At 48.2% G+C, this 112,108-nt stretch overlaps 2 protein-coding genes across 7 annotated transcripts; one reads left to right on the top strand and one right to left on the bottom strand.

Annotated features, from left to right (window-relative positions):
- The first annotated feature begins 34,003 nt into the window (after positions 1–34,003).
- LOC133351807 (diphosphoinositol polyphosphate phosphohydrolase 1-like) lies at positions 34,004–90,591 on the top strand. Of its 2 annotated transcripts, XM_061567342.1 has the most exons (6): positions 34,004–34,686; positions 70,989–71,099; positions 77,995–78,039; positions 78,963–79,047; positions 86,344–86,565; positions 86,607–90,591. In XM_061567342.1, the coding sequence occupies exons 1-5, from the start codon at positions 34,591–34,593 to the stop codon at positions 86,559–86,561; spliced, it is 555 nt and encodes a 184-aa protein (XP_061423326.1). In that variant the 5' UTR covers positions 34,004–34,590; the 3' UTR covers positions 86,562–86,565; positions 86,607–90,591. The 2 variants fall into 2 exon arrangements, with proteins under 2 accessions (XP_061423326.1, XP_061423325.1); XM_061567341.1 differs by having other exon boundaries at positions 86,344–90,591.
- Positions 90,592–93,407: 2,816 nt separating this feature from the next.
- Positions 93,408–109,254, bottom strand: LOC133351643 (protein FAM107B-like). 5 transcript variants are annotated; one of them, XM_061566998.1, is made up of 4 exons: positions 109,188–109,254; positions 98,621–98,933; positions 98,335–98,500; positions 93,408–97,392 (listed from the first exon to the last, which is right to left on the bottom strand). In XM_061566998.1, the coding sequence occupies exons 2-4, from the start codon at positions 98,761–98,763 to the stop codon at positions 97,243–97,245; spliced, it is 459 nt and encodes a 152-aa protein (XP_061422982.1). In that variant the 5' UTR covers positions 98,764–98,933; positions 109,188–109,254; the 3' UTR covers positions 93,408–97,242. The 5 variants fall into 5 exon arrangements, with proteins under 5 accessions (XP_061422982.1, XP_061422983.1, XP_061422984.1 ...); XM_061566999.1 differs by lacking the exon at positions 109,188–109,254 and adding an exon at positions 105,482–105,525; XM_061567000.1 differs by lacking the exon at positions 109,188–109,254 and adding an exon at positions 101,354–101,456.
- Positions 109,255–112,108: the final 2,854 nt, after the last annotated feature.

Genomic DNA, 112,108 nt, shown 5'->3' with positions numbered 1-112,108 from the left:
TGAAGCCCAGTTGTGGTTGTTGTTGCTGGGGGGGGCAGGGGTCTGTGGTGAAGCCCAGTTGTTCACCTGGCCTGTTGCTCTGTGTGCGGGCTGTTCTAACCGGGGGGGGGGGGGGGGGGGTCCCCCATGCGGCTCGCGGAAATGCTCGATGCGGATGTGAACATCCCCGGGTCCTCCTCCTGTGGGCTGAGTGTTGGGCACAATTGTGACGGCAGAGGGCGGCAGCTCGCTACTGGGGCCCACAGTCGGGGCCCTCTGGGGGGCCCTCTGGGGGCCCTCTGGGGGGTCCTCTGGGGCAACGCGAGACGAAGCTCCGCTGCTGTGGCGATGGCGTCACGGGCCCACACCGGACCTGCAACACCCACTCGCTCACGGGCCCACACCGGTGGCGATTATCTGAACCGGTCCTGGGTCTCCCCTGTCCAGACTCGGCCTCAATCGAGTACCTGGTGCGGTGTGTCAACATCGCCACGAGGGAGACAAAGGCGGCCGGGCGTGGTGCTGGCTGCCCACCCCCCTCGTGTGCGCCGTACCGGCCTTCACAGGTGCTACTCGCTCGCAGCACTTTCCACACAATCATGTGAAGGCTCCACGGGGTGTATTTGTCGTGTGTTCTCTGGGCAAGGCGACGAAGCATGGGAGTTGGGATTGCACGCGGGTCGTGATCCAGGCATCGCAGCCAATGGAAGATGAGCGCGTGTCCGATGCTGGACACGAGGAGCCGCGGTGGCACCACGTGACACGAGACGTCCAAGTGGCACCACGTGACACGAGACGTCCAAGTGGCACCACGTGACACGAGACGTCCAAGTGGCACCACGTGACACGAGGAGCCGCGGTGGCACCACGTGACACGAGACGTCCAAGTGGCACCACGTGACACGAGACGTCCAAGTGGCACCACGTGACACGAGACGTCCAAGTGGCACCACGTGACACGAGGAGCCGCGGTGGCACCACGAGGCTCCGCGCTGTTTGCCGGCACGAACTCGAGCGAGTCACGTGGAGACATTGTTTCACGCCTCGTCACTGCTGATGGCACGATTTGGATATAATTGCTGATTTAAACTAAAATACGTTTATTTGAAGAAATGTCTAATTACAAAGTGTGTGCGCCCCCGTTGTAGACTGCGTGTTGTGTGCGCTTACTTTTCTGACAAAGGTGCCGCCTATTTTCATTATGCTGCTGCTATTCCTGACACCATCACCCATTGCCATTGAACGGTCTTCATGGCAGGATATGGCCCTGAGTTTATACACAGTAAGGATGTACTCGATGTCTCACTCAATGCACATGCGGATACATACAAATATACCATTGTTTCTGTTGGTCCACTGCTGGATGAAGGCTGTGTCAGTCATGAAGGTTCGTTGACCATACTTCACCACTCTGGTGAGTGTGGGTTAGTGGTGAAGGGGGGAGCCCAGGGCCGCCGGTGCATCACTCCCCACTCGTGTTGCCCGTGGCTAGGAATCGGCTTTGTAGAGCACTGCACCAACACTGCACCGCCACTCCACCTTGCTGTGCACACGGTCACACAAACACGCCACCAGCGCTCATCTTAAACAATATTTAATAACTAGCGGTGAAAGTTCCACAATTCTATGGCTGGGGCCAGTATATCCACACAGACTAATGTTCGCTTCCATCAAATAACCTTCTTTTCTGTACATTGTAGGGATGTTGGGTTTAGTCAGCCCCAAACCAGAATGCGTTCTCGCAACTTTGTGATTGCGAGTCGAGCATTCGAACCACTCTGTACATGTTCACGGTTACTCTCGCCGTGTGCTTGTGGGTGCATGCGTGCCAAGTACAGTTCAGAGCTACGCACAGCAATGTAATCCAGCTTGTTACCAGGCCTTTCATCCATTCGTCTATTACCGCAGTTTACAAGAGCGTGTACTTCATTGAGCTCTGGCTGACAGCATGTGTCCACTGCGCCTCCACTCGGTATTAATTGGAGCAAATCCAACGGTGCACGCACCATGAGGAGTGTGGCGCTGTTAAGCATGAACTCATGGGAAGGGCACAGAGGAAACGTTCTCCCTGTGTTCGCTGTGTAAGTCTGCTGGGAGTGGGAGGTAATGATACTGTTGCCTGACATTCCGAGGGAAAGGAAAGTCAAAGACGTCGTGTTGTCACGGCTCCGGGGTTCAGTGCTCGCTAAATGATCAAACGGGGAGAACATCTCGCCTGGGCGTTCACTTCAGCATCGTCCCAGCCGTGCATTCAGCTTCGAGTCGCGTGCCCAACACGGCCACTTTTAATATAAAGAGGAGCCACTGCCGATGCCGTTTGCTCTTCGTTACTAAAACCCACGCGTCGTCACGGCGAGACGGTAGGAACAATGTTCGAGTGACACAAGTCAACCCGTATCCATGCTCCAGTGAGCGTTGGGTGACACGAATCTCCACCACCTGCATTGAGCCAGTGGTGGAAATTCCACATTGCTTTGGTGGGGGCAGTCGTTTGCATAGGGCAAAGCGGTGTTCATTTTAATGGCTATTGAACTCGAACATTTTCAACAGGCGAGTTGATTGCTTTGTAGCCGCTGTGCCTCCTGGCTGTGTTGAGTTTTATCTCAGTCTGTCATACTCGATGCAGCAAAGTTTCACTGAGGCTTAAGGTAACATTTTCAGGAGGTCCTACTTCGTAATTTTTGGCCCAATTCCATGAACCGTGTTGAATATTTTTACACGTGAGAGGTGACTTGAATAGCAACATGATAAAGAACTTAAGCTCCGCGCGTGTTGGTGTGGCGCCTTCATGCTGTGCTGGAGCAAGCAGGTGTGGCCAACACACCACTCAGTCGCCTTTGCACCTTATACTTATTTTATGCTGAGTCGACCTATCGGAGGATCACGACAGGTTCGGATGCTGCTTGCCACTGATATTGTGCATCTTGGACAGGAATCGAACCTCATGTCGCTAGGAATTGTAGCGCGTCGGTGTGGTGTACCGAACCACCAGTCCATATACAGGGGAAACTAAATGTTCCGTAGAGCCTCTTAGACTGTTGAGGCAACTGCTGTTAGCGAGCACCTATTAGAGTCTGCACGACCCATAAGAAAGTGGTGTGGCTAGCGCCACACGTGGCCACCGTTGATTCCCCAATGCTGATGTTTACATCCTGCACCAAGCGAAGTAGTCATTTAAGGCCGAGTCGACCTAATCGAGGCCCAGGGCCGGTTAAAACATCGCTGTGCACTGATGTGAGACATGACCGTGAATCAAAGGCAGGTCACTGAATGTGAAGTGCTGTACAAAGCACATTGACAAAGATCCCCGTATAGCCTGGGACTGTTGGGCAAGTGCTGTTAGTGCACAAAGCACACACAAGACATTGACAAAGATCCCCGTATAGCCTGGGACTGTTGGGCAAGTGCTGTTAGTGCACAAAGCACACACAACACATTGACAAAGATCCCCGTCTCGCCTGGGACTGTTGGGGCAAGTGCTGTTAGCGAGCACCTATGAAGGCCGGTGCGGCACACCAGGGGTCGGGTGGCCAACTCCACGTCGGCCGCCTTTGTCTCCAATGTTTACACATCGCACCAGATACCCATTTGAGGCTGAGTTGACCTAGGGGAGATCTAGGACTGGTTCAGATAATGGACACCGGCGTTGGTCGCGAGTGGGAACTGAACTCGGGTGGCCGGGTGTCCAGCGCAGTGCGCTAACCGCTCCACCACCGCTCCCCACAGCACGCTTCGACACACGCACACTCCCCATATCGTATTTGTATAATCTCAAGAATGTTCCTTTCCACTGGGGACAGTTACCGCTCGCAGCGTGGCCTGCACGCGAGGGCCACACACAGCCGTTGTGTGTCGGCAACACGCGCGACAGAAATAGGAGCTGGTGGTGGGAGCCGCCGCTTGGACGGCCTCCGAGCGCGAGGTGTACGAGTCCGTGAAACGCGCCTAGATACACGATGCACGCCGCGCTCCACTTGTATTACCGTGCCATGGTGACAGCTCGGCGCTTAATTTGCCATTGAATATTTGCCGGGGTCGCTGTTAGGCTGGAGGAGGCGCGAGAGCTGCGGGACGTGGCGTGCCGGAGCGGAGACTCGCAGCGGCGACGTCGGACGGTCGCGTGGCGGGGCTGTCGGACGAGCTGGTCACCCACCGCCGGGAATCGTTACTGACGTGCCATTGTTCGAGTTCCCGTGGGGAGCGGCTGAAGATCATGGCGAGGGCCAGACTCCCCGAAGGGTTACCGCGAGTAAACATAAGTCATTAGAACAACTCCAGAGGGATTCTGAAGTGCAGCGTCTCGTTCAGTGATTCCCCCCCCGCCCCATCTCGCCACAAGCAATTCGATTGTCACAATTCAAGGTTTCGATTTCATTCAATTCTCAATTATACAGTTGCATCTCGTTTGTACCGCTTACATTTGTTTCAGCTCGCGTGCATTTTGCAGTATTTTGTTCGCTCACTAACGCTAGCACAATGTTTATCAATCATAATACATTATCACAACCACAAGCTGGTGTATGTCATCATCCACCATGGTCAATCCACTGCTGGATGACCGTCTCCCCAAGCCTCCACGACCTCGCACAATTGCTCCTATGAGAAGCAGACGAAATGTCGGACTTGTTTTAATGGAATCAATGCATCGATGATGCATCGTTGCATAACTCGATGCAATCCCCAAACCAAAATGTGAACTTCCAAATCCGAGCCGCATGCCCTGCCAAAGTGCCACCTGGCCTGATCGGAATGTGCGATTGTTTCTTTATTTGCGAGCAACCACAGTTAGCACAGGCAGAGCCAATCTGGAAATGTGAGACGGTGCTGCTGCCGCCGCTGCTGCCATGCAATGCTGGTGGGCTGGGGACTGTGGTGGATGGATGGTGGGTCACGTGTGGTCCTTGAGAACGCGCGCGTGTTCTCTTCGTGGCTTCTCGGACGTGGTTGCCGCCGTGGCTGCGTGTATTTTTGAATTTCGAGGAACTGGTGCTCGAGAAGCTGACATTGAGACCGGTGGCTTACGTCCATATACAAAGACAACTATCCTCCGTATAGCCCTTAACGGGCTGCTGGGGCAAGTGTTGTTAGCGAGCACCTCTGAAGGCCGGCACGGCACGCGAAGAGGTGAGTGGCCAGGACAACGCCCGGCCGCCTTTGCCTCCCCAGTGGCGGTGTTTACAAACTGCACCAGGTACTCATTTGAGGATGAGTCGACCTAGGGGAGGCCCAGGACCGATTCAGATAATCGTCACTGTGAGCGGGGAATGAACTCGTGTTGCCGGGTTTGTAGTACCGCGTGCTCACCGTTACACTCAATACTTCCCATTTACGTAAGTTATGTATTTAAATAAAAAAAAGTAAATTTCCATCCTCAGGGCATTTTCAATTATTCATGCCTTCGACACTGTCACGGTGAAGATTATTTTAAATGTATTTCCCTTTTTTCCATAATACAGTCCTTTATTGAACTACTGTATTTCAATAATATTCGCAAAGAATCCTACCTTTAATCAGGCAGAAACTCATTTAGATCCGCTGTCTCTTGCAAAGGAGTCGTGAGGTCATCAATTTGGGAACCATTGTTCATTTTTACTTGACTCAGTCCATTATCCCTCTAAGGGCACCGAAACGTGTACCTCGTGGCAAGTTCGGGGTGTTTGTCCTACAGAGTTTGGCAGCGCTACCAATGACACAAGTGCTACTACCCTAAGAGTGTTGGAGCAGGGCCGACACTTTGACCCTGTGCTCGAACAATTGAGCCGATAGTGATTTTAAAATGCGGGGCTTGTTTTAAGACTAGTGGTTTTGGGGTTTTTTTCTCCCTATGAATGATAAATAGTATTCTCTAACATCAATTTTACATCAAACCACATTTCTTGAATAATTCTGATAAATTACCAGGCAGCTGCACAACTCCAAGTGCGAACTGCATAAAACCTGTCCCCGAGGCAGCCACTGAATACTGTCCTCGGCTTTCGAGCATCCCACTATTTTCTCGATGACCACGAAATCGGTCTTCCCGTCTGTCAGTCCACCCGTTACGGGAAGTGGTGTTTCATGGAATTACATCGAGTCGATATGTCCTGAAGGCCCAGGGACGCTGCTGTACCGCGGTAACTGTGGCATGACACAACTCGGTACAATGCTGACACGTGTCGTTCTCTCTCTCTCGCCATTGTGAGATATTCTTCATTTCCCTCCTACCGTGATGTGCCCTGTTCATCTTTGTACCCCAGAGGTGCTAACCCTGCCAGTAGCAGACGCGAGTTACAGAGAGGCGCGATGGCATCGGCGACATTGGGTTGTGGTCACGCTGACTTTGGTATAACGGCTGTGGGCTGAGTCGTCGTGAGCAGCAGTCGCTGGCTGCGGCGCAGGCGTCAAGTCGTCGGTACGCAGACGCCTTTGCTGCTTGCCGTGAAAAGCAGACGAGCATTCATGGGCAGTGATGTTGTGATCCTAAATTGGTGAGCGAGTGCGGTTTGCTTGTGTTTAATTAAAAGTAAGTAGGCAAATAAATAATTAACGGAGCCTTGCTTATCTCGCAAGAGCCTCACAGAGTCTCAAGATTCTTCCAGAGGAAGATGGTGCCATTCCTCTGTCAGGAGTGTTTCCTTAGTGAGAAGAGATTGGGAAGACCTCAAGGAAACGCACGCTTGCGACAGGATAAGACCCATAGTGAGGGGTTCACAACACCACTTGCCATACAGCCACCACCACCCCAATCCCATTGCCTCTTTCCCAATCTTCCTATAGCCTTGCTCAATCAAGACAACACGTGTCGACTCTTCACCAACTTCACTTTGCTGTTTGTTGCTGGCCGCTTGACGATTGGGGCCTTGGGCCGTTGGTAGTTATTTCGTGTATTAGTTAGTTAGTTTATTAGTTGGTTAGTTCATTGCGTTTTTTCGCCAGCTGGTTAAGGATTAGGCAAAACGTAGCCCACTTTTTATCCAGGCAATTGGAAAGCATAGACTAAGTGTTACTAAGCTAACATTAAAACTATTACATTATTTAAGAATCGAATTTAAGCAACAGTGTTTATCCAAAAAATATCCCCTTGGCCAATTTTCAGCCCAGAGCGATCCTCCACCAGACAGTCATACGATATCCGTGATGCTCATCAGTATTTTGTACCATCCATGCAGCGTCCCAGCAGATCCGGTCGGTGGCAGCCCGCATTATTGGTACATTGTGTCTGCATTCCAGTTATACAGTAACCACCTACGGAACACTGAGCACAAAGGAGGCCCTAAATATTAACAAGATCATTAGTGTGAGCCGACTCAGAGTGGAACCTTCAATTAAGCTGAAGTCACAACGAGTTAAAGAGTATCCCTCTCAAATGAAGATTGGAGAACACTTACCCTCCATTGGCTGCCCAGAGTCAGTGGTGGAAATTCCACATTTCTGTGCCAGAGGCCAGTTAATCCATAGGACAAAGTGGTACTAATTTTATTGAGCCGCAGGCCATGATGGGTTGTGAGAATAGGTTTTCCCCTTTTTTCTGGCAACAAAACAGGTGTCGAGATGTTAAAACACCAAACTGAAACCTTTTACAAGGAATCATGGCTGCATTAACCACAATACTTGTGGTCAGAATGCAAAATAAAACATACTCTGATAATAAATGCATTGTCTTTGAAACTGATTAGTCCACACCAGAGACAGCTTTCTTTTGAGCTGAGTCCCTAACGGTGTGAGACCAGAGGACACCGTTTGAGACTAAGCTCAAAAGAAATCTGTCTCTGGTGTGGACCAATCAGTTTCAAAGACAATGCATATATTATCAGTGTTTTTTGTTTGCATTCTGACCACAATTATTGTGGCTACTGCAGACATGATTCCTTGTAAAAGGTTTCAGTTTGGTGTTTTAACATCTTAACACCTGTTTTGTTGCCAGAAAAAAGGGGAAAACCTATTCTCATATTTTTGTACTGGCAAAAGAGGTCCCATGATGGACATGATAGCTTGTTGAGTAGATCTCCGACCAGGATTTCTACTGGCAACCTTCTCTGATCGTGGGTCAAGAGCTCTGACGCCAGTGCCACCCAGCCAGTAGAGTACAGATTTAGGATGGAGCTTTCGATTAAGCTAAAATATATTGCAGTCCGCTATAAGGGTGATTCCATAGTAATGGGATTACAATAGGAATGCAGCCATATGAGACACTAAATGTATTGCACCAACCTGCTGTGCATAATCATTCCTCAAATATAAACAGCCCGATCGAAGGTTAGGTTTGATATCCAGTGCTGTCATTTTGTCTCCGTGGAATTGTCCAAACACATCGAGCAGATGGTGGTGGCTGGCCATGGCTTGAAAATAAGATGATGGGATCGACTTCACTGGGAGCTGGGTGTCGCACGCCACCACCACCCCCACCACGCCTAGCCCATGCCTCCCCCACGCTGCGTCCCAGCCTACTTGATCCTGATGTGGAAATTGGATGAACGCCACCCTTGCTATTCATAGCGCAGCATGATTGCGAAGACCGTTAAATGAGAGACACGTCTCAAAGAGTATGTGTATACATCATCATGAACACCATTCTCACCATCATCATTATCCGTGCAGAGGCAGTACAGTACAATGATCTCCAGCGTGCGAGAAAACAACTGTAAATGAATCCGATCGGCAAGCTGGCCTCTGCCACAGGAACATGGAATGTCCAATACTGGTTCAGGGTGAGCATTGGGAGGTTCCACTGTCCAGTGTTCCAAAGAGCATTTGAGCACTCTGTCTTTTATTTATAGAATAATAATAATGTGTTAACGCGTACGAAAGGTGAGGTGACATCTTAGATGAGAATGAGGCCGTAATTAACATCTGGGCTCACCTACATTGCCTGCAGTGTAGTTTAGCCTTCACGGTAATTACACACTGTTCCATGTGTGTTTCGTGCGCGTGCTCTCTGTATGTGTATGATTATATGTGTGTGTGTGCTTATATATGTGTATGATTATATGTGTGTATACTTATACATGTGTATGATTATATGTGTGTGTGTACTTATACATGTGTATGATTATATATATGTGTGTGTGCTTATACATGTGTATGATTATATACGTGTGTGCTTGTGTATGAGTAGTGTGTAGAATGTATGGAGTATGCAGCGCGAGCCAACTGGCGTGGCTGTGGCGGCAGGACCGCGTGGACGCATTCCGCCGCCTGTGCTGCCGCTGCTGCTGCTGCGATGCGGAATGTGGTGCGAGGCTGCTCCGCGCGACACCCCCCGCCCCCAGGCGCGACACCGCTCAGCCCTAGAGGCCACAGAGCACTCGCATGCAGACCGGGTCGCGTGTTCACTCGCCACGCTCACCGTACACCGGTTCTTGATTCCGCGCTGCGTTGTGCATCATGGGAATTTGATTTTCAGAAATCTGCCCTCTCGTTGATAACTCTCTCTCTCGTGGTGGCCCTTCCGCCAGCAGTGGCTTGAGCGAGCAATTGCATTTATCCAGTGAGACATTTTTCTGCAGCAAGGAGATCCTACTCATCGTGATCGTCAGCAGCAGCAACAGCAGCCATAATCAATCCACTGCTGGATGGAGACCTTCCTAGGTTGCCACCGTCGCATGGGTCTGCGATGTAACCATCCATCCAGCGCCTGCACGTGGAGCTGATGGCATCGCTCCGTCTGCTGGGTGGACGACCCTCCCCTGCGCGCGCGACTCTCCTCGGCTGCCGCTGTCGTTCGCCTCTCGCGGCAGCCACCGCCGTCCCTTCTCGCCACCGTGGGCCGCTCCAACCCCCCTAGACTTGTCTAACAGCCAATATGCCGTCTGTGTGTGTTGTTTTGTGTCTAACCTGCTCTGTTCTCCGATGCCCTCGTAGTCATCATCACCATCACTATGAAGTTTCCCACCATCGCGATCGCCTTCAATGTGCACGACCCAAAACGCAGAGGGGAGTGCTGAGTTTGAGTCTGCAACTCGAGATGCATCGTTCCTCTCGGACCAGCTCGTTCCAGATCGTGCTCTGGAGATATGCATCTGGAAGGCTCACGCGGAGGAGCCATGCAGGGTGAGACGGAACCTGAAAACTGATTCTCGAACAAAGATGAAGAATAAATGCTTTTGAAATAAACATCGCTCTCAAAAGGCCGCGGCGTGTCTGATGGGGGTGTGTAAAAACAACTCTTAATTTTTCAAGAATGTGATTCATTGACTTTCTCAAGTTGGTGGCGTTGACATTGACAAGACGGAGCAATGTTCAGCTGCACCAAGACTATAAGACTTAGCAGATGAAATGAATGTATCAGTAGGATTACGGATTTAAATTTAATCACGCAAACCTCAAGAATCATGTTTACACACTCGCTCTTCCACAATTGCGTAATAAACTAGGGAGGATCACTTGTTATGTTTTCATATTTTTTTCGGGGCGCGGTGGCGTTTTGCACGCACCTGGAATCCGGCCCAAAGCAGGAGGCGTTGAATCACGCGGTGAATCTCATAAACAAATGAGACACACACACACACACCGCCACAGGGCACAACCATCCACCACCACCACGGGGGGTACACACCAACAGAGCGGACGGGCTGCTCGCCTCCCCCGAGCAAGGAGGAGGAGGCGTGCGTGTTCGCTGCACCATGCGTGGGGTTTCTCCGGGCAATCCAGTTTCCTCCCATGGCCAAAATAAAAAAAAGACTTTACCAAACATCCCGACCCAAGCAAGAGCATCCTGATCCCACCTTAATATTAACGGAGGCTGTCGTGTGCAATGTATTATTATTTTACTGTGATTTTCACAAGTTTGCTGTAGTATTGCTATCACATGCACAACAACACATTCTTGCGGAGGGAGCTGGGAGGAACGTTGGGTTGCTCGGTCAATGGCCAGGGTCAACGGCGGCGTGGTGTATTCCGCAAATATGCCCGACTGTGAGGGCGGGCACAAGCCGGCGTGAGTAGGTTAAACGTAGAGTTTTATAAGGGCACCACGGGGTGACCAGCCCCTCCCCACCCAGCCCCACCCCACCCCCCCACCCAGCCCCACCCTCCCCACCCAGCCCCACCCTCCCCACCCAGCCCCTTTCCACCCTCCCCACTCTCCCCACCCAGCCCCCCCCAGCACGACGGACACAATAATTCCATGTGGGCTGGTGTAACCAGGAGGTTCCTACCAGTATAAGGAAAAATTTAATGATCGTTTGGAATACTGTAGTAGCTCCATCAGTGGGCAGAGACGCGTGATCGCTTGGCCAGCTGGTGCAAGAGGAGGTGACACGTGTGCTGAACCATACTTTACCATGCAGCTCAGTGCGGGTTAGTGGAGCGGGGGGCAGGACGAGTTTACACATCACTCGCCACTGGTGTTAGCCGTAGCTGGGAATACGCCGGGCTCGGTTCATAGCACAGATCGCTGACCACTGCTGTGTCACTGCTGCCCTCCTATGTGCCGTGTGTAGCGAGTTGGACAGCTTTCATGTATTGGGTAACTACAAAGAAAAATAAAGGAATGCATACGTGTGCATAATCGTGTTATGAACCTTTTACAAGCAGAATTATTTCGCGTAGTTTAATCTCGTGCATTGGCGGTGTTTTTTTCTGGAGCTATTACGGTGACACGCACAGACTTCGCGCTGATCGCCTCTGGTTGTGTGTGCCCCAGTGAGCGCTCTTGGCTTGCGCAAGTGGCCTCCGCTACGTGTCTATACCGGTATTTCCTGCTGCTATAACTTCGTTAATGTTTAACGTTGTAATCAGTACAGGAAGGTTTAACACGAAGGCTTTCGCGACCAATATCATCCATAATATGGGTTGTTTTGGATTAGATCGCGTAAATATATAAATGTGTTGTTAAACTCGGCACCACCCGACACAGCCAACTAGTAAGAGTTGTCACGTAAACAGAACGTGCCAATTTGTCAGTAGTACAGCACTAGTGTATAGTGTAGTGTATAGTGTAGTATATAGTGTAGTAAACTAGTACAGCACTAACCGGTGTGTTGGAGAGCAATTCCACAACATTTACAATCTGAGTACGACGTTTCGCCACTGATTACAACTAGCATCATCAGGCGGACACCCTGATCGTGAAAGCGGACAGCTACATCTGGCTGTCCGCCTGATGATGCTAATTGGCTGTGTCGGGTGGTGCGGGGTTTAACAACACATTTATATTTACGCGATCTAACCCAAAAAAAACCCTCTATTATGGCAGTACAGGAAGGTCAAGGATGTGGATATTGGTAACGCTGAAGGAAGAGGCTATGCGTGGGAATGAAGATGAGGGTAAAGAGAGGATGGAGAAGAAGGTGGCAGCCCTGATGCTGCTGCTGCTCAATCAGAGCACCAGCAGAGGAATCGGTATCAGTGAAACATCTCTGCACATTCCTACAAAGATTTCTTACGTGTTTGGTTACATGGTCTCCTAAAATCATTAACCAATATTGGGTGTGTTTTTTCTTTTCACAAAAGGTCGTACATTTTTATGGGTTTCCAGAAATTGCACAAGCTGTTAGGAGTGATAAGAGAAAAAAATATATGAATGATGTAGACATCTCAGCGTGTGGTGATGGGTGCCGGCTGAAGCACGACGCGATTAGCATCGTGCTTTGTGTTGCAATTGCCGTCTTTGAGACTCTTGATTGTCTGCGATGCATCGCCGCTGGAGGAGCTGAGACAATAGCCGGAGAGATTGCTCCGTGGTTGTCTATTTACCCAGACCAGTCTGATGGGGTACGCAGACAATACAGGAACAAACCGGTCTCATGGAGTCTTTGAACAATAGGCTAACTCACTCGTCTATGATGCAGTGTTTAGACTAAATAATGACTTAATCTCTGATAGGATCTTCAGACAATAGACTGACTGATTATCTATCTCTGAGGGGGTATTTGTGCAGTGGACTGGCAGACTGGTCTCTGATAGGGTGCTATATTTAAGCGATGACTTCATAATGTATGATCAACTTTGGCTTTTCCAATCATCTCACAGATATGCGCAATACGTGCCACCATCAGCTTTACAAAACTAGGCCACTACGTGAGCAATTTAAACACTAATTACCTACTGTAATTGCCTTTAATCGACTTCCATGACTTCCTCCTGCGGGATTGAGATGGATTATGGAATTGCAAGACCATGAGGAATGATGATGACATAGATATAACGTGGCCAACGATAGAGGCCCTCATTGCATTACAATGCGCACTTCGAATGGGAGTTCAACTACATTGCTCGTTGCACTTAAAGGCTGCCACTGATGTCAGCCACGGCTGGGAATTTAACTCAGGCGACCCGGTTTCCAGTGGAGTGCGCTAACCACTGCGCCACCACTCTCACTCCACCGTGCCCACCAAATGTTCATGGTAGATGGTAGATTGTGGATGCTAATGGCCGTGGGCAAATACGGAGCGGCCACATCTGAAGTGCTCAAGCTTTGAGAAGATCCCGAGATGAAGTGAATTTGATGGTTTCAACCACGCTCTCAGGTTCTAACGTGTTTAGACTGAAGGTGCTCATCGCTACTGGAACCTCAGAAATTCCACATCCTCACAGTAGGGCCCTGTCACAGACGAATACACTCTCTGCGGGTTTCCCCCGATTTTATTTCAACAGTGCCATCGGCATCCCCTCGTGGAAACGAAGAACTCCTCCAGAATTCTCACAAAGCAGTGTCTCATCGCCCCGTGATAGACATCACTTGGTGGAAGGTGACATCACGGAAATGTTTCTGAGATCCCTTCCATTCACCACGTATCTACATGAAGGGACGCTGCACTTTCCTATTCGCCCTGCTGCAGAGAAATATTTGTTCGTGACAAAGTGGCATTTAAATGCTCAGCAGCAGCTAATTTGGTTGACCAAATCAAGCAAAAAATCGAATTCCATACGACGCGTTTTTTTTTACAGTCAACGGTCTCCCCACCATATTGGCCTGAGGTCTCCTTCCCCTTGGTCGCCAGCTCAGTAGAAACAAAACTAAGGGAAGACAAGTCACATGATATCGCGACCAGGGCTCTGCGCAGAGCATGTGGCCCCGCGTATGCGCTGGTCCAACCCACGGCTCGATGTGGAAATTCTCCCCACGCGGGCGGCAGAGCGACAGGAGGGGGGGGGGCGAGGCTTCGCTTAAGACGAGCTCGAGGCGAGACGCGGATCGTAACGGCCGCCCCCTCTGCAGCCCCGTGCAGGCGATGGCGCAATGCAGAACAAGCCGACGAGACGACCGCCTCCGTTGTCACGCCGAGGAAGCGAAGACGACGAAGAGGCCTTGCCCCCCCCTCCCGCCAGGGCGGTGCTCGGGCACTCAGACTTGGACACGGTCTGGGAGGTCACAGGCGGGGTCACGCCGGGTCACGGAGCAGTGCAGCCTCACTGGCCTGTACGAGAACACACGAGCTGGGAAGTCAACAGGGTTCCACAAGTGCAGTTACATTCCGAGAGATGACTGATTTTGTGTAATGTACTGTACCTACATATATGCTCCACACATGTAGGTACAGTATTTGTATGAAGACACACTCCCGTGCATGTACACATACACTCCAGCACATATGAGGCTCGTTAGGGATTAAACCAAATGGATATCTTCGTATGTTAAGTAAGCATCACTTTACATTTGTCTATTTGTGTACAGTGGTAGGGGCTAAATGCATCTTAATTAAAGCGTGACGGTCCTGTAAAGTTCGTGCTGAGTCAACAGTGGACGTCCAAGAGGACAAACTGGCCCCGTTCATGAGAATGTGGAATTTCCACCAGTGGCTTGGAGTTTCCAACAGCAATACCAACCCCGGCATAACACGGCTGAGGCGAGTGGGGGTGGGGGGCACTTGAGATACTGAGGGGGGCACTATGGGATACTGAGGGGGGGCCACTGGGGGATACTGAGGGGGGCACTGGGATACTCAGGGGGGGGTAGCTCTGTGAGACGCACAGTGCTGGTGGTGGTTTCCAAGGGTAACAAGAAGGTGGCCCCGTTAGACGCTCAAGTCACGTCATGTGTCCCGTGTCCCAATGGCAATGGGGACGAGGTCCCCGGTCAGAGTTTTGCGGCGGGGTTCGCGGTGCAGCGCGCTCCGCCTGCCCCGCTCTGCCTGCCCCGCTCCGCCTGCCCCGCTCCGCCTGCCCCGCTCCGCCTGCCCCGCTCCGCCTGCCCCGCTCCGCTTGCCCCGCTCCGCCTGCCCCGCTCCGCCTGCCCCGCTCCGCCTGCCCGCGGGCCGCGAGGTCCGGTGGCTGCTCGTGTGTGTGTCGGCCTTCATCCAGCAGTGGGTAGACACTTGCTGCTGATAGTGATGATCTGTTATCGGACGGTATTGATGATTCTAAATCACTCTAACCAAACCCCTGGAGGTAGCGACAATTGTTTTCATCGCTCTATTATTTCACATGACTGAATATATTTCAGGGGGCTTAAATCATTATCACTGAAGGGTCTCCGGGTCGCTGCTCGACCGCAGTGGGCAGGTGCATTGTCCGTGGTGTGCCAGGCGCGTCACGAGACATCATCGCACGCCAAGCAGCAAACCGAGCTGTGGACGCCACCCCGAGACGAGGGACGCTCGTTGCGAGGTTGCCGGCAATTCGGCACTGACAATCTCACTAAACATTGCCCAGCATATTGAATCATCACTAAAACTGTCCTCGGGGAGTATAATAGCGGTGAGGGAGGCCTGTTTGTGTTGATATTATTGTATCATGGCTTGGCTTCGCGAACGAAGATCTAGGAAGGACATCCACGTCTTCTGCAGGCACGCTGGTGGCTGAAGAGGCCTATGCGGGACAAGCAGGTCCTGCCACAACAGCTGCAAGTATAGGTCTCATCTGGGATGGGTGCTGAGGGATCATGGTTCTTCCTCCTTCTCCTTTTGTCTTCCATACGGGCCCTGCGGGTATCTTCGAAGAAGGAGGTGGCCTGGTGGACTGTGTGCCGCCAGGAGTTGCGATCGGCTGCTTGTGTTGCCCACTGACGGTGATCGATGCGGCAAGCAGTAAGGGACTTCTTCAGGGAGTCTTTGTATCGCTTTCGTGGTGCCCCTATGTCGCGATGGCCAGAGGACAGTTCCCCATACAGCACAATCTTAGGCAAGTGGTGGTTCCACCGCTTGCCTATTATTATATACATTGTATGAAATAACATTGTCCGTGCACCGTGCCCGCAAGGTGATTGTACGAATTCATCGAGCGATTTTCATATTCCAGCCGTGGGATGGTTAAGTGGATGCAGCTGTGACATTTGTCCCGAACAATACACAAACTGTGGCCTGCCATTGACACATTAACCACCCACTCGTTCTCCATGAGTCATAGCCAAACAGGGCTCCACTGCATACTAACCTCTTGTGGGGAAAACATTACCCGGCTCTTGTGTGTGTGTGTGCATCGTTTTTATTGCGGTGCAAACGACAATTGGCATTCGGTCCACCTGGGAGGCAATGGTGGTTGATCACTTGACCCACAATAATAATGTTGCAAGTTAGATTCCTGGTCAAGGGTCATGTGATTGTGCAACTCTTTTGTCAATCCGCTGCTGGATGAGGGTCTCCCCACACCACGCGGATCACGTAAGTTAATGTCCATACTTCACCACACTGGTCATTGCGGATTGGTGATTTTGCTGCATTTCTGTCTGTTGACAACGTAACGCACCCCACAGCAGCCCCCAGCACCTGCTTTGTGCATAGTGCTCGCCCATCCAAGCACTCTGCAGGGTCAATCCGGCTTTGCTTCCGAGAAGTTGACGATGGCCATCTTATAGTCTCCCACCATGGGAATGTGGGATTTACACCATTGGGATCCGGGAGAGAACTTGACTGAATAGGGAGACACTCTCCCAGCACGACAGTTGAAACAATGAGCTTATGCTTGAATTCTCCCACCTCTGTCCACCCATCTGTGTAATGGTTGCACCAAACTTAGTCGATCGTTAGGTCGCTTGTGGAGGGATACAGTGTGGGTACCCACATCCCTTCCGAGGTGGCCGGCCAGATACCCTCTCGAGGGGCGTGCTCGAGAGCCTCCTCTCGTGTAGAGGCCCTTGTGGCAGCAGTGGCGTGAGCGAGCAATTGCAGGGCCGCGCCTTTACTTTGGTTGATGTTTGGTTTGTAGTCAGATTTGGAGGAGGAGTTTTCACAATGAAGTGGCTGAGCAGGGGTGAACACGCTTTACTGGAAACGGCCGGAATGCTTGAGTCACTGCAGGAAACCGCCACTGAGTGCCCTGGGAAAGGGTTGCACGTGACATGAAGCGATAACCTACTTGCGATTCCTGTCCAGGGCAGTGTCTAGGGCTCACTGATTTCATTGCAGCCTCTCTCAAATGCCAAATACCCGTGATGAGACAGGAACTCCCAATGTGACTTGGTCTCAGAACGGGAGGCTGCACTGGAATGTGAAGCAAGATGTCACAAACAATATGGCATTGTTGCGCTTGACTATGAATGCATGTGTGTGCAGAATATATATATATATATAGAAATATGTTGGGGGGGGGGGGTAAAATATAAACCGCACATTCACCGTGATTGGCATCAGTATTTACGTTATCCAGCCAGCCAGGAGGTGACGTAATTAGACCGCTTGACTTACACTCAGAGTTGCAAGTCAAATTCCAGTAGTGAATCGACTCGGCCAGTCATCTCTTATCAGTTGATAAAACGAGTACTACTCTTATTTGGAGGTGGCCGGGTGGCTCAGAGGTCAGAGCCCTGAGCTGGTACTGCTGAAAGCGTGGGTTAAAATGCAGGTTTCAGTGGCCTGTGCTTAAACTGGGGTTTGAGGTGTAGAGAGTTGATTGTTTCAATCTGGTCACCTAATGACTGTACATACATCCATATGGCAGAGCAAGTGAAGAAGTGCTGCCTTTCTGTTGTGTGGCCTCGAGGCCTCTTGAAGATGTATCTGTGGGGTCGCTCTGTAATGTGCATCGCTGTGGGCTGTCCGCTCGCGTGAAACGTGGCACCGCTCTGTGGGAGATCTGAATATTTTCGTCGTCTCATGACGCCGATTGCATCATCAATTTTAGTTACAGGAATAAAAAATAAAATCGCGTGCACCACTTTGTGGGAAGTCAACAGTTCTCCTGTGGAGGAACTGGTTGAGACCACGAGAATCTGGAAGTGCCATCGCTGGCTCAGAGTCGCCGGTGCCGATGAGAGCCGCCCAGGGCCCAGCTTGAGCAGAGACGTGCGTTTGGCTTCAGCGTGACCTGAGAAATGTGAAATATTCATCATGAATCTTGCGTGATTATTGTTGTTATTGAGAGCCTCCATCGCCCATTGAGATGGTAATTGTATCAAAACTGGACTGGTTGCAGCTTGAGTGAAAAAGCGAGTTCAGTCCCAGTGACCCAATTTCACGCTCGATGAACGGGTGTAATTGCGTAATTTGGCACGGATACCAAACAATAAACCTTCCCACAAGCCATCATCCCTTAAGTGTGTGCTACCACAAAGTGAACAATCTCACTGCGCCCTTATTATCTCATGTGAGATTCCTTCCCGGTGATGTTCTCTGGGAAATTGTACAGCATTACAGCTCAATCTAGATTTGAGTAACCATTACAGCTATGTGTTTCCCATCAATGCACCAAGCCTCGTATGATTGTTTTTATTGCTGAGAAAGGATAATTGATATGTGATGTTTTAAATGGTTAGCTATTAAATATTGATACACATATATTTTTACACCAGTTCGATCCCATCTCCCAGTACAGTAGTGGGGAAAAAATGGGAATTTGTTTTTACATCCCCCATGGCCTCTGTCCACCAGCGATATACACGTGTTCGCCACAGTTAGTCGATCGGCAGATCACGTGTATTGGGGTAAAGTGTGGGTACTGCCTGCTCAGCGTGCTAACCACAATGCCACCACTCCACCCCAATGGAATACCGTGTTGTAAATCTGCAAACAATTTAACATAGAGACAAAAGACTCATTAGCACACATTGTACTTGCTGATCCCAACTCGTGGTAAGTAACATCACAAAAACCAAGCGATTTGTCATGGATTTTACCTGTTATTTAGAAAGCATGTGGCGTCTTTTGTTTAAAGGATACATATTTAACCGGAGCGTATTAATTGAATCATCCCTTCCTGGTGTGCCCTCTGTTGGTATCTAAGCTTTGCAGGGTGGTTACCGGTAAAGTCTGTCTCACGCTGGAATCCCTGTGTATGAATGTGATTTGCAAGCTGCCCGGTAACACCACCCAACAGCTTCGAGCGCTTGGCTCACAATCAGAAGGTTGCAAACTGAAACCTCATTCAGTCAGATGTCAACACAACCTACGCTCCCTCGGTGGTCAATAAAACGATTCCTGTTTTTGCTGGAAGTCACTGGTAATCATCCTTTATACAGTAATCACACTGTACGCAGGAATCTGTATACAACAATCATATTTATACGAGTATTGTAGAGAATTATGGGGGGAAAGTATAAACAAGTAGAAATGTATTCTGTTGCTTTACGTCATTAAAGTGTGTTTAGTTCAATGGGCCATTGACATTCCAGACCCTGGACACCCACGTAAAAGCAATGTTCCATATTAAGGGATATTCCAGGTGAAATATCCCAACCAATAAGTACAAGTAGAATGTTATAAAGCAGCACTTGTTTTAATCAAGAAAACTGGTTTCAACCTTTTGGGTCTCCTCAGCAGAGTGAGGCTTGTCATGCGAATGCTGCTCGGTTATCAGAAGTGTTTGGCAAGAGCACTCGTTATGAATACGACGCCTAATGACCCAGGGAAGCCTCGCTGAGTCTCAAGACTCGTGATCAAGAGGACCCTGCCAAGCTCTTACAGTGGGCATCGATGTACAGTATATTCCAACTGAGTAGTTATAAACTAAAGTGTTGGGCCCCATTCAACCCCCAAAACAGTCGCACTGTTCCACATAATAGACCTCGTCGTGATTTCCAGGTTACTGTAGTTTGATCTCGGGGATACAGTGATATTATCTGTCGGCTTTCTGGCATGGTCTACGTGCATTGGATGCTGTTGTCCTCAGTTTTCCGAGCTGGCCTAACCGTGTCTGTGGGTTAATTTATCCACAATCACTTTACATTGTTTGTAATTAACGTAATCACAAAAGGTTATTCACCAGTATGGTACATGCAAAAGAATGGTAATCTGATTAAAAGTAAAAATGGAGTCGAGGGGTGTCCTCACTCAAAGCAGCAGTGGGGCGGTGCTGATTTCTCTGGACCCGAGACTGAGGTGGGATCTCCACATTCCCAGACGTGGGCCAGTCCATAAAGCGAGCAGCGTCCACCTCCTACAAAGTGGCACTCGAGCTATTGACGCCAGAGGGATGATGGGCCGAGTCAGCCCCCAAACAGGGCTTTGAACCCGCAGCATTCTTGCTGTGGGATGGAACTGTTCCGCCAATCTGATTAGAGTGCTACAGCAGCAGCAATGCTCCGCTTCTGGTGCGGCCTCTACTCTGAGCGGTGCTCACCAGCACTTACTGGCTGCTGCTGCTGCAGACCGCGTGCTGGGTCCCAGGCAGCACTCGCTGCGACTCGACTTCACACCCACGGCTCGCTCAAAGTTCGCGGAATCTGATTCGGCAGCGACGAAATGTTTACATTGTGCGGCTCCGTGCGATGAACACGTTTCGCCACTTTGTTTGGAGGTGAGGTCGAACGCGTTCCACAAGAACACAATCGGGGCTTGTGCCCGGGTAAAGGAGAAGCTTTGGAAATGTCCCAGGCTTTCCTGGCAAACTCAGCAGCGAAAAGTGCCATTGGGCAAGACGGTCAACAGCTCTGCAGATTAAATGACGGTTGCCACACTTTCAGATTCATGTCATACACCCCCTTAGCGTACACAAGTCCCCTTGAGATATTTATTTACAGTGTGTGCCTCTGATAACATTTTTGTGCTTAATTCTCGTTTTCTTCACAGGACAGAGCTTATTTGAATTCGCGTTGGGAGATTTGTAAACATTTAATGCGTTTACAGCATTTTCCAAGCAAATAAAGAGATGCTTGTCTTTCTTTTAGTTGGAATAAGATATAAACAGGATCAGTCAGTTAAACATAAATAAATCCCAATGATTTTGCATTTAATTGAATATGTACATGGTATTGCCATGCTTGCAGTGCAGTGTGAATAACGCTGACGTAGCACTGTTCGCTCTCAGCATCTACTGGTGCAGCACAACGACTTTCCAATGTAATTGCTTAACTGTCGCAACTGTGGCAATGAAAATGTACTCCCATTCTTTAACGGCACCAGGCTCAACGTTGCATTACTTCTAAAATGATGGTGCAATTGACCTTAAAGTATGACCAGACTCCAGCAATTGCTGTCATTTTGAGTGCACACATGGGGTCAATGTGCCATTTGTAGCAGTTGAGTTAAATAATGTCATTTCAAATGTCCTTTGTGTAACCACATTGAAACATATTGAAATTCATGAGCGCGCTCTTTCTCAAGCACTCTGCCCAAGCGCAGGTCCACGGCTCAAGTTTCCTCCATCCCGTCCGACCTCACCTCACACTTTGTATGTGTGTACAGTATCTTAAACTTATTTTGCACCGTACGTATTCAAGCGTGCTAAACGGAGGTGCGCGTTCACGTGCACTCCAAGCTAACGCGACTGGAGCAAACTAAAGTTGTTGTCCCTTGTCTTCCTCATTCGCGTTTGTAATCTCATACTCAAGAAATGGTGAATACCTTCTGTTTACATAGCGACAAGTTTACATAGGGACAGGTAATATGTTTTATTTTAATATCAACTTTGGTTGGTGACATTATCATGCAGGACTCGAGATTTGTAATGTTAGACCAGCGTGCAATGGCCTTGCCTTGCGAAATAAGTGGCATGGTCTTTAAAGCTGGCTTCATCACAGCCTACATGCATTGGTAATGCCTTGCATAAATTGCAGCTGCGGGAATGAAACTTGTCGAATTGACAAATAGGCAGAGTGGTGAGCGCTCTAGCGTAATGGGTTCTCAACTGGGCCTACGTGCATGGCCTTGAAGGAGTACGGGATCTTCAAAGAGACACCATGAAGCAAAATAAATGGACTGAATGTACACGTATGGCCCTTTTGTCAATTGCTCCTGCAGCCTATAGAAACCTGGAAATCATATGTGTCACCCATTCAAGCACCATAAAGGTGCATTGAAAAACGTTGATACTCCGACTGATGCTCCTGCTGTTGTGGAGTGACTCATGCAGCCAGCTATGGCTGCAGAGATTGGTAGTACATGTTGTTAACGTCGTTTATTGTGAAAATTCGGTCACAGTTCCTATGATCACTGTTTCATTGCTTTTATGGCTTTATTTTGGTGATTTTCCAAAAGTGTTTTTGTTTTGGCCATGTTTGTTTGTTGTAGTACAGAGTTAGACTGATGGACTTAATCTAAGTTGTCTTGTGGTTGTTGTTGTTTGACTTGCATCCCACTGGGATTTTTGCACACAGTATTGGTGTACGGTGCTTTTTCTGCAATATTTTGCTGTCTTTTCTTGGATTTTCTGTTTGCACATAGTCACTTTAAGATGTTTTCTTGTTCATGTTTTTGTTTTTTGTTTGTTGCGGTTGCACCCGATTCAAGAGCCGAATGGCTCACAGGGTTATACCTCATAAATGAACTTGAAACATCCAGGCTCAATGCTGCTTAGCTTTGGATGTCTGAAAATATTTGGCACGTTGCAAGTGATGTGGTGATTGGCGAAATGAATAACGGGCTATTAAAAATAACATTCGTTTTTTGTCACTAAAAATATTAATTGTGTTTGTTGCCATGGTTACAAAGTAGCGACTTCTTAAAGGTGGGCATGTATCTACATAAAATTAAAAATTCGACCTTTGCTCAGGAAATTTGTGCTTGTATAATGAACACCTGATTGGGATTCAGTCACAGGGGAAACAATCTGAGCTTACAACCTGGATTTTGCCTTTCTGCCACGTGAACAACCAACATTATATGAAAATTAGGATTCTGAATGTCGATTCAATTAACTTTAATTTTCCCTTTCAAGCATGATGTTTTCTTTGTTTCTCTCTCTCTCTCCCTCGTACCCTTGCCATCTGGTTACACTCCCACTCCCATGTCACTGTTTGCCTTTGCGTTTTACAAAGACCGAACGGTGAGAGGAGGGCGCCTTAAGCAACAACAGCACTCCCGAATAGAGTTGAAATGTGAATTTTAGTCAAGGCTGTGGAAACCGCAAATCTAAATAAATCTTTCTCCGTCCGCACAATATTTACGCAACTCCTACACTTTGAATGCCTCTTAACAGCCCTGTGCCATGGGACAGCTGCCCCATTACCACCCCTAAGTTCAGGTCTGATTTTGGTCTACAGTGGCATCCCATGATTCATTTATATATCCATCAAGACAATTTCCTTAGCTCGTGATACTGTTCATGCATCGCATTTTGCATGTTAGAATCAGTTATTTACGATTTATGGAAGTTGTATATAATTTAGATGAACAGTGCGAACAAACCTGCGTGTGCAAAGAGCAAGAATATGAGAAAAAACACGAAACAATACAAGAGGAGAAACAACTGATTATCTAATTGAGTCGCGACCCTGAATTGCGACAGTTGAGTTGCTGGGCGGTGAATTGTTGCATGCCTGGAAGAGAGACTCCAATAGACTCCAACTTTATTCCAGAAACACTTCACCTTACGGGATATATGTGCCCATGATAAATACTCGGTCTTGCAGAAGATAGATAAAAATGGTGACGATGAAGACGATGATACATTGGCCATGTGTTTTTCCAATCTGACGGGTGGCCTCAACGTAAAGAACAACACGCGGCTGGGAGTGTACACAAACTCACATTTGTGCCATAAAGCTTGCAGTGACAACTACGAGCCTATCTTGAGGCCAAAGTCCCCGGTGCACCTTCTGCGTCGTCGGTAAGCTCCTGACTTCAGCGTGACTCTGCAGTGAGCGACCGCCTCTGCTGCCTCGCAGCTCTCAGAACTTTCAAAGCAGTGGATGAAGTTGACTGGCCATGCTCCCATCCCAGCACTGATGGCTTAGCTCCACAAAGGGGAGGAATGGCACACATATGAATTCACAGTTAATCCAGCCCTCTTGCACTGCGGATGGAGTGGTTGCCAGTTGACTCAGCCCATTATTCCTTTGAACGTGAAAAATAAGTACAGCTTTTTGGGAAATCATCAGTATTGTCCCGGTTCGCCCCCCCCCCACCATCAATAATAGTTATTTGTTTTGTTATTACTATCTCATTTGTAATGTTTCTCATTTTCCTACCTTGCTTGTTCGATAAATTGGAGCATAATATAAAGAGTACTGTCTATCATTTCCACTTAATTTGCATAAATCGTATATAATTATAATCAACTCTCACACGCACGCAAGCGCAAATTTAATTGATGAATCAATGTTACATTACCCTATTGAGAGACTTATTACCACAATAGGAACGTGGAATGTCTATTGCCAGAGGTCACCAATGATGATGGGCACCACATTGAATCACATGTCAATACTGCCACGAGGGTCTCAATCATCAGCGTTAGCGTGTTTCGCAAAACGGTAGTAATTCCTCACAATGGTGACAGATTAACCGTCGAACCTTAATGAACTGGCCTAATTTAATGTTTTATATTGATTACAATATTTTAGCGGGATAATCCCTTGAGATGAGAGCCTCCGTTTTGTTCAGAAGGGTGCCCAGTGGCGTGCGCTGTGCCGCGTGGCACCGCTCTGAGTCTCCTGCTCTTCTGCAGAGGCTCCGAGTTCGCCGATTTACCCCATGCCTAAATAAATAGACAATTTAACTGGTAATTGGCCAAAACATCACAATGCTGACATTTTACCTAATTACTCAATTGGGATTACACACAGTAGAAACAGCCCCTCCACCATTCTCCTACTGGGAAAACTTGGCAGGACCCTCCTGACAGTGAGTCTTGAGACTCGGTGGGTCGACGAGAGTAATAACAAATAATAAAAACATAGCAAACGCACAAACACGCACGAGTTGTGGCCGACTGCGGTGGGGAGGCATTGCCATCTGTTCGGGGCTTTAATCGGCACGCCAGGTGCTCTTCGTAGAGGTAGAATCAGGGTGGCCATGGAAATATAAAAAAGAACGAGCCTTGTTCTTACATAACTACACACACCCAGGTCTCTCTTGCAAAAGTAAAACTAAATAACTCGTGTTTTATTTTTGTCACTCATTGCGTAGTGTTAGACATACGCTTGTAGTGTACACGGTGACCCGTTTATATAAATGCCACTAAAATGACGGGGAGAAATAGAGAATATTTTTTTTCCAAAGCTTCTACATGCTTCCCACCAACATCAACACGTGTTAATTGGTTCTTTACCCTTCTATCTGGCAACAAAACTGACACATCAACACGTGTATTAAATGTGTCTCTTCTGTCAGCATTCAATCAGCCGCTCAGAAGGAATCGGTGGTGTATCTATAAATGGATCAGCCTGTACAGTACTCTACTGATATATTCAAGACTTCTCATTTACATTGTAATTACGTGTGCCTTATGAGGACGCTGCATTGACAAAAACGGCATTGGATCACCATTGTTACCTAGGTTTGTTCTCTGATGTGTTCCTATTCCTGTCCCAATGTCATTGGCACTACGCATCTCTGCACGCATCTCTCTACACTTTTCTTCGTCAGTTTCCATAATTTTATCCACATGTTATGGCAGGAAATATGCACGGATTGACAAAATTACTATATTAGGCAAATATATATGTTGCCTTTCATTATGAAATTCCATCCTGAAAAAGCACTCAAAATGCAAATCTGAGACATTCATTTGACTAAAGAAAGGTAAACGGGACGTATGCAGCAGACTTTGATTGGATAGATGATGGCTGATGGAAGAAACTCGTGACGGACTACTGCTAACGGAATAGGATCGCAACCCAAGAGGCAATCACTGTGGACATGGGGTGATGATATTAGCTCATGTGCAGGAGAACGAGAGGTTGTGGCATCGTGGGACCATGCGGAGTGGCGATGACATGGGGAGACATTCATTCAGCAGCGGATAGAGCATGGCTGCTGATGATAATGCTGATCACCTAGATTTCAACCAGGTTGATATTAACACACGGACGCATTGATCTGTCTCGCCAAAGTATATTGCCAAGAATTATATGCTGTACTGTCATCCCACAATTCTATCCAACTCCACCCAGGTCATTATGGCATTGGCCGTAATGACCTCTTGGCATTTTGCTCTTCCACAGTCCACGTTTACATTGTTTTACTGATCGACAGATGCGCAATGATGTAACTCATGTGATATAGAAAATAATGCATTTGTTTAATGTGTTCAGATGTAGGGACTGGAGTTTTGGCAGCCCTGGCATCAAGATTGGTGCGTCGTCGTGCCAGGATAACATATCTTACGGTTACATGACTCCGGTCACCCAACACCCACATCTGATGAGGCCAAGTCATGCAGTCACGGCTTGTTTTGGGGTTATGGCGTACACCGTTCACAAGTGATCAAAGTTATAAAAAGCCCAAACTTTAAAGCACGCATGATGATGTACGGTGTTCAGCGCCCACCTTTGTATGTTCCTGTGAAAATGAGCACGCATGTGTGTTTGTGACAGAAGTTGATGGTGTGTACATTTATGGTACATGCAAAATGGGCGTCGTTACTTATCAAGAGTGTTACTCAACACCATGCAGATTCGCCTCTCTTAATCTCGTATTCATTGGCAAATTACATAACAAACCCATTAAATACACATTTCATGTGTATGTAGGTATGGCAACTTTCTTTTCTTCTTTAATTTGACTCCTGACAACAAAAACGTACGAGGTAAGTAACTTAAGCAAAGCTGTACCCTGACGTCGTGTATTCTACGACCTTAAATACTAATGCGAGCAGATAGTGTATTTATTTGTAATGTTGTATGGTACATTGACATTTTATGGCATTTAAATAAAAAATGAATGCAATTATTTATCATTACAAAGTGTGCAGGTCCAAGGTGCAATGGAATGGTTTATCTGAATGGCCTCTCCCCTCGTTAAATAAGTACAGAGTGATTACATGTGACTTATACATTAAATTGTGTGGAACGTTAACAGAAAGTATACCATTCTATGGTGCAAAAAAACCATTCTGATTTTACCAAACAGTTGCAAAATAAGATAATGAATGACATTTCCAGTGTGTATAGTCTTACGTATAAAAGTGCACTTTCTGCAATTAGCTGCTGGGGCCCCAGCTGCCGTGTGCTCATTTGTAAATTCAAAGTAGATATCGGGTTCGATCACTCTATCCCACATCTGCCACACCTGCTTAATAATTCCCACCGACGTGTGCCATTACAACTGCTGTTGTAAAAAAAAACATGTAACTGGAGTCTCAGTTTGGCGAAGCACATACACATTGCTGGGCATGGTGTCGAAGTTTAAGTGTTCAAGGAGAGCTGGTTTCAGACCATAGTGTGGACATAAAAGAGGAGGCTTGTAGTCCATGGTCCAGAGCAGAAATTGCTACCACCTAAGGTATTAAAACTCGAGTAGTACCGATTTACTTGGCTCAAGAGTCAGGTTTATTTATAGCTCACCCATTTCAAACGGTTCACACATGATTCACTGTTATTGGTCACATGAAGAAATTGGAATCGCGAAATGTATGCCACCTCTGGTACCACCAAGTTTAATATCGAGTCAGCATTCTAGGTCAATTGTGACTCCCAATCAATTACAACAAATTGTGAATCAACCCACCACTGAGGTCTCATCTCCCATTCTCACAACCAAATGACTGTCATAATAAAAACACATTACCGTATTTTCAAATTCCAAAGTACGAACTTAGATAACGAATCTCAACGCTCTCGCAAGAGTGAAGTTAACGCCGTCGATGCCACCACACCTCACCACTGCTGGCTCGTTCCTGCTAGCTCTTGCAGCTATTAAACAGCTATAAACTATGAACTATTTTACATGTTACCAGCTAAGGCCCACTGAGCTATATAGGTCGTTTTCAGAAGCCACCTGGTCACAAATAATAGCTCAACGAAGTGACTTATCATGTGGACATTTATAGAAGCCAAATACTCTAAACGCATGTTCATTCTAAATTTGGAGGGAAAAACTGGAGGACTTGTAGAAAAATCCACATAACCACGGGGAGAACATGCTAACTGCAAAATACAGATGTCAGGGTCGGGATCGAATCCACGACCTCCTGTATACCAGGCGAGGTAGTTAACATTTCCCCCTGACATCCATGGCTTGCTCTTTCAGTATCTCAGCATCTGGCTGAAGGTAATTCCTTTGGTCACTGATTTCTGCGCGCCCATTACAATGTATTAGTAAGCTGTCCTCCATTGTAACCTTCTTTAGCCGGTTACATCTTGTGCAATGTTTTTTTCCACGTTCCATCCAACACTTCCAAGTCACTGACTCTATTCTGACTTGAAATCCCCAGTATCCTCAGCATACAAAATATTATGGGTATAATTTCTTTGTTAAATTCAGCCAACAACTTCTGCAACACACTCCCCATCTTTTAAAACTGAAGTCGATTTTTCCGTTTCCAAAATATTTACAGAGGTTTAAGAGCTCAATGGCTGCACAGTTTATGTAGTTAATGGGATATTACCTTCTTTAAAGATAGAATAAAAAACACATCGAATCAATCGTGCAGCTCCGTTTATTGCCGTGACTCAGTGCAGGCCATGCTCCGTGTTGAGCAATTGCCATTCCAGTTGCTTTGCGGCTAACAAGTGACAGGTATTAGATCTGAGCCACAGCCAAGTGTGTGAATGTTTCCATTGAATTATGGCACAATTAAAGACCTCCAGGGGTGAGGAGTGTACATGTAATCAAACAAGGGCAACCTCAAAGAGTTGGCGTGAATTAAAACTATCACTGCGCTTGAGTCATCCACAAATCTGCACAGCAACCGGTTTTGCTGTATTACAAAACACGAAGTAACAATTGACGTCATTGTGAACAATATAGGTAACATACATAAGCTTATAAGCATAAATCGGTCACTCCACTTTTATTTTCACACACGCATAAGTTACAAGGCTTTCTGCTTTCTGGGATTGCTTCATTTCAGCAGCATTTGTTCAACACAAGCAACCTCTGGACCAGTTTTGACATACAGTGTCTCATGATCCCATCAGCGTTTATTTTCCGGTATGGCTGTGACCTTGCTAAGACGAATGCCCATGCTGTGCTGGGGAATACCCTCAGAGGTACAGCAGCTGTAAGGGAGTACAATACAACCAGAGCCGGATTATCTTAGTTGCAAAAGTAGCTACATATGCTACGGGCCCCGCACTTTCAAGGGCCCCACGCTAAATACTTTCAAGCTATCAATTCCGGTGCAGTGATTCTGCACTTGCTCTATTACTATAGTGATATACTGCCTTCAACTTTTATGAACGACTGGGTGTCTAAGGTTAGCGATTTGTCGTATTATCTGGCTGTATAGCAAACGACAAAATACAGTTACTTTACTAAGAAAGTAAAACATTTGTGTTTTAATGTTTACGTGTTTTTATTTTATTTACGGCCCCTTTATAACATCACTTGCTACAGGCCCCGCACTAGCTTCATCCCGCACTAAATACAACGCAGCGTGATCGGCATATTCGCCTTGAACAGGGAACCGCCCACACCCCATGCAGTATTTGTGCATCTGTGTAACGTGTCATATTCTATATATATTCACATATCCGCTATTTTTTCAATATATGCCTATACCTGAGTCCCCAGCGAGTTTGATATTTGACATTGTACTGGCCCCATGGTGGATAGTGTACGTGTTTGCTAGAATAAAGATCTCCCTAATGGCCTTATGGGAAAGTGATGTTCGTCAGCATTTACTCCAACGTATGTAACCTGCGATTTCCCCAAAACAAATGCAGTGCCGTTTTTACGATTGTTCCTATAATATTTTAATGTTTCAACATTCTGGTAAATCCATCCCAATTAATCAAACTCTATATATAGGTGACATATCAGTCAATTCTAAAATGCTATGCATTGCTCCATATGAATGTTTAATCTGTACATTTTTATTGCGTTCTCCACCCGATTAATGTTTGCTCTTCTCAAATACAGCAATGTGAGTTTATGCTCTCAACAGCTGACTAAGTGCAGATGTCCATTGTTGTTACTTTATGTGCTTAACCTTGGGGAGAATAATGTAACTGTTTGGTCTAAGTTCTTCATTTACTGCTCGTCAATGTTATCATTTAATCTGTAATCCTTTTAATACTTACACACATCACACAATAAGCAATGTCGTATCTACAGTTCCTTGTTAAGAGTGTGGTTTTTGTCATCATGAACCAGCCCAAACTATCATCACTAGGTTTTCAAGCAGAATAGGATAATTATGATCTATTCTTGCATATGGCAATATGTTAAAGAGCTAAATGCGAATGTCGAGGTCTGCTAGCCACGGTGAGAGGGCTTCAGCAGAGTTCGTGGCGTTTTGCTGTTCATCCTCCGTTGAGGGTGCGCATACTTATAGTGGCGTACTATATGTCCCATAGTCTGGGTTGAAAGACGACAATCGCACTGTCTCTATGGGTCTCTACGAATCTCTGTGCCTCTATGGGTTTACGATATGGTTAATAGTTTGGGTCACATGGTTGTAATCGCACCAGAGGCTTTCCTCTGATTTCCCATGAATGAAGGCGATGTGCGTATCGGTCTGTGGGCATTCTGATGCAGCTGGTGGCGGGTGCGCCATGTTCACGCTTCCAATGCGTCTGTGGACACGTCCACGTTGCGTAAGTTCACGGCCTCTTGTTGGCTGGCACTCAGAATCAGAGTATATTTATACTGGAGGAATCCGGTATAAGGGTGCAGTATTTCTGCATCCTATCGATGTTTTTGTACAAACCTCGGAATATATAACAGGACTTATGTAAGCCAAACACTCTGGCGATTGCATGGAAACCCGATGAGCGTTATCGGCACATGATTAGACAGCCCAGCGCCCCAGCTGCGAGCGGTCTCGGCCGTGCAAAGGCGACCCCTCTGAACTCTGGGCCACCTGGGGGAGGAGTCGGCTTGCTCACGTAGTTGTTGTTTATGTACATGGTGTAAGTTGACGTCTACCTGGGACCCCAGAGCTTAACGGGGCATCTGGAAGCAGTCCGCCAGCATCGGTTCAAGAAAGCCCGACTTTCGCTGATGAGAGGCTGACTGTAAAAATCAGGTAGCAGGAGGCCGTCTAACTTAAATGATGTGTAAAAACAATCGTCGTATGTATGTGGAGGGGCAGACGTGTGGTGAAGGAGTCGTCGTGTAGCGTGCCCGTGTGTGTGCGGGCTCGTTGGCGATGCCACCTCCCTACGCAAGATGGCTGCGCGCGCGACTTACTCGCAACTCTGTGACCCGCGATTGGCCCAGAGCTCGTCACGTGGGCAGAGTGGGCGGATCCCCGTGAGCGTGCCGCCGCTCAGGGACACCACCTCCGGCTGGAGTGGGAAGTGCAGCGGTGCAGTGGCAGTGGTGTCAGTGGTGCAGTGGCCGTGGTGCCAGTGGTGCAGTGGCAATGCCAGCCGTGCAGTGGCCGTGGTGCCAGTAATGTCAGCCGTGCAGTGGTTGCGGTGCCAGTGATGCATTGGCAATGCCAGCCGTGCAGTGGCCGTGGTGCCAGTGATGCAGTGGCAATGCCAGCTGTGCAGTGGCCGTGGTGCCAGTAATGTCAGCCGTGCAGTGGTCGCGGTGCCAGTGATGCATTGGCAATGCCAGCCGTGCAGTGGCCGTGGTGCCAGTGATGCAGTGGCAATGCCAGCTGTGCAGTGGCCGTGGTGCCAGTAATGTCAGCCGTGCAGTGGTCGCGGTGCCAGTGATGCATTGGCAATGCCAGCCGTGCAGTGGCCGTGGTGCCAGTGATGCAGTGGCAATGCCAGCTGTGCAGTGGCCGTGGTGCCAGTAATGTCAGCCGTGCAGTGGTCGCGGTGCCAGTGATGCATTGGCAATGCCAGCCGTGCAGTGGCCGTGGTGCCAGTGGTGTGACTGGCAGTGCCAGTTGTGCACAGTCACACACAGCTCGACTCTTAGCGCGTCCCGCGACAATAACAACACCGCTGTGTGTGGCCTTAAAAGGGACATTATATAATAGGCGACGGTTTGGGCAATTTTCTTATTCATACGAGTTGGAGATTGCTCGTGTTTACCCCATACGGCATGAGGATAAATACATTTAAAACATGTTCCTTATGGAATTTATTCTATTTTATGTGCTATGACGAAGGGTTATTTCACAGAACGTCGCCTGTTAAATGCATTTTTTTCTGAAAAACCACATTATTATGAACAAATGTGTTGACTTTTTTTCTTGGCATATGAATAGTTTATCCATTATTGGCCATTGAATAACGCTCTCTTCAGTCATCATTGAACCAATCGACTTGGAGAAAGTGCTGTCTGACGAACGGTCATTGCCCAAAACGTCGCCTATCATTTTTCACGTTAAGGCTATTGTTATTAACGAATGTGTTGCATTTTCATTTAATAATAGAGTCTGGTTACATATTCACTCCGGCCATTCGTCTTAGCAAATTGAATTCGACAAAAATGGGAGTGAATCTATCTCGGTCATGCACATTCCTTGTAACGCCATCGTGATCGTAAGAATACATTTCAAAAGATCCGTTTAATGCGATTAATCTATGCACGGATACACTGGTTCCTCGCGGGCCCAGTTGAGTCAGCCTTGAGTGCTGCTTAAAGTGGGGGATTTGGGGTTTTACAGAACTGAAGGGTGGAGATTTAAGTAACAAAATAAATGACTGTACAATATGCATCCCCTCACACGCCTGTTCCTCCACATCTAAAATGAAAGTATTTAGTACACCTCCCAAAAGTCACACAGCCTGATCTCTAGGAGTACACAATTTAAACAATTGAGAATAGGTTTTCCCCTTTATTCTGGCAACAAAACAGGTGTTAAAACACCAAACTGAAACCTTTTGGCGTCCTCTGGTCTAACACCTTTTGAGACTCGGCTCGAAAGAAAGCCGTCTCTGGTGTGGACCAATCCGTTTCAAAGACAATGCATATATTATCAGAGTTTTTTGTTTGCATTCTGACCACAAGTATTCTGGTTAATGCAGACAGGATTCCTTGTAAAAGTTTGCAGTTTGGTGTTTTAACATCTTAACAGCTGTTTTGTCGCCAGAATAAAGGGAAAAAGCTATTCTCATATTTTGGTGACTGGCAAAGGAAGTGCCATGATTAAACAGAATTGGTTCAACACAAGTAAACTTGACTGGCGAACTGCCATGCACATTGTCTACCATATTCTTTGGGTCTTTCGGTAAAGTCACGTAGATCGTCATCAGGAGTGATGACTATCGTGTTGTGATCGAAACGTCGTAGTTTATGGTTTATTTTATGATTATTTTTATTAATTTGACTCTACGTGACTTTACCGAAAGACCCAAAGAATATGAATTCCTGCAGTCACGAAAGCTTAAAGTCAAGATTTATATTGTTTACCAATTAATATTATTCTATATTCTCCACAACGACACTCATGACTATTTTGTGATGTGCATTATAGACCTTTCGTTGAATTAGCACCCAATGTCTGAAACAGAGAGATCCTTGTCTATAAATAACGCGGCATCTGGAAGTTGGTCACCAGCACAATTGGTTCGAGCAACCCGTACCGCTGGTCAGACAGAATCTTTATTTGGACTGGAGGAATCCGATGAGCTATGAAACTCTTTTTAACAGATGTCCAAGAGACACTGACCATTGAATCCGGTAGAGCATCATCTTGTCTTGTTAAACCAATGCTACATACACATGTTTGCACTCCTAGAACACCGGTGTGGCTGTTGGGATGTGTACAACGTGCTTGTACTGTATTACTAATGCGTGTAGGATTATTCTGTAAAAAATAGCTTTATAGTGCAGCGGATTCCTCCACTATAAATTCTGATTCATTTGTATATTCACGCGATCGAACCCCCCAAAAAAGCATGCATTATGGATGACATTGGTCGCGACAGCCACAAACTGATGTTCTGTCTGTGGATGTGATTGTAAGGGGCGTGGCCTTGCGGCGTGGGCGGGGCCTAGCGCGGCCACGTGACGCGCCCCTGGTTAAGATGGCGGAAGTGCAGGCGGGACGTGGAGGCAGCGCGGAGCCGCGGCGGCAGCAGCAGCAGGAAGAGGAGCGGCAGCAGCAGCCGCAGCAGCAGCAGTCGCTCTGAGCGGCGGCGGAGACGCGGGGATCCCTCGGCGAGACTGCGAGGAGACGCCAGTGCGGGAGGAGACGCGAGCAGGGGAGACTCGGCCTCCTTCTTCCCCGACCGAACACGATGAGCGCCCACGCCGCCGCCGCCTCCCGCCGCCGCCGCTCCCGCTGCCCGGGCCCGCGACCTTCCCCCCCGTACGAGTGACGCGCGGCCCGCGGTCACTTGGCTCGGCTTCATTTTATATTTCACTTGAGACGTGGCGGCTGCGTTGTCCAGTCCGTGTCGCTGGCGTTGAGCTCCGGGGGCTGCTCGCCTCTGACACCCACAGCCACCAGCAGCAGCACCGCCCTCCGGGGTTGGCTGTCCGCCGGGTTGGACTCCGGCTGCGGGCGGGAGGGAAGGGCCGAGAGAAGAGGAGTGGGAAGGAGAGGAGCTGTGAGAAGAGCGAGCCGGGAGGAGTGGGGGTCGACATGGACCTGAAGGCGAGCCAGACCCGGACGTACGACTCTGACGGCTTCGTGAAGCGCGCCGCTTGCCTGTGCTTCAGGAGCGAGGCGGAGGAGGAGGTACGTGTGTGTCCGTGTGTTGCTACTCTCACCACCAACAACCACCACGATACCGCCAGCGAATAGTGCTACCGCATTACTACGAACAATAGGCGTGAGCACACTCCTGGGGTAACATATCTTTTCAAGAAATGAACGAGTCGATACAGACGGTACAAGACGGCGCTATACGCCGTACACACGAGATGCTGCAATGCAGACGAAAGACTCCAGTCGAGGGGAGTACAAGCGAGGTAGTCCGAACAAATTGACGAGGCAGTCGAGACGAGTGGTGACGAGGCTTGCAGTGCAGGTACGACGGTGCGGCTGCAGTCCACGCACAGCCGTCCACGCGAGGCGTCTTGGTAGAGACGAGGGAGACACTGGAGACACGGGCGGTGGGGGGGGCCGTGCAGACGACGAGGCAGCAGATTCTTGACAATGGCAGGCGACTCGCCGCCTTTCCCGTGCTGCTGCTCTCTCTCTCTGCTCGTCAATACATCGCCTCGCGTGCTGCCTGCAGCCTCCAGACGTCTCGCGGCCTCGCTCCGATCCTCCCCGAGCGAGACGGAGCTTTCTTCCTCCCGGGTAGCCGGGTTCTAATCCCGCAGCAGGCTTGACGCCCGCCGCCGTGAGCTCCGTCTCCGTGCGAAATTGACGGTGGTCAACACTGGATGCCACTGGTCCATGCACGCCATGGGAATGTGGAATTGACACCGCTTGGTCAGCACCGTCAGCAAAGTTGAGCGCCGCCCCATACCGCATTTTGGGAACGGTATCTACTGAACTATCAATAAGCGGACGTTACAAATATTTTTACAGTAGGAAATTGTGTCTGTAAATATATTAATTTATATAACCAATTTACCAGCAATGCATTCGTACTGTGCTACATTGGCAATATACACATTCCCATAACGTATTCACCAATAGTGAATTGGTTTTCTGTCGGCCACATTAAAAATCTAAATACTGTATTTCAATTGGCGTAACGTATTCAACAAGATTAATCGTAGATTCGTTACGTTTCGTTTCTAGTAAAATAAATGATCCAGAAGGCCTCCATGGGTTCCCAATTTAGTACGAGGGGCAGCACCGCCTTCACAGGACAACGGGACCTGCTGGTTACCATGGTAACTAATTGGTTAGCATAATTATTTTGACCGAGTATAACTTAAATTTGCATTTGCAGAGACAAGCTATCGCTGGCATATATTGCCACATTCTTTAGGCTTATCGAGATGTTACTTTACTCTTTAGAGATAATTTTGGACCAAAATGCTACAGAGCGATACTTGGCATATACAACGATGCTATTTTCAGTCTCCATATGGTGGCGTAAATAATAATGCAGCAGATACAGTAAAGATACGTGCGAGTTGATAGGTTCGAATCCCAAACAAGGTCAAGTCTCATTGTATTGCACGTTCCTTGCAATCCATGGTGATGGTGACGTGAATACCACAAGGTGAGGCTGCACTTGTAACTGACGGGACATATGGCTGTGGTTCCGCGTGTGGGTATGGGGGCACTAGCTACAATAATAATTAGTTGCTCTTTTATATAGCGTCATTTAGGCTAATTGTATATCACAAGGCTGTACAGTAATTGTGTATTACTGTATTATAGTTTAGCATATCTTGTGATTTAGTTTATAATACATCGTATTTTAAGAGCTTAAGATGCACCTTTGTTTCGGCCCTTGACAATATCATGTATGTGCAGCATGTATATGTTTTACATCCTGCTGTTCTCAATGTTCTAATTTTCCACACTTTTGTGACCCTGAGAAACCCATCACCGCCCAACAAAGATGTGCACATTCAAGAAGAAACAATTTCCGTTTGGCATAATCCACATTTAGCCGTGACATGGGCACACAGTGCCGCTGCTCACGGTGTCAAGCGAACTTGCGCATTCACACAACTCTCACGGCTTTAATGACCTCGTCGTGCACGTGGGTGGCTGACCCTGAACTCAGCCGTTAAGTCCTTCACCGAGAGGTCGCCAAGCATGCCACATCACCAGCTGAAGCTGTGGGCTGCCGACTCTTAAGATATTTGCTGTGTACTTCTTCGGCTTGGCGAGCCCATCAAAAGCCACAGACTGCCTATCAGGCGAGGCAAAGAAACTGCGTTAGAAGGCGGAAGACTTGCAACGTTCGTAACACTCCCTTTTACTCCCCCCCCTTCTCCATAAACACAACAGTGCCGACAGTGAGACCCGCCAATGTGCATCGCCTGTCACCATTTGGAGCGCTGCGTCAGTGGCTGCTGTATGCTGTCTACCCACAGCTATCGCCCCACAGACATAAGCTGCGACTTCTAGTCCACATTGCATTGCTTTTGTGGTTATGAATCAAATGCTGCTCGCACTGGAGTGTATAGTAGTTGCATAATTCATGATGAAGTCACTCGTTCACACACTGTTTTCCAGCCTGTTTGATGGCACTTTAGGCTTTGGTGTCGGAAGGGTTGGGTGGAGGGTGGTTGGTCTAAAAAAAAGTCCCTTTCGGCTTCCAAGACGTTAACGCGCTCTCTGCCTTCTGCTGGTTTGTTTCGAGCCTTTTATTCCGTGATGAAGCGAGTTCCACATTGTTGCTGGCAGTTTCGTCACCGTCTGTAACTTACTGTTTCACCCGAGTCCTTGGCATGGCACTTGCAACACGGCAGCTTTGTAAATATAATGGTGTGCATATTTGTTCCGAGAAGCTCGTTATGTGGAACACCTGACAGACAATCCTTTATTTAAGAGCCTTGTCAAAAATACCTACAGCTTTCAAGGCCTGGGCAACAAAAATGCGGAGAATGTGATGCGATGCTGCCTGGTACAACACACAGGCTAAGTGTTTATAGAGAGGGTAAACAGCAAATATATACATGTGAATAATAGAACATTCATATTGGCTAATGGAGTAAATGTAGGTCATTGTCTCTATGATTTAATGTTATTTGGCAGCGCTCTCTCCATTGGCGGCTCTGAGGCAGTGCTGGAAGTTGTACATTCCGGTGGGCAGTTACCAGTTTCCCCATAGGGGGGTGACCTCTGTTGACTTCCCACGAAGTTGTGCTCGTTTTATTGAGCCCCCCCCCCTCAGCCACGACGGGCTGAGTTAACCCCAAATTTGCATTCGAGACCACCTGATTGTGAGTTGAACTTTCCAAGACAGTCATCCAGCCGGATTGCTGCAATAGCACGTTTAAGAGTTTTACTGCCACCTTTGTGAAACATGACGATTAAAATAGTTGTGAACCGTAACATTATTGATAATGTATAATACATGGAAACAAAAATAAATCGCAAGCTTGGTGATCTCATATCCTCCTTCCCGTTTATATATTGAAGCAAACAGGAAAGTGCAACCGTGAGTTTAACTGCACTGATTGTGTCAATGGGTTCAATGCTTCCTGAGGCATTGCACGTAAAACATGATGTCACCTCTTTTTCACACGAGCACTTTTAATTTGTCATGCCGCTCTAGAGAAAGTGCTGCATGTGCTGTTACTTCCTACTGATTTTGGGAAAAAAATATATATAGACCAAGAACTCCCATATAGCCTTAACAGACTTTGGACAATTACTGTTAGCGACCACCTATTAAGGACGACACGGTACACGAAGGGGTGGGTGGCCAACACCACGCTCGGCCGTCTTTGTCTTCCCGGTGGAGATGTTTACACACCACACTGGGTACTCATTTGAGGGTGAGTCGACCTAGGAGAGGCCCTGGAGCGGTTCAGTAAATCGTCACTGGTGTTGGTTGTGAGTGGGAATCGAACTCGGGTCGCCAGGTTCGTAGCACAGCATGCGAACCGCTGCGCGACCGCTCCCCCCATATATGTATATGCACACGCACGCATCAATCCGCTGCTGGATGAAGTCTTCCCCAAGCCAGAGCAGGTTGTGAGGGTGAATTGGCCGTATGTCAACATGCTGGTCAGTGTGGGTTGGTGAAGGTTGGGAACATTAATGTGGAAGCATAGAAGTCCAGTACAATAATGGATGTTCCTGCACTGTCCTCTACTGCACCTCACGTAGCCCCCCCACAAGCCCAGTGACATGACCTGTTTGTGCACGTCAGTCACCCAATCAAGCACCATCCATGCTCACACTTGCTTCGCTTTCTAGCTCTGACTTGGGACTCATTCCGGGTGGTGTGGTCAAAGGCCACAACGCTGTAGTGCAACGCGTTGCCGTAATTGGTATCGGCCTTCGAGCACTGTGGAAGCTGGAGTGCTCTGCTCAAAAGTTGAAAGGTCTTCGTTTCATATCCTCGGTCGTGGGTTGTCTCGGGCCCGCATTCCTCTGGGGTCAGTAAAATGTGTTCCACTGTAGGAAGTCGTCAGTGGTGGCTGTTCTGTGGAGTGACAGTTCGCTGGGTCAGAGTTGTGTGCGGAGATGAGCGCTGTACCACCGCATACATTTGAGTGTGGAAATCATTTAACGTGATGACCTTGTTGCGAATAGAGAGGTCAAAATGTTTGAAAAATCAGATGTCAAAAAACCTGTACTGACGTAATGGGTCACGAGAAAATGAGATTATTTTGGATAATGTAAAACAACGGTATTATCAACAGCAAACTCCTAGCATTTACATACACTGTAGAGGCTGTCACTTGCCTGGTATGTAGAAGCACTTCATGGCAAAATAATGATGTTCAAGTAAAATTAATTGCTGGGTCAAGTGAGCAATTGACCATGTTAATCTCAACTGGCAGTCCTGTATCATTGGTGGAACGTTTGTGGTGTCCCATATCTTAATAGGATAAAACTAAATGTGGGACTCATTTGGGCTGAGTCAACCCCCAACCGGAATTTGAACGTTTGACCTTCCAGTTTAGTGCTTTAACACTATCATTCGCCATATGCGTTTCAAGTTAGGTGGTAATTGCGGTGTTTTTAACACAATGTTATGACTCTTTATTGTACCTTGTTCAACAACACCTTCCTCTTACCTTCTCTGTGTGTCTGTTATGAAGTGCCATAGCCTGAAGCACTGTTTTATTATTTCTCATTTGCAAGGCATTGTTTTCGTTTATAAGGCAGCATTTGTTAATGGCAACGATACCAATATATTTAGAGCCTTTTGGAAATGTACTACTACAACATAAGGCGTTCGCCACTGAAAACGATTTGACCGCCTCCCGTAACGAACACTGTTGGGTCAGCAGCCGCCAGTGCGTGCGATGTGCGCTTATACAAGAGTTGGCGCGTACCTCGCAATCCAGTCACAAACGACCTATCAGCAGTTGTCTCTAAATTTCCGCTTTGCTAAAACGCGAGCACGCCGCTGGATATGCGCGGGCTTAATTATTGGCAGCAGTTCCTGATATTGGTGCCAGTCGCGTGGGGCTGTAGAGGTGACCAGGGATAAGTTTGCAGACCCCACGTTTTCACGACATGGTGCGTACATGCCGGACCCTGGTTCTCTGCCGGGCTGAGTTATTCCTGTCACTTGATATATCCAGGAAAGCCTGGCTGAGTATGCTTATTCTTTTTCAGGAGGAACTTTCATTAGGGTGTTTGTTCTTTTTCGTTTTAAGGAGGGTTTTGTGTGAGGAAGAACTTGAGTTTACCCAGCATAAAAGCATATATGGTGTGTTTCATTAATGGACCCATGTGTTGCCTTATTTCCAACTTGAATCCCAATGTATTGTGAGAGTTAAAAAAATCTCTGAGAGCCATCAATCCTTGCCCCCAAAGCGCTACTTTCAACACGTTGGCCACCACGGACGACGCAGCTTCGTTCATTTCTGTCCCGTTTCACCCCACACTTCTCCCTGTCCACATGCCCACCCCTTAGATCAACCCAATGGGGCTCGTGTCCAAACCCAGGGGGGACACCTTCACAAGAATCTAGGTGAAAGTGGTGGTATGAAATGTGTTTTTTGGGGGAGTGAGCTCAGGTACCAGAGCAGGTGCACTCTACCTAAAGAGGTTATCTTGGGCTACAGCTCTGGGCCACTCGTGGAGAAGTGGACTCGGTTATAAAGCCGGGCAGGTAAAACCCTGGCTTGGAACCAGTTCGGTGTGAGTCCAGCACACTTAGAATGATCCGGTGAAATGAGGTGAGGGGGGAGAATGTTCTGCGGGAATGCAGCTGGTCGGGGTTGGGCAGCGGCTGGGGCTTGTCGGCCTGCGTCGCTGCGATGCAGAAACAAGTTTGTTCTTGTGTCGCTGCCGTGTGATGCACGGCAGGGTTGGGGCGTTGTGGAGAAACTCCTTCTGCCCTAAAGGGAAGTCCTCTGCATTGCTACTGTGGGACACAGTAAAAAGATAATCATGCCACCAATGCAGTATGTGACGTGCTGACATTTTTGTTATTAAAGTTTTATTGGTCAGCTATGAAGGCGTTCCAAGTCAAAGGCCAACATCTTCTGGGTAAAAAAACACAGGCATTTGGTGGCACTCGCCTCTTCGACCAATTGTGATTCTGAGCTGTCATGAGTCAGCATTACGATTCAACACCAGGATGATGAATATTTTTCTCTCTTATGGTCTCGTTTGTATTCTTTGGCTTTTTTCATCCGAGTCATTTTTACTTAACTTAAATAAAAAAAGAATATTTTTCACCATTTCATATGTATATCGTGGGTGTAAGAATCGATTTTGACGTTTAGCTTTTTCCCAAATTGTATTAAGTTTGTGCATTCGCTGCCCATGTCATGATACAAAGTATACATTTAGATCTCTCACAGAGTAGTGCAATCCTTCCTGAGAGCTACCTCGAGATATATAAGTGACGTCTAGTTCACACAATAGGGGGCATCTTCCCTATACCCCCTCCCCCCCCACTGCATGGCACATGAGTCCTTTGTTAGTAATCAACTCCAGTCAATTCATGCCCATTCATTGGCACAGGAAAGTGTGAGTACACTGCAACTAAATTTTTGACTAATTTCCGCACCATGTATTATTATATAATTTTTTAAATATTTTATACAGTGACCTCTCTCCCATATGGCAGCCCCTGTTGACTTCCCCACAGTGTTGCTGTTTATTTAGAGTCTGGGTGGATGAAGGGCCACGTTGACCCTGGCTGGGATCACAATCTAGCAAATGGTTGTTGTGAAGTGGCCCTGAGCATGGGTAAATCAAAGAAGCGCCTATTGGAGGTTTTTCGAGCAGATATTACTTGTATTAGAAGAAGATCATTGATTGGTATTGTCTGTTGTGTATTGTGCACGTGTGTGTTTATGCTAGAATGACAAGATTAATGTGTGAGCTAATGCTGTAACGTCTGTGGGTGTCTGCAAGTCAAATAAAAAAAAATACAGGGGTTGTTGGCAATGATACAAATGCACAAAGAAAATTGACATCTGACTTTAAGTCATTATTCTTTCTCTATCTTGAAAGTGGGCCCAATGACCACAATATATCCTGTTACATTGTTTGTTATAAGGTTTTGGTAATGATTAACACTAAATGTATTTAAAGACTTCTCTATAGCAGCATGTATTGGAAAGTGCAAGAGGTCGCTTGAAGGGATTTTTACAAGTAGTTAATTACAGGTAGTCCTCTACTTACGATGGAGATGCGTTACGACAACCCCATCGTAAGTCAAAATATCGTAAGTCGAAGATGGCCTAGACTACCCAGGAGTCTTAAAGAATGGTGATAATTTAGCGAAACAGAACAATTTACAGTACCATACTGTATAAACTATATACTTTATGTATTTATTAATTAGAATACTGTTTTAGCCTACCTATATGAACTGAAATTTAATAGAAAGTTTTTTCAGGAAACAATCCTATCTGCTCTAAAAACTTTTAACATGCATTGAACGTATCGTATCGTGATAACCCTAAAATGAAATCGCTAAAGCTATGTATCATACATGCATTGAACATATCGTAACATATATTGTACTGACTCACCAAGATTCGTACGCTGATGCTTTTGCCTGCCGCGCGAAATTTAAAATATTTAACAATTTTGTTGTATCGCCATCGTAAGATCGAAATATCGTAAGTCGGACCATCGTAACTCGGGGATTATCTGTATCCTACCACTGGCTGTTCATGCAAGAGTTCTAAATGGACATTTCATTGTTGTGAAAGCACAATTGGCCTACAATTAAGCGTGCAGACTCGTATGTATGGTGTATGCTTTTGTTCTTAATATATGCACCTGTTTGTGCATTTGCACATTTCTCTCCCCACATTGGTTTCTGCAGTTGAATCCCATGAGCAATGGAGGCTCCCTTAATTGACTGACCTGCCAGTGTGATTTTATTTGTGCTTATAGATGTCTCGACTGGGTAGCTTGAGCAGTCATCACCGTCACCACTGGGACACTTCTGTGTTGACAGTTAAATTGCTTCCACCTTCCCTGGTAATTTCCGCAGGGGATTAAAGCAACACTGCCGCAAAGTGGATTCTCAAGACCCTGTGACATCATTTCAAAGTGTAGGCCGTTGCGCACAGACAAAGCATCTCAAATTAACAATTCGCGTTCAGCTACATGAGAATTAATTAATGAAACTGCCTGTTATTACTGGCAGCCTTGTAATTCCTTGTAAAATTAGGTAGTTTTCTGTGAGCTCTTACCTACGAGGCTGATTCCGTTGTGCTTCAGAGAAGCTAACAGTCTCCGTGGTGTACAGTTGCAAGTGTCATTGCTGTTAGATCATTCGCCAGCCCTGTTAATCTTGGCTAAATTCCCACCACAGTCAATATAATTTCTGCCCAACCTCACACTTAATGGCTTGATTTTGAAAGCCAGATCTTGGAATGTGGTAGTGGTGGTGATGGCACCCATGCCTGAAGTGTTAGTACTACTGGCCTACTTGGCTATTTCTCAATCTGCCATAAATAATCCCAAATATGGGTTGTAAAATGTGCACATCTATACGAAAGTGGACTGTGCCAGTATAAACAAATGATGTATTTTCATGTAAGCTTGCCTTGTGGTGCTCTGCTTAGTCTACTCTACTTATAATGAGAAGTTAAAATGCAGGTCAGGGGTCAATTTACCATAGTTCATTCAGGATGGATGATGACGTTAGCTGGGTAAATGTGCAGTGCCTGTCATGGATATGCTGGCCTCTACCATAGGCATGTGGAATTTCAGCTGCTGAAATTAATGAGCACTGACCAAATATTTGAGGAGGGACACAACTTTGATTTTATCACTCTGAAGGAAGAAATCGAGTGCTTATCTTGTGGACAAACTGTCCTCTGCCATGGAAATGTGGAATTGACACCACTGACTCGATCATCATTACAGACGAAGGTTGCCACGTGCTCGCCTGAGCTGGGGACACCTTAATATCTCTACATTTGCACGTACAATGTTTTCTGCAGTGAGACATTTTTCAGTGGTGGATTTTCAGAATGTTCCGTTGTGGCGGGTGTTCGTGAAGCATCCGTCACTTAATTGGAGTTGATTTATGGGACAGCTCGGTCTTGTACATTTTAAATTTTCTTGCTGTACTTGCAGACTGAAATTGTAAATGTATGCGTTGCGTCATCACTCTCTTTTTAGTCTGGAAGCCTTAGAGGCCATGTGAAGTGGCGTTTGGAACGTCACTAACTGGAGCAGTAAGTTAGTGTGTTTGTGGTAAGGTAGCGTGTCACTATCTGAAGATTTGTCTCGATTTGGGATGATGATTTGATAAAAAACAATATTTGTTAAACTAAACATTGTCATGAAATTATCACGTATTGTGGTTGCTGGGGTTGTGGTGATCGATTGCATACAGATAATGATCACAAATAAATCTGACCCACATGATTTAGTGCACGTATTGGTGGCACAGTGCTTAGCGCAGTGCACTGAACTGGGCAACCTCAGTCTCATCCACGGCCGACGTCAGTGGTGCGTGATATCGGAACCAGTTTCAGGTTCCCCTTCTGCAAACTGCACTGACCAACGTGGTGAAGTATGGTCATACAACCCCATTACCAACACGGCTTGGGAGGTTTATATCCTGCAGTGGATTGACAAAAGCCTGGCAATTATCATGGGTGTAATAATATATTTGTAAATAAATTGATGCATCATTACATGCCTGATGCTGAACTCCTTGTAACCGACCCCCTTGGAAGGCTCCCATTTGAAGGGCTCCCTTTTGAAGGGCTCCCTTGAGCAAAGATTCAGCAAAAGGCAGAGATACCATGCTCACCAGGTGGTTGACATTGGCACTTGTTGACAGTGGTGGGGTTGATTGGCTCAAGAGGTTAAATATATGTGCAACGCTTGCACAAAATTTGAGTCTCCCTTGTATGTCTTGGTATCCTCTTGAAACCATAGCTTCCCTCCACCATCAAACGTCCAGTCAGACCCCTTCATAGAACCTCAACCTCTCTCCCCCACTCCATTTGATGACAAAGCTCACTATTAGACCTCCAGACTCCACATTGAACCTGCAGACCCAACATTGAACCTATAGCCCCTTCTCCATTGAACATGCAGACTCTACAATTCACCTATAAAACCCCCATTTAATCTATTTTCCCCCATTTTATCTTGCGTATGGCAATATGTTCTTGAGCTCGATGCTATTGTTGAGGTCTGCTAGCCACGACGAGAGGGCCTCGAGGAGAGAGTTAATTTATTTCTGATATTCATCCTCCCTTGAAGGAGCACAGCCTATGGTGGTTTTTACTCTATGGGCCATATTTTGAGTTGCACTATGCCTTGTTTTTTATTTTCCATTTGTGTTTCCACATTGAACCTATGGCTCATCTGCCTCATCTGCCTCATTGGGATCCATTTCCATCTCCCCATTAAAGTGGTGCCAGTTATTCTTTATTCGCACAATATTGAGGTTGGTTCATTTGAAATGTCTTCCACCAGCACGGTTAATAACATTGATGCGGCACTTACGTAGACCACTGAGGATATAAAATATACATACTGTGTGTTTGTGTGATATCTGCATCAATGGTCTATAGTGAGCAAAGTTCTATCTGGCAAACCTGTCATGGGTTTAACAAAGTAAATCGGATTACTAGGACCACTCTGTCCACACTCGTGCTCTCAACTTAAGAAAATGGAAGAAAAATCGATCTTGCCAAATGCTGCCAAACTCGCTTACTTATACGAGGCATGCGTCTGAGTCAGCATGTATCATTTATGGCTCTGGGCTGAACATTTTAACCCTTTACCCATACATGTGTATTTAATGTGTTTCCTTCTGTATCTGGTGCTGTGTAAAAGCAGTCGCCTAATAAAACTGGCATATTGCTATTAATCCAAACTTCTGCTGTTAATAAATGGTAAATGGCATTTGTATTGAAATGCAAGATGGCTTGGAAGATCTCCCGCTTGTTGAACTGTCAGCAGATGCTTTATCATATGTTGTAATGTAAACTATAATGTACAGTGCTGCCATTTTTCAATTCACTGCTGGATAAAGGCCTCTCCACGAAGTGTCCACGATGGAAGTTGTTTAACCAAACGTCACCGCGCTGGTGAAGGGGAGGCCCAGGGAAAAAAAAACCCCGTTACTGACGTTGTGGGGAAACATTTATCTAGCAATGGATCATGGCTATAGATGATATATTATCCATTAAATGCCGCTTAAATTCCTCCGCAACTCGAAGATCTCTTCTCAAGCATTCAGATGGTACCGTCAGCGGCAGCTCTCTCTGTGTGGCACAAGGAGACTCAGCTTCTGCCTGCAAGTGGCCATTAGCTTGCCCGTAGGGGGCGGTGATTGTGTAAATCGAACGGAGTAATGTAGCCTTACGAATTTGGAAAGTGTGGACCACAGTGCCGGCACCTAATGGTGTACTAATTTCAAATGACATTTAACGTCCGCTGTGAAGCAGATGGCACGTACTTTAGGGTTGCTACACCCACAGCATTGACCATGGCGGCCTACTTGGTACAAACTGCAAATCCCCACAACAAGCAGCGGACGTGCTACTGCACCTAGGGCCATAACCAATAATAAGGTCGCACGCACGACGTAACTGCACTGTCGAAGCACACGGCTGCACCGCACTATGTAAGCCCCGTTCTGCCACTCTCCCTCCACTCGGGACGTTCACTCTGCACAAATAACACTCTTGCTCAAGTGGTGCACTCCGACAATTTTCTCGGTCCCAGCAGGAGGACGTTTTTTCTTTTTCCCCTCCGCGCCGAGCTGCGCGGTTGTGATTTTTCTGGGGCTGCGGGGGGGGCACTGTGTTCGGACGCTGTTAGGTTGATTAACTTGCACGAGTGCTCGCATCAAGGAGGTACATGCTTAAACGCTGTGTCTGTGCCCGCCTAGTTTGCATCTCGTTAGCATTATATGGCCCTCGTCTCAATACCTTTTGCAGTGTTCGTTTTGCATTTAGCAGCCCTGCAGTGGGCAGTGAAGAGTCGGTGTGTTATAAGGGCTTATAACTATATCACCCAGAATGCATTCCATCCTGGAAGCAGGGCCGAACCTGTATCGTTTTGGAGTGCGTGTGGCTTCCCATTTGAATACGGTAATTTGCAGGTAATTTTTCACCATGGAGATATTTGGCCAGTAGCAGTTACTACATTGTGTTATATTAGTCATGGGAGGCCACTGGAGAACCCGGAGGGAATCTGCCACTACAGTGCACCTTATCGCAGTGGAGCTGTGCAAGTGATTCACTCTTTGTATCTGCCGACTAAGCCCTGAGAGGTGAGCCGACCGAATTGCGATACTGTAGTCTCTGTTTGAATGCAGTTGTGATCATACTGAGACCCATCATGCACTGCTCTCGAACATGGTTTCATCTCGGCTAGAAAATTGTATTTGGGCTGCAATGTCAGCAGGTGGTGGCACTGGACTGCACGAGACATTACAGGGTCTTTAATGTAAATTAAAATAATTTCTTGAACCTAATCGTGAGAGTCAATCGCGACAAATCATTGCATCGCAGTGGTGAATTACATTGTTTCACTGGGAGTCCTGGTGTCAGACGACAACTATTTATATTACGGAAAGTGGAATTTTCAATTTTAACGATCATAAAGACATGAGCTGAGTCAATCCCCCACTGGAATTTCAACTGGCAACCTTTCGATTGTGAGTCCAGTGCTCTTTCTACAGTGCGACTTGCCGGATACGTTTCTACGCTGGTTGGTGTGAAAGCACCGTTGGGCAGTAATATTTATCAACTTGTAATTATTTTTACGTTCGCACACGCGGTACAATATCCCATTACAAGGAACCGCTTTAATGCGGAATATCGTATTGTTTATTGCCTTGAGCGCTTTTAAAATCCAGTCAGTTTCCCCAGCTTCATTTCCAAATGTTTCCTTTTCTTTTTCCCCCACTCGATAAGTCTCAATTATGCTGTCAGCATCTCTGCACAGAGCTAAGCATGTTATCATTTTAGATCAACATCAAATTACACTTCGTGTCTGGGAATGGCCCAAAATTTATATAATTTGCATGAACATGATACCGTTATAAAAACTGTCTGCTGCTGCAGTGCACCCTATCGCTGTGGAGCTGTGCAAGTGATTCACTATTTTTGTATCTGCCGACTAAGCCCTTCGAGGTGAGCCCGACTGAATTGCTGTACTGTAGTCTCTTTTTAATGCCATCATTTGTGATCGCACGGAGACCCATCGTGCACTACACTCGAACCCGGTGTAATCTCGGCTGGAAAATTGGATTTGGGCTGTGATGTCGGCAGCCGGTGGTGCAGGCCTGCACGAGGCATTAACGGGGTCTTTAAAGAAACTTCACGGCACACGGTGTACTTTTTTTGTCATTTCCTGCAGAAAATATCATCCAGGAATCGAATTGCAACCCTGCAAACTGTCTGAGCGATGGTAGTGCCGTACACGAAGCTATCGAGGGAGCCAAATGTAGCATTTAAAAGTGAAAGTGCCTCCCTGCTCAAACAAGGTGGGGGTGAGCGTTGCTAATTTCCTTTTAGGCACCGAGCCAGTGGCATTCAAAACGTCTGCGGCAAGAACAGTTAGACACCAACACTTGTTCATAGGCACAAAGATGATATATGGTCCATATCTCGGCCACTCGCACAACCACATGGGTTCAATGTATACACAGCGCATTCATGTGTTATTATTCTAGTTAAGAAATCACCCGAACACATGCGGCCAGATACACACTTAGAGGAAACGGCTGAAACGCATCGCCTAGGAAACTTACCGCACTGTTCTCAATGGATACGTCTACACAGTTTTACTGAAGTTTGGGAAAAATTTTTACATTGATCAGGATGTAATTGTGGCCGTAGGTACACGGCCTTCAATCGCAGTCTCTTTGTCCCACACGTAGGTTCGGTTAGACTGCAGAACAGTTTTCACCGTAATAGTGAAACATTTTTACTGTTAAATGATTCCGTACGCAGTTGAGTGGTGCTCATCTCCATTTTACAGCCCTTACCCAGTGGTGGAAATTCCACATTCCTATGGTTGGGATGAGTTTTTTTAAATAGACAACCTCTGTGGACTGGCGCACAAAGTGCTACTCACATTAACCCCGGTGGGATGAAGGGCTTAGGTGACCCCCCGCCTGATGGGTATGCTCGGCTGTGCCACCCATCCAGGTTTGGCATGGTATTGGCAGAGAGATGTAAATGATTGTTCACCGCACATGGAAGCGATGAGGACAGAGTCTTCGTGGTGAGTGCATGCACGCGCAACTGTTGAAAACGCTGCATGTGTAAACAGAGCCCGAGGCCATGCATAAATATATGTATGTATGCCGTGCACCACGGCGAACCAGAATACTTGTATTCTTTGTTCCGTGTGGCCGCTTGTGTGTCTCCGAGCTCATGACCAACCCAAGCGGCATATTGAAACTGTTTGTGAGAAAGCGGGCTGCTGCCGTTACACAGTGGATGAACGGTGATATCACTCTTTCTCAGCTGCTCTCGCGTAAAAATGATGCTCCATTTGTTTAAGAAAAATCGAGCAGTGTCTTCACACTCAAACGCTCATTGGGGCTGTGTTAATTTTCATTGATGACACCGAGTCTTGGAAATGCCACATTTCTATGGCGGAGGCATGTCACGGTGTAATGTGACTGCTGGTGTCTTCGCTAAATTCACTACTCATTTCATGCCACTACGTTTGTTTTTTGCAGATTGGACAGAGGCTAAATTAAAGTAGTCCCTTTCCCCAGCTGCTCAAAGCCTCCTATTAAAAATAATGCTGATATAATTCTGGCAATTTACACGTAGGCTTTAATCATGCCGAGTCGCAGGTGTGTGACGCCTGAAGCCATGCTGATTGATTTAGTTAATTAGGCTCTGCAGCTGTGCGGCCACCGCGGTCTAGATCTCTGCAAGGGTTGGAACCTAGCACAAGCAGCTTTCATCTCTCCGTTGTCCGTTATTTTACAAATTGGAAGCCAATTAAGGTTCAATATCTCTTCTAAGAGAGGATCGAGTAACTACAGTTTTACAAGGAGAGTTTTCAGAACGATTGCCAAATTTGGTAAATTACCATCAATTTACTCAATTGGGATTGCACACCGCAATCTTCTCTGCTTTCGTACGGCTGATGTAGATGCAGAGCAACACCGACAATTTAATATTCAGGTGGTCAAGCCAGATCACCGCGTCAGCAGCAGCAGCAGCGGAGTGTATATCGCTGTGATGTCTTTTTCGTATTTGCAATGATGGAAATCATCACCCCCTCCTGAAAACGCTTGGCAGGAGCCTCCTGAAAAGAGTAGTGAGACTCTGTGAGGTTTTCGTAGGTAAATAAGCATATTCAAAAGATAAATATATTTATATTTGATTTTTTTACCAGTAAATGTACAATCTTGTTGTATGGTGGCATTGTGCACTTGACTAACAATCTGCAGTTCAAACCCTGGTGTGGAGGGTGGTGGGGGGTGGTCGACTCTGGCCATCATCCCTCCTGGTTCAATAAAATGACTACCACCTCAGGGCTGCCAAGTATGCTGAGCACTGCCCATCTCATTGAAGATGTCACTAACTTGACTTTTTTATATCTATAATGTGTTCAACCATTTCAGAAAAACATTTGTCTAATGAGTGAAATCAATGAACATGGCTTCAGGCTTTGCAAATCTATTTTGTGCTCAGCAACTGGGATAAAAAACGATTTACGTTGTACTGATATTGTGCTGGAATCGTAAAACAAGCTCCGACAACCACTATTGATCTACTGCAAAGTGGTACTCATTAACCCTGAAGGGATAATCGTCTGAGTCGACCCTTGACCAGGATTTGAACCCGCAGCTGTCCAATTCTATTGTGAGTGAAGCACTCAACCCATAGCATCACTGGGCCGGTATCTAATCTAACAAAGGCACACGCAATAAAGTTTACTGTTCACCATACCTGTTGGCAATATTCATGAATTCACGTTTTCTGTAACCTCTCGACGTATTGGCGGCATGTTCTTTAGCGTAATGTCGCTCTAGAGTGTTTGAAATGCTGCCTGCGAGATTAATATCGCTGGTAGGAAGATGCTGGTTTAACCCTCGTAAAAAATACACAATAGCGTTTTTTCGTAGAAAATTTAGGCATTTGATTAGTCCTTGCAGCATCATGCATGGCCCTGTTTCCACACGCCGGCCATCGGAAAGACAGCCGCATTGACGTATCGTTGGCACGGTGCCGAGTTCCGGGTTTAAAACCGGCGTCGCCTCCTCTCCTGTGCTTGCCGCACTGCAGGCTGCCGCGGTTCCTGCGCGCGAGTTGATCGGTGTTTTTTCAGAGTAGCGACATAATCTGGACATGGGAGCAGGGCCAGGCTGCTTTTGGACCGCACGCAATGCGGGCGAATGCGCTTGCCTGCCTTCCACTCGCAACGCTTTAGCGGCCGCCCCTTTTGCACTGTCGCCCATTGGTTCGCGGTGTAGAATATCCAATGTGACAAGCAATACGTGTGCCATCCACAGAATTAAGCCTCCATACAAAGCACTTTTGAGATGTGGCAGTATAAAACCCCATCAAAGTGTATCCATGTTGGATGATGATTACGCAGTGTGTCATGAGCCGGGGGTGGAAATTCCACATTCCTTTTACCGGGGTCAGGCACTACATAGGACGACCACTGATAACGTAAAACAGTGGTACTCATTTTTTCAATTACAGATGAAGCTTCAGATTTTTGTTTACAAGATGTTAACTAATGACTACAGTTCACTGTCAATCCATGAAGGCTGTGTCGGTAAGCAGAATCAGAATGTTTTATCCTTGGAGGAATCCGATGAGCTATGCAGCTCTTTTTCAAAGATGTACAGTTATCATGATGTCCGGTAATGAAGGTTGTTTGGCCATACCTTACCAAGATGGTAATTGTGTGTTGGTGAAATAAAGTAATAAGTGCGTGAATTCATTAACTGGCGTATTAAAAGTTACAACTTAACAAGTTAGTTTCTCTTTTCCAAGATGTAAGCAGAAAGAGAATCCGAATCATGCCAACTGCTTCATAGACACTTCACCAGGTCGCAAGAGGGTGAGCCAGGGCCTGAGCGATTCGTTACTCATTATTATGCACCCCGTCCCTTTGGTGTCTGACCAGGCATTAGTTAGGTAATTGTAGTTAATATGTTTTGTAAGCGTAATGTAATGAATCTGGGCAGCCTGGTGGTCTGTACTCTCAACTTGAGCCAGTTTCCACAGTGTCAGCAATTCCATTCTTGGTGTTTTTGAAAGAATATTTACCAAAGCCGTTTACAGGAAACTAAGCAGTCAACACCAGTTTTGTAATACAAATTGCACACTTGAAAATTGTGTGAAAATAAAAATGTAATCACTTTTGTGGCTAGGTAGTGCTGTGGTTAGAATTTCTAATCATGTGCCCTAAGTTTGTGAATTGTAAGACCTGGTTTATTAACTTGTCTGAACTGGCCTCGCCTGACCTTAGATTTGCATGGTTGGCTACGTACGGTGCGAAATAAGTTAAAATGCTTACATTGTCCTGATTCCAAAACCAACCCAGTGCGATGAAGTATGATTAGATAACTATCTCTGAGTGACAGGGTTGACATGGTTTGGTGGGTGGCCTTCATCCAACATTAGATTGACAAAGTTTTTAATTATAATTATTATTCATCACTCCTTCAGGCTATATAAAATTCATGTCACGTGGTGGGACATCAGTAGTGGGTGCTGTACAGATCAGCTGGCTACCACTGTTAAGTAAATGACATTGACTGATAATCCCCCTGCTCAGCACTCCTTTACAGAAGGCAGAAACGTCAGTCCTCGGCATCCCTTGGAAGTGCATCACCACCCGGCCAGGGCCTTCATTATTATCAGACTTTTCACTGCAGAGAAATGACCCCCGAGATAAGCCGGGCTGCATTTGCATTACGTGCTTAATGGATTTAAGGGAAGTGCAGCTTTCTGATTTCCACTTGGGGACGTCCGCAGTGCTGTAGCATGGATCTCGATGCCGTTCCTCCCTGTAAGCGATGCTAATGCACCCAGCGGGTCCCGATTACCGCCCCGCTTTACCCGCGGGAGGGAGAAACGGAGGCAGCGTGGCAGCCGCGCTCCCAGGCTTCGTGCCGGATCGCATTTCTCGCCAGGCACACCTGATGTGCCAAATCCTGGTCTTTCACTTGCAGTTGGCTTGCTCACTTATTACTGGGGGGAGGGGGGGTCCAAAAATGATTTGTCTTGATCCTGGTGGCATGATGTTTGTATTCATTCCTTTATTTCACGGTACAATACAATGTGGATTCAATCTAAATGGCTTCCTTAGAAGTGGCATTGGGGCTTAGAGGTCTAAGCGCGTAGTCTGGGTTTTGTTTGAGCTGCCTGCTGGTCAAACGTTCTCGAGTGTAGTGAGGTTGATGGTCGCAGCCCAGTCATCGGTGACTGCACAACATGCATTTTCTATTTGGCTCTGTGCTAATTTTGGTTAGGCACTGATTGGCCAAATACTAACTCTGAACAATTTAAATAAAATCTTGACTTAAAGCTTTCGTGACTGCAGGAATTCATATTCTTTGGGTCTTTCGGTAAAGTCACGTCGATAGGTTGAAAGAAAATAACAAAAAACTACGACGTTTCGATCGCAACACAAGCAATTGTCATCAGGAGTAAACTAAAAAAATGGTAGTTTTTTGTTATTTTCTTTCAACCTATCTACGTGACTTTACCCAAAGACCCAAAGAATATTAATTGAAATATCAGTTTTACCATCACAAACCTATATCCAATTTAAGAGGATTAACCCAGAAGTGGTGGCAACAATTGAATACTACTAAAAGCTTGGTTAATAAGATCCACAAATTGTGCCCCACATGTCAATACAGATTCGAGAAATACTACCGTACTTATCAATTTGAAACACAAGACCACCCTGGATTGATATTTATAAATGATGAAGGTGTAAGGATCTTTGGGTATAGAAGAGTTTCTAAATTCATGGCATCTGCAGATTGTCTATTCTATGAAAGCTCTATAACTTACTGATTGAGCTTCCACAAATAAAGACTTCCTTGACGTTTTAACGAGACATTAGACTAACAGACGATAACAGCGTCAACTCAATCAAAAAGCTGTCTTCTTTCAGCAGTGACCTTTGCAATGGGTGATGATTGCTTATGAAAATCTCTCTGGGAGTAATTTCCTGAAGATTTGGGTGGAAAAAATTGGCTGAATGTTTAACTGTCCACGACCTCATTCGTACCGTGTCCACCGTGCCGATTCAGGCACGATGATCTGGTGTGAAGCCGAATCCTTACTCAGCATTAATCTCACTTTGCAGGTCAATGGTCAGAAGACTGTGAGAAAGGGCCAACGTTGCGTGTGCCATGGTTGCATTTTGCAGTTGGCCGAAGTTTTCTGCGTTTAATATTTCGCTCATGAGATCGCATGCGTAAGAGCTAATGAGTTTGAACATGACCTGTTGCAAAGGTCACTGCACTTTTTAAAATTGAAATGCCTCTGGCACTTGAGTGTATTGACTGTGGTGCAACAATCTGAAGCAATCTTGCACTAATAGTGATTTAGTAATCCGTTAATTTACCCGTGAAGGCCTCACCAGGTCTAAATCACCGTCTCAGTAGGGGACCGCATGGCCTTTTTTGGAGTGAAAGTTTACAACCACCCCACATGGCTCGGGTCTAATTTCGAATTGTCATGGAAACACAGCATGAATCTCCAGCAAAAGGACTAACGTATTTAAATATTAGCAAAAACTTTCAGTCCTCCTCTGCTTTGCTGTCTGCCTTTATCAACGTGCGCATGTCATTATTTTCGTCTCTAATGCGTTGGGTGGCATCAGCTGTTGAATTAACAGAAGCTATTGACAGTATCGAGCTGTGGCTAGGTGAAGAGATGCAAATGAGGATGAATAATGAAATGAATTCAGCCTGTGACCTTCCTGAAAGCCTAATGGTTTGGTTGACAGTTGAATCTACTTGTATTTTTTATGGTCCGAAACATTTTAAACTCAAGTCTCCTCCCTGGTGTGGAAGTCTCCTATCTTTGGCCTCTTGCCTGGTTTGAAATACATTTATTGACTGTGTGCACTCCTTTGTGTGTTTGGCCCCAACAGACCATTATCACATGAGGATTTGTCAGCTTAACTTTGTAAAGGAGGACTCGCCCAAAGCAGCCATTGTAGCCAATGGGAAGCATGGTTGTCACTGCTACTACGACCGCAACACATGGCCCATTGGCTCAAGTTAGGCTTGCCGTGAGTGGTTGTTGTATCGTGTGAGTGAGACCGTATGCCAGGTTCAGAGACGGCTTTCTGCAGCAGTGATAATGCCACGCACACACTTCCTTCATTGTGTTGTGTCTTGTGTTTATCTTGTGTGTCGCGTGTGGAACGGAGCATGAGACACTCTATGCAATGCCTGCTGGATCGATGCCCTTAACTTTACAATCCAAGTCAAAAGGCAGTCTCTCTGCTCAATCAAACAATGGGGAAGTGCCTTCTTCCTGGTTGCCCGAATAGAGCATGCGGCTGATTTTCCATATTTCCTTGAAGAGGCCTCTCCTTCACAGAATGACCGCTGTTGACTAACCTGAAAGTGTTATGGTTTTTATCGACCCCAGAAAGATGATCGGCTGAATTGACACGACCTGGATTTGAACTTACAACCTTTATATTGTGAGTCAAGCACTCTAACTACATGAAGCGTTATATTTGACAGGGTGAGAAGCCATTCAGATCCTTCATTGGTATGCAGTGTGGATGGTTTTCATTTTAATTAATCTTCTAAAAATGGTCCCTCGATGATAAAATTAAAGCCTTATTAAATTTGGCAATCAGGTTGAGTGTTTAATTTCTGAAATGACCTTTTAATTCATGGCCCTTAATTAACTGAGTGCGTTAATTGAGATTTTTTGACCATAAAAATGGCTATTATTAGCTACAAGTAATTTTTTAATTATATATTTGGAATATGACGTTAGCACACAATGACCTACTGTTGTAAATCATGCCAAAAGTTATTTAATTGACACCTTAAGGCAGACAGCTGGTTGATACATCCTCACAGAACTTGCCAGGCCCCTGCAGGAATCAAACTGGCATCTCCCTGCAACATATTTCAGATTGCAATAATCCCTTCTGGCCACTACCAGCTGTCATAAGAATGTGTGACCCTGCATATTGGTCTGCGCGTGTACGCACGTTGCCAATGCAGGTGATACACGTGCTAGCCTAATCGGTATGAATTGCCCAATTAAAGTCCTTGCACTGTTTAGCTGTGATGGTGAAGCAGTGGCTTCCAGACTTATCATTGAACTCACCAACTTGAGCTTGACACGTGGCCGTGGCGAAGATCACCGGCTCGGGGTCGCCCCCCTTCCTCCCCTTCAATCTGTACTCATTAACATGGTGAAGTATGGCCAAACAACTGCCATGATGAACGTGGAATGGGAAGCCTTTATCAAAATAAAATCAACGAGTAGATGTTGTGCCCAATGCTGCTGCACACGTGTAAGCGTAATTCATATGAATCGTAGTGCTAGGTGGGTCGACGCAAAGGCACACGTGACAACTCAATATAATTTCTCCACGTGTGGTTTTATGTTAATTTGTTTGGCAACCAGAAGGGTGTTCGTGAATGGATCATGGCCATGACATGAGGTGAGTGGTTTCACGAGCCACGCTTTGCTGATGAGACTCTGAAGTCGAAACCATTGTAATATTTTCATCCTGGAGGGCCCTTGTTAATTGGATTCAATGTTAAGTCACTTCTGCATTTAAATACATACCACCAATTATGTAATAGTTATTCGTAATGCAGCTATTGCACCCCTCCCCCACCCACAGTGATTCGATGAATTGTTATGATTATATTCGAGAATCGATTATTTAGAAAATTTTGGTGACTTTAGGAGCCTATAATCATGGCTACATGGGTCATGTAAATAAACCCAGTACATGCCATTATAAGAATGACAAAATAATGATTCTTACGCACAGGATTCGATCTTTGAGGATCGATATTAATTGGTAATAACTCGCTGTTATGCTCCTAAAATGTATGTCTAGTCAGGTGGCACTCTGGCAGGGTGTCTGACTCGGTCAGGATGTTGGAAGTTCAAATCCTAGTAAGGGGTTGACTTATGCAATCATTAATACAGGGTTAATGAAATGCTTACCACTTTTTTGTGAGAAGTCGTTCGTGGCTGTTCGAAGGATTCACTGGACACGGTCATAGAAATGTGGAATGTCTACCACTGGCTGAGGGCCGCCAATGAAGATAAGCATCACGTTTGCATCATACTTTGTTCACGAACTTGCTCGTTACTACTTTTGGCAGTGCTTGGCAATCAAGTCGATTGGTGACAAATGGAATCCCTTGTCTGCAAAGCCCCGTGTTCACGCCACAAAGCGCAATCTAGAACTCTGGTCATCCTCACGGGCTTTCAGATGTGCTTCTGCGGACATTTGGAATGATCTTCCTTCCGATATATAGGAAGCCACTGGAACTATGAAATTTTAAATCTAGATTAAAAACTCACTTCTTTAAAACTGCTTTTTGTTTATTTTTTTGTCTTTCCCTGCACCTCCTATGAGCACGGTTGGCTACGTACGATGCGAAAGAAGTTCTGCATACATACAGATAAAGCTCTGGATAAAGGGAGGTTACAGAGCTAATTCCCAAACCTGTAAGAACAGTTAGCAACTCGCTCCCCTCCCCTGTTGAGTCTTGTCCGAAGCAATTGACCAGTCTTGTTTTCCAGGTCACCTGGTGTCCGATGGCAAAGTGATGGACAGTGCGCAAAAAAATACCAATGCCAACTTGGCGAGAATATTGTTTTGCTCGGTCATGGGTGACCGGCATTGAGTGCCGTCTTGCTCTCACCAAGTGGAAACTTTTTCCATCGGGGTAAAACAACACGAGTTCTTTTTTGGCCACTCCAGGACTCTAGCTAATGATCATGAAACGTATTGCCCATGCACTGCTTAACCCTCCGACGGCTGGGCGGCAGGTGGTGGGACAGATCCCCCCGTAGGCTTTGCATCTCGTGGCGTCTGCTTAAGGTGTCTTGCTTCACTGAGCCTGCTGCCAAGATTGCTAACGATTTCCAGTATTTTTGGGCGTTAACTTACAGAAGGGTGTGTTTGGTATATTACACAATCTGGCTACATAAATACGACCGAAATGAATCGTATCTTTGGGAAGAGAGCAGCCTTGTCACTGCCGCTGATGTTTTGTGTGACTAATTGGCTTCCACACCCTATCAGCAGCCAGTCTCTTTATTTAGAAAGCAGGTCAAGTCCACGGAGGTCCAGAATCACTTTGGTGCGGACGACTTGGGTGTGAGTGGCGAACATAAAATAACGAGACGTAATATCCTAGATACTTGGGTTACAACGTGTACCGTATCCCAGTATGTCACTACAAACATTATCGTGCAAAGGGACCGTAGCTATGGACATAATTGAAGTGTATTTGGATCATGAGAATGCTGAAATTAAGATGGTAAATTAAATTCCTAGTTTTAACGATGAATAATATGGAGGTTTGAATGACCAGACGGTGCTGTGGGCTGCGATCTTAACACTTGGGCAGAGGTTACAATTGCTCGGCATTACACTGGCTGCCGTTAAATGTACACCACTCTTTAGGAAGTCAAGTGGTTGTCCTATGGAGATACTGTCCCTTGCTTTAAGAATGTGGAATTTCCATCACTGGCTCAAGGCCTCTAACCGAGATTGCCATTCCGGTGAACATTTGAGCAGGAAGATCGATCGACCATTTACTTGATCCCACAATTATCAAATTCGTTTATTTGATAACATTTAAAATATTGTGCGTTCACAGAATGGGCGGTTCAAAATGCTGTTCCTATTCCGGCCTGGTAGGGGCAGAGCGGCGTGTTCCGTTGGTGTGCAGTGCATCGGGTGCCTGTATTGGCATCGATTAGCTGAATGGTTTTTATTGTGACAATCATTAAAGGGGTTTATTCAATGTCGGCTTTGCGCTGTGTTGGGGATGCAGTCGCGTTACACTCGTCGATGGTTTGCCGCTGTGCTGCGCTGGCTGGGAAGTGTCGGCATGGATTCCTACGTAAAAGTCGTAGTGGGGCGACGAGAGCCGTATAACCATTAGGACATTGCTTTATGATTTAGATGAGTCACATTTTGGACAATATTTCAAGTTAAATTCAATCCCTTCAGCTGTGGAGGTCATTCAACAGCCCTTAAAAAAGCTTGCAAAGCTGGAAACATGAGTCTATATACATGCGGAAGGGTGTTTTCAACAGCAAAGCATAAGAGAAATCTCCAGCAGGCTTTGCATGTCAAGATGGTATCACCGTTCCAGTGCATATTCTTCACACAGGCTTTTGATGGCCACTGAATTGAGAACACTTTGTAGAGAGAAGCCCCACACTTATCGTGTCCACTTGGCAAATTTGCTTGATGCACACTTGTGTATTGCACATGACTTACACACGCACATAAGTACATGTGCATTGGCACATGTCCACATCCTATTATAAATCAGTTTTTTTAATTATTGATAGCGTTTATGAGAATTGCACGTTTACATTAATGTAGTATTTAAAGTTCTTAAAAGTATACTGGGGATTCAGTTTGCCTAGTGCTCGGATGATTTCTGTTGACCCCAGGCTCTGGGTGGGGGGGGGGGCAGCCTCCTCTGCCTGCTGTCCGTCACCGTGAGCGTGTTGTGTTGCCCGTCTTGATCTCAGCGAGACCGTAAATCATTGTAAACTCCTCGCCATGTTCGTGCCGGCCGCATCTTCACGTGGTTTCGGAGGTTTGTTTACCACTGCGGCGCGGTGAGCTCTTTCAGCTATCGTTGACAGACTTCTGCCCCTTCACTGTCGCTGAGCAGTGGCAACATGGAGTCGAGGCGCTCCCTCCTGGGAGAGGGCAGTTCCTGGGTGTGGACTTCTATGTCTGTTCCCAGAGGGCAGCTGGTGCCTGTCGTGTTTGGAGCTGGCGACTTCTTTATGTTTTTTGTTGCAAAAAAGTAACGTGGGTAGTTTGTATTGTCTATCGCCGTCGTGTTATGAGTAAGCAGAGTCCAATGTACATTTCTAAAGGGTGTGATTTGTTCCTGTCATTGACGGCCATAAAAATGTCATTGGATATTTTGCGACGGTGAGTGTTGATGATATTAAGTAATGGCGATCCTGAAATAGATGTGACTCATTGCATTGCAGTATACACGACCAACATGTTACGCACACTTGTTAATTAGCTCAACTCCCCACATATATACACACACCTCAAGCTCCGTTAAGATATTTAGGGTTGCACCAATAAAAGGGATGGCCATGTTTTATTGGGCCGGGTGGGGTGCTGTTGGCATAGAATAGAATCACAATAAAGAGGCGGTTACAAGTAAAACGTCGAACTGGGGTTTGACGGCCCACTATCTACCACTTGCAGGATCGATAGCGAGTACCATTTTGTGGGAATTTAGCTGTGGTCGCTGTGGAGACGCCTCCAACACAACCATTTACAACCTCCCCACCACTGACTTCGGGCCGCCAATGCACAGGAGTCCTGCCAAATGCTAATTTGAGCATGGGGACACTTGGACTCCGACTTTTGAAGCATCTGGCTTTCAGCCCAGAATGGTCCAGTTCTCAAGGTGCTAACCACTTTGTCCTAAACTGGTAATGTTGGTGGTGGCGCCACGGGAGGACATCTGTTTTGCTTTATTAACACATGCAGCATGTGAACTGTAAGGAACACAAGAAAGTATAGCTGTACGCTTGTGGGCATTACGCCAAAAAGCCCATGGCATGGATGGACAGTATTTTAGTAGAGTTGTATAATAAGCTTTTTTTAAATTCTAACTAATTTATTTTGCTTAATAATAACAATGTTTTAAATTGATATAGCTAGCTTAACTTAGTATGAAGGCATTCTAAGGAGTGTTCTGCATTGTATATTTGGCCGTATCCTCTTTTGAGTGCGGAGGATTAAAGCTCCTAGCAGCTGATTAAGTGCAAGAGGTGAATTGAAATCATAGCTCTTCATCTCTTCCTATTTTGGCAATACGTTTCCATTTCCTTGATTTATTTACCTTTTTCAACATTGATCTCATAAATATTTTCCCTGTATAAACCATCCACTTTCCAAATATCTTTGTTAATTAATTTTCTTCTTGAAGTTGATCTCTGCCAAGCCCCATGCGTGGCATGAACAAATATTGTAACGAAGAGGAGAGGGATGCCTTTCACAAGGTCAACATGACACCAGGTGTGAAGCGGCACGTGGAGATGTGTGGAGATGCGCATGGCCTTCTCTGATCACGTCTAAAATAGTCTCCTTTAACTTAAAGAGCACCGATGCTTTGCACCGCCTACTAAAACACCAGCCATGATAATAATAACATCATCATCATCATCATATTCAGTCCCTTTGTCAATCCACTGCTGGATGAAGGCCTCCTTAAGTGGTGTTGCTCATGTTGGCGTGATAATGCAGGTGGATGGTCCGCAGGGCAGTACACGATGCAGCGGATGTGTGTGAGATGCCTGCCGCTAGGCGTGTACATGGCAGGCGTGTACATGGTTGGCGTGTATGGCGTTTGTTTGGCTGCGCGGTCCCTCGGACTGCCACGGCTGTTGCAGTCATGCCGACTGCACGTGTCCATTTTTGGCGAGAAAAATAAGAACAGAACGGACAATCGGCTTCCAAGGCGGAGGGAAGCGAGGTTTACTTTGCACTTGGCGCACGGAAAAAACGCACACCTGAAGTGCCGCGCCAAGCCGCGCGGCCCAAAAAGCAGTTCCTGCTCTTGCTCATGCTTGTTTACACACGTGCGTGCGCTCGTGCTTGTTTACACACGTGCGTGTGTGCGCGCTCCGTGTGGCGAGTGCTCTAGTGGGCCAGGAAAGGGGTGAGAGGAGCATTGGGCCGCACGGTGATGATATGACTCGGCGGGCTGTGTGTATTTATAGCCCGGGCCACAACGTGGAGCTCCTTCCAATCATGGGCCGGTGAATGCCGAGACGCGCGGCGTCTCCGAGGCGGTGGTGGTGGCGGTGGTGGCGGTGGTGGCGGCGGTGCGAGAGATTGCGTGATTCCGCGTGGTGTCGGTGGCCCCAATGTTTCGGCGGTCCGAGGTGAAGATAACAAAATGAGGTCCCCTCAGTTGCAATCTCTCTCCTGCAGACAGCATTGCAAGGGCTACTTTAAAAAAGTTATTGATCTCTGGTTACTGATGCATTGCTTGAGGTTTTAGAAGTAATGTAATCAAAATATGGTGTTTTAAAAGTAACAAACATGGGATGTTTTCCCTGCCCTCTGCAGCTCATAATGCCTGCAACAGCGTTTTATACGTGAGCCCGATTGTCGCCCATCCAAGCATTATCCAAGCTTGCCTGTCGAACCCTGTTCAATGGTAGTCCATTAATTTTTCTAATTTTGAATGATTTTATGAACATGCTAGGTACAAGGCTGACTGTCTCCATCTCTCTTGTGTAAGGTTGAATGTATAGCAAGTTAGAACTCTGCATCCAGGTTCGTTTATAGAGGAAATGGGCTTCAGTTAATATGTGCTGGATCACCTGAATGCCTCCGTTGAATTTCCGGCGTTCACATTGGTTCACAGCTGTGAGGTCTGTTCGTGTTTCTGCAATCAAATGGAAATTGTACGTGTGATGGTCAGATCTGCTGAGGATTTAATTTAAATGTGCACCGTTGTTTTCGGTGTTTAGATTAAATTTCCAAGGTTCTGCAGTGAGATAATAGTGGTGTTTGCCTAATTTTGGCATCGTGCTTTTAGGGTCCTAAATCCCGAATTTACAACCAACATGCCGCATACTCTTCAGGCTCATTGCACAATGTCTGGTGCATTGTAAGTGTTTGTGGATGGCACTCGTCTGTCGCATCTAGCATCCCAGTACCGTTTGTTTTGTGGGCTACATCCTGCTAATATTGAAACCGGTCCAGGGTTTGCCTTGCTTCAACAAACGCGGCTAGAAAGCATTTAGTGTGGAAGGTTCATTGGTCAATTGACTTGAATGTTATTGTTGTAGTGATGAAAGACACCTTGTCACACCTGGAATCCCACATCGGCAATGCGTGTGCAGTGTCGGATAACATTTACGTACTATCGATGCAACGTAGAATTACTCTTTGCCACTACTTTTCACTTTAATATGGTAAATAATGGTTTTATTTACCATATTGTTCATCAATCCTCTCGGAGATCAGGTGGTTCGAACGGTGTTTTAAGGAGCTTGGATACTGGAGCCTGGTGTCCCAGACAGCATGAGAATCTCTTTTTTCTGCAGATGACAATTGCTTGTGTTGTGATCAACGTCGTGATATTTTTATTTTTTATTCACTTTATTTTGATTATTTAATTGTTATTATGTTTCTATCTACGGAACTTGACCGGAAGAACCATAGAATAGCATGATAATTCTTGATGAGATTTTGAGTAATTTTTTTTATTTTCTGTGATTCCTCTTAATAGTGTTTGCTTTTTGAACTTGTGTGTCCTTAAATATATATAATTGTTGATTGTTTTCGTGGTAAATTAAGAAGCGCCTAAGTCTGCTATCTGGTTGCTTGGGTCAAAAGTGAGCTCCCTCATCTTGGCCCAATCCTTGCCAGCTGGCGCAACTTGACAAATAAATGGATCAAACTTAAATCTTGACGGAATATCAATGCTGTTAAATAATTCAAAGATAAAACCCGTTCGGCCATGACATGTACGTGAGTGAATAGATCACTGGGATTATATTGTGGGCTCGTTTTCATTACTGTGTGCAAGGTTGTATTTGGTGGGAGTGGTAACGTACGTGGGTAACCCAGCGCTATGATAGCCGTGCCGTTATCCGCTGAAGCCTCCCCAAGTCTCAACACTTTAATATCGGAGGCTCCTGCTTGTGATGTTTGGCAGATGCCTTGCTAAGTATTTTTCATTATTGAGGAATCCACCAACTCAGAAAAAAAGTCCACACAGATTTGTCACCAGCCTACTGCTGCTTATATGACCATCCACCGGGACTTGATGGGATGAACATCATCTCGCGTTACCACAACAGCGGAGAACGACGTGCAAATGCATTATCTTCAGTAATGTTTTGTATTATTATTGTTTTGTTATTATGGTATTATTGCGCAACTGACAAAACACTCGCGAGACGTACAGATTCCCCACGGCAGCCACCTCGTAAAGCGGAAGATCCTGGGAAATCCAGGACGGGTGGCAACTCAATCTATCCACAGGCGACGCCTGCGGCCTCCGTGTGGTTGTGTCCACACATCCACACATGGCGATCTCCGAGCGATCCACCAACTCCGCGGTTGTATTGGGGCTCTGTCGGTGTGACGAGGAGGAGTTCCACGAATCGTCCGCGGGTGACGTGCGATCAGCGGCCACCTGTCCTGACTCCAGAAAACCACGACCGGTAGAAAATAGCCCTGGAAACTTGGCCTGAGCGTCGCGGCACGCCGGCTAAATGGGTTCACATTAGCCTCGTCTTAAACTGACGCATTCACGTGGATGCTTTCACCAGCTGTCCGGAGCTTTATTTATAATGCCATAGGCAAGCACATTATTTTTCTGTGACTTTTTATATAAAAAATAAGTTTGCTAGCAATTAGGTAGTTTTGTCTTTTGTGAATGCTTAAAATGTTATGGTCGTACTTATTAAGAGTCTAGCACAAGAGCAGTGGCGTGCCGGTACAGAGTGCCATCTCCCTCCTTCTTGGTGTCGGGTTTCTCCGGGCCCTCGGGTTTCTTTCCAAATGCGAATGGTCGCGAGGGATGTTCCTCCTCTGTGTTACTGCAGGATCCTCCTGCAAGCGTGACGTGGAGTGAGGCTTTCCTTGGTGAATGGAGCATTATTTACAGCTACCTTTTGTAAAAATAAATCGCCGTATGATGAACGTGAGTGTATCGTACGTGCACTTAATATCCCGTACCCTAAGCGTTGATTGACCTTTTGTAGGGTTACATTTGTGGAGGGTTCCAGGAATGTTGTGGAAGGGATGAGATGAGCAACTGGAATGTTTGGAACTGAACAGAGCAGGTTGTGATGAGGAGCATGGAGGAGGGTAGGTTGCTGACACCCGAGTGCCATCCAGAGCCCAAAAGTGAGATGGTTGTGGTGACGATGAGACCGTAAGGTCGGTCAATTTAAGGGCGCGTTGAATGTGTTTTATAATTGGCAGCCCAAAAGTCAAATGGTGGGAGACGCAAAGAGCGGGGACCTTGGTGGTCAAGTGTCGGCAATGCCGCAGTATGCGGGACCTGACGGAAGGAAGAAAGCGAGGGTGAGGTGCGGCTGCATTGGCGACATTTGCCGTGATGCCGTGCAAGCGCACTGGTCGTTCTCAAGCTGCGTGAAGCGTTGGGGCTCATGGTGGCTTTGGAGTGCGAATGAGCGTTTATGCAATCGGTGAGCATGCAATTGCAATTGCATCATTTGTCTGGACCTTTCCACGCTCTCAACATTCACATAAATCCTACTCGGTTATCCACGTGTGTGTGAACATCAACGTATACTATTCATGAGGTCATGAATGCAGCAAACTGAGTAGCTGTTATCATCGCCAGCACCACTACTATTACCATTGTTAACGTTGGGTGCTTTATGTTGCAATGGTTACCTCATCACCCCCACCATGATGATTATTTTACAATTTGGCGAGCTGCAATTCTATTCAAGAATTCATTGTTTGTAATCCAATATTGCGATCAATGTAGCACATCTCGTGGCTGCAGGTGTCACATGAGATCATTAATTATCATTTTTTTACTTAACTTTCGTGACTGCATGAATTGATATTCTTGGTTCTTTCGGTAAAGTCACGTAAATAGAAAACATAGAAAAAAATTTAATACAATTTTCACAAATAAAATAATACATTTAAAATAATAAAAGCAAAAAACCCACAATAAAAATAAAAAGTCTCAAATTAGATTAAAACAAATTGAAAGTAATACAAGCAAAAAAAACTCACGACGTTTCGATCGCAATTTATTATGTTAATTTTTTATTTAGAATTTTTTTTTAATTTTTAGATTTTTAGTTTTCCTATTTACGTGACTTGATCGAAAGAACCAAGAATATGAATTATCATGTAAGAATCTACTCGTACATGTACTCTATTCAGTGCATGTTTCGTGAGTCCAACTGCGTTGCAGATGTTATTCTTCAGAGGCAACACATTTATTCATAACACGTATATACAAAGACAGGCCAGATACAGCCTAGGGTGGTGACCACCCAGCTAACTACACTATACGTAGGAGTTACAGCTACGAAGGGTCGGACCCTCGCTCGGGTTCCCAGCCACGTGTTGGTGCCTCTTCAGACATAGGACGTGGATCTTCCAGCTTGTAGACGTGGAGCTTCCAGCTCGTAGACTGGAGCTTCCAGCTTGTAGACTGGAGCTTCCAGCTTGTAGACTGGAGCTTCCAGCTTGTAGACTGGAGCTTCCAGCTTGTAGACTGGAGCTTCCAGCTTGTAGACGTGGAGCTTCCAGCTTGTGGACGTGGAGCTTCCAGCTTGTGGACGTGGAGCTTCCAGCTTGTAGACGTAGAGCTTCCAGCTTGTAGGTGTTGAGCTTCCAGCTTGTGGACGTAGAGCTTCCAGCTTGTAGACGTGGGGCTTCCAGCTTGTAGACGTGGGGCTTCCAGCTTGTAGACTGGAGCTTCCAGCTTGTAGACGTGGGGCTTCCAGCTTGTTGACGTGGAGCTTCCAGCTTGTCGACGTGGAGCATCCAGCTTGTAGACGTGGAGCTTCCAGCTTGTGGACGTGGAGCTTCCAGCTCGTGGACGTGGAGCTTCCAGCTTGTAGACGTGGAGCTTCCAGCTTGTGGACGTGGAGCTTCCAGCTCGTGGACGTGGAGCTTCCAGCTCGTGGACGTGGAGCTTCCAGCTTGTGGACGTGGAGCTTCCAGCTTGTGGATGTGGAGCTCCCAGCTCGTGGACGTGGAGCTTCCAGCTTGTAGAACGAAGAGAGACCCCGGTCCCTCCCGGGTCGGGGCCGAGAGCGTTCTAAGGTCCCTCTCAATCCCTCTCGAGAGCTCCCCCCGGACACGTGATCACCCCCTAGCCCCCCCCACCTGGGGGCCTCTCTATGGACACTCCGGATCACATGCCTACGGGGTCAACCAGAGTGTCATGGCCCGGGGCAACCCTGTCCCTGGGCTGACACTCTCCCACTCCCCCTTGTGGGAGACCGCACTGCACACCACGCGCGGTGCCCGCGCTATCCCAGTGCTCACCAAGCCCCGCTAGGGCTGGTACTACACCCGCCTACGGGGTGTACGCGGTGACTGTGCATCGCACGCCGTGCTCTGCTAGAGCCGGCCTCGCACAGCAACACACGGTGCTGTCTGCGACGTAGGAACATCGCATGCCACGGCCCTCCCGGGCTGGCACCATACAGTGACATCCCCAAAGTCACTACACATGTATTGTGAGTGTAGATGCACATTTGAATCGATTATTCGATCCTTTTATCAAATGCCAAATCACGTTTTTGTTACATCGTGCTTCTTGCACGACCAAAATATTGACAGCAGTCGATTTAGTCCATCCTTTCCTGGAGTAAATAAAACATTGTGAGTCGGCAGTGGTCGACCTGTGGAGATTTGGTCCTTGTTAGGGTAATGAGAAATTTCCATCCTTAATTTATTATTTCCATCCTTGGCTTCAGGCCAGCTAGCGAAGATCAGCATCTCCCCATGCTCACTTGAGTGTGAAACACCCCAGTGTTTAATCCGAAATGAAGCAAAGCTTGAAGGGAAAGGAAATATTATCATGCTATCGGTGCGGCGTTTATTCAATGATCATTTCTGTTATAAAGTGCAACTGAAAATTTTCTGTAAATATTTATCTTTGCCACAATCTGATTGCTGGAGGATGTGCTTGCTCCTGCAAAATGTAATTGACCCTGAACTGCTGTTGGTGTGCAGAGTAAAGCGGTGTTTATTATGATGCCAGTGAAACGTGAGCCTCAAACAACATGTATATGAGACTTTGATTATAAATGTCAGTGTAGGGGATTGATGTACGAGTGGAAGTGGCTGGGGGTCCCCCTGGGGTGTGTGTGTGAGCACAGATCCAACAGCAGTGGGAAAAAAACATTCAAATCCTGAGCTCCCTCTTGTAATTTAAGACAGGTTTGGATTGCCCTATGTAACCATTCCCCTCCCATCGCTATGATTTGATGAATTTTCACAATCAAAAGAATTCTTTAACTTTTTGTCACTTTGCTTGCATAATTTTTTTGATGTTTTTCTGTCCCATAATTGTAAATTATGAAGTACTAGACGAGTGACATAGATGCTTGAGCTATTTTGCGTAAAAAGGGTGTGGTGGCGACAGGACCATAATCTACGCTGATAAAGTTCTTTAATAACGACTTCTTCACACACGCGGCAGGCTGGCCGACCCAGCGCACTGTCACGCTCCCACCTACCGCAAGGGCAGTTCGTCTCACCCACAATAACAATTGGATCGGCCACTTTTAAGTCAAGACTGTATGTGGCAGCAGTAGTCTTCTTAGCCCACTGCCAGTCGCTCGCATTCCTTGTGAATGGGTGAATCTTGGTGCGTGATAATCCTTGGCATGTCTGCACATTCACAACGCACGTGCACAAACGGCTCTTTCCCATTTGTTTTGGAGTTGCCCCGTGTGGTGTGTGGCGCGATGAGCGACGTCTCTCTTCACACACTAGGAGCTTCCTTAGGAACTGCTGCGGTAGAGCTATGCAGCGCATCCACGAAACCGAAAGCAGCGATGGAGCCACAGGGAAGGATTTACATGACAACATTTTACTTCGTGTTGGGATATTTTCTGGGCGATTTTGTGACCAATGCTTTACTTACAATCGTAAAGTTAGTAGTGTTTTGCACAATCTGTTATTCCTCGGTCAATAAGCCAGGTGCTGGTTTGTTGGATATCGACATTGGTTTTCCCCCAAGCCGATTTTCTGCTCTTGAATTGGAGTCGTCAGCAGAGACGAGCGTCGCCCCAAAGCTTCTTCGAGCGCCGAAGCGCTCCCACCCAGTTTGCATTTAAACGTCTCATTTAAACCTTGTCTAAGTGCAGGATAAGCCGCCGAGTGCCCAACCGGCACACACCTCATTCGTGGCAGATATTTTATACCAGTGAAGCCCTCGTGTGATGTCAGTCACACCTACGGCCCCTTCACCCTGTGGTAAAAGAACATCTGCCTCTCTCCGCTGCTGGCAGCTTCATGCACACAAGCCTTTTGCTGTGAAGGACCTTTTAGAGAATATAAACCTTGCGTGACCCTTGCGTAATCACATTGCCCAACAGCTTGTGAGCAGCGGAGATCCTATACCTGCCTTTAATGGCCTGAGAGTGGAACAAATGCCTAAGCCAAGACACGAGCAAGCCCAATGGAGTGTCGGGGCAAGTGATGTCGGCGAGTGCCTATTGAGGCCTGGATGACACAACAAATGGTGTGGCCGGCATCACACCCAGCCAATGCTGATGTTTGCACACCACATCCTGTAATAATTTAAGGCTTAGTAAACATAGGGGATGGCTAGTGCAGTGGTGTATGTATGTGAACTTCTTTCGCATCGTTGTACTTGGCCAACCGTACAAATCCTAGGTGCGCACATGCACGTAGGCAAAGCTTTTCGACTTTAAGATGTGGTAATGTATATATACAACGTTCATACTGGCGTCCAGGTGTTATGTATGGAACCAATATGAAGGATGTCTGTGTGTGTGTGTGTGTGTACACCATATGATTGCGTGTGTGTGCGTGCGTGCCCCACGTACTTTTAGCTGGGTCAGGGTCAGTCGACCCAACAGTCAAACTCTAGGCAGCCTTGCTGATAACCTAGGCCCACGCCTACCGCACTGCGTACACGTGCAGAGCGCCGCTGCCTTGGGCTGAGCGGGCGGTCGAGGTCAGGGTCGTTTTGACATCAAGGTCACACAAGGAGATTTTGACGTCATTCAAAATGCCCTCTCTAGCTTTAACGCTCGCATTGCTGATATTGGTTCGCTCCTGGCTCACAGGAGAGTAAATGTAAGATTCCAGCGCTCGACTTCCGTGAACTTTGTGCCTTGTTTTGCTGATGTGAGAAACCTGCAATGTGCAAGAGGCTTGGTGAACGCGGCAAGCGTGGCACATCCAGGATTGTCACTGTGCGGCTGGTTCCTCATCTTGTGATTACGGTCTCATTCTCCATTACTGTTGTTAATGCACAATGCCACTTCCTGCCCCATGTTCTTTCATTTTGTCCATATGCTTGCATGCGATTCCCTGCATGCATGCTCATTAAGCAATCTCTTAAATCACAATTATTTTCCGTTGCTCAAATTATCATCGAGGCAGCGCTTATCCCCAGTTTAAAGCTCTAAACCAGTGACGCAAGTTCCACATTGCTATGGCGGTGCTGAGTTTATTCTAGGGTAGGACCAGTTAAGATTTAACTTGCCACTGATGTCAGCGTTAGCTAGACTCCTCTACTAAAGAGATTGTCACAATGTTATCTGCTCTGGTAGGAGCTTTGTTCTGCTGTACACACAGAAATGCAATGATGACGGACGCCTCGCCTTGCTCGCCATGGAATCACATCGCTCTGTAGCGTGCAAAGGTGTGTGAGCATAGGCAGCTCTACACACGTTGATGGGAACACGTCTGTCAGTGTTCGTCTCTCCCGGGGAGCGGTGGCGCAGCGGTTAGTGCTCTGCGCTACAAACCCAGTGACCAGAGTACGAGGCCCGCTTATGACCAATGATAGCGATTATTTGAATCGGTCCTGGACCTCCCTTGGGTCGACTTGGCCTCAAATGAGTATCTTGTGCGGTGTATAAACATCGATACTGGGGAATCAAAGGTGGCCGGGCGTGGTGCTGGCCACCCACCCCTTTGTGTACCCTGCCGGCCTCCATAGGTGCTACTTGCCAACAGCACTTGTCCCAACGGTCTGTTGAAGCTATGAGGGATCTTTGTGTCTTTGTCTCTCCCACCAGGTTCTGCTCGTGAGCACGAAGCGGTTTCCGGACCGGTGGATCGTGCCGGGTGGTGGGCTGGAGCCAGAGGAGGAGCCGGGCAGTGCGGCGGTGCGGGAAGTTCTCGAAGAGGTGAATGGCGAGTGCCTTGACCATGTCGCTGTGTTGTTGCGTTCTGCTCGGGGTATGTGTGGGACGCCACTTAGTGTTTTCTTCGCAAGCCAAATGGACGGTTCTGTGCTCCTGCTGTAGATATCTCCTTGCGATTGTAATATCCCACTTGGCCATTGACGACCATCGACTTATACACATTAATTTAATTATTTGTTTTTCTTGTGTGCCTGGTGCTCTAACTGTGTGAAAGTCACACATGAAAGTATTCGCAAAATAAATACCTTTGACTATGTTTGTCCACCTTGTCACCAGGAGGAGCAAGGGACTTTAGTTGATATTCTCCCTGCCTCTAGAACGGTATTTCAAGTCGCATCAGGAATGCTGGCACAATCAAATATTTTATTTCAAATTTAAAAGCGTATTTGTTAGATTTAGCCAGTTTTAGGTTGTATTGATTGGCCAAACGCTTTTTTGAGTTAAATTGTAAAGCAACAAGAGACGCTGTTCAGCGGGAAGAATGTGGTACAGATGCAAATTGTGTCGTATTTTAACTTAATCTTAATCACCAGCCATAGTCTATCCACTGCTGGATGTACGGTGTCCCAGTACTTTCACAGTTCATCACGGCTATGTGATGGTTAATCCCTCAGCTCTGTACATGATGTACGCTAAGCCCTGTGTGTGCTACTTGGAAAATCTAGTTGTTTTTTATGTTTGGCTTTTGTCTCGAGTGTCACGCACTCAGTGTAGACTCATTATCCTCAGTGCTAAAACGTGCAAATTATGGACGTGTGTTTTTCTATTTCTCCACCAATTATCACCTAAAACGTGACGTTGGATTTAGGGCAAGGGGCAAATAAAATTACACTTTCTGTGCCTATGATCAGTAGAATATCACAGTGTCTCTGTTACATCGTTACCTTGGTGACACTGGCATGATCAAGGCACCAGTGTCACTTGCTCCAATGAGCTTTGGGTGGTACGCGTCTCTAAATAGGCTCGGAGCCAGTGGTGGGAATTCCATATCCATATGGGGGTAGATTAGTTCATAGAACTGCCACCGTTGACTCCTGCCCACTTATTGTCTACCAAGTTCTGATTATGTTCACCGACCCAGATTACTACTTCAATTGGTAGCTTCATCTCAAGGTAAAGGTGCAGTCCAGCCTCGACTGGAGGGAGCTCTAGAAAACCTCTCCAGATGGTGTCTGGTCTACTCTTGCTGGCCAGACGTCTAGGCAAAGTTGGGAAGTACTCACACGTGATCCACCTACTTGTGACCTGCCCACCAACTGGCTGATGCGTCCATTTATACTGCTGAGTGGAAAGAGGAGTGGAGATTTAATAAATATTCCCCATTGACCCTGCATCTATGAAGTATATGATGATGGTGGTGGTGGTGAGGTCAAGTTGTCCTTGGCTGGGATTTGAGCTCACAATTAGAATTTGTAATATTTGGCCAGCCGAGCTAAAGTATATGCCAGACAATGGCACCTTTGGTTGTGTCCACTGTATATTAATTGGGTGGAGTAGTCCCTTTTGCCGTGTGTGTGTGCTTTGCTTGATTGGATGTGAAAGCTGTGTTAGACGAGCACGCATAAGCAAAGCACCGAGTGCATGTTGTGTACATGTGGCCCACACGTGCAGTGGTATCTTGTCACTGGTAACGAGGATCGTCGCTTGTAAACAAGCGGTTGCCTCGCCCTGTAAGGGAGCTGTGTACTGTGTGGGGGCAGCATTTAAACTTGGCGTCCTGTTAATTATTCCCCCGAGACTAATTGAAGGTGTCTTATTTTGGCTCTCTGATCCCAGGACATGTTCTCAGAATCCTAAGAAGCCTAAGTCGAACCTGTATGTGGGGTAAGCGTAGGGGTGGGGTCTTTGCGCATGGATCGGCTGTAATTCTCTTACATATCTCGGGAAGACGCCTTTAAATTAAATGATGCCAGGGTCATTACGGTTATGGTAATTGTAGTGAAGCCAGCTGAGATGCCCCGCCGTTAGCCTCTTGGACACACTCCACAGCAATGCCTAGAGACTAGAGAAGGGAGACATGTAGGAAAGGAGATGAAAGGAATTGTAAAGTCATGATCCGCTTGTATTTCAGTTCAATTCCACGTTGTTCATCTATCTGGGGACGCCCATTGATGTTCAAGATTTTATTTGATGTCTTTGATAGGGAAAGTCATTAATATTTAGCTGTTTATTTACATTGTTCACATTTGTGAGTCTGACTTTTTACAGAAACAAATGGTGCTGCAGGGTCTTTACTGTCAATCTTACAGTGGATGGTAGTTCCATGTGAATATTACTGGTTCAGCTAGATTTTAAATGTTTACTGTGCAGAGTTTGCTTACAAGTTGGTAAACGGTGGAGGGTATACGGTGTACGTCCTGCTAGGCTACACTGGGTTCTGGGGTCAACAGTTACGTCAAAATACCCGTACTGTGCCCAGTCATCATCATCATCCATCATTTGTTTGTCTTTATTTAACCAATGCCACGGAATGTCAAATGTTCACCCCTGACTCAGGGGCCACCCATAGGGAGGGGTACTACCCCAACGCCCATTTTTATGTTTTAGATTTCGGTGGGAAGGTTCATGAGTGTAAAGTTTACTCAGGCCTTTATGAACATGAGTACTGGATTGTTGGAAGTCAACGTTGAATTTCCACCACTGGCTTGGGACCGACCATGGAACTCGGTACTGCCTTGTTTTACAATGCAGACACTTTGACGTGACTTTTGAAACTATCCACGAGTCGTAGGAGCAATGCTTAATTGGAAATGTGATGTACCATAATGCAATTCGTTGTACGTACAGTATCAGTATCGGGTCTGAAATGAAGACGCTCTTAAGAAGGAGAGAGTGGTAGCCGTCTTGGACAAGTTGAGAGTGAGTTGTCGAGTCAGCCAGGATGTGTTGTAAGAAGAGAGAAAAACCGCATTGGAATACCGGTGATGGAATATGAAAGCGCCAGGGCAAAGATGGACAGGCAGGCCTGGAGGTGGTGCCAGGTGGTGAGCCAAGACGTGAAGGACTGCAGTGGAGATGGCCCAGCATGAGAATGAGTGGAGAACGAGGAACAGCAGACGGCAGACCCCACGTGAGTGGGAGATCTGCCAGGAATAATGCAGTGTCCAATGAAAAGCAAAGATACTCTGGCAATCAAATTAACTTTCCTGTAAATCGTAAAATATAATTTCGACCAAACATCCCCAGGTACGATTTTGTTTCTCACAAGGGACGTCATTGTGCGTTGAACCTGGAGACTTTGTGAGTGGCAGCTCCGGTGGCCACCCGCCGCTTATTGAACCGGTACAGGTTGGAACACGCAGACGCTCGGCCCCTAAACGGTACGAGAGCCCTATCTGAGAAGTCGCACTGCATCTGAGATGTCAAACTGCAGCCGATGCACGGCAGTGTCTAATGGCGCCTGACCATCGCTGTGGCGACACCGGCACACGCCGTCAGTTGCGCGAGGCGAAGCGAGTAATCAAGGACTCATCCGGGAGCCGGGCGCCAGTTCAGCCCATCCAGCCGTGTCCTCTGCGAGTCCAAGCGTTCGTTTATATTGAAAAGCGCTTAATGTTTTTCAGGAGAACAGGACATGGCATGCGTCAGAACGTACAGTGCTGTTTCTAATTGAACAGGGCCCGTTTGCATGCAGTGTTGCTCATACCCTATAAGCGATCCAAATAGGAAAGTATATTCTAAATGAACGCCGTGTACTATGTGAGTGAATGGCAGTCAAAGATGCCATTCCACGTACAATAACAGTTGTTATACTTTAGCTAAATATAATCAGGCCCTCTCCCCCTAGGTAGTGCTGTCCTTACATTGCCACTTATTCAAATAACAAATATTTGTAAATATTGCGAGGGCAAAGGACACATTTGTGTCCTTCCAACAAATGTATTCTCGCATACAGGAAATACATTTTATGTTCTTCATATTTTATGAATAAAGTGAATAGTTTTAGTAAGGAATAAGCTACTCGTGACAGATACCATCCAAATTAGAGGTATGATAATAATACTTATTTATTCACACACAATTATGTATGTTGAACTTCGCATATCAATTCAACAATACAAGATAAAAATGTATTGAACGTGGTGAGGATAGCGATGCAATGCTATTGGGAAGGGGGGGGGGGTAGTACAGTATTATATAATCAAGTGCTAATGTCATTGGGTGTAGCCCCATGTAGTCGGGGTGTTTCTGTAAAAATAGCAGATCGCAGGGCACGGTGCTGGTCGTGGCTACGAGAGAGCTACAATTTATACAAATAAACACTTGTAATTTTAATTAGAATAAGTTGAGTTCTCTCATCTCAAGTATCTCCAATCCTTGTTTTGCTCTAGGCTGTACACAAGTTAGTCACATGATTCACACTGTTGTGAACAGCAAGTGGGCTTGGGCAGGGCGCATCCTGCCTTGAAGGGCAATGGACAACGATCAAGAATGGTGACGGAGACGGATCGCGCCCCCCGCGAGGACATCCGCTGAGGAGACGGAGCCGTGAAATCTATTTGCGTGCCGGTGCTCGGCGGATCGTTACATCGCAGGGCCATGAGATGACTGTGGCTTGGAGGCATTCTTGTCTCCAGCAGAGGATAGACTATGGCTGCTGATGACGATGACGAGGTTTAGTTGCATATAATCTGGCTTCCTAATGGGAGACTGGTGATGTGAGGTCACGTGTTAGAGTGCATGCCTCTCCCTTGGTCACGTGTGAGAGTGCACGCCTCTCCCTTGGTCATGTGTAAGGGTGTGAGAGTGCACGCCTTGCCCTTGGTCACGTGTAAGAGTGCACTTGTGCTCTTGCGAAACAGCAGGCCGGAGCGCGCAGCTTCGACCTTCAGCATCGTGGACCTTGCCACGGAGAGCGTCTTCTCAAACGTCGACGTTGAGTTAGCGACGCAGGAAGCAGTAAACGTTATCGCTGCTGAGCGCTGCGCGACTATATATAGAGCCCCTTGCAAACTGCCCACCCTGCAGGCAAGGCGCATTGGGCAGTGGGCAATGTTCATTGTGTTGAACTGTACATTGACAACGTTCCCAAAGTCATAACCGTAAGAGCGAAACAGCTCCGGAGATTTCCACGATTGTGCCGTCGAGTGCCGCGACTTGATTTAGGGCTCTGTGACCGCGCGTCGTTCTGCACGCCGATCTAAGCGAGGGAGAACGTGAGCGGCTCTGTTCAGTTCTTGAAAAAACGCCCAGCGCTCGGACCGAAACGTCAAGAGGACGTGCCAGGGAAGCCCACTAGCAGTTCAGATATCACTCGCCACTGTTCTTAGCCATGGCCAGGAATCGAACTCGGGTGGCCGAGTACATAACGGTCGACAGCTTACATGGACAGAGAGAAAGGGACCTCACTGTACACTTTCCTAGCTGGAGAACATGGTATTGCTTTTGCTTCAGGCAGGAGTCCACTTGCCCATGACTTTTCTGTCGTGTGTGTGTGTACGTTTGTGAGCACGTGTGCGTCATCTTACTACGATACAACATTTATAGACGGCACTATCACAACACTATTTATACAATGGTGCCAGAGCTTTATTTGTTCAGAGATACTCACATATGGAGTGAGGTGGTGGGGGGGGGGAGCGCAGGATGTTTAATGAGAGTTTGTGCGTGTTTGCTGAGCGGGGCAGTGCCAGCCTTGTGCTGTGTCACTGCAGTTGAGGCTTAACCACACGCAGCGGTTCCAGTCTTCCTGTCACTTGGCCCTATGCAGCCCATGATAATGAATTGCTGGAACAAATATCAAGTTCAGGTGCATGCAGAGTAGGCTCGGAATTCCATCCCAGGATATTGGGTTGGTGACATGGTGGTTTACAACACAATGGAGCAGGTGAGTATTGCAGCTGTAATTTGGAGGTCGTGATGGGTGCTTTAAACTCTACCCCAGCAACCACAGATTTCTTTCCTCGTCAAATTTCGCTCAGCAAGAGAACCTTCATTTACTGGCCAGTGGTTGATCCTAACAACGGGGTGATAGCCAAGAGCGGGAACGTGCTAGAGGGGACGTCTAGCATGTCTAGGACCTAGACCGATCGTTTCTTCATAAAGCCCGGAGGCATGGCGACACTGATGGATGAAGACCTCATCCAGTGGATAGATAGTGGCTACTGTACAAATGATATGCTTATGTGGGAAAATGGAGTAAAAAACTGGATAACTGAAACAAAAAACAGAACCATTAAAAACAGGACTGTAAGCATGTGAAAGAACAGAATCTATCCGTAGATAAAATTGTGACCCTAAATTATAATAATTCATCAATTATCTTGGCTGTTGCATGCCCTTTTGGACAACCTGGAACACGGCGCGTAGTTACGTAGCAACAGACACCTCAGGTTGGGTTCCATCAGCTTGTAGAAGGCAAGCAGTGGCACGGAGCCACCCTCGGGGTATGGGGAGTTGGGGCGACTGCCCTTGGCCCCTCGCTTTGGGGGGCCCCGCGCTTCGACGTCACTGCGTCAAATGTAATACTCCCGGTTTAGTTTGAAGGTGTTGTGGTGGGTGGGGGCCCACATTGGGGTTTGTTTCTCTGTCCTGCAGCCCGCTATGGATGGGCCTGGAGTGACATTTGTCTTTGTGTTCCAGTTGCCATTCTATAGCACCTGATAAAGCCAGACACCCCCAGGGCGACGTAAACAGCTGATTTAGTGTCCGTGTAGTACGCCAATAATCTTACTTGTGTAGTGAAGTTTAATAAAATGTCAGTGTTTAATTCTTCTTTCCTGGAGTGCTGGCCATGACCACCGCACAGAATGTTCCGCTTAAAACTTCGTCTCTGCATTTTAAGTTGTCATCGTCACTTTGAAAGCGTGCCGCCTCGTAAAGAATGCACGGGAACCAGTGTTAATCGTTGTTCATCGTGCTTCTCTGTCATTTTCAGGCTGGTGTAAGAGGAACTCTGGGAAGGTTGCTGGGAATATTTGAGGTATGCAGCAGCGCATGTTCATATCCTAATATAGCCAAGTTGTGTCATGATTCAACAATGCCCTCCCCATGTGCACCTTGAGGCATCGTCTCTCATGGGCCGTGCAGTGAAGTCTCTGTTGTGAAGCTCACGCTTCATGCATCGAGTAATGTGTGGCGTAAGAATCTATCATTTTCAATTCTATAAATAGATGATTGTCAATTTGTGTTTGTACTCAGTGGTTTTGCTAGACACCTGTAGACATTAGAGGAGCCACATTCACCCGCGGTGTTTGACATCAGAAATGTCAAAGCTGTATTCTTTAAATCGGATTGCAACCCTGAACCGTGACAATGGACTTGCTGGGAAGTGTGAATCGCTTACACAAGCCTGCATTGCTAGGAGAGCCGAAACAATGAAGGCCAAGGTCTCCCTGCTCAAACAATGCAAGAGTGGCAGAGCTGATTTGTGATGGTGGCCTTTAGCCAGTGGTGAACATTCCACATGCCTATGAGACGACCATGGTTGACGTCCTATGAAGCGCAAACTCAGGTTAATGACTATGGAGAGACGATTGGCTGAGTGAACCCCCCCCCCCTCAGTGTAAATGACTTGCGAGGGTCTCGTCATGAGTGGAGTGATCTATGTGCAGCCCTACCCTGGTACTTAGACCGTACTACGGGTAGAGCGTGTCCCCCGGCGTAGGCATGTTTAACTTCTGGCTCTGGGGGTAGTCGGGAGTGGGGGGTTTGACCAATGGAGACGAGTGCTGCCCAAAGCTCGCCTGAAGTGAGGGCGAGTCATTGACTCTTGACACTCGCAAACTGGTTTTGGCAAAAGTCTTAACAACAACAAAAAACACAATTCTCCAGGGGTTAGGCGTGCGGCAGTGGTCATGACAGGGTTGTGTTCTCTATGCTTCGCCAACGTGCTCCTCCCTGCAGAACGTGGACAGCAGGCATCGGACCTACGTATTCGTACTCACCGTCACGGAGGTGCTGGATCAGTGGGAGGACTCTGAAAACTTGGGTGAGCAGCGCCCCCCCACCCCCCCCCCTCCACGGCTTGCCGCCGAGTCCCCTCCCAGCGCTTCTGCCCGTGCCGGATCGCAATGCCTTCCGCCCGTGCCGGATCGCAACGCCTTCCGCCCGTGCCGGATCGCAACGCCTTCCGCCCGTGCCGGATCGCAACGCCTTCCGCCCGTGCCGGATCGCAACGCCTTCCGCCCGTGCCGGATCGCAACGCCTTCCGCCCGTGCCGGATCGCAACGCCTTCCGCCCGTGCCGGATCGCAACGCCTTCCGCCCGTGCCGGATCGCAACGCCTTCCGCCCGTGCCGGATCCCAACGCCTTCCGCCCGTGCCGGATCGCCAACGCCTTCCGCCCGTGCCGGATCGCGTGCGTTTCACCAGCACCAGCCGATTGTTCCGCCGCAGGCTCCGAGCCGCTCACTCAATGGCTGTGTGCGTGTGCAGTGCTCCTTGACCCTTAGGCCGAGGTTGACCCTCAACCCACATAAACCCTTAACACATTCGGAGGGTTAAACCCTTTACAGGCCGAGGCTTTACCCTTAACTCAGATTAAACTTTTAACTTTGAGAGTGATAAACCTTCAGGGTGACTTACCATTAAGTTGAACTAAACTTAAACCCATTATGCATATAAACTCCTAAACGGGTTAAGTTCATGTGTGTCTTGGCTGGGTCATAGGAGCCAGAATTCAAGCCTTAAATGTACACATGCACCCTGTCTCCATACCCAGTTACTCCCATGCTGGGTTATAGGCTCTGGTACGCCATTTGCTGTGCAAATGCCTTTAAGAGCAGAAGGCTTTTATTACTTTGGAGCAAGTGATTAGGTTTCTGTAATTCCCACCTGAAGCAAAAGAGACCTCTCGTGGTTCTCATCACATTCAGAATGTCCGTGTTTGCAGAATAACTTAAATTGTGGCAACACACACCACACACGAGCACGCTCTCACTCGTGCTCAAAGCATAATATTAACCACGTGACCATGTAACATCCATATTGTAATATTGAACATGAGGGTGAGTGCAGCGCCAAGAGGGTGGTGTGTCTAGCCCGCCAGTGACGCGCGTTCTGGTTCAGGGCGGTTTCGATGGAACGTTGTGGCGAGTGTCCGTGCGCCGCCGTAGATGCCTCAAAGGTGCCGTTCTGCAGGATGCGGCCGGCTGATGGAGCTGAGCTGCGTCAAGCTCTTACTTTGCCAGGTCTTCCAAGCCCTCGCTTGGTTTGATATAAGATTAATTGGTTGCTATGTTTTATACTCGGCCAGTGTTGTTCAGTCGCGAGGGCTGACTGCCAGGGCAGTCGCGTACTCTTTCACCGCTGTAACGCACTTTCCTACTGAGTGAGGCCCCTTGGGATGCATGTGGCTACGGGGAGTGATCAAGGGCTGTGTTTTTATTTGTTGACCAGTTGGACTTGCAATTTAATGGTTACAAATCTTGGTTTAGGTTTTACTCAGCCCATTACCCCTATGGGGTCAACACAATGATAACTACATTGTAAAAAGTCAGGAGTGCTTTTCCAATTTATAATATTGACCCCTGCCATAGCATTTTGGAGCATCTGGCACTGACTCATGACTACCAATAGCAATGAACACTACCCCTTGCACATTTGAACAGGGATGCACTTTGACTTACCTCTGTGCGTAACCTAATAAGGTTCCTTCACATACATATTGGTATTATGGTGTTAAATCAACACAGCCGTTTATATTACATCTGCCAAACATAGTTCGACAGCTGTTTTCCCAAGGTACAAATTTGTATTCCGTTTTAGTGCATGCGGTACTTAAGATTTTCCCCATGCTTGTGGGGCAGTAATTTCTTGTTTGTGGGCATTTATTTGCCAGTCGTTGCGTCCTTCCTATCCCTGCAAGAGCTCATTAAAGGTTTTGAGTATCCGTAATGGAACACGTCAAACGTAATGGCCATCAGGAGGGCTGGAAACGATCGTGTCTTTGCAAACGTGCGTTAATTACCATTATGGATAGCCATGGACCAGCACCTTGGTCGTCTCCTATGCCTCTGGGTTCATCTCTTGCTAATGCTCATCTTCCCCTGCATGCACAGGCACTTGCACGGCGGCTTAAACATACTTGCCATGCTCTCGCACACACGTGGGAGGGTGCCACACACGTGGGTTCACTTGGCCGACTTGCTGCACTGCCATCTCTTGGCCACCGCAGCTCAGCGAGTTCGGCAGTTTCACAAATCCATATGCGATCCACCAACCCTTGCATCCGAAGCGTGTGCCACCACGCCGAGCTGTTGGTACAGCCAGCAGAAGTTGAGGAAGCCCTAAGCCTGTGCTGTAATGGGTCCTCTGAATGTCTGGCTTGAGCGCTGTGGCACACTGAGCGTAATGGATAATTTGAGCTTGAGTTTTGCCGTGTAGCTTAGGGACCAGGTTGTATGTGGAAGTGACATAATCGCATAATCCAAATAGTTGGCCGTTTCCATCACGCCGGGGCTTGGGGTGGGCGGTGGATTGCTGGGCACGCGCGGCGTGGCGGCCCACTTGGCTCGGTGCGTCCGTTACGTGTGCAACGATTCGTCGATTAAAATGCATTTTTATTATCCCCCTCCTCCCTGCCAAACCCGCATTGAGTTCATGAAATTCCACAATCCGGGGGTGTGATTTCATTGGTGAATATATTCCGTTTTGTTTTTAACTTTTATATTGTTTCTCATTTGTATATCTTGTTCGCTCCATTAGCTAAAAAAGTAACACGAGCAAATCACCTGCGTGTGTTCTCACGCTTGGTTCTACGCATGTCCTGAGCATGATAATCAATTTCCTTACCGCAACTGCTGATGATGATGATGAGACCCTCACCCAACAACTCTCTCCTCTACAGCCTCCCCAAATTCCTCCTTTCCAAGCTCCAGATGCGGCTGCCAGACTTCACACCTGTAAACGAGACCATCTCACCGTCATACTCTAGTCCCCCCCCTCCACTGGCTCCCAATCCAGATAAAATGTTAAGATGGCACTCGCCGTATTCGAGAACATCCGTGGACTCGCCCCTGTCAGCCTCCTGTCAAAGCCTACGGTCAACCTTGGCTTGGTAGGAGGTCACTCATTCTCCTCTGCTGCCCTCATAATCTGGAACAATCTTCCTCTGGCCATCCATACTGTTTATTCCCTGCCCTTTTCGAGGCTTCGTCTTTTAGGTACACACCCACAATGTCAGGTACAATTTGGATGTATGCAGCGTCTGAAGACGCTGTTCTGGAATGGTGGGCGTGTTTATTTTATAGAGAGAAGCTGCCACACTTTACCAGAGGAAATTGTGAAGGTCTTTGAGGCTATTTTAAAACTTAACTTTTTTATTTGACAAATGAAGGCCCACTGAGCTCTAGCTATATTTCAGAAGCGACCTGGTTCCCATAATAGTCAACGAAGTGGTTTAGCACGTCTACATTTATAGCAGCAAAATACTCTAAACGCATGATTCTAAATGTGGAGGAAGAATACCAGAGGACCCGGATAAAAATCCACGCGACCTCGGGGAGAGAGACACGCAAACTCCAAATATATAAACGTCAGGGCCAGGATTGAATGCAGGATCTCCTGTATACCAGGTGAGGTAGTTAACATCTTTCCACTGGCGCTTGAACAAGGGTAGGGAGTGAACAGGTAAAAGCTATTTGTGTTGTGGGTTTGAGACTTCCCTTAACTTAATTCGTTGTTATTCAAATTCAAATGTCGCATGCTTTGCTAATGTTTCTCTGAGCCTACTGGAGCGTTAGGGGAAGTCGCCCACTTGGTAGTTGTGGTAAATTTGGCCATGTCTCAAGTTGCCTTTGATAGGAGCCGGTGCACGACAGCTGTCCGAGTGCCTGTGCCGAGCGTGTCACCGATCCTAGTGTGTCACTGACGCATCACCGCTCAAGTAGGCATGCTGCTCCTGCTGCTGTCATTGTGATATTTGTGTGCGTGTGATTTACGATATTCTTATTTAAGTGCTGAAGTTACCTCCTGTTCCTGTTTTGTACCCTGAATCACCCATCTAATCACAGCTATGTTTACTATATTTGAGACAGCTGGGTATTCCATGAAGGCTGGATGGTACGTGACTTGTTGGAGTACTGAGCCATCACTGCCACTGCAATCCATCATGCGATTATATCTGTGCCAGGAATTTTATTTGTCCGTTGTTTCCTGAAGTAGGTGAAGCGGTGCACCGAGGACCAAATTAGTAAATATTTTGTCTATTGAACCATTAATTTGTCTGCACAGCTGAAGGTGGTAGTGCACTCTCGAGGTTTTGTGAGCCTGGCTCTTGAACTATATTGGGATCGTGCCTTTGATGTAGGTTCTTAATTAGGAAGATGCTTCGCATCACTTTGCCAAAAGCACATTAAAGAAATGAAACCAGTCTAATGTGAGGATTAGTTTAAAGCCTTCTCTTTATGCGCTAATGGCTTAGACTATTGATTCCAAGTAATGGCATTGGTCAAGTTAATTGCCTCTGATCAATTGTTGAATGTCTGGTTCTTGAAACTCGGTAACTGCCTTATGGTTAAAAATCAAAGTGACTCATTCCTTGAGCAAGCAGAGCCATGTTTTTGTCCCCTGCTAATGCTGGGCTCGTGGTGTAAATTCCACATTCCTTAGGTGGGGTCCAGTCTCTCTACAGGGCAACTATAATTGACTTCCCACAGAGTGGTACCGATTTATTTTGTTGTATCTGAAAGAAGATGATGGGCTGAGTCGGCCCCCAACTGCGATTTGAACTCGTAACCGTCCAGTGTTGAAGCAGTGGCGATGGCTTTGTGGGGGGTGGGAGGGAGTTCTTCATCCAGCAGTGGATAGATGATGGCTGATTCTCCCAGATGGCTTTATGTAGAGTACAGTGTGGAGGTCTTTTCAGCGATCGAGAAAGGTGAACGACTCGGAGCCACGTTTTTTCTGCCGACCTTGCCCGGCAAGTCGAGCAGTGTTCTCCAGAAAATAATGGCACCTCTAATTAGAATTCCTTCAATTACGCACGTGTGCGTGCAGCTGCATTAAACAGGGCAATGTGCGTGTGTGCGTGTGTTTACTTTCGCTGTGCTGCATGCTGCAAGGGGGAACACGGTACACCACATACAGTGGGGGTTTATATAGCTTCCAAATGTAGCGGCGTTTTAAGATGACGCTGTGCAGAAAGTAGGACGCAGACTCCTGTCCAGCTCTGCCCTCTTGAGGGCGTTCGCCCACGCCGAGCTACCCAACCTCTTGAGGCCAATCTCTTTATCTTCTGGTACAAAGTTGAGCATCAAAGCCACTCTTCAACCCGCGTGCAAAGGCATTTCCCTGGGTAATTGTCCCGGGCGAGCGGCGCGAGGAGCCCGCTCGAATCTGCACGCTCGTGGGGCGCCGGGGCGCTCGGCAGTGACTGCTGCCGGCTCCGTGCGTGCCTCACGGCGGGCAGTTTGGGTTATAAACCCCGACGTGTCTCGGCCGTGTCGTCTGTCCGCCCGGCGCTATTGCGCATCGCTCGCGCCGCGTGCCACCCACGGTCGCAGTGATACCGGGTGCCAGAGCAAACGGAGTCCCGGGTCACCGGGTTTACGTGAAGCGGGAGGAGGAATAAAGCTTAGAAGGAAAATGCGTTCGCGTAAATCGCAACGCACGACACCACTAGCGACCGTTGAAGAGAAACAAAGTTGTTTCTCTTATAAATACGCTATGTGTGATGGATACGGCTGTAAAAATAACACGTAAATCAAAAGATAGGACGACACCAGTAGTGGCTGTTAAAGTCAAACAAGTCTTTCTTCAACAGCCACTCCTTTTGTTGTAGCAGTAGTAGCAGTTGTGGCTGTGATGTATGCATTACTTTTACAATCGTTTCCGTCACGTGGAGTGTATTTAACCCGAATTAACTGCAGGGTGTCCATAAACGTATCGTCCATTATAAAGAAGTCTCGACAGTAGTTTTGAATTGCAGAAAAGAGTGGACGACAAAACACTGGCAAACATGAATTGTCTTAAGCAGCACATAACAGAAGCATCAGCGAGAGAGAACTCGCATGGAGACATTGGAAAACAGCTGGGACTCTCAAATCCCACGCGAGTGGATTGGGAACCCAGTCACGAGGACTCTCACGATCCCGCCGTGTGGAGCATTGGGTCGTTTATCCTTGGGAGATCGGTTTAGATGAGTCCTGCTTGGTGGGAAGTCTCTTGTTGGATTGTCCCATGGGAGAGACTTGTCCCTGTTACCCCCAATGCACATTTGAGGTTGACAATTTGACTTTGAATAGATAAAAACAATGATAGGTGTTAACATTAAATCTAATTGGTTGTGCTGCTGTTAATATAGGACATTAGTTATTAGCTGAATGGTAAAATAATAAAATAACGTATTGAAGCCATTAATGCCACTATTGTCAATTTTTTTTGTCCCAATGCCCGCTGCATTAGAGGTTCATTTTCACAAAAATTAGCTCGGCACGAGCCATTGGCGCCTCCTAGGGGCTAATGACCGAGTTGCAGTTTCACGGATGATTGACAGCCAAGTTGGATGGCTGGACTTTGTTTAATTAATAAAGATGCGACGATCTTAGCCGCAGCGGCGCTGTGGCTCTGGAGGCGTCCACCCACGACGCGGCAGCCAGGGCCCGGAGCCGGGACGGCGCCCGGCCAAGAGACCAAATTGGAATTAATTCATTAATTTGGCTCTCTGTGATTGTATCACAAATGTCTGCAACTCCCCCCCCCCCATCGTATTAAACTCACACCCAGCAAGGCTTTCTTGGTACAATGGCTAAAAGGGACATTTGGATTAAAACCGAGGGGCAAAGTGGCTCCTTGGTGAAATGAGTGTGGGGATTGCTCACCTCTGCCGTGTCCCTCAAGCTGGTTGTGGAAATTCCACATTCCCATAGCGGGGACCAAATAATGGGGAAATACAAGCAAGCTCAACTAAATTCTGTCTTGTTCTCCCTGTATTTGTTATGTTTGTTTACTCAGGAAAGCCTCACCGAGTCTCAAAGCTGTTTCAGGAGGATCATGCCAAGTTCTCAATTGAGTGAAACAACAGGCCATTTAAGTGGAGTAAAATTTGTTTATTGGGTTCTTTGTATTTCCTTCTGAGAGAAATGGACAACTTTTAAGCCAAACATGTTCTGGAGGAATCCATGAATAATTCATAACTGGTCCCAGGGCTGTTTCAGGGTCTGACTGCGCCCGATGACCCCGTAACGATCTCCCATCCCCAGCCTGCGGGCGTGCGCCACCCACACCCCGACCCCGCGCTCCACGAGCACCTTGACAAGGCCACCCCCTCCGTGTCGCGCGTGCAGGCCGGCGGCGAGAGTGGTTCAGCATCGAGGAGGCCATCAAGGTGCTGGAGCGCTACAAGCCGGTGCAGGCGGCTTACCTCAAGGGCCTGCACCAGAGCCGCCGCAACCCCAGCAACGGCAACGCCCCCCGCCTGACGGGCGTCCCCGACGGCACGGGCCCCAACTCGGCGCCGGCGCTCTCCCCGCCCACCAACGGAACTCCCACCAACGTTAGATGAACGTTCGCGCGTGCCGCCCCCCCTTCCCCGAGGGGAAAGGCCGGCGTGTAACCGCGGCGGGTGGGAGGGACGAGCGGGGCCGGTCGTTGTGCCGGCGTGCGGGACCTGGGTCGGCGGCGGCGTCGTCGTTGGGCGTTGCGATCGCCACGCGAGGCGGCTCCGCGCCCCTCGCCCCCCCCTCCCCTGCCTGCCCTCCCTCCCCTAGCTGGGTTTGTACAGTTTTTAATGAGACGCACGCAAGGAGACGTTGGTAATAAACGTGGGCTGGGGGGCGCTCCCTGCCCCTTAGCGCCCCCCCCCCCACTCTCCCCCCCCCCCCTTAAAAGTGCGATGCACGCCGACTTGCACGCGAGATCCCCGGTGAAGTGGCACCCTGAGTAAATGGTCCGGCCTCGATATTTCACAACAGCTGTCCGCTCTGTACAGACCGCAGCAGCACTTAGGAGTTCACTGGTGAGCCCCACAGACTTGCACCACTGACTGCAACGAATCTCTATTACTGCATGCAATTGTATCCGGGTTCTATATTCGACTGGCAAGACTTTTCAAGAAAGCATTATCATTTGTTTAATTGTTATTTTAATATATTAAAGTTGCTATGCAAAAGAAACGTATTATCAGATAAATGTAATGAAATTCACTGTTCTGTTGCAGAGTGTTAATTTTGTACATTGCAGCATTAGAGAATTGAAGCATTCGCTTTTTTTCAAATCGACCCTCAAGGTTTGTTTAGTGTTTTCACATTAATTTAGTCGTTACTCACCAAAGTGCAAAGGAGATGGGGCTGTACGACCTGGCCATTGTTTCTGCAGAATAATCTTTGGTGATGCATGCGGTCAAGATGGATAAGCTTGGTGCGCTGCGCTGTCCATCTGTGGTGATGCCCCCATGTGGTGCCCTTCGTTGGCCATCGCTCAGTTTCTCCCGAGTCAAATGATCAATGGGGTCGTGCTCATCACTGCTGGCAACCCTGGGCCAGTGGTGGAAATTCCACATTCTTAATTTTGTGGGCACCCACTCTCGCCTTATGTGGGTCGCCACATTGAGATCTCATCCAGAGGTCCACATTTCTGTTATCAACCAGTAGGGATAATGACCAGTATTTGAACTCTCACCTTCACAATTAGATGTGACCACCGTTTCACTGTATCAATGGTCCAGATTTGTTTTTATGAAACACTATGCAACCACCTTCTGTGGAAGTAACACAGATACTTGCAAGCTCATAAAAAAGGACAGACAAAATTACACCCAATTTAAAATGTGGACTCTTAAGTTTGACCAGAATCCTTGACCAATGAATAAAACATAAGGATAGATTAAAATTCTTGACTCGCCTGAGAGAAAAGACGAACCCTCGACTTCAAACAGAGGGCTACAAGTTACCGGTGGAGTTGAGGGCTCGCAGCCACCACCCTCGTAGTGAGTCAGTGCTGGCTCCCGAACCTCAAAGCCTTGGTGCAGAGGCGGGGCGGTAAGACGTTGGCATTACAGAGGGACCGTTTAAGTGGCACAAACTCAATCCTGCTTCGGCACTCTACCATGAGACATGAGCTCAAGAGTCCGTGAAACATCATGGACGGTGCGATAATATTGTTTTGACTCATTGTGGGGGAGGAAATCAAATGTCTGTTTTTCTTGCAGGAAGTAACATGTCTTCGGATCTCAGGATCTAGAGCCGAGTAGAAAAACGTTAACATTTAACAGACAATTGGCAGCAGTGGAAGGCGCAGTGGAAGTTGGCTCGATAAATGTTTTTTTATTTAGCGGTATCTGGAAGACGTTTCAAGTTAAAATGTGGCAGAAACATTGTGTGCATCAGGTCTGCCTAAAACAGACTAGTCACTCGCTCTGGCCCATCACTGTAATTTATAACGGCACGGTGCCACTACTACAGAGATGTAATTTACACAGCAAAAGACTGAACGTCATTTTACAGGCTGGCAACACAAGTGTTTACAGACTCATGTGAAGGTTGACCTGACGTTTAAAACGAAGGTGTTTCAATGAAAGGAAGGGGAGAGAAATTTGAAAGAGAAACATGTTCATGTTTATATGTTTAAAGTCCGTGGATGGCTTCTTTTGTACGTAGACTCAAACCGCAATAGGCTGCGGTGTTCCACAGGTGTTAATTGGCACGCGGCCACAGAATTTGTGAGTATTAACATAGGATGGAGACACATTCTAGACGTTTGGTTGGCTAGCTCATCCGTGTCATGCCTTCACGTTCATTCATTTGTGCGTTCATTCGCTTGTTATCCACGTCACCCAAAGCGTCGCGTCCGTGCTTGAGTTTATCCTGTACATAATTATATATATATTTACCCACGAGTCCCGTTGTCGTTGGCTGTTGGGAGCCACGCGAGTTGCGACATTGGTAATGTTTTAACGGTAAAGGTACAGCTCGTGCAACCCCGGCTGTAAAGTTCTTTGTAAATGCATAGATTTTTTGCAAAGACGAATGTGCTGTGAATGCGTCGCAGCTTAGGTTTGGCAAGGGCTTGAATTATCGGACTTGGGTCTGCACAAGGCCAATGTCACCACATCACTGAGTGTGTGGGGGTTGGGATCAGGGCTAAAATAATCATGAAACCTATTTGAATGAGCAGCAACCAGATGGAGTCGATCTGCTTTTCACCGTCTGTACCACGTGCCTGCGGCCCAGTGGCCCTCGCCTTCATTTCCAGCTCCTAGCGAGCAGAGTAAACTCCACATCCCCATTTACTGAAGCTGGTTTATCCATAGGATGATCGCTGTTAACTTCTCACAAAATAGTTCGTTTTATCAACCATATTAGGGTTAAACTGGCTGTCGACACCCATAACGGGGATGTAAATGCGCAGCGTTTCGATTGCGAATCCAGTGAGCAGTGGGGGTGGCCGAGTAAGTTATTAACGGTGTGCTGTTGAATGGCAACGTTTTTGGTAAAATTGAATGCCGCTGAAGCGGCTTCTGAGGTGCAGTGGGGGTAGTAGCACCGCCAGTGTGTATGATACTAGTTGTATAAGTGAGCTACTATGAATATATTAATCGGGCATTATATCGAAATTGAAACGTGTAAAATAAATTAGGCCCATGAAACTGCACATTTACACATCGACTGTTCAACCTAATGCGTCCTTTAGTCACTACATTTGCCTTTTAAATTGTCATTTGAAATTGCGCAAATGTAAAAACACGGATTTAATTTAACTGTAAAAAATAGAAACGGGAATTGTTGACAGAATGGCTTTTTATGGCACCTTTTAAGGTGAAACATTACCAAGTTGTTTGAAACGAAGTGGGAATTGTCGACTTGTGGCGTGTCTGAGGGTGGATTTCCCGTTGGACTCGTGGTGGCGCCCTGCCGTGGGCACCGCGGAGACCCCGCGGTGACGGACCCCGAACACGTACGGCTCCCTCGCTCGCTCTCAACTCCCTCCCTCGACTCCCTCGCTCGCAGCAAACAGGGCGCCTCTGAATATTTCGCGCGTCCTAAGTCCATGGGCCACAGCGCAGATCGGTACCATCTAAGGGTAGAACTACTTTAGTCGTACCAATGTGACAAAAGGGGCGAATAAGAGTGACTTAGTCCGCGCCGGCTGATCGTGGCTGCTACGCTCCCCGTCTGTGCGTGGTTCCTACCGCGGCCTTCTCTCCCTACGAGAGCGAACGAAGATTTTACGGAGTGCGACGAGCTACAATTATTATTTGAGAACCCACTAATTTCAAACGGTTACTGCATAGTTAACTTTTATTTGCCACATACATGAATTGGAACCACTAAAGTTAGGCCGCATCTGGCAGTACAGGTGAAATGTCTGGCCGAGGCTCATGGACTTTCTGGGCCGCGCCGTCTTAACCAAGATTTCTCACGAGACTTGTTTCACAGAGTGAGTTGACGCGCGCGGGCATGCGGACTCCGCACGTACACCTCTGTGTGAAGATCGACGCGCGGCGACAGCGGGAAATTGCCAAAATTTTGCAGCAGTTTGTGTTCGGCGGCTGTTTCTTGTGTACAATACAAAGCAGATGTACAAAGTGGCTCGTGTTTCGTTTGTTATGGTTTGTATGAACTTTTTTTTATGCCCGTTCGATAATTGTTTCCAAGTCACGGCGACTTTCACAGTCTGTCCACGAGGTGGCCTCGTGTCGTCACAAAACCCAGCACTCTGCCTCGAGTCGACAGCAGAGGGCTCTTGGCAACCCGCGTGGCGCCTTCTAGGCGATTCGGTCTGATGTGTTGAGGTATATACCTTCAGGTATAACCGTTGTATAATCCTGGGTGGCATCTGTATCCTACTTCAAATATCCTGGATTGATTTGTGCATTTGTGGACAGGCATATGTATGGACAAGTGGAAATTTGCAGAAATGTGGCCATTTTTCCACCAAAGTAGACTTTTTAAGACACGAATGGAGCTCAATTTGTGTCGGGATTTGTCAACAGCCAGTGAACACAGACCGGAGATTGGACCAGCAAGCGCATGAGTCCACTCACCTGCCTGACTGTGTGCTTTATCGATGGTGTATCGTGCCATGTCAGCATCCGCAGCCGTGGTCAATTTCCCGCTGGATGAAGGCCTCTCCAGGGCACTGCCATTTCACACGGTCCCGTGGTGCTGCTCCTGCTGCAGTCCAACCCAGTCTCAACGGAGCCGATATCACTCCGTGTCTGCTTCATCACCAGTCTCATCCATTCGCCATCACCCCTTCCAGCAGCAGTGCTCTGTCGAAGGCCCCCACCACCCTCCTTTAAAGTGGATTACTCGACATTGTGCTACCTGGCCAATTTGTTCCTCTGAACTTCATGCTTGCATGATGTAAGTTTGTTCCATTTTCTTTGTCGGTGTCAATAGTTTCCAGAATTCGTTTTAATTAAGTTTCTTTAATTTAGAGTTACTGGAACTGTGGTCTGTCGAGACGCACTCAAATTTCTCAAATCGGTAACGCGATCGCCACGTGACCTCGCAGAGCAAACGACACTTAAGCCACTGAAATTTATTTACTGCATTTTGTTAAAAACACCAATAAAGGTACATTCAGGGAAACATTAAACCGCGAACAAGATTGCGTAATTGGATTTCAATTTACGTGAAGTCAACCATAGTCCTGTAACCAGGACACAACGATCCGACCTTCGCTCCGTTGTTGGCAGCCTTCGCTTAAGCCTCTGTCTCCACCAGTTAACCCGTGAGCCTCCACCAGTTAACCCGTGAGCCTCCACCAGTTAACCCGTGAGCCTCCACCAGTTAACCCGCGAGTCTCCACCAGTTAACCCGTGAGCCTCCACCAGTTAACCCGTGAGCCTGCACCAGTTAACCCGTGAGTCTCCACCAGTTAACCCGTGAGCCTCCACCAGTTAACCCGTGAGTCTCCAGCAGTTAACCCGTGAGTCTCCACCAGTTAACCCGCGAGCCTCCAGCAGTTAACCCGTGAGCCTCCAGCAGTTAACCCGTGAGCCTCCACCAGTTAACCCGTGAGTCTCCACCAGTTAACCCGTGAGCCTGCACCAGTTAACCCGTGAGTCTCCACCAGTTAACCCGTGAGCCTCCACCAGTTAACCCGTGAGTCTCCAGCAGTTAACCCGTGAGTCTCCAGTTAACCCGTGAGCCTCCAGCAGTTAACCCGTGAGCCTCCACCAGTTAACCCGTGAGTCTCCACCCGTTAACCCGTGAGTCTCCACCAGTTAACCCGTGAGTCTCCACCAGTTAACCCGTGAGCCTCCACCAGTTAACCTGCGAGCCTCCACCAGTTAACCCGTGAGCCTCCAGCAGGGCAATGGGTGGACTTGCACCAGACAAGCACAGGCTTCCTGTAACATGGCAGCATAGGCAGGACAACCTTTCCCTCAGTAAAAGCTTGTCTTCGTTTACATTTATAGAGCCCCTTCGCTCAAGGTTAACACCCGGTGACAGAACAGAATGTTGTAGAGGGTGAGTGGGTGCTATAAGGGTTGAGGAGTGAGTGACCATGATAGAGGGCACTTAGGGGTCAAAGGGCTACGGGGGAGGGATGAGGAAGAGAATGGGCGATTGATAAGAGGTGAGCTCTACGGTAACCGGTTAAATACATTTACATTTGATCAAAGTGGTCTTCATAAAAGTTGAACAAATGACATTATTAAACTGCAGGCTTACGTTATTTTAGCTATGCTTCATGAAGGCTGGTTGGCCAGAAAGTTGAGATTCCTCTTTCAGTGACAGTATTAAGCAAAAAAAGCCTCAATTGGTTCACAGAAAATGTATACAATTATTTGAAAGAATAAGTTCACTAATGCAGAAACGTGATAATTTATTTTTCGTGCCCTATTTCACAATGTGAACACAGGAGTTAGAATGTATGTGCTATTTATTTGTAGCTTCCAGATACAAATCGTTTAAATATTACAGATATGCTCTGGGATGTTCAACAATGAGAGGAGAGCACTGGGTTATCGCTCCAGAGTGGGCCGCTGGTCACCGTGGCGTGAGACGTCTAAACCAGTGGTTCTTCTACCCTTGACTGCAGCCTTGCACCCCTTGGGGTCTCAATCGTCAGACCATGTGCCAAGTTAATACATTCACAGGGTTTGAGGAAACAAAGTAGTTGTACTTACGAGCCCGTGCTTAATTTGTGTTACTGTCCACGTCTCGCACCCCCAGAAAGGGCATCTCACACCCCAGGCCAAGACCCACTGCTCTCAACCAAGTGCAGCACAACACGACTCGTGCTATAAACGAATACAATATTAATGATAGAAAAATACATCTTCACACAGGTTACTTAAATACGAGTTCTCATATACCAAATTGTGTTTTTGCAAATGGTGTATAAATGTACAGTGATATTCTTTGGGTCTTTCGGTAAAGTCACGTAGATAGTTTCAACTTATAAGTTTGAACCTATCTACGTGACTTTACCGAAAGACTCAAAGAATATGAATTCCTGCAGTCACGAAAGCTTTAAGTCAGATTTACAGTATGATAGGTACAGTGTTTTATATCAACCAGTTAACACTGACGTGTTCAGCCACATGTTCCCCAGAGTTCGCTGCTTCTTTAATAACTGTAAATCGGTGAAGCTACAGTGTTTAGTCAATGTTAACTTTGTGAGACATCTCTGAACATTATATGAATTGCCATCTATAATCCTCATTGCGGTTAGTCACTGTTATGATCTTTACGATTATTCACAGCATCACCAATTCACATGACTCATCTCTTTTCCAAATGGATGAACAATGCCTTGCCCTTGTCATCTGCATGACTGTCATCAAGATGATTTCATTACAACAACCTTTGCGTCACAGATGTAACCGCACGAACAATAACCCATTATCGCTCAAATCAAGAGTAATTTTAAACCTTAATCCCTTTCATTCCGTTGGCCGTGTGCCTGCCCTCGCCTGCTATTAAAGCAAAGGACACCGCACGGAAAGAGAGAGAGACATTAAACGCCGGTACCTGCGAACTGGGTGTCTTGTCAACGAGCCGTCACCACACCGTGAATTCCTTCACAACCGATACCGACATTTCGTGAGGTCCGAGCTGCGTCTACACTTTAACGAGCAAAGGAAGCGATCGCCTCTACTGATGGTCTTAAACCAGTTTTTTGAAATTCCACACTCCTATGACGAGGACGATCGCCGTCGACCTCCCCACAAGGGGACAGAGGAGGGCCCAGCCGATCCCCGACCGGGACTTGAACTCGCAGACTGCGAGGTCAGCGCTGCCACCCGGCAACTTTTGCTCAAACGCGTTCGCGCGAACGTTCAGACCACTGCTACGTTCAGACCACGCGTGGGCACGGCGACCGAACGGCAGCAACAAGTCGCCTTGTATGAGCACTTGTGCAACATTTTAGCGATATTCAACATTTACGCAGCACGATGAGCAGTGCAGTTACTTACGAAAACACATTCCCGTGGATTGTTTAAAGGGGGCTCGACACGAGGCTTGGAAAGAAGCTGCCCGTTAATTGATCGCTCAATGTAACATTTATCCAGCGGTAAGAGAGCTTTGGGGTCATTGTTCCACCAATCATGACTGTGCCATCACTGGCGATCTGTGCGAGGCAGAGCCCCGCAAATCTGCGGTCAAAACGAAGCGTCTCCACACCCACACGCAGGGCACTCGCATCAGACTCAACATTGTCAGCCTCAGAGCAGCATTCCTCCCCGGTTGAGAACAAAAATCATCGATTGTCTACAATGCATCGAAATAAACGGTCAGATCTTAGACGGCTGGGCATTGGTAATACCATCGCCGCTGGGTTGATTAAACGTAAACCTTGGCAGTGTGAAGCAACTGTAGTCCAAGTGAAATTCCCTTCATATCCAGGATTTAAAAGGTTTTCAGAAATGCTTTAAATAGCATCGCACACGCATAAATGTCTGGCGTCTTAAATAAGGCCGTTTTGTCTTTAATACAGAATCGTTCTCACCGCAGGGCGAGCGAACTTCTTGATTTTACAGCGACGTCTCTCGTTCCCAGTGTCTCACATTCAAGTCCGCACCCCACCGATCCGTCAGGACCCGTCCTGCCGCCAGACCTCTTCACCGCATGCACTGGCAGCATCTTGGACACACAAACTTGAGATCTTCTTTGGGTCAATAACATTCAAATCCGTACACTTGGTATGGCATTCAAAGTTAGCTGGTCTTGCAGATCCATGGCCAATTTTTTTGTAGCAGCCCACATCGCCACTTGCATTTGAGATGTTTCTTCTCTGCAGTTCACAACGTCAGTATTCTCGCAATGGGTCGTCAGATGTTTCCGATGCACATGAATGACCGGCACATTGCACTTGTCAACAATGCGCCGGCCACCGTAATAGCTTTCCTGCTCCACGATGCTTACTTTGCAATGGTTTTTACGAGTAACTCTATACAGTACGTGTATCATCATACAGTATGCGTACATTATACAGCGTGTCCATTAAACTATCATCCTTTATTAAAGAATTGAGCCAGGTGGCTCAGATTTAGAGCCAGGTGGCTCAGCGTTAGAGCGAGTGGCTCGCAACCAGAGTTCAGACCCTGGTTGGGAGTCGACTCAGCCCATCGTGCCGACGACGCGACGACCACTTTGTGGAGAAGTCAACCGTGGTTGACCTAGAAGATACACGCCCCAGCCATAGGAATGTGAAATTTCCACCACTGCCTCTGGGCTGTAAACTGGAGGGGAGCATCAACTCATTTGAGCAGTAAGTCACCGTGACCCGACTTTAAATCGGGGAACATTTGACCGTCGGCAGTGTGTTTACCAAGAGGCTGAGTGACCTTCGGCGGCGCGTGACAGCAGAGAAGCGTTGCGGCAAGCGCCTGGGCCGCCCTCCGACGTGGATGTGAGGCCAACGCCACGAGGAGGACGAGCGGGACGAGATTCGTACGGTGAACATCCTCGCGCGACCACGCGTGCGTGTGGCTCGTTTTGCTGAGCAAGGTAACAACTGCCGTCAATAAAGATTTATGAACAGATGACACCTCTATGGACACACTGTATATACTCTGTGTATATATGAAGTCGATGTAAAACACATTTTTCCTTGCTAAAATGTCAATTGTTTGCACTTCAACAATCGGCACTTTCCCTTGACAGCCATGGAGTGTGCACAGTGAACAGAGAATTGTGCACATTAATTGCAGTCCTTGACATACAACACATTCCACAAAAGTGGAAACTGTACAGTGTATAATGAAATGCTGACAAAACACGGATTTTGTAACATTCACAACAGTCACACCATTCAAACAAGCGTTGGGCAGCACTCGCAAACATTCATGGTCCTGCCCCAGGGATAGGAATTCCACATTCCCATGTCCGTGCATAGTCACTCCAAAGCACAACGATCATTCACGTCCCGCAATTTGGTTCTAATTTTAATGACCCCAAAGGACGACGGGATGAAAGTCATTTTCCACATTTGGATTTCAACTTCCATGTTTCCAACTGAGCGTCACATAGAATGTGACCTGGCCAGCTCTGTATATGTATTACAATAAATGAACACGAATCGCCACCGTTCTCAATCTCACCAATGGATATCACCCACCGCTCAGCCAGGGCCGAGTGAGATTCCTGGCCGTGGCTAACATCCACGGCTCACGCGGTGGATTCCACATTCCTATGGCCAGTGCAATCCATCTCGTCGAGCGGTACTCGTTATCGATCGTGGATGGATCGTAGGCAGGCCAGCCTAAATGTTTCCAACCGGCGAAGATGCTCCATTAGGGGGGTCCACGTTTCGCAAGCGTAGAGAAGGGAGGGAATGACTATTGCCGAGAAAACCTGAAGCTTCGTGCGGAGCGACAGACCAGGTAGCTTCCACACAGCGTTACGCAACCGATGAAAAGATACTGCCGCTCGACTGATTCGGAGTGAGACCTCTGCTGTTAAACTGGAGCCGGTCATAAGCACACTGCCCAGGTATGGGAAACTCTACAATCTCTCTCACGCAGACACAAAGACACAAACACACATACACATATACACACACACGCATATATACATTCAGTGTAGAGGACACTCGCAGTGTGTATGTGCGTAACATCGGCTCTGTTCACCGTGCCATGTCCGAGTCCACCCTCGCCGGGTTCCGGCACGGGAGCTCCGCTCGTCAGGGTGGTTCTCCCCCTTCTCCGTGCCGACCCGAGGCCCGAGATCGTCACAGTTGACCTCGTCGTCGTGGACGCTGGTGCCCCCCCCCCCCTCCCGCGGGCGTCATGCCGTGCCCTGCTCCGTCTCCATGGTGACGATGCGCGTGCGGCGCAAGTTGTCGCGCACGCGGATGAACTCGGGGATGGTCGCTCCGCCGGAACCGCCGCCCGGCTGCTCCCCCCCCGGGCCGGGGAACTCGAGTTCGCGGTCCAGCTGCGGCACGGCACGGCACCACCCGCAGCCGTGGGACAAACAAGACGAAGCCCTCCGTTGGCCACGCACCACGCTCCGCACCGCGCTCCACGCTCACAGACGGCTCACGCGGTGGATTCCACATTCCTATGGCCAGTGCAATCCATCTCTCCGAGCGGTACTCGCTATCGACCGTGGAGGGATGGATGGCCGAGTCAATCCCGACCACCCTCTGGCCCCGACCGGGATGTGGGCTGTGGAGTACTCCTGGTGGCTCGAGGCGGGCAGCACGGACGTGGTTTGCGCTCCCCCAGCATCGAACCGGAGCACTAATGAGGCGGAGCCCCGCAAAGGGGCCGCGTCCCAGTGCACGCTCGATCTGCGCCGATCGCAATCGAGCAAGAAGCACATTGCAGCCCGCTGCTGGATGGAGGACTCTGGGGGGGGGGGGGCAAGCCGTGCTGGTCGTGGAGGACGTTTGGCCACATTCCACTCGACTGGGGTCGGTGCGGGTTGGTGGTGGACATCGCCCGCCACCGATGTCAGCCGTCGGTGGGAATGGAACTACGATCACTGCGTTAATGGCGCAGTGTGTTAACCCCTGCTCCACCACTCCTCGCTCCTTGTACGCCATTTTACTTTGGTAAATCTTTGACCGGGGTACAGCTACGATCTACAATATACAGATTCCCTAGCACGTCAATGATTGACGGGCATAGACCCGGCACGAGCGTTCGAGCGTGGCGGTGAGAGTGGGGAGAGCGGGAGCTGGGGGGGAACGAGGAGAGGGGGAGGAGAGGGGAGAGTGGGAGGAGCGGGGGGAGCTGGGACAGGGGGGTGAGTGGGGGAGCGGGGGAGCTGGGTAGCTGGGAGAGCTGGGGGAGTACGAGGAGCGAGTGGGGGGAGCTGGGAGAGAGCTAGGGAGGAGCGGGGTGAGTGGGGAGAGCGGGGGGAGCTGGGCACCTGCTCGAGGCGCTGGAAGCGCTTGAGCAGCTCCTGCTGCAGGGCGGCGTTGGGCTCCGGCTCCTCGTCATGGTGGAGGTGGTGCCGCTGGCGCCCCACGCGCTGCTCCCACTTGCGCTGGTCGAGCACACGCAGCAGCTCAGGCTTGGGCTGCAGACCCTGGCCCCTACACGGACACGCAGTCGCACACAGAGACACACGGACATAGTCACACGGACACACACGGGGACACGCACGGGGACACGCACGGACACAGTCGGAAACAAAGTCACACGGAGGTGCTCACCGCTTATTCTTCATGAGCAGCTCCCGGTGCATGTCCTGGTGCCGACGAGACTCCTTCACGGGGTTAATCAGCTTCTTGGGCTTGATGAGGCCCGGGGTTTCGTCCCCGTAGTCCGGCTCGGACAGCATCGCGTCCACCTCCATCGGCTCCGCGTCGCCTCGCTCCTCCGCTTCCCCTTCCTGGCGCTCGCCGCTCCCCAGGGTCACTCCCGGCACGTCCACCCAGCCCGGGGGCCGCTGGTCGGGAGGTTCGCGCTCTCCGAGCTCCCCGCTCACTCGTCCGGCTTGGCACGAGTTCCCGCGAGCGTCGGGTTCTACGCGACCACGGTGCACAAAGACGGTCGCCGCTTTCAGGTGCTTCTCTGCGACCGTCTGGAACGCTCTTCCTTCCAATACGAGGAAGCCACTGGAGCTTTGCACTTGTAAATCACCATCTAGATTTAAAACTCATTTATGTAGAACTGCTTTTAGTGTTTCGCTTGTTTTCTTTCTCCCCGCACTTCTGATGAGCACGGTTGGCTACGTGCGACGTGAAAGAAGTTCAACAAAGAAATGCGAGAAGCTGGACACCCGAGAGAGATTTCACCGTCTCCACAAACGGGAGGCAGAAGCCACCCCTGGCTGGGCTCATGCCCACACTCGCTCGGCACAGGCCTCGCCCGTTCCGTGTGGCTGTGCGATGACAACCGACTGCGGTGGGTCTCTAATTACACTGGGTGTGGGTGGTTTAAGACTAAACTTGGCAACAGCTTTAAACTGCCTTGCAGACAAGTTCATAATTTTTAAAATATATTTTATAGGTCTTCTTTCCCAGTTCATTCTCGGCGGGCTATTGGCGTCAACATCACGAGACGGAGACCCAAACTGTAGACCTCTCACAGCAGTGGGTACCCCACGTGTCTTACAGCGTCTGTGCAAGAGATTGTTCACGCAAACTCTTCTGGAAAACCCTTCAAGTCGCCGTTTTATCTCTGAACAGTACGGGGCACACTTTCACTCACACTCTGCTATGAGATTGGTGTGTTTTCTCATTACACTTAAAAAATAATATTACATTTTTTAAGAGATGCAAATGAGAAAATGAAAAGCTAATTTTATTGTAATGCCAATGATTTATCCAGAATTGTTTTGTAAAGTCATTGGTGATTTGGCTGAGACCAGCAGCTTACTGCACTGGAAACCGGATGTAATGATGGGCATCTGCCTGGATTCAAACCCAGGATTCCAATAGTTCTGGCTCAGGGCTGTGACGACCTCTAAGCTATCCAGCCACCTCCAAGCTCGTGACTTTGACCTTGATGTCCAAGTACAAAGTGAGTCACACTTTTCTGTAAATAAAAATTGTCCTATGTGACACTCGCTCCTGCCGTGTAAATGTGGAATTTCCATCGCTGGCTCAGAGCAACCAACAGAGATGAGTGCCACCCCATTGCTCTGGGAGGCTTGGTATTTTGTTAAAGTAGTGTAACAAAAGGCAATGTGTGTTGCGAGTCGATGTTTGTCCCGAGCTCCACGCAACGTTGACGCCAGCTGTGTGCGCAGGGTTTGGTACGAAGACACGGGTCACGCATTCATCCCGACCGAAAGTGCAAGCGCGCGATTGTTTCACAACGTCTGCCAGTATAAATAAATAGTCTTACTCTGATAAAGAAAGAAACACATTCACGGGAAGTCCTCCGCTGTGCCGTCATGCCATAGGGAAGGCTTCTAAACCAAACCATCACACCACATCGGCCTCCACACGCGTGCCACAATACCACCACGTGCCACAACACCACCATGTGCCATCAATTCGCTCTGTGTTGGCGAAATGTAGACCCCGGGGACAGGACGTCAAACTGAATATGTACATTAATGCATTTTCTTCCTTAGTCTATTATATTTCTTACGCTTTATTGTAATAACTGTGTAATCTAGGGTAATTCCAAAGCATAATTATATACTTTATTGTCTGGATGTGCGTGAATAAAGTCCAGCACTTTGGGGGTGGGATCGGTAGATTATCCACAGTTCATTGACTCACAAGATGTTGCCTCTAGCAGACGGGACACAAAGTCGGCTACTGACCTACGAGGACCGAAGCTGACACATAGCTGGGCATAGCCACGACTTTGGTATCTGCGGGTACCACCAGGCACTGTGGTTTGCCTCCCAACACTGAACGCACACAAACATGGGATTGGTCAAATATCCTAATACAGGATCATCCTACTGAAAAGTGATACGGTTGTTGTTTTTCTGGATAAGCACTGCTACCAAGTCAAGTACATACACACACACACGTGTGACATGGCGAGCGAACGCCGACATCCTGCGTGAGCGTGCAGTCGAAGCGCGCGGCTGGACACAGAGCGACATTGTTCGACGACGCCAGCGTCAAGTGGAAGTCGCTCCGGTTATCTCGACGACCGCGGTATTCCGAGACCGAGAGAGAGAGACGGACAGAGAGAGAGATGTCTGTCTTGTAGACGTGCACCAGAATAGAGAGCCCCATCGTAGTCACCGCTGGCAGCAAGCGAGCTTCCTTCCTTCCCCCACCCCAGACAAAAAACCGGTAAAGACAACAGCGGTTACCGGTTTGCAGCACACGTGGCAGTGTTTCGCAATAACCAGAACAACAACAACAACACAACTCAATATGGCCTTCTAAGGAAACATCTGTACTGGGTGACGTTTCGGGCAATGCTCCTTCTTAATGGCACAATAACCGTAACAGCTCGCGCGCGTTTCCCACCGAGGCACGAGGACAAACAGCCCGCCGCGCCGTGCGTCCGGCGCAGTCGGTGCGCGCGCCACACGCCTCCCTCCAGACACGGTCACCGCTTCCTGGCTCTCCGAACCGGTAAATCGTGGAGTGTGAAAACGGTTACCGGTTTGCCGGTTACCTTCAACCAACCCTCGTATCACTATCCACGTGAGCGACTTCACGTTGAGAGTGGCTGTATCACCGTGTTCACAGCTGCAGACCAGCTGATGCGAGCTACCGTGTGTGTATATATTACTGTATTCTTTGGGTCTTTCGGTAAAGTCGCGGAGATAGGTTCAAAATAATAAATAAACAAAAACTTCGACATTTCGATCGCAACACAAGCGATCGTCATCAGGAGGAAAAAGCGGGAAAGCTACTTTTAAAGGTTTAAAATGTGTATAGCCCAAGTGTCAGAACGCAGTGGGCGGGGCTAGTGAGCGGAGGTGGTTATGTTAATGTGAGACATTAACATGTTCATGTGAGACATTAACATGTTCATGTGAGACATTAATATGTTCATGTGAGACATTAACATGTTCATGTGAGACATGAACATGTTCATGTGAGACATTAACATGTTCATGTGAGACATTAATATGTTCATGTGAGACATTAATATGTTCATGTGAGACATTTACATGTTCATATGAGACATGAATATGTGCATGTGAGACATTAACATGTTCATGTGAGACATGAACATGTTCATGTGAGACATTAACATGTTCATGTGAGACATTAACATGTTTCATGTGAGACATTAACATGTTCATGTGAGACATTAACATGTTCATGTGAGACATGAACATGTTCATGTGAGACATTAACATGCTCATGTGAGACATTAACATGTTCATGTGAAACATTAACATGTTAGGTGAGACATTAACATGTTCATGTGAGACATGAACATGTTCATGTGAGACATGAACATGTTCATGTGAGACATGAACATGTTCATGTGAGACATGAACATGTTCATGTGAGACATGAACATGTTCATGTGAGACATTAACATGTTCATGTGAGACATTAACATGTTCATGTGAGACATGAACATGTTCATGTGAGACATTAACATGTTAATGTGAGACATGAACATGTTCATTAACATGTTAATGTGAGACATTAACATGTTCATGTGAGACATGAACATGTTCATGTGGGACATTAACATGTTAATGTGAGACATTAACATGTTAATGTGAGACATTAACATGTTCATGTGGGACATTAACATGTTAATGTGAGACATTAACATGTTAATGTGAGACATTAACATGTTCATGTAGAATCGGAGAGCAGCCGCCACGGCTGAAGTGTTGGTTAAAGATCTTACGAGTCCTGGAGAACTTAACAACTTTTGGTACGCCCAATGCAGGGGGCGACACCGCAAGACATGGAATTGCTTGTCCCATCTTTAGTAAAAATAAAACTAACATCGGAAAGTGACAAGATGGAAACCTCACAGCCAGTTATAACTTAAACTGGTTGATGACGTGCTTCCAATGATTGCTGAGTTTGTCCCCATCCTCTCGGTATATATGGATGGCTTCATGAACGAATGTTTGTTGATAGCCAGCGGGCTTACAAAGTACCTTTGTCTTTGAGAAATCAATTTCGTGTGAGCCAGCTGTATTAAAACAATGATCAGCCACGGCCGAGGTATTGGTCCTACCGTGTTTCAGATCTGCCTTGTGTTCACGAACACGGTCCGAGACATGCCGCTTAGTTTCCCCAATGTAGCTACTGCCACAGACACAACTTAGTTTGTAGACGCCGCGGTATTGCATGTCAGGGATTCTATCCTTCACAGATGGGATCAGATCACGAATTGTATGTACTGTGTTACATCGAGCCTGGGTCTTGTGTTTGCTCGTGATTTTGGACATTCTCAGCGCGCCGCGCTAACCACTGAGAACTCCAGTGACAATCACCGTTCGTCTTGCAGTGCAGCACTTTCTATTCCCCCTCCGGTGAACGTGAAACCGACACCGCAGCTTAAATGAAGGCAATGGCCCTGAGGCTGATGTCGAGGAGGAAGTGACGATAAGATAATTATGACAATTCGTTAAATCGCTGAAAGTGCAAGCGGCTGGTAAAGGCAGACACGGACACGTCCATGGGCGTGGGGGCTGATGCTCAATTGGAGCGATACCGACTCATCCGGTAGTTCGTGTTGTTGCAGTGTTGGACAAACACACGGCATCCATAAACTATATCGCCTGCTGCTGCTGCTTTACAAGCTGTCATAAAGTGTCTGTTTAGCTTACACACGGGGAGCGGTGGTGCAGTGGTTAGCGCACGGCGGCTACGAACCCGGCGACCCCAGTTCGATTCCCACTCACACCGAACATCGGTGACGAGTGTGTCGACTGGTTCCGGATTACCCCAAGTCAACTCGGCCTTAAATGAGTGCCTGGTGCGGTGTGCAAGAGTCATCGTTGGGGAGACAAAGGCGGCCGGGCGTGGTGCTGGCCACCCACCCCCTCGTGTGCCACAGTGCCGGCCTTCATAGGGGCTCGCTTGAAGAACTTGCCCCAAAAGTGCATGCAGGCTCTACGTGGGATGTTTATGTATACGAACATGTGTATGTGTGGTGTGTGTGAGTGGTGTGAGTGGTGTGAGATGTGTGAGTGGTGTGAGATGTGAGTGGTGCGAGGGTGGTGTATGTGGTGTATGTGGTGTGTGCGTGCGAGGGGTGTGTGTGCGAGGGGTGTGTGTATGTGGTGTGTGCGTGGTGTATGTGTGTATGTGGTGTGTGTGCGTGGTGTGTGCGAGTGGTGTGTGTATGTGGTGTGTGTATGTGGTGTGTGTGGTGTGTGTGGTGTGTGTGGTGTGTGTGCATGGTGTGTGTGGTGTGTGTGCGTGGTGTGTGTGGTGGGTGCAACATCGTGCTCACACGAGCATCAGCAACCGAATGCCAGTTTTCTGACAGAATACGTTACCTATTAGGCATGTTGTGGGCATGCACGGAGTCTACCGATACGTGGATACTCAACACAATATGTCAAGACCGCCTGCCAGACCAATTAATATAGTTCACACTCATTCGAGCAGAAACACAAAGCACACACACACACGCGCGCACGTACAAAGACAAAGATCCCTCCGCATGGCCTTAACAGACAAGGGACACGAAGGGGTGGGTGGCCAACACCACGCCCGGCCGCCTTTGTGTCCCCAGTGGAGGTGTTTACACATCGCACCAGGTACTCGTTTAAGGCTGAGTAGACCTAGGGGAGGCCCAGATCCAGGTGGCCAGGTTTGTAACTCAGCACGCTCTCAATAGCACACACACCGAGAGGTGCTTAGCTGCTAAAGCTCTTCACAAACTGGGCTCGTGAATAGTGAGATGCCCCCTGCTCCGGTCAGAGGATATGCGTGCCCACTTTGCCATCATTACAAGGCCAGTCTCGTGTCACGTGTGGGATGGGTTTGACGCTGGTGATGACTGGTTACGTGTTGTGTGTGAGAGAGAGAGAGAGGGACACACGCAAGACCATTAGACATCGCGCACCTCCATTCAGCACGGCTGGCTACGTACGGTGCGAAAGAAGTTCAACATCTAAAGCAGTCGAAGATCCAGGGATAATGATTTTGTGTAATCACGGCAAGTGCTGGATTACACAACAGGGCAATTGCTGCCAATCATTCAACTGGCATCACAAACGCACTTTCATGGCTGCCACAGTGTGCATGCCTGATGAGTTACGCGCTTACAAGATTCACGGGGACACGCTGAGTAAACACGCAGCGTGCTCAACACGCAGCGTGCTCAACACGCAGCGTGCTCAGCACAAGGTCACTGTCGCTACGCAAGATACCGCGGGGATTGTTGAGAATGTACATCCCGTATTAAAACAATAGTATGATGTATGACAAAGGCACACACACAATAACACAAAGACAAAGCTCCCCCGTATTGCCTTCACATAGTTTTGGGGCAAGTGCCTATTACACACACACACAAACATCTGCAGTTGACACAAAACAATAACATAGTAATGCATTCGCTTACAAATATAATTCTTAACTGCAATTCATGACTCAACGATACATCACGTAAATGTGCACGAAATGACGGTGGTGATGGTGGCGTTAATGAAATACCGGCACGGCGAGAACTCGGATCACGCGCGCGCAGCCCCCACACCCCCCCCCCCTCTCTGTGTGCAGCCCCCACACCCCCCCCCCTCTGTGTGCAGCCCCCACACCCCCCCCTCTCTGTGTGCAGCCCCCACACCCCCCCCCCCTCTGTGTGCAGCCCCCACACCCCCCCCCCCCCTCTGTGTGCAGCCCCCCTCTCCTCCTCTGTGTGCAGCTTCTACACCCCCCTGTCTCTGTGTGCAGCCTCCACCCCCCGTCTCTCTCTGTGTGCAGCCCCCACACCCCCCTCTGTGTGCAGTTTCTAACCCCCCTCTCTCTCCCTATCTGTGTGTGTGCAGCCTCCACCCCTGTCTCTCTCTCTGTCTCTCTCTCTGCGCTCTCCCCACCTACGCCTCTCGCTCTCACGGAGCAGCGCTGGGAGGCCCCCTGCCCCGCCCCCCCCGCCCCGCCCTTCTGCCCTCACCGCCTTCGGGCTGCCCGTGGGCTCGAGGAGCTGCCCCCCCCCCCGAGGCGTCATCTCCGCCGTGACGCGAGTTGGGGGGGTGGGGGCCACTCGCCCGCACAGACACCGACTCGCCCCGCTCCGCGATGGGTGTCCGTCCCCGTGTGCTCAGATCATTATCTGAACCGGTCCTGGTCCTCCACTAGGTCGACTCAGCCTTCAAGACTTGGTGCGGTGTCGTAAACATCGCCACTCGGGAGACAAAGGCGGCCGGGCGTGGTCCTGGCCACCCAGCCCCCCTCGTGTGCCGTGCCGGCCTTCACAGGTGCTCTCGCTAACAGCACTTGCCCCCACAGTCCGTCACAGGCTGCACGCGGGATCGTTGTCAGTGGTTGTTCCTGCGCTGGACATCGCCTGCCCACGCGCCCCCCACCGATGATGCACAGAAGAGGGGGGGCGAGGAGGAGGGGGGGGAGGGGGCAGGAGGGGGGGGGGGAGGAGGAGGGGGGGAGAGGGGGGAGGAGGTGGGAGAGGGGGGGGGAGCGGGGGGGGAGCGAGGCGGGAGGAGGAGCGGGGGGAGGAGGGGGGGGTCTCTTCCTCGTCAGGGCAGGCGCGAGCGTTCCCCAGGCAGCCTCCCCTCCCTCCCTCCCCACTCACCACGCCGCTGCGCGCTCTCGCCGGGGGCTGCCCCCTCCCCGCCCCTCTCCCCCGCACCCCCCGCCCCTCTCCCCCCCACCCCGCCCCTCTCCCCCCCACCCCGCCCCTCTCCACCCCCACCCCGCCCCTCTCCCCCGCACCCCGCCCCTCTCCCCCGCACCCCGCCCCTCTCCCCCCCACCCCGCCCCCTCCCCGGCTCCCCCCACCCCGCCCCTCTCCCCCCCACCCCGCCCCTCTCCCCCCCCACCCCGCCCCTCTCCCCCCCACCCCGCCCCTCTCCCCCCCACCCCGCCCCTCTCCCCCCCACCCCGCCCCTCTCCCCCCCACCCCGCCCCTCTCCCCCCCACCCCGCCCCTCTCCCCCCCACCCCGCCCCTCTCCCCCCACCCCGCCCCTCTCCCCCCCACCCCGCCCCTCTCCCCCCCACCCCGCCCCTCTCCCCCCCCACCCCGCCCCTCTCCCCCCACCCCGCCCCTCTCCCCCCCACCCCGCCCCTCTCCCCCCCACCCCGCCCCTCTCCCCCCCACCCCGCCCCTCTCCCCCCACCCCGCCCCTCTCCCCCCCACCCCGCCCCTCTCCCCCCCACCCCGCCCCTCTCCCCCCCACCCCGCCCTCTCCCCCCCACCCCGCCCCTCTCCCCCCACCCCGCCCTCTCCCCCCCACCCGCCCCTCTCCCCCCCACCCCGCCCCTCTCCCCCCCACCCGCCCCTCTCCCCCCACCCCGCCCCTCTCCCCCCCACCCCGCCCTCTCCCCCCACCCCGCCCCTCTCCCCCCCACCCCGCCCCTCCCCCCCCACCCCGCCCCTCTCCCCCCCACCCCGCCCCTCCCCCCCACCCCGCCCCTCTCCCCCCCACCCCGCCCCTCTCCCCCCCACCCCGCCCCTCTCCCCCCCACCCCGCCCCTCTCCCCCCCACCCCGCCCCTCTCCCCCCCACCCCGCCCCTCTCCCCCCACCCCGCCCCTCTCCCCCCACCCCGCCCCTCTCCCCCCCACCCCGCCCCTCTCCCCCCCACCCCTCTCCCCCCCACCCCGCCCCTCTCCCCCCCACCCCGCCCCTCTCCCCCCCACCCCGCCCCTCTCCCCCCAACAACATCCTGTGCCCCCCCCCTCCTGAGGTCGCCAGCACCCCGCCCCCTCCCTCGGGGTTCCCGTCGCTAGGCGACACGAAACAAACAGAAAGTGTCCCACACTCTCGTGTCAATATCGCGCACAGATTTTTATATTAAGCACACAAACATGTCTCTACACGGAGTACACACAGCACACACACAGCACACACACACAGCACACACACACAGTACACACACACAGCACACACACACTCAGTCACTCGGCACGGAGTGACTGAGTGATGTATCACTCAGTCACTCAGCACGGAGTGACTGAGTGATGTATCACTCAGTCACTCAGCACGGAGTGACTGAGTGATACATCACTCAGTCACTCAGTCACTCTGTGCTGAGTGATACATCACTCAGTCACTCAGCACGGAGTGACTGAGTGATGTATCACTCAGTCACTCGGCACGGAGTGACTGAGTGATGTATCACTCAGTCACTCAGCACGGAGTGACTGAGTGATACATCACTCAGTCACTCAGTCACTCTGTGCTGAGTGATACATCACTCAGTCACTCAGCACGGAGTGACTGAGTGATGTATCACTCGGCACGGAGTGACTGAGTGATAGCTACTTTTGCTTCTAGGATAATCCGGCGCTGCGTAGACCAGAGGTGGGACAAAGTCATTGTTATGCAAGTCCAAGTCGAGTCTCAAGTCATCAAATTCATGACTCGAGTCTGACTCGAGTCCAAGTCACATGACTCGAGTCCACACCTCTGGCGTAGACCAAACATGGCCTTGTCTTTAGTATGGTGTTGTCAAGCATAATTGTATCGTCTACCAGTCCACGTACTAGACGATGACAGCGAAATGCAGTGAATGTCATTATGTCGGGGTAGCTGTGGTGCGGTGTGATTAGTGCGATGCGCTATAAATAAACACGGTCGCCTGAGTCCGATTCCCGGTCACGGCGAACATCAGTGGCGAGTGCCATCTCGACTGGTTCTGGGTGCCCCCCTTCATCACCTCGCACTGACCAGCATGGTGAAGTATGGCCAAACAACCTCCATGAACGACACGGTGAGGGAAGGCCTTCACCCAAAAGTGGATTGACCAACATCTGTAAATGATTATTATTTCTGTAATGGACAACGACTGTGACTTCAATTGTAATCTTAATTCTCACAATTGCTGCAAATGTTCGTTAGGTCCTCGTACAGCAGTGCACGCTATCGAGAGAGGACCGCGCCCATGGCAATCTTAGTTCGTCTGCTGCACCCTGCAGAGTGCGGATGCTGAAGATCGATGGACACCAGAGTGCAAGATGAGCTGTGAAGAAGGGGGCTGCGTGGATCGACGCCGACGTCGTCACGAGTCCAGGCAGAGACTGCCCGGCCACGCAGATGCCGCCGATCGCCCTCGCAGAGTTCGCGCACCCAACGCACCCTGGCCAAGGGGTCGTGTCGGCGCAAACTGGCGAAGCGATGTGGCAGTCAAACACAATAACGATGACGGCGACTCGTGAAGAAGGGGCCATGAGCATCACTCACCCTCCTCCTCCTCCTCCTGCAGGGTCGCGAGGGAGGCTGAGACGTCACACGGCTGATGTTCACTGCGGAGCTCTGCCTAAGAGAGGACACAAAAGCACGGTTGACTACGTACGGTGCGAAAGAAGTTCAACATGATACACACACAGTGCACGTACCGCCCGTGTATAGAGAGCCCTTTGCCAGTCCACTGTTGGATGAGGGCCTCCCCATGCTGTGTGGATCGTGCGTGCGGGGGGGGGGGGAGAGTTGACCATACTTCACCACGCTGGTCTGCGCGGGTTGATGAAGGAGGGGAGCATAGCTATGGAAGTAGCCTCCAAAGACGTGACATGCACCAGCAGGTTCTAACCCGCTTAGCTTCTGAGATGGAGCGCATCGCGGGGGTGGTCGTGGCGATGCGGTCAGCGCACTGGACGATGAACCACCCAGCGGCCTGAGTTCGGTCGCCAGCCACGGCTAACATCTCTGTCGAGTGACGCATGAACCCCTTGACCATCCCGCACGGACGAGCGCGGTGAAGTATGGTCACACAACCCCCTTGGCTGACGCGGCGTGGGGAGACCTTTATCCAGCAATAGGTTGACAAAAGACTGTAAATATGTATTATTATTACTGTTGAGAGGCCATGGGTTCCCATCCTGGATGACATAATTACGATCATCATCCATACAGTCGTCGTCGTCGTCTTCGTCAGTACTTCTGGATAGCTAAGATCCACCTGTCGTGTGGAAATCCTGATCCCTGCCATAGGACTGTGGACTTTCCAACGCTGGTACAGACAGGACCGTATGATGGAGGTTGAGTAATTCCCAATAAATATTTCAGATATTAAACCACATTGATGTTGGACTCTGATGTGTAAACGGAATACAAATTCAACCGCCTGCCTTCATGTATTTAGAAGACCCAAAATGGGGACTGCTTTTAGGAGTGGGGGGGGGGTGTTTGTAATCATTTGAGGGAGAGAGAAGACAAAGCGAGGCAGCAGTCGAGAGCATCGGGATGAAGTTTCCGGTCGCACGTGCACGAGGCAGCGCAGAACAGCGACACGAGAATGACAAAACGATGCCCCCGTCTCCAGAGTTGACTATCGGGACAAGCAGAGGGCGCTTCGGACAAGAAAGGCTTCCTTTGTGCCTCGGCACACAGCCGTGGCCTCACATCCCGGGCGATGTGACCCCTGGAACACGGCGCCCGTTGGCCGCACGAGTGGTGAAGTATGGGGCTCGTCTGGCGTGCCGGCTTCCTCCCCCGATGAAATGTGGAGTTTGGTGGCACTCCTCTCGTCGGCGGCTCTGAGTCGGCCCGTAAAGAAGTATTCCCATGAACACGTATTCCCATGAACAAGTATTCCCATGAACACGTATTCAAATGAACAAGTATTCCCATGAACACGTATTCCCATGAACAAGTATTCCCATGAACAAGTATTCCCATGAACACGTATTCAAATGAACGCGTATTCCCATGAACACGTATTCAAATGAACAAGTATTCCCATGAACACGTATTCCCACGAACAAGTATTCCCACGAACAAGTATTCCCATGAACACGTATTCAAATGAACACGTATTCCCACGAACAAGTATTCCCATAAATAAGCATTCCCATGAAGTATCTTACGTTACCGCGGCGTGCATGGCTCAATCTGTGTAACCGACCTCGGTTCCTGAAAAAGCATGCGGCACGTGGAGTGAAACGTCGGACATTATGCCGACCAACACGTGGTAAAAAGCAAAAGACACACCCAAGAGTTAAAATTCTAAAATGAAATCCATTTTATCCTCTCGTGAAGAGTGGAAGCTGAAGAATTCCAATCCACTAAACACGAAACACGAGGCTTCTAATTACTAGTATAACCTGTTAATCAATAAATCTTTAATGTTCACTGTCTCTCGCCTCTGAAAAAGCAAAGCCTTTTTCAGAGGCGAGAGACGGTCAACATTTATATTCTGCAATCGCCTCTATTACATAACATTCATGACTTAGACTGCTTGTATGTTGAACTTATTTTGCACCGTACGTAGCCAACGGTGGATGTGAGGCTAATGCGATTCACTTTGTGGGCAGCTTGGGTTTGGACGAACGTGAAAAGCAAAGTACAGCGAGTAATTTTCAAAATGACTTTCGCAGATGGTCTAAAAGTATTGCTTAAAAGTTGAATGGTAAATTTGAAATGAGTCAGAGGTAATGTATAGATAGAGGTAAGCTTAATGAAATTCCTTTCAAAATGTCTTTTTCACAACATTTGTACAAATGTTGCTAATAGATTAGATGTTTTCACTTATTTTTATTTAGTGCCTGAAAAGAAAATGAGGCCATAACTCAGCATGGGTCAGCTGCTTCTTTAATATTAACCTGATAATTGCTTCAATGTGCCCTATATTTGAAGCATTAAATTCACGCTTTACAACAAATTATTAATATCGTCCACGCATTCGTGACAGGATGTCACTGGGTCTCCCAATACCACGTAGGAGAAATAACGAGAATCTTACCGCAATATAAATGTGTTGGTATAAGATAAGTTGAGCAACTCGGCGTATCATCCCTCGATGGAATTGTTCGATTTGAAGGCCGCTCCTGCCGTTCTGAAGTTCGTGTTGTTAATTTGCGTGTTATTGTTGTTTTAGTAAAGTAGCTTTCCGATTATAATGCTAAGTGAATAGATTCCACCACATGCAGCTTCATCATCATCATCAGCAGCCATGATCAATCCACTGCTGGATGAAGGCCCCGCAAAGCCGCCACCAACTCAAGGTTCTGTGATCGGAGTAGCGATCCACGCAGCAGCTGCTCATCTCAAAGCCCCGTAACTATACAGGACGTACTCACGTGTAGATGATTTAGTCTTAAACTTTGTTTCACCGTTGTGTTTGACCATATGTACAGGACATAAGTATGTATCGCGTTCAAGAG

This window comes from Lethenteron reissneri, chromosome 38, assembly GCF_015708825.2.
Source record: "Lethenteron reissneri isolate LAM-NWPU_2019-01 chromosome 38, ASM1570882v1, whole genome shotgun sequence".
NCBI lineage: Eukaryota > Metazoa > Chordata > Hyperoartia > Petromyzontiformes > Petromyzontidae > Lethenteron > Lethenteron reissneri.
The sequence above is the reverse complement of the archived record's forward strand: the minus strand, read 5'-3'. Positions and strand labels throughout refer to the sequence as shown.

Bases quoted from the DNA above. Each gene is read 5' to 3' on its own strand.
- LOC133351807 (XM_061567342.1), top strand. From the start codon at position 34,591: ATGGACCTGAAGGCGAGCCAGACCCGGACGTACGACTCTGACGGCTTC. The intron at 34,687-70,988 runs GTACGTGTGTGT...CTCTCCCACCAG, and splicing joins GGAGCGAGGCGGAGGAGGAG to GTTCTGCTCGTGAGCACGAA. The intron at 71,100-77,994 runs GTGAATGGCGAG...TGTCATTTTCAG, and splicing joins TGCGGGAAGTTCTCGAAGAG to GCTGGTGTAAGAGGAACTCT.
- LOC133351643 (XM_061566998.1), bottom strand. From the start codon at position 98,763: ATGGAGGTGGACGCGATGCTGTCCGAGCCGGACTACGGGGACGAAACC. The intron at 98,501-98,620 runs GTGAGCACCTCC...GTGTCCGTGTAG, and splicing joins CTGCTCATGAAGAATAAGCG to GGGCCAGGGTCTGCAGCCCA. The intron at 97,393-98,334 runs GTGCCCAGCTCC...GCCGTGCCGCAG, and splicing joins GCTTCCAGCGCCTCGAGCAG to CTGGACCGCGAACTCGAGTT.